Source organism: Pholcus phalangioides, unplaced genomic scaffold, assembly GCF_987345545.1.
Source record: "Pholcus phalangioides strain wild (caught in Gottingen) unplaced genomic scaffold, Ppha-v1.0 ptg000024l_1, whole genome shotgun sequence".
Lineage (NCBI taxonomy): Eukaryota > Metazoa > Arthropoda > Arachnida > Araneae > Pholcidae > Pholcus > Pholcus phalangioides.
In genome coordinates this window covers 28,623,373-28,767,551 of record NW_028301616.1, presented here as the reverse complement: position 1 = coordinate 28,767,551, position 144,179 = coordinate 28,623,373, and the positions used below count along the sequence as shown (strand labels likewise).

General features: G+C 37.0%; 9 protein-coding genes across 12 annotated transcripts; 2 read left to right on the top strand and 7 right to left on the bottom strand.

The window, feature by feature from the left end:
* Window positions 1-672: 672 nt before the first annotated feature.
* Window positions 673-3,913, bottom strand: Polr1F (RNA polymerase I subunit F). The gene has a single exon (XM_089251020.1). It carries the CDS (start codon window positions 3,837-3,839, stop codon window positions 2,838-2,840), a length of 1,002 nt encoding a protein of 333 aa, XP_089107146.1. The 5' UTR covers window positions 3,840-3,913; the 3' UTR covers window positions 673-2,837.
* Window positions 3,914-6,922: 3,009 nt separating this feature from the next.
* Window positions 6,923-15,597, bottom strand: LOC149069159 (prolyl 4-hydroxylase subunit alpha-1-like). The gene is made up of 8 exons (XM_089251018.1): window positions 15,388-15,597; window positions 13,521-13,688; window positions 11,579-11,652; window positions 11,322-11,472; window positions 9,510-9,572; window positions 9,318-9,386; window positions 7,222-7,318; window positions 6,923-7,117 (listed from the first exon to the last, which is right to left on the bottom strand). Exons 1-8 carry the CDS (start codon window positions 15,580-15,582, stop codon window positions 7,032-7,034), a joined length of 903 nt encoding a protein of 300 aa, XP_089107144.1. The 5' UTR covers window positions 15,583-15,597; the 3' UTR covers window positions 6,923-7,031.
* Window positions 15,598-15,690: 93 nt separating this feature from the next.
* On the bottom strand, window positions 15,691-18,780 carry LOC149069158 (prolyl 4-hydroxylase subunit alpha-1-like). The gene is made up of 5 exons (XM_089250351.1): window positions 18,695-18,780; window positions 18,224-18,406; window positions 17,949-18,100; window positions 16,877-17,035; window positions 15,691-15,890 (listed from the first exon to the last, which is right to left on the bottom strand). Exons 1-5 carry the CDS (start codon window positions 18,778-18,780, stop codon window positions 15,691-15,693), a joined length of 780 nt encoding a protein of 259 aa, XP_089106477.1.
* A 6,738-nt stretch (window positions 18,781-25,518) lies between these two features.
* LOC149069157 (voltage-dependent anion-selective channel-like) lies at window positions 25,519-37,806 on the bottom strand. Of its 3 annotated transcripts, none has more exons than XM_089250367.1 (9): window positions 37,679-37,806; window positions 35,083-35,154; window positions 34,042-34,176; window positions 32,649-32,769; window positions 32,395-32,505; window positions 31,092-31,208; window positions 29,795-29,945; window positions 28,695-28,752; window positions 25,519-25,948 (listed from the first exon to the last, which is right to left on the bottom strand). In XM_089250367.1, the coding sequence occupies exons 2-9, from the start codon at window positions 35,144-35,146 to the stop codon at window positions 25,857-25,859; spliced, it is 849 nt and encodes a 282-aa protein (XP_089106493.1). In that variant the 5' UTR covers window positions 35,147-35,154; window positions 37,679-37,806; the 3' UTR covers window positions 25,519-25,856. The 3 variants fall into 3 exon arrangements, with proteins under 3 accessions (XP_089106493.1, XP_089106494.1, XP_089106495.1); XM_089250368.1 differs by having other exon boundaries at window positions 37,542-37,788; XM_089250369.1 differs by lacking the exon at window positions 37,679-37,806 and having other exon boundaries at window positions 35,083-35,167.
* A 204-nt stretch (window positions 37,807-38,010) lies between these two features.
* On the top strand, window positions 38,011-45,458 carry LOC149069156 (uncharacterized). Of its 2 annotated transcripts, none has more exons than XM_089250757.1 (6): window positions 38,011-38,126; window positions 40,131-40,296; window positions 41,849-41,997; window positions 44,189-44,248; window positions 44,952-45,075; window positions 45,238-45,458. In XM_089250757.1, the coding sequence occupies exons 2-6, from the start codon at window positions 40,131-40,133 to the stop codon at window positions 45,456-45,458; spliced, it is 720 nt and encodes a 239-aa protein (XP_089106883.1). In that variant the 5' UTR covers window positions 38,011-38,126. The 2 variants fall into 2 exon arrangements, with proteins under 2 accessions (XP_089106883.1, XP_089106884.1); XM_089250758.1 differs by having other exon boundaries at window positions 38,021-38,119.
* Window positions 45,459-69,848, bottom strand: Larp7 (La related protein 7). Its single transcript, XM_089250756.1, has 13 exons — window positions 69,656-69,848; window positions 65,621-65,699; window positions 63,026-63,126; window positions 60,834-61,085; window positions 60,607-60,673; window positions 58,647-58,735; window positions 57,068-57,101; window positions 56,572-56,963; window positions 54,636-54,754; window positions 52,432-52,684; window positions 52,171-52,318; window positions 46,302-46,393; window positions 45,459-45,586 (listed from the first exon to the last, which is right to left on the bottom strand). Exons 1-13 carry the CDS (start codon window positions 69,755-69,757, stop codon window positions 45,527-45,529), a joined length of 1,788 nt encoding a protein of 595 aa, XP_089106882.1. The 5' UTR covers window positions 69,758-69,848; the 3' UTR covers window positions 45,459-45,526.
* A 2,190-nt stretch (window positions 69,849-72,038) lies between these two features.
* On the bottom strand, window positions 72,039-95,602 carry Pus7 (pseudouridine synthase 7). The gene is made up of 16 exons (XM_089250784.1): window positions 95,517-95,602; window positions 90,586-91,208; window positions 89,664-89,766; window positions 89,188-89,271; window positions 88,419-88,551; window positions 87,326-87,425; window positions 84,628-84,771; window positions 83,553-83,615; window positions 82,835-82,960; window positions 80,744-80,805; window positions 79,667-79,827; window positions 79,330-79,462; window positions 78,858-79,001; window positions 77,937-78,006; window positions 74,682-74,833; window positions 72,039-74,051 (listed from the first exon to the last, which is right to left on the bottom strand). Exons 2-16 carry the CDS (start codon window positions 91,191-91,193, stop codon window positions 73,912-73,914), a joined length of 2,223 nt encoding a protein of 740 aa, XP_089106910.1. The 5' UTR covers window positions 91,194-91,208; window positions 95,517-95,602; the 3' UTR covers window positions 72,039-73,911.
* Window positions 95,603-95,783: 181 nt separating this feature from the next.
* Window positions 95,784-110,278, top strand: ClpP (Caseinolytic protease proteolytic subunit). Its single transcript, XM_089250684.1, has 6 exons — window positions 95,784-95,878; window positions 101,582-101,764; window positions 101,922-102,018; window positions 103,097-103,284; window positions 105,334-105,439; window positions 110,068-110,278. The coding sequence occupies exons 1-6, from the start codon at window positions 95,855-95,857 to the stop codon at window positions 110,196-110,198; spliced, it is 729 nt and encodes a 242-aa protein (XP_089106810.1). The 5' UTR covers window positions 95,784-95,854; the 3' UTR covers window positions 110,199-110,278.
* LOC149069152 (bone morphogenetic protein 2-like) lies at window positions 110,202-141,837 on the bottom strand. Its single transcript, XM_089250683.1, has 6 exons — window positions 141,261-141,837; window positions 122,213-122,492; window positions 121,926-122,080; window positions 115,611-115,776; window positions 115,252-115,410; window positions 110,202-112,571 (listed from the first exon to the last, which is right to left on the bottom strand). The coding sequence occupies exons 1-6, from the start codon at window positions 141,402-141,404 to the stop codon at window positions 112,081-112,083; spliced, it is 1,395 nt and encodes a 464-aa protein (XP_089106809.1). The 5' UTR covers window positions 141,405-141,837; the 3' UTR covers window positions 110,202-112,080.
* Window positions 141,838-144,179: the final 2,342 nt, after the last annotated feature.

Below are 144,179 nucleotides of genomic sequence, written 5' to 3'. Positions count from 1 at the left end.
GCATCTTTAAATTCCAGTTCACCAATCACTTGCCAATAGAGCCTGGGGCGGCCACCGATAGATGGCGTCTTCATTTCCCACCCAACTCTAGTTGGAAATTGCCATATGGCGATGTATGACCGGAGTTGGTGTGCGGTAAAGTAGTTTAGCAATCACGTATAGAAAATTTTAATAGACAATACCGATTTTCTAGTGATCGTGGCGACGTTACACCCAGAATTTGTCATGCCCTGATCATCTCATATATCTGGCTCATGAAAAAAAAAACAAGCTGTGAACCTTTAGTAGAATTTTTTTTTTCCAACTTCAAGGCACGAATTTGAGTCTGTCTCCCATTTGAAAAAGTCTCTCAGCAGGCACACCTACAACATGATACTGACATAGCATGAAAAATTCAAGCATTTCCATCTTTACTTCAGAAAATAGAAGACAGATGGCAGCATGAACACGAAACAAGCACAACTAGACAACATATAAATATGTCAGGGCCACACACATATACTCAGAACACACATTCTCACACACTCTCTTTCTCTCCAGCATGTACCAACTCGTTAGAAATTCCGTAGAGGAATGTGTACGAGGTGCATGTACAGTTAAGCAGTAGAATATATGTAATCCCAATCTTGAGAGTCTACGCAGTTCAATATATTTGACTATGAGATGAGCATGTGTCTTCAAATAAATTATTTTATTTCATAATCCTATAATTCAAAATCTCGAAATATAGGGGGAACACCCACAGAATAGCTGTATCGCTCATGATTCGCTAATAACAGCTGTAATTTTGCAGTGCGATATTCTGTGTTTGCCATTTCGCGGCATTCACTTTTTTGTTTGAAAAATGACTGATAAAAAACATGGTATTTTATAATTGGGGACATTATATTGTGGGATCCCAAAAATTTGCCTCTGATATTTTGCGCCAGACAGGGCCACCATATGATTGAGTGAGTGAGTCTTTCATACATGCACTTATCCACTCAGTAATCCACCAACCATGGGCAGAGATATGTTCCCCCCCCCCCCCAGAGTATCAATGACTAAGCATCTAATATACAGTGAAACCCCTCTTTTTGCAGACACTCCTCCAACAACAACAAAAAATTCCATAAAAGAGGGGTGACGCATCAGAAGGGGCTCCTGTTTCATATTGTCACATAGTATTAACAATAACCAAAATGGTTCTTTATTCTAATATGAATGAAGGTATGACAATGTGAGATGTGCCATGACAATGCATAGTCATTAAATATGTTATAAATATACAGAACGCATAGCAAACGGGAGTATGACATTTTACTGGCGAACCGTTGATCCTAGAGGTGTACTTTCAATTTAAAAAGTTTCCAAATAACATGTAGTGCTCTCAGATATGTCATTCATGTTTTGAGGGGTTGTATAGTTATTAAAATAAACAAATTACCTTATTATACAGTCCCAGAACCCAGAAATTTTTTGCTCTGAATCTTCTGATGCCAAAAAAAAATCTCTAAGTGCAATATTCACTGAGATATTCGAATTTAAAAAACAAAGTAAAGTTGGGAAAGAACAGCTTTATATGCGTGTAAAATGATTTTTATGCATTTAGAGCTATTTTTCGCAACTTTCCTCCGTTTTTCAAATTTGCATATCTCAGTGAATGTTGCACCTAAAAACATATATATATTTATTTTATTTTTCGCATCAGGAGATACAGGGCAACAACTTTATAATTGTGCTTAAGGGCACACGAGGACTGTATAAAAAGTTTATTTTATTTTAATAGCTATACAACCCTTTGCAGTATGAATGACATATCTGAGTACTACACATTATATGTAACCTTTTTTGAATTGGAATATGGTTAATTTTCCATGAGCGGGACCACAGCAAATGTAGCTACCTCTTTCTGCATTAAGCAATCGCTGCTTATGCAGGAATGAATGAACGCCAGAACTTTGCCACTGGACTTATCCCATTGCCGAGATCTCTTCGCTGCTTATGCAACAATCAATTCAATATAGCCAACAAAGAACACATGCAACTGCATGAAAAACTCAATTTATTACAGGAGATCAATGAAATACGCTGTAACGTGCAATAATCAATCAAGATATAAAGCTACAAAGAAATTATGCACGAAAAATTGAATTAACGAAATATGTGGTTTGATAAGGAGTTGACAAAACCAGCAAGCACTATATCGGCTATCCAGATTGCCAATTTTTGCATGGATAAAAGTCACCACGTTTGCTCTGACTCACACTTACAGAAAATTAATCAGAAGTATACGTCTAGGATCAACCGTTCACCAGTAGAATACCATAGCCTGTATAAGTTATCATTAGGGCTCAGATTTTTATAACCTAAAGATAAAACACCATTGCTGATAGGTTTAAAAACCTGAAAATCTGTTTTTTTTTAACCTATCCCGACTGTAGTAAGTCGAGTCCATGAAAATACGTTGTCGAACCGTTATAAATAAGACCCATTGTATAATTCAGAATCTTAACTTTGCAAACTTCAAATTTGTTTTTCGCTTCACAGAACTTTTCCGTTTCTTATCAAATATTTTCCTACTTCCCCACCTTTTGTCAAATATTTTACGTTTTCCCTGACCATTTTTTTTATTTCCCTGACTTCCCAGATCGCTGGAAGCACTAATGTAGTGTATTCATAAACAAAGATTATTCTTGAAAAGGCCTATCGCTGGTTAAATATATAAACATAACTGGGGGTTGGAGAGAATAGTATTAGCCACGTATATTACCAAATCACAAGCGTAATGGCTATTTTGTGAGTGTTTCATTACATGCATGCAAAACCTGGGAATTCAGTTTAGCAATAAATAACCATCAACCAACAGAGTTTTTCTTGTGTTTCTTTCGCGATTTCACATAATCAGAACTCGTGTCAATATAACTTTCATTCGGTTCTTTACTTTTACTCTTCTTCTTTTTCTTCTTTTTAGAAGATCCTCCTTCATCAACAAAGCTACTACCCTGACTGCCCATTTCACTATACGAAGAATCACGAACGAGGGCGGATTCTTCAGCGTCTGGAGTTTCCTGATAGTCCTCCATTGTCTCGAGTCCACTCCCCTCTAGATCTGCATGCTTCCTTTTCTTTTTCTTCTTCTTGGGAGGGGATAACGAATCGACACCATCACCGCAGCCACCATCCGCATCATCGTCCGCTAACTCATCGCCCGTTGGCTTGACATATTTGCGCTTTCTCTTTTTAGAGTCATGCCTTTTTGAATGTACCACGCTGTTGCTGTCGTTCGAGAGCTGTCCCTCCTCATTGTCATCGTAGGCATTGTAGAATATGTGATTGATGTTCAGGTTTGGAAAGAGTTTACGGGTTAACTCGATGGACTCTTCGGTGAATTTACCCTTCAAGCGGATGACTTTCTTGTGGATCTCGACGTTGGTCAACTCGAACAAAACGACTGTTTCCATGCCCACGAAATCCAACGCTCTGGAGGCCACCTGGTCCTCGGAGATGTAGATGGAGGCGTTGATGGAGTCGTGCACGACGCATCCCACGTGCTGAGTGCTTATCCGGTTCACGACGCCTTTCAACAGTTTTCCCGTCGAGGGTTTGAAAAGGGAGAACTCGGCCCGGATGTCGTAATGGAGGCAAGCCTGATCGTTAATTATCCTACCCAAGGGGTTCTCGAAAGTGACTTTCTTGAAGCCCACGACCAGTCCGTCGAGAACCGGGATATGTTGGCACTTCCAGCTCTCGAGGTACTCCCTGACACCGGCGGAAGGGTTCCCGGCGTAGGACATCGGCAGGGCCACGTGGACAGTCTCCTCGACCGTCTCCAAGCACGAAAAGTCGTCTTCGGCCATGTTTGTGTCTCACAAATCACTATGCATAGTCTCTGAAAACGCGCAAAACACATGGAAACATTTGTAAACAAACTCTTATTGAGACGGCTTTGACCTGCTAGCTTACAGTGAGGATTGTTTTAACGTCATCTAGTAGCGAATACTGAAACTACTATTGAGGTTCAACTTATCACCAGTGATTTCATTTTTACTGCTGATGTTTAGAGGTTTTCTTTGATTAAACCGAATCATGGGGCTTTAAAAAGAGTGTAGGAGAAAGAGGGAGGTTACAGAGGCCCGAGACGAATTATATATTTGTTTTAAGCTGTAAATTACTTCAGAGGATCACCAGATTCGGAAACTCCGAAATGAGGACACTCTCACGCCCTCTAGGAAGCGATGCTTTTGCCTCTGTCTACAGCAGATGGCACTATTATACTAAGAACAACGATAGTTTTACAACCAAAACAATTGCTGTAGGGTTACTAGTTTTGGAAACTTCAAAATGAGGACGCACTCTCACGCCCTCTAGGCAAGACCGCAACCAGGGGGAACAGGCGGGTCTGGTGCCCCGGACCAGAAGGGACGCAAATTTCACCTTTTAACCTGTCCTTCAACAGTCCTAACAACATACCTAACAGTCTGAGTGAGTATCTAGTGTCTGATTTTTCAGCACTGCTATCTATATTTCAGAAGTTAAGTGAGTGTAATGACTGAATATTTGTACTGTTTGTAGGCCTGTTGCTCTCTGGGAGAAACTTTTTAACGGAGATATCGTCTCGCATTCGCTACCCGAAGTTAGGAACCACGTAAAACCAACTTCAGCTGACCACCACTGTGGTAACGGTGCTCGGTAACGACTCATTTATCTCTACTCACAACAGATGGCACCACTTTAAAACCGTGGTCGTATTTCAATAAAGGCAAATTTGCTATCACTAGGTTGACCATACATGCAGTATTTCCCAGGACGTTCCCATATTTTCATGCAATTTCGGGCATCCCAGCTTTTCTTGTGAAAAAATCTCCCGTTCTTCAATTCTTTACTTGTTTTACAACCAAAAACAGAGACGCATTTGCCATGCACTGCGATTTTCAATGGAGGGTGAGTGTAGTCCTTGGTTTCCTCGAAGAATGTAGTTATTATGTGTGGGAAAAACAAAATAAACCCACTCTGTAAACACAGATTTTTATGCAGCACAATTTTTTTTAAAAAAGAAAAAGAATTCTAGATGCCTGAAAATGAGGACACAAAGGGGAGAAATTTCTCAATGAGGATGTCTGGTATCCCTATGACACCTGAAAATAAAAAAATATGGTATCGTACCACGTATTATTTATTTCCATTACGCACACCGTCTTAAGAACAAGAATCAATTTTGCTTGAAATATTACAACAATTAGTTTGTTTTTATTTCATAGATGGCAGCAGGGGCACCAGCGCAATCAATTTTCTTCCTATATATGGTAAAAAAATGTCTGCATAAAAACATTATATCAGTACAAGATATACAGAAGACTGGATGTTGTGAAGATATTTATTATTTGAGATGTTACTTTTTTAAGGAAGGAAAAAACTCATCTCTGCCTCTACCGGGAGTCGAACCCGGGTCCCTCGATTGCCGGACGAGTGCTCTGACCACTAAGCTACAGAGGAGATAGAGATTTTCCTTCACTAGAGCGTATATATGCCGAACGAAACCGTGCAATGGGCAGTGCAACCGATCAGCTAATAGCTCATGGACGACGAGCCACCAGATGGCTATATATATGACATGAATGTCACTCTCCACTTGTTAATACAAGATATACAGAAGACTGGATGTTGTGAAGATATTTATTATTTGAGATGTTACTTTTTGAAGGAAAAATCGCTATCTCCTCTGTAGCTTAATGGTCAGAGCACTCGTCCGGCAATCGAGGGACCCGGGTTCGACTCCCGGTAGAGGCAGAGATGAGTTTTTTCCTTCCTTAAAAAAGTAACATCTCAAATAATAAATATCTTCACAACATCCAGTCTTCTGTATATCTTGTATTAACAAGTGGAGAGCGACATTCATGTCATATTATATCAGTACGCAAACGTGAAATGGGAAAAATTTCTGGTAACATAACCAAAAAGCCATAAAACAACAAAAAAACAGAATATCACAGCTGAAAATTTGAATCTGGATTTTCAGAATGAGTCAGAATATGTATCAACTCATTTTCATGCTGCCCTTCGGTTTAAAACCAACAACAAATTTTACTTGAAGGATTAGAATTATAACAAATAGTTTTGTTTTTATTTGATAGGTGGTAGCAGGGGTCCCAGTTCAAGAATGTTTCTCAGATGATGAAATATATTAAGTTAGAATATTTTGCTTCTTTTTTTTTTTCGTCAATTTGCAAATTATTCCTCCCGTTCATGCCGGTCCGCGAAATTGTTCATTTAATCTCACCGGTCTGCAAGTAGAAAATTAACTATACAGCAGTATTTCTCAACCCCCGAGCAGTGAGTAATTCACCGTTTCATTTATAACTATTCATTTCCCATTAGATGTTCATGTGTGACCGGGCCATCAATTCACAAAAAGAAATCAACCGGGCCACGGGCTTCCAAGGGTTAATAAACACTGCTATATAACTCCCGAAATGTGAAAAAAATGTCTGAAAAAGGGGGAAAAGATGGCCAAATTCATTGTTCTATCACTTTGCCTGCCTCCCCCCCCCCCCGAACGAAATTTCTGGCTACGGGCCTGGTACATACAGTAAGTACCGAAAGGTGGTGAACAAATTTTATGAGTAAGGCCGGGCACTATAAACGTTTTAGAAAAATTCTTCCATAAAACTTGCAAAATGCAACCAATAAGCGTATCGGTTACATTCAAACCATTAGACTTATTGATTGATTGTTGCTGTTTTTTCAAGTTTTGTAAAAGATATTTTATCAAACTTTTACAGTGCAATCCCGGTCTTTAACAATTTCCACATGTAAAAATCGTTCCCCATGGTCTAACGGGCCAACACGTGGAGATTATACATGACCTTTTGGGACATCTTGCTTATACACTGTAGTGCGTTGTAACGTCTACTGTAATATATTACGGATGGATAAACAGTCTGGAACAAAAATATGTAGTTTATTGACATTTTGTATATTTGACAAATGACGTATTAAACATGGTCCAAAGTCGTTCATTGTGACATTAACTTCTCAATTGTCGAGCTTCTTCACAAATGCAGTAGAGGCGAGTCTGGACTCTTCCCGCATCTGAGTCGAAATTCCTGTCCTCTTTCGTGAAGCCAAACATTTGAAACTATATTAATAATAATAATCGTTAGTATCATTTATTCTCGTGGTAATTTTCTCACAATCATAAAATTTGCACAAGTAGAGAAAAAAAATTCGTGTGTGTTTTACCCCACTTCGATCCTGTAACAACTGGACAAGCTCCGTGCAACGTAAGGAAGTCTCCGACGCTATCGGACTTGATGTTGTGCCAAAATAGTGCTGAACCCTGTTTCAGAAGGGAAAAACTCTTTCACAAAAATGATAACTTACAACTAATTCAAGCAATTAGACGTCACATTTATATTTATTCATCAAATATGAAATTATTCATTATCCATTCATCATACACCACATCTGTATCCATCCACACAACCCTTATACTGTATTAATTCACGCACCCCTTGTGTTATGTTAATTCTGTCACATCTTGTACTCAATAAAATCACACTTGTATTTGTTTGCAGTTCATCGCATCTTTAAGTGATCCGTCCCACCTGCGTTCATTTTCATCCCACTTGCATTCATTCATCTCACCTGCATCCATTCATCGCATCAGCATCTATTCATCGCATCAGCATCCATTCATCGCATCAGCATTTTAATTCATCCCACTTGCATTCACTTATCACATCGGCAATTTAATTTAGCCCCCACCCCACCGCACTCATTCACAACATTTACATTTTAACTATTTCCACTTGCATTCATCCATTGCATCTGCATTCATACCACCTTCATTCATTCATCACTTCTAAATTTTAATACATTCCACCCACATTCATTCACCTCATCTGCATCTTAAATCACCCCACCTGCATTCATTCAGTACACATCCGCATTTTAACTCATCTCCCAGCTGCATTCATCCAACCCGCATTTTAACTTATTCATCACATCTGCATTTCAATATAATCCCACCTGCATTCATTCATCACATCTACATTCATTCATCACATCTACATTCATTCATCACATCTACATTCATTCATCACATCTACATTCATTCATCACATCTACATTCATTCATCACATCTACATTCATTCATCCTACCTGCATTCATTCATCGCATCCACATTTCAATATAATCCCACCTGCATTCATTCATCGCATCTGCATTTCAATATAATCCCACTTGCATTCTTCCATCAATCATCCCACCCGCATTTTAACTCATCCTACCTGCGTTCATTCATCACATCTGCATTTCAATATTGTTACGATCTGTAGGCGATAGATGGTGCGATTTGTTCGATGGCTCTCAGAAATATCGAAATCGGTTGATGCCGGTTTCGGTTTATCGGAAAGGGGTACTATTGATGAGAACATTCTAGAAAGTCCCACCCCTCCAGACATTGGTTCAACCCCTCCGTACGGTGGTGCCGCCGACTAGGAAACTGTAAATTAGAATTTTGTGGAATGTTCTATTTCTCGAAGTTTCTGTCGGGGTTATAAATAGTGCGGCGCTCACAAGATGGCAGGCTAGACATGCTCAAAGAGACTTGAATAGAGAGATTCGATGAACAGTCAGTTGTGTTTAAACGTTGAGAGAAAGTTGTTAGCTCTCTCTGATTACGTTGTAAATACGTGTAAATTGCTGTTCTGTAAATAAATCTGTGTTTGTCCGTCGAACCGCTTCTTGTTTTGCAATCTCGAAGTCTTGTGGAAAATTATCCGGAACAATATAATCCCACTTCCATCAATCATTCCACACGTATTCATTCATCCAACCCGCATTTTAACTCATCCCACCTGCATTCATTCATCACATCTGCATTCATTCATTCCACCCGCATTTTAACTCATCCTACTTGCATTCATTCACTACATCTGCATTCATTCATTCCACCCGCATTTTAACTCATTCTACCTGCATTTCAATATAATCCCACTTGCATTCTTCCATCAATCATCTCACCCGCATTTTAACTCATCCCACCCGCATTTTAACTCATCCCACTTGCATTCATTCATCCCACCCGCATTTTAACTCATCCCACCCGCATTTTAACTCATCCCACCCGCATTTTAACTCATCCCACTTGCATTCATTCATCCCACCGGCGTTTTAACTCATCCTACCTGCATTCATTCATCACATCTGCATTTCAATATAATCCCACTTGCATTCTTCCATCAATCATCACATCTGCATTCATTCATTCATAAAATGCCAGAAAATGACATTACTTTGTTTAGCTCATCAAAAACATTGCCGCCAACTCACTTTTCTAGGCCAAACTGTGAAATTGAGGCGTGGAAATGCGGTAGCTCCTCCCGTTTCGACTTCACTCAGCTGGACATTCCAAATGAATAAAGAATGTTAATGAACAATTAAGCATTATTTTCGAAAAAAATCACTTTCAGGTTCATTGAAAGGAAGGGTAAAAACCCATACGATTTTTTTTTAAGTACTAACGTATATCAGCCATGTTGCGATACGATTTCCCGTGTCTGGTCCAAAATACACATCTGAGTCTGGCTGTGAAAGAAATAAATATACTGTAATGAAAGAAATTTCATCGAAATAATTCCTTAAAGAATGAATGATGCTTCAAAACATTGCAACAATGGTTCTTGAAAGTTTTACAACTGCGGCTCCTGGGATCCGAAAATTTCACCGCTGGTACATTTTGCTCGCTCTGACCGCATGAGTGGCAAATTAAGTGACTGACTGTTTGAGCGACCGTATCAGTGACCATAACAGTGGGTGAGTGACTGTATGAGTGACCAAGTGAGTGCGTGTGATTGATTGTATGAGTGACCAAGTGAGTGCGTGTGATTGATTGTATGAGTGACCAAGTGAGTGCGTGTGATTGATTGTATGAGTGAGTGAGTGACCGAATGAGTGACCAAGGGACTGTATGAGTGATTTACCACATATGAATGAACAAGTGCGTAGAGCCGTATACGTGACCAAGTGCAAGGCCGTACGAGTGACCAAGTGTGGGGCTGTATGAAAGACCAAGTGAGTAACCGTTTTCGTGATCAAATTAGTGACTGTATGAGTGACTTCACACGGTCACGCACCCACTCACTTTATCACTTATATGGCCACTCAGTCACTCACTTTGACGCTCATATAGTCACTCAGTCACTTACTTGGTCACTCATCCACTTGTTCACTCACCCATTCAAATTCACCTCCTGTACTAAAATTCGAAAGGCCCGCTAAATTCTCTCTTAGTAACTCTTCGGTCATTAACATGTTTGCATACTATTTTGGTCACCCACATGCTTGCATACTCTCTAAGTTACTCTTTTGATCATTCGAATGCTTTCACACTGTTTTGGACACTCACGTGTTTGCACACACTTTAGCTCACTCTTTTGATCGCTCATGATCTACTCTCTTCCTCTCTAGATAAGAAGGGGGGGGAGTCACGAGAAAAGATATCTACCAGCCCTGTAGAGCTCCCTGTCCACATTTTTTTTGTCGACAAACTTTTTTTTCGCCCTTTCAACTCGAATTTGGTGCCTAGTGCGGTCGCACTGCCCAAGAAGCGCCCCTGTCTCTAGGTAACTCTTCTGGTCATTCACATGCTTCCACATGCTTGCTCCATTAATCATTCACATGCTTGCAAACTCTATATATCGCTTGTTTAGTCACTCAGTCACGTAGTTCTCAAGGGTTTATGACTTTACTGGACTATACAAATTTTACCGCCCTTATCCCATTTCACTAATTTTCTTGATCGCTCATTCCTCAAACTTACTGCCCTGGGCAATACCCCACTTAGTGCCCCCCCCCCGGTAAATATCTACTGATAGTGATTCCCGAATAGAAGCCTATTAATATCCTATGCTATGCAGGATATTGATAGGAGTCATGTTTAGGAGAACCACTACTACTAAACCACAAACATGCACCTCGTCTACATTCCTCTGCGGAATTTCTAACAAATTGGCACATGTTGGAATGTGTGTGTACATGTAGTGACTCTAACGTGAAGTTTGTTCCTGTGTAATGCTTGATATATGTATTTTCTGTCATCTGCCATCAATTTTTCTAAATATTACTGAAGTGCAATGATTGAATAATTGTACCGTTGGTGGCCTGTTGCTCTCTGTTGCGAGAATTTTCAAAGGGGGGGGGGGTCGTCTCGAAGTCGGGAACCACAGAAAACCAACTTCAGCCGACCACCACTGTGGTGACAGCGGGAGGTGGGGGGGGGTTGAACTCGGGTCCTCACGATAGGAGAACCACTGCATTTCAAAATATTCTACGAACCAGAACATCAAGGTGCAGATGGAAATGTCCACCGAGACCATAATTGGCCATCTGGAAAGCTTCGGCAGTGTTTGTGGCCAGTCCGGTGACGTCTTCGATGTGGCGATATATCTTGGACACAACGGCGTGGTCACTTCTTCGGAGCCACGCTCTGAGGGGGAAAAAAGAAATGATCAAATGATTCGGATTGATATCATCGTGTTGATCGTGGGTGAAAAGAAAAATCATCGTGAGTTGGAAGTGAAAGTTCGACTCACATTTTTGTGACTCTTGATTCCGAGACTCTATGATTGATTTTGCCGGAATACTCAGCTACTTCAGCTCGCTCCAGCTGAAACATCAAACACAAGTGACGACGTTATTACATAAAGTATTTTAATTAAAATACAGTTACAATAACACACGAAATGTTCAGGATAGTTTAGAAAAAGGTGTTTCCCCCAACATTTCGTGCTTCAAGTACTCGACCTTGATCTTGATTGCCCTTGAAATGAGCAGGAAGATTGGAGCCCCTAGAAATGCAGAAGAGGCTTGCATTGAACCATTTGAAACGCGTAGGAGGTATGCACTCCGTACCCCTTGAAATGGGTTGGATCGCCAACCCCCTTCCCCCCCAGAAAGCATGAGAGAGGCTGGCGTTGAATATTTCCGTTTAAAATGTAAGCGAGGCTGGCGTTGAGTATTCCCCTTTAAAATGTAAGAGAGGCTGGCATTGGTTATTCCCCTTTAAAATGTAAGAGAGGCTGGCGTTACGTGCCTCCTGAAATGCGTAGGAGGATTGCGAACTCCCTGGAAATGCAGTAGGGGCTGTCGTTGCGTGGGAGAGGCTGGCGTGCGTATCCCCATTGACATGCAGGAGAGGCTGACGTTGCGTATCCCCCTCAAAATGCAGGATAGGCTGACGTTGCGTATCCATATAAGTCGATACTTCTTCATTTCTTGGCCACCCCGGTCACCAGACCTCAAGCCCCGTGACTTTTGGCTATGGGGAGTAGTTACCTCAAAGCTACTGTTTATGATGATAACATTTGGCGGAATGGACAAATGCAATACACCGACAATGTCCATAACATTCCTCCTGATATGCTAAGCGCTACTGTTGAGAACGCAGTAATGCGATTCAACTTGCTTTCAGAAAATGGTGAACGTTGCATTGAAGATTCTTTGTAACACGTTTTAGAAACGGTTAAAAACATTTTAAAACGATGCCTCGTGTCTTATTTCTTTTAACAATATTGCATACAGCGCCATTCCCAGCTGGTGGTGAGTTTTTGAACTTTGAGATTTTGCGCGGAAAATTGAATCCTATGACTTCCTGTAAACTATTGCCAAGTTTGATAACATTTTGTGCAGTAGTTTTCCTCTTATTGCCATTTCAAAGTGGAACTTTAATTGTAAAGACCCTGTACATTGCAACTGAAAACAATTTATTTAACTGGAGTAATTTTCTTTTTTATATCGCAGTTCTTCTTCACTAGTAAAAATGACTGGATGTCCACTGAATGACCTAAAGAGTGACCTAGAGTGCGTACAAGCATGTGAATGACCAGAAGACTGATCTAGAGAGCGTGAAAGCATGCCATCGACCAAAAGAGTGATCTAGAGCGTTACAGCCAAGAATTACTAATTTTTACAGCCAAGCGAGTTACAGCACAAGATGGTGAATTCGAGGAAAGAGTAGTCAAGAAAATTTGACTAGAATGGGAGACGAGAGGGCGACAAAATTTGTGTAGCCCCCACGTGACAAATCCATAAATGTGCCTCTGGGTCCAAGTAACTCCATTTATAGTTTCAACAACCCACTATTCATCACTTATGAATTTTACTGCATTAAATGCTAAAATAATTGTTATTTTGTTAAGGACAATACATGAAATGTAAATTTCTCTTTACCTTGCGTGTGACTGCAGTGTTTAAGAAAGTGGAAATGAGATTTATCAGGTCACAAAAATTCGTGTTTTTATCACAAAGCAACACAATCTGAACTAAGAAAAGGCGGGAAGAGCGCCTCATGCACTAGCTAGTGATACTACCTGTTGAAGAGATGTGGAATCATGTCTGTATTTGCATAACAGCATTCCCAGGAGTAATTTAAAGCATTTTTCCCCCTTGGGTTCTAGTAACCCCCACAGGGCCCAAGTAGCCCCAGTTTACTGTATATGCTATAAAATATACATTGCATGTGAAGGTCGTACGTACTATAGGTAGAGCTAATGACTTTATGATTTCGATGTCGCCATCTGAAACGACGTTGTGGTACATCGAGATTTTCGGGCGGAGCCACAGCTGTTCTTCTCTCACCGGCCGTAACACAAAATAGGGGTTGTTAACAACGAACTTGCAGCGTAGCCTCGGAGAAATGTGCGCCTTTTAAAAAAGAGGAACAAAATATTACATCTCATCGCAATAAATTGTCAAACAAAATATCATACAACAACGTTCATTTCTGCCCTATCAGCAGTACAATATGCAAAACAGAACTTGAGGCTCAGCAAAGCCCTGTCCCAGGGAAAAAAATGGTGACAGTGGTCCTACATGCAGAACCGCCTTAACGCCAGGGCAGGTGGATAGGGAGCCCTATGTTAACGATTGAATCCTCTTACAACAGTGGGTCCCAAAATGTACATCGCAGCTCCGCGTTGAGCTGCCCTTTTTAATGTGCTCCCAGTCAATACCATAAAGCGTTTTTTTGTTAGACTATTATGGGGAACCGCGGAAGACGAAAGTTTCGGAACCCACTGTCTTACAAGATTCTGAATTGAGATGGATGGCTCTTCAAGTCTGGTAGTAGGGGTGATGGAAGGCATGGCCTCCGTAGCAGGATGATGAGCGGCCCTATGATGGAATCTTTTGCGGGCTTTCAAGACCAGACTTTTCATTGGCATATGTGAATTAACTTGTTTACGATCGCGGGCGTAATATTACGTCCAAACACAAGTGGAATGAATTCAAACAAGTTCCCTACGTTTTCTTTCCTCTCTCTCTCTTCATCATCGCGAAGCTTAATACGTAGTAACCCTATTATCTACGGAAGTTGCTTTTTCTTTCCCTCCATTCTTTCTATACTCCTGTTAAGGATTTTTCCTATTTATATAATGTATCTTTCTACTATATACGTACATGTAAGAACGAAAAAGAACACGTAGGGCGAGGGCGAAAAGAGGGCTCTAAAAATATATATTATCTACCTCCCTATTATACTTTTTTCTTTTATGTATTTTTCTTTCCCCTTTCCTTTTTCTAACGTGCGGTTAGGTTAGGACGAGGCCACCTGATTTATCACCGACTCGTTAAATATAGATAATCCAAATTTCTTGCCAAAAGCGAAGTGGTTAATAGTGACAAAACAAAACAAAAAACATGATGAAAAACACGTCGGGCCTCCGACTGTGGGGCCATGATGGAAGGAAAGTCGGGGAGTCTCTTCACCCGAGAATTTATGGCGCTTTTAAGCTTCAAAAGCTGGATCAAATTCATTCCGTTTGAGTTGGCGCGAGATATCTGGTCCCTGATCGTTGAAGGGGTTAAATTCCAGTCGTAAGAGGTAAAGCGCCAAGGTTGTGCAGTGATAAGATGCTCGTCTTCCCCCATGAAGGTTGCCGTCAGGGTTCACGGGTTCAAATCTCGAGGAAGGACATCGAAAGGAAACAAGTTCTTAACCTACCGAGTTTGGGGCAGCCACTTATAGATGGCACCTTTCTTTCCCATCCATCTCTACTGGTTGGAAATTCCCGTATGGCAATAGTTCTCAAACCTGTGTCTCCCTTGGCCAATTCATGATTCTTCTGCGGCTCCCCAGAATATAGTTTGGTAGATATTTTCTCAAAAAACCGAACCACGTCAAAGTATAAATAGGCACAGAAATCAATATCCCCAGCTCACTCCTAGGATCCGCGACGCACACTTCGAGAAGCCGCTGCCGTATGGCGATGTGACCGGTGTTGGTGTGCGGTAAAGTAGTAGTCAGGCGAGGTTGAACTGAGATCCCTGTCCTCCGCTGACGATGTGTTGAACATATTGTGTCACATATTGGATTAATTATACACTTGAAAATCCTTTAACTCACCGTCTGGGGTGCTTCACGACCAATTTGGCACAACTTATTGTAATTGGCGAGGTCAATAGGGTCGGTGTGAACGCTATAGAGGTTCTTCTTCTTTTGTCGCGTGTCATTCGAAGAATCTTCTATTTCTTCTTCTTCAGAAGCTGAATCAGGCGAAACAAACATCTCACCGATTTTGAGGAAGCTTTGGGCCCACATCCAAGCGTTGCTCCGTCCTTTCTACATTGAAGAAAAGGCAAAAACACAAACAATGCAATATATATGTATATATATATATACTATTCTACAACCCATTATCAGGCAATTTCAGTGTGAGGTAAAGATGCAACTCACCTCGAAAGTCGCGAGCTTCATATACCTCAAAATCTCTTCGGCAGTCATTGTACCCGGAATGTCCAGGGCTTGCTCTTCTTGAACCTTCTTCTTGGCTAATTCAAACCACAATATGGCGTAGTCATAATACCCCGAGAAGATTGCTTGGCGACCAACCTCAAAACAGTCTCCGCCTAAATGATAGCTCGGATTAATGTAAATGTGAATAAGTTTGAATGAGAATGGCAATTATATTGAAATAGCTACTACTAAACCACACATGTACCTCGTCCATATTCATCCGCGGAACTTCTAACGAGTTGGTACAAGTTAGAATGTGCGTGTTCGTGTTGTAAACCTAACGTGAAGCAAGCTTGTTTCTGTACAATGCTTGTTATAGTGCTGCCATCTACCACATATTTTGCCATCTATACATATTTTTCGAACTATGAGTGAAGTGTGATGTATTGAACTAGCTAAAATTCCCGGCGCGCTGCCCGGGTTTTCTTTAATTACTGGGAGGATTGAAAAAGTGACAAACCATTACAAAGAAATAAACTATTATACATAATACGGGCAGCATTTAAGAAGTGACAAACAATTGTAAAGTCACATGCATGTCTGAAACGCATTGCTATGGAACCACGGTAGCCAAAGTAAACATTCCGAAAGTGATTACTGACGCTCAGTAACCATTGCTGCTCGACAGTTTTTGTTTTTGCCCATTTGGGGCATTTGCCCAGCCTTTGATGAACTTTTAAAGTAGCCTATCGTTTAAGTCGGGTCCCATTTGGTATATATGCAAAATTTGGCAACGATACATCTAAAATTGTAGATTTGTATAGAGGACACACACGCACGAGCACAGACACACACAGGGCTGCAACTAGATACTTCGTCACCCGGGACAAGCGCGCATTTTGACGCCCCCCCCCCCCTTGTAATGTTGAAGGAGAGGTTTCAGAATGAAATTTGTGCCCCCTCGGGTCTAACGCCCGGGGCACGAGACCCGCCTGCTTTCCCTAGTTACGGCCCTGGGCACACAGACAGACAGAAAATCAATTTTATATACGTAGATGTGTCAGTCGAACTATGAGTTCCGCTGAACGTTCCACTACTCGAATTGTTGTGAAGAGATTTACATTCAATGAGTTTGAAAAATGTAACGAATGTCATTTACTTGTGAAAGTGAATTCAGCGACGGCTCCGCTGAGTTTTCCATCGGCTATTGACGTCACCTGCAGGTCGTAGGTGTGCTGAAGGCGAAGCAAAGCTTGAACTGCTCCCGAAAGATCATTTGCGTCCGGGAACTTGACGTCTTTCCATTTCTCTTCAAACTCTGTTGCAAACATGAGGTAAAAGAGCCGAATGAGTCGAAGGATTAATGATTGGCACAAAGGATACCTTTTTAATTTTTTAATCACGGATGATCACAATGGATATTTGTTCCGTTATGGAAGTTCCCACTGTAGTATCCTTCTATATCATACATGATCAACCATGGCCCGCGCGCCAAATGTGACAAGCGACCTCAAGCCCTCAAACCTGCATTGGTAAAAATGAACCAAGTGGCACATTCCAAGCTCACTTAAGTGACCCGCAGTAGCTTTACAGATCACTAAAGTGGCATGAGGCACATTTGTGAATCATTGAAGTGACCCACGGTGCAGTTCGACATCACTTACAGGGACCACGGCATGCCCCCCCCCCCCACATCCTGAAACAGGGATCGCTTTTTGGTGCCCCTTTGTAATGTTGAACAAAGTGTTGAAGGTTAAAATTTGCGCCCTTTCTGATCCGGCGCGCGGATAACCAGAACCACTGCTCCCTACCTACTCCCTACTAATTGTGACCCTGATTATTGTGAATGGAATTTTCCTTGTGGACAATTTAAATCAAATATAACAAAAAATTTCTTACATTTATCGGTAGAGGGCGTTAATATGGTGTTATCTGATGAACCATGTTTTGTGTATCACGCGCTTAACCTTTATTTCATGCCTCTGTCTGTTTCCGTTCTATAAATATTAATTGTTAATTATCTCCTGCATATTTTCTATCCCAAAACTACTCTTTTGATTTGTGAATATGCTGCAGGTCCCTCTTAAGTGATCTCTAAATGTGCTTAAATCATTTTTTCAATATTAGGTTTCAGGTCACGGGATGCATCAGATGCCTCCGAGGACCACGTTTTGGCCGCGGGGCATGTTTCGGGCATGTATTTTCTAACACATAGTGTTTTTGAGCCTCACCGATTCGTTCGCAAGTCGATAGCACGTCTCTAGACGACGCCCAGTCGCTCGTCAGCTTCTTGATCAGAATGAAAGCGTTGATAGGATTGGATATGAATTTTGGGAAATCCCGACTGGATACGCGCAAGACCTCTTCATAATCATTTTTCAACCTGGAACAAAGACATTTTGAAAAGGAAGCCACCGAAGAATACCGTATTTATGAAATACAGATGCGTTTTTGAATACTCACATGTCGAGGCAAATAAGACGTATAAGATCTGATCTTGACTCACCTCCGCATCCGGGAAAGCTTGTCTTCAGTGACAGAAATACGCTTCTCGATGATGTTTATGATGACTCTCTGGGTGTCGAGCAATCGATCGAGTCCAGCGAGAGACGAATACAATTCGCAGAAAACGCTCGCAAGACACAACAGAGCCTGCAACGCCGTCAGTTCGCGCACAGCCAACTGCATTCTATGGGAAGGACATGAAAATATTTTCACATAAAAAGAATACAGCGGTGGCTCTCAAAAGCCCCGTTTACGTGGGAATAGAAAAAAAAACTGGTTTAAAACCCGCTTCAAGAATTTTCACCAATGACTGCTATCCATTACTTTCCTTACGAAGGAATGAAATCGTCAAGTGGGTGATGGAACTCCCTATGCTACCGCAATATTGCGCGTGTAAACGGCTAAAGTGTACGTTGTGACTCCTGGGGGGCTCCTCTAGATAACCGCTCGAAAGCACGTGATATGTGCTTACGGTCGGCCAACAGTATCGTCGAACTGGTAATCGGTTGTTTTGTCATCTGCGTCAGTGGAACGTTTGCGAGTAAACAAGAGCAACATAGTTTTATTCGTTTTTTAATGGCAGAAGGAGTTGGAGTTCGCGAAGTGCATCGGCGAACAAAGGCAGTGTACGGGAAAACATGCGCTGTAACAGATTTGTGTGCACGGGACTGACACAAGCGTTTGCGTGAGGGATGAGAATCTGTAAATGATGATACAAGGAATCCTGGTCAATGTCACCTCGTCATCATGGATGCGTTGGTGAAAGAACTCGATCAGATAATCAGCTCAAACAGACGACGCACCATAAGGGACAAAAGCAAGAATGTGGAAGTGAGTTTCGGTTCCGCTCGTGGCATCATTACGAAGAAACTCCACCACAGGAAAGTGAGTGCACAGTGGATACGCTTGTGAAAGTCTTGCATGCGAGTCAATGTCAGTACATGTTTTCGGTACTCTGTCTCAGTTCGCCGATGCACGTTGAAAAGATGGGAAAAACTTTAAGAGGTGACAGTGCACACCAATACAAACAATTGTCATCAAAGAATGCATGATCTAAAATGAAACTACTACTACTAAACCAGACATGCACCTCCTCCATATTCCTCTGCGGAATCTCTAACGAACTGGAACATGTTGGAATGTGCGTGTACGTATGGTGAAACCTGGCGTGAAGTTTGTTTCTGTGTAATGCTTTTTAGGTGTAGTGCTGCCTTCTGCCACCAGTTTTTGTAACTATGGGTGAAGTGTAATGATTGAATGATTTATTGTTGTAGGCCTGTTGCTCTCTGTGGCGAGACTGGTCTAACGTGAAACGCAAACGTGCTAGCGCGTTTCGAAACGGCTTCTCCGCAAACGTTAAAACAGTATTCCCGTTGAAATTCATCGGGAGAAAAAGATCATCATGCAAAATGTAACCTGGGGAAATACGCTAAGTATTTTCATATCCATACTTAAGAATAAGACAACCATAAATCCATTATGGGCATTGTATAGTATTTTATAATGTGCATATATTGTTTATAATTTTAGTTTTAATTGGGTTGCTGTATTTTTGAAATATATGCCATCCATATTTGTTATGGGGATCTTTTTCTCAGCCACCTCGTTGCGTATTTTGCCTGTTGTGGCGTTGTATTTGTATTTGTATTTATATATTAAAATTCATGTCTGCTTTTTCAGTATTACTAAAGTGCGCCATTATCCCGTACGTTACAACTGTTAGAACGGTTGCACGTTGGAATAACTTCACAGGGCTGGCACCCACGCCTTTTATTCACAGTGACGCAGATTTGCATGCGGTTTCTTCTTCTTCCCCAGTGTTACATTTGCATGCATGGTGGTGTTCTTTTTCTCGCGATAAATTTCAACAGGAATGTCGTTTTAACGTTTGCGGAGCGGTACGCAAACGTTATATAATACAATAAAATACACATAATATATAAATTACGCAATAAATAAACATCAATACGCTAATGTTCACAAATTACTCTAAACGACGAGAGAGAGGAGAAGGACTATCGTTCAGGACGATTTAAGACTCATTGTTGTTTGCAAACATATTCTGTTTTTGCGTGACTTTTTCAAAAGAACCTTATCAAATCACACTTGCTTTTGCCTAATTTTTTTGGATTTCTGGGAAATGGGAAATTGCAGTGTTCGTTGGACAGATTCATTGCTCGCGCACTGCTACAGCTTTATTTGGGTGGTTTTTTTTTCTACAGAGTTTTTTGCACAGATTCCCACAGTCTTTCTAATTTCGTTTTAAGTGAGGGACTTCTCTCTTCCTCAGATGAGATACCGTCCATAAACTGTTGCTGGTGCGTGCAAAAGAGATACATAACTTCATCTACCGTCAACTCCTAGACATTTTTCCACCACTAGTTCTTGAATGCCATCCTCATGCACCTCTAGTCCATAGTCTTCCCCAAGCACACAATCTCTTCGACAAGTAGTTTATCCTATTCATGAGCTAGCCCCCCTCAAAGTCACGTTCAGTAATGCAAATCAGCCTACAGTTTTCTTCAAGCAGAACTTGAAGAAAACTTCGTGCGTATGTACGTATGGCTGCAATGCTACATCTAGTTTCATATTGTAAATATTCACCTCGCACGTATGTTAATTTTCCGAGTGAGGCACGCTTACCGGAGACTTTAGGGGAGAATATTATCCGAAATTCCATAACACGTGTGTAAGCGAAAAAACCATCAGCTGAGTTGTGCTAACGTGAAAATAAATAAACAAAGCGCAATGAGAATCGCTCGTTAACCGAAGTTCCACTGTATACCTGTAGGATCAACGGTTCACCAGTAAAATGTCATACCCACTGTTTGCTATGCACCCTGTATATAGGAGCATCGAGCATATATATATATAGCCCTGGGAAGTCAATTTGAGGACACTGAGTGGTCAAGAAAATTAGACTAGAATGGGTAAAGGGCGGCAAAATCATAAATCCGCCTCAGGGCTCTCTTTCCCGTCCCAAAAAATATACAGTATTGGGTGGCCGGTACCTATGAATAAGTCCATATAAAGAAATGACTTACTTGGTTTTTTCGTTGTTTGCTTCTCACTCTCTGTCGTGCAGTTAGTTGCTCGGGGTAGAAAAATCAATGCAAAAGTGTCTCATACAAGCTGACAGCCTCCATGGCACACGACAAAAGCCGATCCAACATACGAAGCAATGGTTTCTTCGACAACTTTTTCTTATTCGCATGATAAATACTTGCACGCAAGAGGGGGTTTCGTGCTTTTTTTTAGTGGTCTGAGTATGATTGAAATAGAATAAATGAAATTCTTTTAAAAAAGAACATGAATAAAAAAAATCGCATTTCCTTTCGGTCGGATTTTTATTGTTGCTCAAAAGTGAGGATTCTTCGCTCTCTCTAACAAAAAAAGATTCACGCTAGCGTGTTGAAGCTATGATATTGGTCATAAAAGGGCAACGCACGAGTGAATATTTTCACTTTTCTTTTGTCAATCTCTATTGTGTGTGTGTTCTGGCTCTTCTTTCAATATATTTTGTCGTCTATGGAAAGTAGTTATAGAAAATGACTCGCCAGGATGCTTGCCCAGGGTGGCAGGATCGGAGGGGGGGGGGGACGACAGATTTGCGGAATGATTGGTCAAGAAAATCGGACTAGAATAGGAGAAGGGTGGCAAATTTTGTGTAGCGTTCACAGTCGGCAAAAACTATAAATCCACCTCTGGATGATTGATGGTTAACGGTCCGGGGATCGGGTCCCGTCTGAGGAATCGATGTCTTCTTCGTTCAGGTTCGAAATTGGCTCCAAACTGTATTTCTAATTCTATGCCCTTGAAAATGAAAGCTGTATCCTCTGTCGGAGGATGTACGTATAGCAGTTCGTTAGAGTAAATGGTCTCACGTTGGACAGTTGTTTGCCTAGATATGTGCGAGATACATCGTACAGCAGCACTTCCTACAGAAGAGGAGGTGCCCATCCCCTATGTCTGTAGAAGGCACCGGCAAGCACTCCCGGTAATCCACGTAGTGATTCCCCAACCCTCCTCAGACATCCACTAACCCTATGAATAGAAGTTGTTTTTTTTCCTCCCCGTTTTTTCAATACCCCTGGTAGTGATTTTTCCCCTGCATATAACATATCTTTCTACTATGTATACAGCACATGCAAAAGAGAAAGAGAACACGAAGGGTGAGCGTGAATATGTATATATATATATATATAATACTCTTTTTCTTTTTAATTTTTTGTTCCTTTTCTTCTTATTTCTTTCTTTCCCCCTTCTTCCTTCCTTTTTCTAACGTGCGGTTAGGTTGGACAAGGTTACCATTCATCATCGATTCGCCAAATAAAGATCATAACAATTTGTTCCAAAAAGCTTGAACTAGAAGAGGTTAGTCATATACCCTGCATATTTCTAGTGATTTGGCTTTCGTGTAGCGTCCTCTATCGACAAATATTTGAACTATTTTTTCTGTATTTAAAAAAAAAATACCTCTTCGTGAGGATAACTTTTTCGTATATGTGTAACGGCATTCAAATATACTTATTCCTTTAATTTTTAAGAATGTTTTAAACTACTGTCAACACCACTTATTACAATCACAAATAATGTTATCATTCGGGCATTGTTATCAGTTTTGCAAAAGGAACGGAACGGGCCAATGTCATAACATGGGGAAAAAATTCGTTCAAAATTATCGGGACTTCGGATAACGCTATCAAACATTTTTTTGCGTCGAAAGTATTTTTTGCGCATTATGAAGCTAAAGTTTAACCAAACTTAATTTCCCCCCCCCCCGTAAGTTATCGTTATCAGGCTGTAAGACTCTGTAGGAGGATAAGGTGTTCTCACCTTACTCCCTTGTTGACAAACATTTCCGTATTTAATGTCGTAATCAGTCCATAGTATTCGCTGTGATCCATATACGTGTGGAGCTGCTTTTGCAATGACCTTCCTACAGTGAAGGCCACTTCACTATAGTAATGTATGGCGACAAAAAAAAAATTTTCCTTCAGTTCTTGATCAGTTTCTTGCAGTTGACTAGATTCAAATTTCTTTTTCCCGAGAGACTTTCTCAAGGTATCTATGAAATGTATTGTGTACATTATATTTAAGAAATATCTTCACTAGCGATGTACATTAGGCAGTTTCATTCTAACGCCTCGCATGGCTGATTAACAAAAAATGCAAAGTTTTGTCAGACAGTCCCGTTTTGGAATAGAATAAAAAAAATTGGACGATTGTGAACATTTTGCAACCAATTATGTGGGAAAAACAGGACAAAACTGTTTTACCAATACCCAATCACCATACGTCCCGTTCAAGCAAACGGTATGTATGGCCATCGTACTTGCGAACGAGACTTCTTTCGGATATAGTTGTGATTCGGTTATTGTTATCAGAAACCCAGAGTGCCGATGCGATCACATTATGTTGCTTGGACTGTATTCACGAATTTATGGGACACTTTATATTCGTTGCGGCATCCCAGTCTCCAACGCTACTGAGTTTTATCGAGAGCGAATCTTAATTGTGTGTGTGTGTTTTTCAAGTGATACACACGCCGAAACATTCCCACGTCATTGTTCCAAGAACTTCCGTTTAGTGAAAAAAAAAATCTGGAATTAGATTGCTCTTTTCGCAGCTAAGGTCTTTCGAGACCACTTCCAAAGTTCCGAGAGTTGAAAATTGGTTTTTTTTTTTCATTGTTATATGCTCGAGCGACCGAAGGAAGTTCATTCAATCAATCGTCCTTTCTCTTTTAACGATCTGGGAAAGTCACTCGAAGGCAAATTGCATTTCAATAAAGTCTCCATCACGTTGTTTTTTTTTTCCTTTGTCTGAAGTAAAACCTTGTGCTGGTGATTCCGTTAATGTCATCACTCTCTCCCACTCGAACACAATCACGATTAAAAGCCGGATTCGCTTTCACTGAAGAAGGAAATCGTGAGAAACTTATTCTTTAACCCCGGCTTTTTACGCAATTGAACTTTTTCGTTCAAATTCCTACGGAAAATAGTAGTGGGGGCCCCAAATGGTGGCAGTGTTTCTTTTACTTGGGAAACGAACTTTAAACATTTCATTCGGTAGCTTCACGTGATGCTGATGTTGGTTTTTTTTTTGTTTTTTTTGTGGTTTATCTACTTCAAGGCGCAAAAATTCGAGGCAATCGCCTCAACAAGGGTGGAGGTGACAGGGCTCCAGCACTATCATTTTTTTTTTTGCTTTTCCTGCTACAAGCCTTTAAGGAGGCGAGATGTCTCGTCAATGCTACTTAGAGGGATATGTTTCTCCACAGAGTAATAATTTCTGTTTGATTTGGCTAGGGAATTTGTTAATGTTACTTAGAATCCATGCCCGCACACTGTATAAACAAATTCTACTTTTCTAGTAACATTATAGAAATTTCGCTCATTATCGAAGTTGGTAAAGAACCATTACGTCACTCAGTGAAATACTTAACGAAATTCACATTTGGCGAAGTTTTTTTTGTTTTTTCCTCTGTCGTTTTATTTTATTAATTTCAAAAAGGCTTAAATTATATTATTTAATATTAATTATATTTAGATACGTAAATTTCGCAAAAAGTTTTAAAATCAGAAATTTTGCATTTATATTTGCAATAACGAATTCCAAATCAAAAAATTTCACATTTCGTTCACAAAAAAAACTCGAATAAAACAGAGTTCAAATAAAAAATTTCGCATTTTAAAAAAACCGGCCCTATTATTGGAAAGTGTTATAGTTACTTAACTGAAATCTAAAACGTAGTAGTCGAATCCAGTTATAACTTCGAGAATGGAGAAATCCATTCGCTATAATGAAATTTCATTATAAAGGAATTCCACGATTTTGCATTGTTTCTATGTATACTTATGCAAGGATTAGAAAAGTGTTCGTTAAAACGAGATTTTCGCTGTAACAGTATTCGTATAAAAATGGGATTCAACTAATTTCTCCTAATAATCTTAACCTTATTTTTCTAATGCATTTTATGTAATCATTTTTCGAAATTCCAGAAAGTTGCATATTCAGTCCAGTACACTCATAACCCAGATATAACGTGTAATACTTAAAATTTGGCCCATTCAGTCTATATTTTTACCCTGCTTAAAAAATACACTGGGTATAATAAAAATAATGATCTTAACCCAGAAAATAATCCAGATATACTGCAAAAAAAGAACACCCTAGAAAAATAGCCAAAAAAACTTCTTGTACATTTGTTGTATGTGGGTGAGATCTTGTGGCGTTTTCTTACAAAAAGACCTAATTTTTTTTCAATAATTTGGTTGAAAAATAAAAGATGCGTAACAAAAAACTGATTTCTTTTTATTTATTCTTTCAACTACAACCAGAATTTTTTTTTTGTAGAATGAAAAAAGAAAATTGTGGCGGGCAGGACGTGTGGCACAAGTACTTTTCCTAAACCACAGCTTATAACATTTAGCTGAAATGCACTAACTAGCGCACTCTTCTCTTCTCAACAGCTGTAATAACCAATTTTTTTTTTTATGATAATAGAAAAAAGGAAAAAAAAAAATTAAGGCAAAAAAAATTTATTTTCCCAGTTTCTTTTCCAATATAAGATTATGAACTGCAGATCTACATGCAGACTTCCTAAGTTACATCGATATTCGGTAGGGATGTCAGCCTTCCAACTCTAGACCCAAGCCAATCTTGTGTCCACCTTGATTGATGTTCCTTCCATCGATTAGCGTAGAAAGTGTAAGCTGAATACCTATAAACAGATTTTAACAAAAACTAAATTATCGTACATTTTTGTAATTACCATTTCTATAATTTGGTAAAGTTGTACCTTGACCTACTACTACTTAAATATATATATACAATTCAAACTAGAGAAATTAACTACAACAAATGCATCAATTTGCAAACTCCAAATATGAAACTGATAACTGATACATATGAGGTTAACGTGTGCAAACCCCTGATACTTATATGTTACTCATATTCAAGATGTGCACTTTAAAGACTAATGCGTCCTGGATATCATCCTGGGAAAGTACGAATCCGAGTGATCAATATTGGGAATTTCCCAGAATTACATTATCATAAACATGAGAAATTTAAGTAAATTTGAAAGCATTTAATAGCAGATGAAGTATTAATATAAAAATTTTTTAATACAGTAGACTCACTAATCCGGCACATATCAGGCCAGGGTGCGCCGGATTACCAAAATCCCCAGATTACTGATAGTTAAAAAAAAACATTCAAATATAAACTATTAAACATGCAGTGACACATTTTCCTTTTTTATGCTAAAAGAAAACCGGCCTGAAAATGTAATCTGGCCCATCCAGTAATCTAACGGTCTTCTTAAAGTGACCAATATATTTGATGTGTTAATTTAAAAATTTTCAATATTATCATATTGATTTGTATAATTTCACATATGTGTACCTCATTTTTAACGGTTTCAATGATCCAGTCTGACAAATAAACTTTGAAAAAAATTGTTTTAACACCTAAATACGTAGCTTTGGATATATATATGCAAAGGGTCCTTCTCCCTATTCATATAAAAATTCAGAATTGACTTTACACATAAGTTGAGATCGTATTCTTGCCATTTTATATTTTGAATCTGCTGGTAGGTATTCCAATTAACGACAACCGTCTGTTGTAGAGCATGTGTGGCATTTTGTTTAAAAAAACTAACTTTTTAAATCACAAAGAAGGTAGTTATATATTTGAAATGTAATATTACGTTGATATATTCAATACAATTTGAAATAGGTTTTTTTTTAATGATTTATCAGGCTTTCTATGTGTCAACTATGAAAAAAAAATTAGCATTTAAGGGCATTTTTACATACAATAAACAAATTTTTTTAATAGTTTTGGCTCAAGTGTGAAGTTAAAATGAAAATTATTCATATCATAAATCTTAACGATATTCACATAAGTTTGGATAAATATTAGACCTCATATTACTGTTGATCAGCAGTTCCCAAAGAGTGCATCATGGGCATAGAGATGCTGACAACCTATGTCAGAGGCAAACTGTCTATATTGGTGTGTGTGACTGTTCGGTGAAGTGATTCTTCATTAGGCTATTCTAGGAAGCGACAAATAAATATTGACCGAAGTACAGGAGCCACAGGTGACAGAACCAAAGAACTACGGCTGTAAATGATCTGTCAAACTTATATTTTAATATGTCCTGAAGTCTACAAAAGCTGAAAAACACTAATGTAAACAAAACTGTGGTTATGCCGATCCCTCTTTATTTTTGAAAATTTACAGAACCAGCTCTTGGAATTTAAATGGCGCTGACAGAGTAGGCTATAGTATCTCGGAAAAATACTACTACTTAACCATACATGCACCTTGTACATATTCCTTTGCAGAATTTTTAACAAATCTGTACATACCAGAAAGGGTCTCACATATATTCAGAACACGCAAAAGCATAGTTTCCCAACCTTTGTCCCACATTGCCCTCTTCTCCAGAAATTTTTTTCTCCCATCGCCCCCCAACACAATCTAACCCATATGCTATACCCGTAGCTTCTACCACGCTCCCTGAAACATTCCATTGCCCCCAGAGGGCACTAGTGCCCATGTTGGGAATCACTGCCCTAATGTATTTATGTTGTCGAGTTGCGCTTGTTTAGTGTTCATGCTGCAATCTCAGTCTTCCATTTTCTGAAGTAAATAAGAATGTTATGTCAGTATAATGTTGTAGGTCTGCCTGTATTCTGCAAGGAGACTTTTTCAAATGAGAGAGACTCGCATTCGCGCCTCGAAGTTAGAAAACCTCAGGACGACAGGATCAGAGATGCCCTCGAAAAAGAACTGCAGTACTTTATGATCCAATTTTATTTTTGAAAGAATCTGATTTTGTGTAATTTCATCCTATAAAAAATTCCATTCCTGCAAAAACTTAACTATACGTATACCCTATATTCATAAATATGGCAACTCGTTATAACTGATATTTTTACATTATTTTGGTATTCCAAGTTCACTGGGACAGAAGGAAATTGGTTATAACAGATACTTTGTAGTATACAATCTTGTTATAAGCAGACTCAACTGTATAATACAAATGAGCATTTTATGTATTCTGTATGTATATGATGTAAGTTAACAGACATCATATGGGACCCTTTTGACTGCTAATAATATAACAGCACATTCTTTCCTCCTAACGAAATCCTGAAACTTCTCTCCAGCTTCTTCCCACACTATCTCATGTGTTTTCACCACACATTATATTAATCACAACAGTGTACCAAATTGTCTGGGGAAATTTTTTTCTCGACTGTTAAAGACTGTCATGAAGCCGAGCTGGAAGTGATCCTCAGCAATAAGATAACTTCGATGGTACAGTTCTAGCATTAACTCATGTACAACTGGCTATTTTTTTCAAGATAAACACAAGAAAAAAAAAAAAATTTTAACAAAAACTGCACTTATGGGTTGATGAAACAGCAAAAAAATAATTAAATGCTTACCTTTACGAAGTCTGTGAGTGAAGGATAAACCAACTTGACTGCTATTATTCACCCTTGCCTTTAGAAAGAATAAAAGCACATGTTACAAAGCATGGAAAAGGTTTTTTTTCACAAGGATCTAATTTGATTTTAATTAGGTTCATTTTCATGTAAATTCATCACTTAATAAAATCAATATTGCTATTACAATGAGCATGCAAGTTTATTCATCACTTAATCTCTGAAAATCAGGCATGTTAAGTGTTACCCACAAGTGGATGCAAAATTGTCGAACAGAGGGGAGAACTACAAAAGGCGTGTATAGTGAATAGAAAAGAGAGGGATGCCGTCTAACTCCACTTATACCAGTTCTGCCAAAGTTTTTACTGAATGGGGGGGGGGGGGACTACTACAATTCCCTCTTCCAGTACCCATCTGTGGTGTTGCCATATGGGCACTTTCCTGTAAACGGTGCTCATGACTCAAAAAAGTTTGACCTACGGTCTAATAAACTTTGAATTCAGAGTTGAAATCACAACACAAAGCTGTAAACATAAGTTATAGCCGAACACAAAAACTCCTGCCTTTTCCTTAATTTTTGCCTGTCAAACTTTGAGGTGCTTCCAAAAGATTGATACAGTCAACAGTTTTCATAACAACCTCAATCATTCTGTTGAAAAAAGGTGTTATATTGGGTGGTCGTTAAATCAAAAGATACATAGGATAGTTTATAGTTTCCAAAACGTTTCGTCCCATTGCCCCCTTCATAAATTTTTTCTCCTCATCGCCCCCAACCAATAGGATCCTATACCAAACTCAAAGCTACTACACCCCCCCCCCAGACCCTTCCATCGCCCCCGGGGTGTGGGATATTGTCCACACTGGGATAGTTATACGGAAAAATTTTGGACTTATCGTACTGATCACTATAACATGGTTATTATAATAAAAGAGTTGATTGTATCACCAATATATTCTTGTTAATGAAGATTTGAGTAATAGCATTTCAATCTATAGAAAAAACATTACACAAGAGATTAGTAGCTGTTATAAAGGAGTTGACGTGAGTTATAAAAGTTTGATCATAAATGTACATAAATGGTATTACAAATGCATCTTACCCTAAATGAACTATCATGGTCAAGCTTGTAGACACAGCCAAGGCCAAAGTTTGTAACATTGGTTCCAGCAGACCAGCTCAGCTGCATCCCGGTTTCAAGCTTGTCATTTACCTTCTGGTACATAGAACCAGTGAAGTCTTGACCATCAGCCCTATAAACAATTCAATATAACAAAATTGAATTAAAATAAGAAAAACAAGCTAGTTTAAAAACTTTACTGAAATAAGAACAATTCATAAACCAAACAGGAAACCAAATTTCACTTGACGCAGGCATAAGTCTAATAGCACAGTTTTAAATAGACTAGTGCAATTCTTTCATTAGCATTAAATAATGCTCAGAAATTTATAATTGTTCTAAGACATTGAATACATAGTAAAGAGTTAATTATTTTTGTCACATCAGTTCATACTTGCCAACTATTAAAGAATGTGTGTGTAGTTTCTATGGATTTTCTACCATAAAATACGGAATTACAGTGAATTGTGAAAAACTACAAAAGACTTTTTCCACAAGTAATTGTTTTATCAAAGAATAAATACTGAGCTGAATTTGAAGTGTAGCAACTTTGTTGATAGCAAATGTAAAGACTTGTTTTATTCAGCTGTCTGGTAGTTGAATCCCGAGGTGTGGAGCCCTTATACCAAAAATGTTTTAATGGCTGATTTGGAAAAAAAAAAAGAAAATGAGCTGAAGTTTAATAATTTATCAAGTTTCTTCATAACATTTTTTATGGATAAGTTTCTATAAAGAAAACAGAAGGATATCTATGATGACATAATAATAGAGTGGCATAATCATAGACATAATCACCAAGCAGTGATAACACCGTTCCAAAAAAACAAAACAAAGAACTCTAATTTCGTGAATAATATTCACGACAAACATGCCCCAACTTAAATGATGCTACTTTAAATGTTCGTCAGAGCTGGGTGGCCAAGTTCAAGAAAATTTACTTGAATTTTAAAACTGTTCACGAGAGGAAAAAATTGGGAGTGCGACAGAAACATGCAGTTCAGAGGCGATTTCAAATGGCTAGACAAAGACAGCTATGCTCCAGTTACAATCTGAATTCATACCAGCACAGTCGAAGGTTGGTATGCTACCAACCTTACATGCCTACCTACACCATTACCAAGTTCACAGTTAAAGGGCAAGATTTTTCTCAGAAATGTACATAAATTTTAAGCTTCATATAAAAATTCCTTGCTGGGTGCAATAAAGCATTAGTAAATGAAATAACTTATATCACTAATAGCACACAAATAAAATTGGCTAAAATAACAAAAGCACATACACAACGGAATGAAAAACAAAGTCTTTTTGTGTGTATCCTAAACCAAAATTAGTTTTCTTCAACTGAGCTTTGGCAAAATCAAATGATATATGTGCACCAGTTAACCATCCTTGATACCTGGCAAAAGAGAAAAAAAAAACTTGAATGTTTTGCTTTTTAAAAAGTACAGAGATTCACAAAAATGAAAAATTAATACCAAAGACAGCCACTTATTTAACTTGCAACAAAATTTTAATTTTACACACAAAAATGATGATCTTTGACCTGTTTAAAAAAAATTTAAAAACTTATTGCAGTCTTTGACACACTCTCTAATCAGTGTTACCGATAAATAGTTATGCAGTAAACTTGATTAATTCAATTTTTTGGATAATTCTAACTTTTATGCCCCCCCCCCTCGAGTTTTGTACCTAATTTAGTGTTAAGATTTCTTGTTTTAATTCAAATTTTTTTTTTTAATGTTTCGGATAATTTGAAGTCTGGAGAAAATTATGACTTTCATATGAGCAAATTTAGTTTGGAAAAATTCTAAGAGAAGTTCAGACTTTGTTTTGTTTAACAAAGTTGTTAACCCTAGATTACTAAACTTAAATCTTTGTTACTCTGTAGTTTATCAGATGAATGTTTAATTATCTGGCGAGGGGTAAACAAATTTTCATAAAAAACAAAAACTTTGAATTATCAAAAGAAACAGCGCAGAAAAACAATATTCATTGTCCATTTTCAACACTATTCAGCTGGAATGCATGGAAAATGTGTACCAGTTGATACTGATTATGTTGTTCAATGTATGGATTTCATTGAAAAAAAAATGATTTTTTAAATTGTCATTAAAGAGTATAGAAAATAAGCAGAAATTAGAAATTGTAGTACATTTTATGGAAGTTAATTCGGAAGCAAAATTTGGGAAGCAGTTTTGTTACCGACGATTACGCATTGTTTACATAAATCAAGCTTTAAGCATGGTCAGGAAATTCTGCTGTGATGTTGGTTCCAGAACAGTAGCTAGGATCAATTATTACAATTACAGATTAAAATTTGGGAAACAGTTTTGTAACTGATAAAATTACAATTAATTGTAAAAATTACAATATGTGATTATTGATGATTAAGTTGTAATTTTTAGTCACTTTATGGGTCCAAGATAGATTAATTGGTTAATTCAAACATTTTTCCTGTGCCTCTGGACTTCGATTAACCAAGTCTGACTGTTGTATTTCCCTATTTACTTGTAAACGAAAAACATTTACACCTCAGGGGACAAGAAATTTTTTTTACAAAAACAAAATAGAAATATACTTACTGAATAACACCAGCAGCCTGTACAACAGGCTTTGCATCATCAATATCAATGTCACTGTTCAGATGAACGTGTTGATTTTTGTAAGCTGCTTTCAGAACGCCGCATTTCTTCCTGTAGAAATAGAACAAACAAAAGTTGTATCCGTCTAAAAATTCCCAAATCATGGTTTGTGCCAATTAATATATACATTTTTAATTGTTATAACAGGGTTTACTGTAAAACTGATTCATACATTTTCAGAGATCATTACTTACCCGGTCTGAGGAGCAAAATTAGATTCGGCGCTAAGCTTCAGACCCTTCGCAAACTGATCTTCTACAGACAGTTCAGTAGCAAGAACATTATCTGTATTCCATTTCTCTTTCACAGTGAAACCTTTGAAGAGACAGAATAATTACAATTATTATCAACAAACATACATTTACTTTTTGAGGGGGAAAAATATTAGCATATTCTCATTTGAAACAAAGAAATTCTGAATTTCGCCACAAATTAGTTCTCTTTAGCTACACATTTTTTCTCATCATTGTTCTAAATTTACAGAATATGGAAGTCATTTAATTCCATAAAATTCACCATTTCAATAAAGTGGTACTGCTTCAATTTTCCTCAGTCTTCAGAGGAACCAGAACCCTTACTGAGTAAAAATGTTCTGTGGGTAGAGTTCGTGCTGCTGATCGCCATTGCACCAAATCGTAACAAAATATGCCACTTGGCAGACAAATAAAAGATTGAATTCGCCAAATTGGGAGTGTCCATTTGGCCTCTGGATGGTCGAATTGGCCATTTGGCACATGTGCAAAAATCTGGAAGTGAAATTTTTATTGGCCAATCACGAATAATGTTCAGTGACTTTCAGTACGATTCCAGAGGAGGATGGAAGGGGCTGACAGGGAGTGATCAACCTTGTCTGGAACAGCAACTAGTTGGCCGCACGCCCAAGAGCCCTACATGTAAAAACCATCTATTATTTAAACCCTCTCGTCCATGATAGTCCTTCGTCCCAACAAATGGCCCTTGATTCCCAACCCCCCCCCCCCAACAATGCATTAACCTTCGACCTGGATTTTACGCTCTAGCCAACGGTTAATAAGGGTATCCACTCTTATGATAAGGGAGAGCAGATATAGTCAGACAACTCAGACCCTCGTTTGTCTTTTTCGTTATCCACCCACTAGGCAACAATTCAATTTTGAAAATGCTTTTAAATTTTGGGCAGCAAAAAAATCTCGGCGAATTCTTGAGAATTCAAATTTTTTTGTACTGCAAACTTTCATTTTATATTAAACGATTTTTATTTGTACACGATTTGCATTTCCCATCTTGAACTTGATACAAGTTGTTTTGGAATCCACATTTTATATGACGTGTCAATTTGGAAAAGGTTCTCTTTCATTTGACTACAACTTTTCCTATCTGATTAGCCAAATTACTACAGTTGATAAAAAAAAGTCAGGGGAACCCTGTCTGTGGGATACATTTAAGCATAATGACTTCATATTCTTTTAAGCTTTGACAATTTAGTTATGCAAAAATTTTTCAAGGCCCTTTTATCAATTATCTGCTACCACTGGTGCCAAATTTCGGTTCTAGAGAGATGATTAATCTGTTTATCAGATTATCAATTTGTAGTACTTGCAAACTCACCATAATCAGCAACAGTATATTTTGTCTCCAAGAAAGCATTTACTCGACCAGTATCATTCCTTGAGGTCCCGCAAATATTGAAATGAACACCACTTGATGTTTTTGTTTTGCAATCCAATTTAACCAATCCGATGTCTGTTAGGAAGAAACAGAAACGGAATAAAAGGTGAACATTTTATACATAGCAATAAAATTGTTAACTTCATATACAATAGAGGTTTCCAATGTTTAAATTTACATGGACGCCTTTTAATAGTTTGCGAATATTTTACAGATAATTCAGATAAATGTAACTGGACCCCAATATTAAACTCTTATTAAATGTATTCCTTGATTTAATGAATTTTTTTCTGAAATTCTGACAAAAATAAAACTAAAACATCTATTTAAGAAATAAAATCATTGATGTAACAAATTTCCTAACTATTATAATTTTCTTTTATTTCTCGTCACCCAAAACCCTGATCCCGAAGGTTCCTCTTTCCAGGATTTTACCATCAGCTCTTTGAGACAAACAAAAAGAGAAAGTTCCTTTTCGAGTGAAAAAAGTAATAAAGTCATTTTAGAGTGTTCATGGAAGACACTCGGCATCAAGCTGAACAGTCTGGACATTCTAGGAACTCATCTTAAAATCTGCATGTATCGGACACAGAAATGAGCTGGTCAAATCACAAATAGATAGGAACACTCAAACTCAACTGGGTTGTCAACACCGTTAAAGCTGGTATGTACATAGTGTAAAATTAAAAACAGCTTATGAATTCTCATTTATCCTAATTTGAAGCTGTTAATTTCAGCATTCGGTCAGTTTCTGTGTTTTTTTATAGTATTCCTTGCCGTTATAAAAATTTAAATTTTCGACCATATCTGAAACAAATTAACAGGTTTTCCATAGAAATCTATGAGAAAATTGCATTTCCACAAACGAACGTGACTCCAGAACAAATTATCCTCACTAGCTGAAGGTATCACTGATAACCTGTGTTGACTTTTTTAATATGTAACAAATATGAAATACTGATAAAAAGTAAAAATACTTACGATAGTTCTTGCTGAATATATCACGCGTCTGCTTTCCAAAATCACCAAAGCATGGAGGAGACATTTTTTGACCTAAAATGAAAAACTTTAAAAAATCATTCAAGCTAATTTTTTTACCCCTCTGTTAAACAAACTAACCACTATTAGAAAACCCAGAGTCCTTACCCAATAGTAATATACCGTCAGAAGCTTGATTGAAATTTCTACACATGCTTTTCCCAAATTTTAGACGTTAATTAACTAGGCCTATAGGCTAGGCCCTAGGCCTTCATTGATAGTGATCTTCCAGTCTTAACAATTGGTAAAATATGCAACAAAAATTAAACACTTGGAAAACATTTCACATGCTTTAACAAAAAGGCACTATTATCGATTGTTTTCAGTTTTTTGTGTCACCGGGACTTTTTTCCCAACAGGGTTGGGAATGAATGAAATATTAAGAAGTCACCAACAAATAAAGCAAATACAAACAAAAATACAAAACTCCTAAGGTATTTCATCTACAGATGAAAAAATATTTAATCACTAATCACGCTGACCGAGGATACCACTTAGGTTTAATACCAAATCTAAACTCTGCTGCTCAGCGGAAAAAGATTATGTCTTCTTCTGCTGAGCAACCAAGAAATAAGATTTGGTACCCAACCTAAGTGGGATTTGTGGTGAGCATGATTAGTGGTAAATATTTTTTTCTCTCAAACAACACCCACTGTGTTTCGAAATGCATTAGGAGGTTTTTGTATTTTTTGTGTATTTGCCTTATTTGTTGGAGACTTAATATTCTTGGACAAAGATGAAGATCAACTTTTCATTGCCAAGTTTCAGATTACACCAGGGCGATTAAAAAGTTTATAACGGCACAAAATTCTCTGAGCGATTACTAGCTCAGACAAAAAAAAAAACCCTCGGCTCCAAAAACATAACTGCCAACTTTTGAAAATAGTTACTAAGGTTTTTGCGTGAATTCAAATTCATACAAAAATAAATATGACAAGAATTTTTGAAGAGTAATATAGGAATTTTTTAAGGGGATTGTAATAATTTTTCCCTTTGCAAAAACATGACATCATACAAGCCATTGCTGATTAGTACCACCTTACCAATCATCGCCAACCAGTTTGTCAAACTTCTCCCGAATCAAATCTCATCAACATAAAAAAAAGCCATATGGTCAAAAAGAGGACATACAGACACAACAGGACACATGGTCAAAGCAGATTCAAGTCATCTCGCTAATTTAATATGTTAAACCGAATTGAAACTAGCTATTTGACAAATTGTCTCGCCCTCTCCCAAAAATAAAATATTTCTAATGATTTGACACAATTGCGACAATTTACACAACACTTGTGCTTCTTCTACAGATAAAAAATAGAAGGAACAGAATTTTGAATTTGTCCTTTTCTTTGAGAATCATGCATATTTTTCAAATGTTTTTTAAAAATTGTATTCAAAGCTAATAATAAGTGTCCAGTCATCCCCAGAGGGTTACCTCGGCGCAAGCCTTTGAAAAGTGATTAATTTTTAATTATTTGCATTCTGGAGTGAAGGGTCGTGATACGCTGGCTACATGAGGTGGCGGATCCATCATGGAAAAATAAAAGTGAAATCACATCGCGCTAGTTGTAATGTAGATGTGATGATTACGTTTTGTTATTTTCAAGAGATACAGTTAGCCGGTGACACGATTCAATCAAATCTGCTGTGCATCGAATAAATGTCTGGTGTCACGTGTCTCCGAAAGACCCAGTAAAGAGCATGCTGTCACTGCATCTTCCGCCGTCTACCAAATAATTTCCGCCTCTTTTTTGGGTTCGCCGATACCATTTGTCTAGTTGAATCCCGGGGCTGTAACAAGTTATATTAAATATTAGATTAACATGTGCAATTCCTAAAAACAGGAGATTCATTCACTGAAAACTCCTGGCGTTTAACAGGTTTAATGCTAAATCGGAGGAGCATTATAGCAGGTTTGAACAGTACATTTTTCTTCCTGCCACCTTGTTCGGAAATTGCTGGCTATGACTCTTCTTACACAATGGAAATACAAAATTTAATTTATATTCAGAACTATTAACAATTTTGATATTATCCACATATCAATAATCACATTGCATTACTCGCCAAAAAAAAAAAAACCGTTCAACGGACAGAACACTAACCCCTCTCAACGGATACCTCTTTTAAGGCCAAATAATAATTTCCCCTTGTACATGCACTTAAAACCCTTCTGATTAACGGTCACCCCTCTTTTACGGACGAATTGTTTTGTCCCACCGGTACCCACAAAAGAGCAATTTTACGATACCGTAAATCCGCGAACCACACCCACGATGAGCTAATCAACGTATTTACACAACGAGGTTCATTCTCGAATACGTTGCATAATACAAACGTAGATAAAATTCAATTCATTGCGAAATCGTACTATATATGGTAAAATATGACCCTCAACTCACATTACATTACACTCGTAAAAGGAAAGCCTGCGTTTAGGAAAAACGTGGCAAGTTAATAGAGCTAATACAATTACAATTTTCCGCGATAGTATTAGTCTGTTACTTCAATAACCATCACAATAATCAGCTCCACTCACCGGAGATTATGAAGGAACTAATTTTTCACAATAAATTCACAAAAACTGGTTAAAAGGTTAAATGAAGGGGAAAAGCGCACCGCCGAAGAGACACTAGCGAGCGGACCACCAAAAACGGAGGAAAAAAGACCGACAGACAAATTTAGTTATCGATTAAATTTGCGATATCGATTCAATACAAAAATATTTTTTAAAAACACTCTGATCAATATATCATTAATTTTTATAGATAAAAAATAATTACATATTGAATTTCTTTAATGATAAATTACATTTCACCGGGTTTTTAAAAAAAAAATTATTTAAACTTTCTCATTTTTATTTTCGGCATTGTATTGATTCGATAACCGTAACCGTGAGATTTTGTTGTTTAGCACGTGGGGGGTTTTATGTTATTTTTTTCAAATATTTGTGATTGAGTGTTAGCCATTTAACGATTAGGTGAGTTGTAAGTGAATTTTAACTCATTTTATTTAGGTGTATCAATATTTTTGCAACAAATTTATGATTGAGGGATCCATAAAAATCCTCGGATTTGGGAGGGTGGGCATGAATTAGATATGTTAATAAGTTGAGATTAATTAATTGCTGAGATTTACACTGTCCTTTTGAATTGCTTAGCTTGTCTATTTATTTGTTTTTACTTCATATCAATTCTTGTCGGGGCCCACGCTTGCGAATTTTATAGCCCTCTAAATGTGGAGGGGGCTGAAAGGGACCCAGCCCGGTATGACTCTTGCGATTTTTTGTTTCTTCACACTCTAAATTCACTGTGCAAAGATCCTAATCTAGGGGCACCTGTTGCATGGTGTGGGGAGAGAGAAACATGGCTTTTTACTTGTATTTGTTCGGAAGAACACTCAAAACCCTGGCCTATGAGGGCTGATCTGTTTGTGAGCAACAGTTAATAAGTTGTTTTTGTCCCAACTTGGAGGCAGCAATGCAAGCTGATCTCTCAGTTAAAAAGTCTCACAACAGGCCTGTAATGATACAAATTTGTAACTGTTGCACTTCACTTATAGTTTGAAAAATAGATGGCAGCACTATAACAAACATTGCACTGAAAAAAAGTATCGTTAATATCACAACATGCACTTTCCAACGTGTATCAGTTTGTTAGAAGTTTCACAGAGAAATATAGACAAGTTGCTTGAGTGGTCTAGTAATACTAGCTGTCTAAATTACTTTTGTGAGCAAGACAAAAAGATTCTCGTAATTTTTGTTTTTTAATGTTATAAATTCTTCATAGAGGGTCCCAGCTGCAGGTTGTGGATCCAGTGTTCGCACTTCTAAAAGATCAGGCAAGTAGCATGACATCACTGCAAGTCTTCTGCCATACACCGATTAAACGTTTGGCTCCATATCCTCTCTGCCTACTTCAAAATGTAGAAAACGAATGGCAGTACTACTAGAACATGAAACACTCGTGACTCTGACACCATAAATACATTAAGGTCACACAGGCACTCAGAACGCGCATTCCAACACATTCAATTCATTGGAACATTAAGGTTAAGCAGTGTAGCCTATAAAATTTTGCTGTCCTGTCTAATACCTGTGGACTTTCCTGCGTAAAAGCTTTGAATACAAATTCCAAGTATATAAAGTCGTGTTAAAAGTATCTGAAGCTGGGCCCTGTTGTGACTGTATTTAATTACAGTGAAACTCTTGTATAACAATGCTCAAAGATCCAGAGAAGCGTATTGTTAGACTAAATACCCCAAAGCAGAATGTTTAGCACTGTTCTGCGACGAGCCCTCGGCTGACGGAGATGTTCTGCAGTAAAAATCCCCATACATGTAATAGTGTTTTTTGCACTTTTTCTTAAAATTCTTCCAAATTGTTCTGCAGTAGAGCTAATTGCTCTGCAACGTACGTCGCAGATTTTGGCACATTCTGCTTTAGGGACTAAATGTATTAACACCGGGTTTGTCATTTGGGAGGGACAAATAACGTGAAATATATATATAGTTGACACTTCATATAACAACCCCCCGGCCCCTGTCTCGTCAAATACTGACGTTGTATTGGAAGGGTCATTATATGAAAAGTAAAATACATAAGATAGTTGTTCTGTGAAAATAGGGGTTGTTATAATGAGTGCCGACTGTATATATATATATATATTGAGTGGAATTCCTATTGAGTATATATTCTTTGCCTCCTCCCTGGGAAAAAGTTAAAATGACGGGCCTGATTAACACTATGAGAAGTGTACCAGGATTGGAGGATATTATCATTTTAAGGGCAATTATCACGAACGATATTGTTATACATGATTTTCACTTTATATTGATCTTAATAAAATTTTATCTACAAGTATAACCCCTGTACTGGTAATGCTTCGTTCACTAACCAATTTAATTTCAATCATATAGGGATATACTGTGCCTTTTTTTATGATTTAAGGGGAAAAAATAAGCATGTGATATAAATCAACTTATGTTTATAGATGTCTAGAGGATTTGGAAATAGAGGACGAGGAGGTTTTGGTAACAGAGGTGGTGGTGGCAGAGGCGGGGGTGGCTTCAGGGGAGGAAGAGGACGTGGCGGTTTTGGTGGAGGCCGTGGCGGTGGTGGCAGAGGTTACGACACAGGACCTCCAGAAACTGTTGTTGGTAAGTTCTTGACTTCATTGCATTTTTGCTCTTAAGTTCAATAACGAAGTTTCTTTTTTTTTTCCATTAGGCCAGGATTACACTATAAAAGTTTGATAAAAAAAATCTTTTACAAAACTATTTTGTCAACAGCTGCTGACGTCATTGTACCGTCGATAGTGACGTAGAAACGATTCCCAGACGTGCTCAAAGATACCAGGTATGCATTTGATGTCTGCTGCAGCGACGACAATCTGTTCCGTGAAATTCTCCTGTGTGTCCGCAGGCGTCGCATAACCGAGTGACTTAAGATGACCTCATTAAAAAAAGTCACATGAATAGCAAACGTGGAGGCCAAGAGGTCTTGCGCGTTTTCAGCTCGAATTCAATTGTAACAGCTCGTGTACTTGTTGATGAGGAATCTGCAAACCGTTGCAGCATGGTTTCTTCCATTTGGAGAGTGTGTACCAGTCTTCCTGCATCACACCGTGCTGGGTAGAAGGTCCCCATAGTAGTTAATCGATCATGGGGAAGGTAGTATGGTGCGGACAATGCCTCGTGGGCAGGGGCGGGCTAAAGTATTTTGCGGCCTGGTGCGAAAACAGCTTTGCGGCCCTCTTGAAAGAAGGTTCGCAACTCCCCAGTAACCATTGTGCGCGCCTGTCTCACATTTGCACCCAGTATAATAAAAATTAAACTACCATCTCATGGTCATAAAAAAACATTTGAGAAAGCCTTTTCTTTTTTTTTTCTTTCAAACCGAGCACAACTCAGGTCTATCACCATTTATGGGCGATTTACTAACTAGTGAGTTGTGCCGGAGGTGTAACTGTGTGTGTACCTAACAGTCTGAGTGCATATTAGAGACCTTGGACTTGCTTTGTTAAAAACGTTTAAGTCGAAATGTAATCAAAGAAATTTTTATCCCGGTGCGCCCGCACCCTTCGCACCTGCCTAAGTCCGGCCCTGCTCGTGGGATATTGCTGTTGTTACATCTGGTGTACTTAAGCGCCCAATCACCATCTGCTCGACCGCAAATCATATGCATATCAGTGTAGTCAGCCATCCCAATACTCATTGAAACAGACAACTAACTGCTACACGAGCTTACTACTGCAGTAGTGCTGATTTATGTCGTCCGCAACACGTGATCCTACCCCAGAGCATGCGTTTCATGACGCTTACATCAGATATGATGAGCGAATCCACATTCAGTGATCAACCGACATCCACCTTTCAACTCTTCTGGACTTAAAGCCTGCATGCATTTTTTTTTAGATTTTTACCCTCTCAACGTGGTTTGCAACACCATGTTCTATTTCAATTTTTGTTCCTCTTGATAACTACTAACAACCCTTCAAGTTTTTCAGTCCATTAACAGAGCACCCTGTATTTATTTGCTAGAATGTAACCGATATATTTATTGGTTGCATTTTATACAAGAACTTTTATAAAATGTTTATAGTGTAATGACTGCCTTAGGCGACAAATTTCTGATGCTATGGATTCTGATACTCTTGCGAATATATTAATCAGAAAAGATTGGTGTTTAATATTTTTTATGTGTTTGCAGAACTGGGATATTTCGCTCATTCATGTGAAGATGACCTGGTCTGTAAAGTTGTCATCGAAGATGTGCCTTTCTTCAATGCTCCGATTTATCTTGAAAATAAACAGATGATTGGCAAAGTTGATGAAATATTTGGTCCTATACGTGACTATGTATCCTTTTTGACTGGTTGTGTGTGATGTGCTCAAGAAAGCTCTTTTATGCTAGAAATTCAATTTTTAAAGTTAAATCATTCTTTTTAAAATGAAATCTGATAATCAAAATTTTAATGAAGAGAATTGTTGAAGTGGCAAAACGTGATTTGGTATCACTTGTATTGTCACTTTTCTTGTGAATTCGGCAAATTATCGCTTGAAACTGTCTCTGTTATGATATTCTTTTTATTTATTACTTGCAGACCTGCAAGTATTATATACTTTTGTGCCAGATATAGCCCAGGCTCTGTCCCATATGGCATATAAACACATCACCCCTAGGGGTTGGGTCACACTAGAGAAGTATTATATACTGGATACTATTATACTTTCTGGATTTAGCCTGGCAATGCCAGATTTTGCGATTTTTACAGGGTTTCCAGATTATGTATTCATATTGGTGGGTTTCAATTATTGTCATTAAAATGAAGAAAAGAACCATCAAGTTTGCTGTTTCCCACTATTAGTTTCTTTTCTTTAGGAAGCAAAACCTTCACCCCACATGAAAAAGCTCTTGTAACATTGCATCACCTGAACGGTACCCTGTATGAATGGTGGTCAAAGCTTTTAACTATAGCTTAAATCTATGAACGTAAACAAACATGGTGGCCTGTTCACAGTGTGTTTTTTAATACATATTTGATCATACAACATTTCGTAGATGATTCAATAGGTATTACTATGCTGGCCATGTTTCATAATGAAAATTATGGGACATTGCATCAGTTGAGGGTAAAATTTCTTCTTACAGATGGGAGGGAAATCAAGGGCTTCTATAAATCTGTTAAATAGAATGGTTTCACTGAGGGAAAAACCATTTATCATAACGAAAATGCTCAGTAAGTATCATTCAAGGAAATATCATTGGAAAAAAAATGGGCAGTTCTTTAGAATAGTCAGACAGCAAATGGTGACGAAAAATACGGAAATGTCCCGTAAAATATGGTCAACTTTTATATATTACTTCTTATGCTGTTCTTATTATGGCTACATAAAAAAAATTTATCATGCTGGATTTTTAAGTAACCTGCAGGATTTTTGTAACAAAGTTGTAGGGTTTTTACCTTCTGAAGGTTAGCATGTCTAGCAGTTAATAAAACCATTTTCAACTGGTCAAAATTAAAACCCTGTTAAAAAAATTTCCTCTTTGCAGTTCACAAACTGAAAATGTTGCAGAATCAGATTTCACTCTACATTCCATTCTTGTGGATGTATTCAAGGTAAAATCAATGGGTCAAACAGGAGAAAAAATTATTTCGGGTCCAGTTTCAGATTTTAGTTCTCTATTGTGACGATTTAATCCTGTATTTCTACAAAAGTTATGGTAAATCTAGTGGCATGGGGGTAAATATGAAGATGGTGTTTAGTAATTAGCATTTATTAGCATTATTATTAGCGAAGTATATTAGCATTTTTTGATTTTATAATTATATGAGGAGTGCATTAAAACTGTCCACTTGCTTAAGGAACATGGTTCTAGTCATGAGGTTCGTGAACAACCCCAGCCTAGGGACTCTATTTTGGGTCTTCTTGATTATAATTATGGCATTGATTAACTGCAATTTTTTGATAATTTATCGCCAGTTTACCACATTCGCTTTTTTTTTTTTTTTTACTATTTAAAGCATAACAGAGCAGGGCTGGACAAAGCCCAGGCGCCATGGGAACTAAAAAAGTTGAAATTGGCATCCTTTTTATGTTCAATAACTTAGTTGAAGTTAAAGGACAGCACAAAATTATCAGAAATTATGCCAGCATGTCTGCTAGCATGAGAAAGGGGGGTCCTTAAGTTCTGGACAAGTAAAAAATACACTATTTTAGGTAGATTTTGTTGTGGGGGGGGGATAGCTTGGTGCCTATTTTTTCCCCGATTTGTCAAACCCTGTAATAGAATATGGATGAACTGAGGCGATTCTTGAAAGGATGTCCACTAGTCGCATGTGAATTTATTAACAAACAAAAATAAAATTTTAATACGTGAAAATAATTCTGAGATTTATAGGAAAATTATTGATGAATAATTTTCTTCCTTAAAACTATAATTATAAAAGAATGATAATTTTACTGAGGTTTGTCTTGAAATTTTAATTACATAAACTTTATTATGATTTATAAAACATTCCTGTTGCGTAACTTAACTGTTTATTAGTTTGTATCAGTAAAACCCAATCCTGATGTTAAAGCTGCTTCTTTTGCAAAAGATGATAAGGTATGCTTTTCGTTTTTTTTTTTTTTAAAAACAAATAATGCAGTGGTTCTCAAGCCTCTGAATTTTGGCAATATTGGTATGTCTGTTCGGGATCTGGAAAGTTTGCCACTGACATTTCGCCTGCCCTGACCCTATGAAAGATTGATTGTGTGAGTAACCAAGTGATTGGACCATATGAGTGATCAAGTTAGTGACTGTATTAAGGACCAAATAAATAGCCGCATGAGTGATCAAGTTGGTGACCACACTCGGTCTCATACAATCACCCACCCAGTCGTATTGTCATTCACTCATATGGCCACTTACACAGTCGGTGATTTACTTGGTCATTCATACAGTCAAAGCAAGCGAAATGTAAGTGATGAAACGTGCCAGGGGTAAAACACCAGACAGTGAAATGGTTTTTTTGTAGACTTCTGGGAAGCTGTCTGTGGCAAAAACCTAAAGAAACACTGCTTTAATATGCGAGCTGTTCCTCCTGTTGATATTTAAAATCTTGGTCGGAATGTTCATTTTGTTTAAGCAAACACCAGAATCAAGTTTTTTCTAAGCCAAAGATATAGTTTCATTTAGCCATCTGTGTTTGATGTGGATATATTTTCATTTGAAAATTTGTCAATTTGTGTGTATCAGTATCAAAAAGTTCTAAGAATTCTAATGTTTGAGTATGACTGAAAGTTAAATTTTATTCCAATCTCTACAGCTTTACATAGATCCAGCCAAGCTGTTGCCTTTAACTCGCTTCTTACCGAAACCACCTGGTGCACCAAGAGAACGAGGTCGTGGAGGAGGTGCTGGTAGAAGAGGTGGTAGGGGAGGCGGACGAGGTATGTATACATATGTTGCTTGAAGCTATAAAACTTTTGTATAATCATTTTCATTGCAGGTGTGGAAAAGGTTGAAATTTGTTTGGTACTTACTTTGAATTGTTAAATATTGGTTTTTTTTTTTGTTTGATGGCAATATATTTTTTTTCTCGATAATCCTAGGTTTTGGTGGAAGAGGCGGAGGTTTTGGAAGAGGTGGAGGTTTTGGCAGAGGCGGCGGTTTCGGAAGAGGAGGAGGTGGTGACAGGGGAGGAAGAGGTTTCGGAAATCGTGGTGGTTTTGGTGGTGGCGGCGGTCGTGGTTTTGGCAGAGGAGGTGGAGGATTCAAACGAGAAGGTGGTGACAATTCGTTTGCCCAAAATAAAAGAATGAAATTCAGCTAGTACATACGAATATGAATATTTTTAATGAAATAAAATTGTACATAGATCCTGCTCATTTATTAAAAACATCAAACATCTTCAAAATGTATGTGAGTGTTTTTGGCCATTTTCTCAGCTCTTTCCAAAATCTGTAAAATAATAAATCGTGAACAAAGCCAATTTGAACTTTATCTGATGATCCACAAGTTAAATATAATATAGGCAGACTAACATGAATGTAATTAAAGTGCCAGGATTTCAGAGAACATTAAATTATCATTCCTTTGGATCGAAAATACTATAATCTAGATACAATAACTCTATGGCACTTGTTCCCAAAATGTGGGTTGTGAGAATTTACAAGATAAAAAAAGATGTCTTAATATATTTTCACTTAAGTTGTAAAAAGAAAAAGAATTTAACAGGAAAATTTTATATCAATAAATATAATCTGGTTATTATTCATAATGGCAAGCATTTTGGTAAGTTCAATTTCCTTAAATTTGTCACGTGCGGGTAATTATGCATAGTGCCCAAGTGTCGTTGATAAATATAAGAAAAATGTAGGAAACACTGTCATGAGAACGTTTACTGCAGAACATTCCCAGTCTCGGCAGCTGAGGGCTCGTTGCAGAACAAGGCAAAACATTCTGCTTTTGGGGGTATGCATAATCTCCGATAAAAGTGATAATTTTTTTTGTATTCATCAAATATACAATGCCACTTGGGTATTATACGTATTTGTTGGGGAACCACTGCTGCATAGGATATTTATAGTAAACTAGGCGTTTAAGAAACTTGTTTTGATTTAGATGACAACCATTTTGGCATATTTTTATTTAGAATAGCAAATAATAAAAAAACCTTTTCCCTTCCTCTTTTCTTAGCCCTTGGTCTGTTGCGGTGAGCTTCTCTGTCCTTTTGAACTTTTTCCCAGTAAAGGGATTCTGCATCTCCTGATAGTAAAAATAAATACCAATAAAAAAACTGATATTACACTTAGAAAATGTTGGTGGCAGTTATATATAAATCAGCAAGAGTGAAACTTCATTTATGTGAAACAAGCATAAAAAAATCACTATGTGAAACATGTGCCAATATAGTAGGACTAGATATATAAAGGGGTGCTATACATATAAAGAAATTCATTCAACGTCACAGAACTTATGTATTTTCAAATTTAATATAAAATTACATTCTTATAATTAAATTATTTTTTCTTCTCAGCCCGAGATATCAAGGAAACAGATATTTTCTGTATATTATACTGAGGGAAACTCAGAAAGAAAAGTCATTTGGTCACTGCCGGGACCTGAATCCAGGCTCTCTTGCATACTGGACAAACATACTACCACTAAATACATGACCCACTGCCTTCCTTATTTCACACACTGTGGTGTGAAGCGATGAAGTAAAGGCATTTTTTAGCCTCTCTTAAGTAAATGGCTTCCAGGTGGGACAGTAGCGAGATACAGCAGTTCCGGAGGAGACCAAATGACTTTTCTTTCCGTGTTCACCTCCGTATAATATCCAGAAAATGTTTATTTCATACACACCAATGCTTCTGAATCACCCAGAAGCTTTCTGATTTTGCAGCCTTATTAAAATCTTCTGGTTAGAAACAAGATTCTTCTATCTTTATAGAAAAATCCCTAAAAATCTTTAATTATGCTTTGCTTGAATGGAAAATCCATAAAGAAAATACTCTTTCATTCCTTGCCTGATCACAGGCTAATTATGCTTTCTCAGAAAAAATATGGAAAATAAAAATTCCAAGTATGGGAAACTGGCTATTCTTGCCTAAAGTGAGCAGAGCCAATTATTGCTAAAAATGCTGAAAAACTGCAAGGATGGGAAATGAAGTGCTACTTAACCATATACGCACCTCGCACAAGTTCCTCTACAGAATTTCTAATGAATCGGCACATGCCGAAATGCGTGTTCTGAGTATGATTGGCCCTAAAACCAGGGTTGGCAGGTTTTTTTTTATGATTTAAACCACAGTTTAAACACCTCAAATATTGTTTTTCAGTATGAAAATTCCCATTGGAAATACACACATTAATTGCACGTAATGTTTAAAGTGACTATGTTATACAAAGAATACATATTTAACATGATTCTAAAATAATTTCCTACTCTCTACAGAATTTTTTTGGGCAAAATATATGTTTGTTTTTTTTTCTTATAAAATATACAATTTGAATAAAGCATAAACACTGAAGGGAAGCTATGGAATGATTTGACATTCTCTGATTCAAGATGATTCTTGACCTTCCAAAATTTCTTCAATTGCTTATATATGTGCATTGATATAAACCATCTGCTGTACTATTTTTATAACATAAGTGTTTAAAAAAATTTATTACATCATATACGTATAAGGTTGATTTCTGTTATTAAATTATCTGGATAATCACTGAGATACTCTTATTGTGCATAACATTGAAATATATCTAGCAATCAAAATACTAACTTGTAAAACTAAAATGTCATTTAATTTGGCAATGATAGTTTGTACATGAAGCTTGAGAAACTCCTGTAACTTATTCTTAGTCAAACTTAGTTATTCTTACTTCTGCACTATGATGTGGTATATTTACTAGCGTTTATAATTCAATGGTTTTCCAATTGAAGCTGTATTTGATTTTAAATGTGCAAAGCAAATGCTTTGGGTATCAAGTCCTGTCGGCTCTGCTTTGGCTGTAAATTTATACACCCTGAGCTCTAAGAAATTTTTAGATGAAAATAAATAAGTTTAATTAGTGTACTAACAGATTCTGTGTGAGAATTTTTACATTTAATAAAATTTTGGGCAGATCAGAAAATTTAAAATATCGAAACAGGTTCTCACTAATTACAATTCTGAATATAAAAGTGTTTTTTTTTTATTTAGCATATCTATCACATTAAAAAACTATTTGACAACATTGACAATAAGTTTTTAATGTTTTAATACTGATTTATAGTTTCTGAAGTCTAAAACCTAACTTTGTGATGCCCCCATCATACATATTTTGAATAAGCAGCTCTATTCCGCTTAGCAAATTGAACATGGGTAATCAGTAGCTTAGATAAAACGAACCACAAAACTATATTTTATATGTTATAGACTTACGTTGAAAAATTCAAAATTGCAAATTATAATTAATATTTTGTTTTAATTATTGTAATAAATTAGTGTTTAAAAATAAAACATTGTAATATACAAAAAAGTAAGTTTTTCATCATGTTATATACCTGTTGTGTTCAAAACATTATCAAAAATCATTCATTCAGGTTTTTGACGGTTTTCAACAGTTTTTGACGCTTGTCATGTCAAAAACCCAAAACTGTATTAAAACGTATTAATGTTGCCCAGTTACACTTGTTTCTGGTTTGTGCTGCCATTGCCATCTGTCTTTCATGAAGTGCTACTGCAAATCTCACAATAAATTAAAATGAATTCTATGAAGAAGTTTAGTATGACATGTGTGAGATGACGCATTCATATTTGTAGTCATAATTCTCTTCTATAAATTGCAAAGTATTTTTATCATTTGATCATTTTTATCGCACCACTGTCATTTTCTGCACACAAGGGCCAATTAGACTGGGACCTACAATTTATTGCCGATTCCGAATGGCAGGATTGCTTTTATACTCATCGAGAGGTTGGTGTGCTAACCCCTTGATAGGGGAACTCCCTGCGGTAGCAATTTTTTGCTACGGTCAAGTTGTCGTTTTTTGTTGTACCCCTGTGTCAGGAAAGTTTGCTGACAAGGACGAACTGGGTATCAAACTTGCGATCGACCGGGTTACCGCGCCCCAAAGTATTTTTATCCTTGATTTTAGTAAAGAATAAAAAAATTGAAGTAGGCTTTGTTATAAAAATATAAGAAATGGGACATTTCCATAAAAAATCAGGATGGCCAAAAATAACGGGGACATCCTGGCAAAACAGGTTATATGGTCACCCAATGCAATCTTAAATAAAATATCCCCAGTTTTCTCTTTTCTTTTTGTATTACATGTTCACTTCGATATGAAATGTTTCATTATGTGATAAACGACAGATTTTTCAAGTTTGAAAATTGGCATTCATGCAAACATATGTGATAGTAACTTTTAGATTTTCCATGACTGATAGACTGTTATGGGCATGCCTTTCGCTTTACGTGATTAATTGGTTCTGAAAAAGAAATGCATAATGAGAGGAAACTATGTAAAATGAGTTGAATTTAACATGGGTAAGATAGAGAAATGAAGAGCTTTCTTGAGAAACATAATAAAATAAACCCAACTTCCAGCAACATTTTTTTTTGACTGATTATTCAAACTTTCAAATAAATCTTATGAATTTAAGCTGTATGATTGAATTTAATTAATGTTTTACACTTCTGTCTTCAGTACTTCTGATCGATTCCAGTGCAAGTGTGGATATTTTCTTTCCTGAATAGCCTGGTATGATAACTGGATGATAACTTTTTTTCAATGAAATAGTCCAAATTCAAGTGACAAGCAGCATTTTTTCGTCCCTTTATGAAAACTTCAGTCCCAAAAAACTATCAGAAAATTCTGAATATCCCTCACAAATATGAAAAAAAAAATCCAGTTTCATTATAATTTTTTTTTCTTTTGTTAACATTGTATTGGCACTGTCAACAGAATCAAAACATGTTGATAAGTGAGATCTGGGGAATTGGATTTGAGCGTTTGGTCCACATTTGTTTACCTAAATCATAAAATGCAACAGATTTTGTCACATCTTAAATTCACAAGCCCATTTTCAGGATTACAGCTGAATTTTGCTGGCTGCGATTTGTTTTTGAAATCGTGTTATAGCATAAAGCGAGGGATACCTGTATATCACATGCCTCTTGCAGGAAACCAGCAAGAGTCATTATAATACGTTTGCAATGATTTTTTTTTTAACCCCCAAGAGCTTGTTCATCTGTTTTTGTGATGGCTGAAAAACTGGATTAAGGTGTGGGTGATTCTGTACTTAGTTAAGGGGAAAGAATGACATAAAACCAGTTATAATGCTGAAAATAGCTTATAAGAAAGCTTCTCTAGGAAAACATAAGTTTAAAAGAGATTTTCTCGCTTTGTTATCACTGTATGCTATGGAATTGGTAATGGATACAGCGAAAAATTCTGAAGATAAAATTATCATGGGCAATGATTCCCAATCAGCAGGGCCATAGTGTGCTCTCTCGGGCAGATTTTTCTTTGGGGCCTCTTTTGAAAGGCTTTTATTATCAGGCAAACACATCTAAACTTTTGTGGGCCCCCCAATTTCCAATCAGTGTGCTGCTGCTGCACTCTAGTGTAAAATTGAAATGCTACAATATCGGGCAAGAGTGTCACGAGGCGTTTGAAATTTTACTATGCATTAAAAAAAAAGTGTTACATGTGTTAAATAAAATGTATGTCCTTTGACAAACACCTCATAAAATAAGAGCCTAGACTGTTTCATGCACATCTCTCTCTCATGATTGCCATTATCAGGGCTCCCACTCAAAAAATTAGAAAAAGTAAGATGGGGTAGGGTAATCCCTCCCCCCCCCCCCAGACAACATAATCATAGCATAATAAAAAATTACTAAAAACAAAATTTTTTTAATAAGTTCAAAATAAAAAAATTCATAGTACTATTTCTGTATCCTGTAAGATTGACTCGAGCAAAAGCAAAATGACAAATTGACTTGACAACAAAAACAATTTTTCGCCAAAACAGGGTACTAGCAACCACAGATAATTGTTTTCTGTCTCTCCTCACAATATAAATTACATTCTTTTTGTGGAGTGTTCCACAGTCCAGTGTGTCACAACTCTCTTTGATAATGCACACAGCAAATTATGAAGACTTGTTTTTTATGAGTGAAGCTCTTTCAAAGGCACAGTGCAAATGTAAATTACAAAAATGTGCACCATAATTTTGAATGATGAGACCAAGACCATGTGTATGTGAATAAATATAAAAATTGTTCCCATCCAGACAGAATTTTTCAATGACTACTCTACTTGTTGAACCCTCAAACTAAGCAAATGAAAAATTAATAAATCAAATGGTCTACATACACCCCCCCCCCCCCCACAAATAACCTTAAAAATGATACAATTTCTTCTTTGGCAGAATCCTTAATTGCAATCTATTGCATTTGTATTACTTGGCAATATATTGATGATTCCCTCCTCAATTAAAATCAATTACACAAATTTTATTGATAGGATTTGGTAAAAAAAGTAGGACAAGTGGGAGCCCAGCATTATATACAGCAGGCATTTTCAACCTATTGTTTCCTGAATTACCCTGAGTGCTCGATGCTCATGATCAACATTCGAATTAAATTCCTTGTAAAAATTGTATTCTAGGATTGAAATCATCCTGATTTCATGCATTCGTATGTCAAACTTGCTGATGCTTTAAGGTGCTCTAATTTTGATGTATACACGCAGTGCTTGTGACTAGAAAAAGGTTGAAGACCGTCGATATAGTTTTCTCAACTGCAAAATTTAGTAACCTTCAGCTCAAGCAACTCAATAAAGCTTATTTGAAAAGGGATTGTGTGTACAGAGAAGTAAAATTCAGCTGTTATTGCATTAAAAGAAGGAATCATTTAATCTTATTCAGCTGTTAAGGCATTAAAAAAGATCCTATAAGACGGCAGGATTATAATAACACTGGGGATTAATGACTTGGGTTTAATATTTTTTCTTCAAATGACAAGATTAAATTTAAAAGAATTACCAGTTAACAGCTCAGAGGTTCCAAAATAATCAAGTTTTCCATCTTCCAAACATTTCGTGGCTGCATCTGGAGTTCGAAATCGAACAAACAGTTCTTTTGGATCTGAAGCATCTACAAATGCTATTTCCCCACATGATTTGACATCTGTCTAAATATATAAAAAACACAGTTGTAAAAAAAAATTAAATAAAGCCACATAGAATACAAATGAATCATGTGAAACTTGAATGTACAGGATGTAAAAATGATGTGTAAACTCACAATAAGGCTATGCACAGAAGCTGGGGATTCTATCAATACAACTTTCACAATGATATTAGGCTGAAACTCTAGGTCTGAGCCTTTTTTCTCTCCAGGATTGCCTGTGTCAGTAACGGTTTCGCTAGTGCAGTTACTCAACATCGCGTTGCAATCTTTTTTCTGTTGGCTGTCCAGCATCAGTATTTTCTTGATGTGGGAAAGAGCTTTCCTCTGGAGATTAAGATACGTGTTTCTATATGCTTTCCACTCACTTCTAAAGAGCAAAACACAATTCATGATGTAAGAGAAACATGAAAATTTTTATATGTTTGAAGTGTTTTAATGAATTGGTGACACACATTTTTAATTTTAAAGAATATTATTATTTGAAACCAGCTATAATACACGGTGCTGCCCAGGTTTTCTCCATATACTGGCAGCATTGAAAAAGTGACAAGCCATTGTAAAGAGATGAACATGTCTGATATACGTTGTTTGGGAATCATAGTAAGCATTTTAGAGTCAATGTTGAGACTTACTAACCATTGTCGCATGACAGTTATTTGCTCAGCTCTGATGAAATTTTAAAGTAGCCAATCGTTCCTGTTTGGTATATATATTGAGGTTTACACACAGTAAAACCTCAATAAGTCATCACCTCATGTTATCGAAAAATTATGGCAGCTTAAGCGGAGTGACGACCTAGCAAAGTACTATCAGTTTCAATGTGCAATATTGTGAAAATTGCATAAATTGAAAATAATATCACATTTATTAAAATATCAATCAAAATTACGTTAATAAAATTTATAGATTGCAAAAGAAAGGTTTTTGAAGGTTTTTAACAACTTGCTGTTGTGAAGATATATTTCAGAAAGAGAGAAAATTCAACTGCCTTTGTGGGGAATCGAACCCACATAAGTAGAGCTTTCTAGCAGAAAGCCTTTGAGCGAAGCTTTGATGTCACTGAAATCGTCCATTTCATATGCAGCCATTAGATAAAGCAAACCGATGTATGCAAATTCTTTACCATAACACACACTTTAACTAAAATAGTGTCTCAAAAATTCAAGCCCCAAAAGTTTGAGTTTCCGGATAATCCAAGGCACTGAAAATTTTTGAATTTCCTTTTTTTGAGATCCTTTCTTTCTTTCTCCCCCCCCCCCCTCTCCAAGAACCCAATTTCTTTTTTTTCCCAGGAACACTACCTGGTACTTAAGTAGTAGAGTAATTTCAGTCTGAAAGGAACTCTGTCCTCAGCCCTATTATGATTAAAATAGTTGAATGGACATAGACCATTTTAACTCTTCGGGGGTCATTGAGAAAGAAGAGTAAGTTTGACCATTTTCTTTGTAGTGATGCACAATGGCATTCTCCCTCCTAATTACTTACGCAAAATCACTGGAAAGGCAGCCGAAAGCTATCAGTGTAGTTCACCATCAATCCCATCCCTAACTCTTCTCAATAACTCATATTTTCATGTCCTTTTCACATTCCCCATTTTTTTTTAAACACATCGTATGGCATCTATATCTATCTTATTCAAGAATTAAAAATACAGTAAATATTCTAGTGCTTTTTTGTCTTATTTTTAAAGTAAAACCAACATTTAAAACATTAAAATCTGAGGCGGTCTCTGTCCCATCCATTTCGAGACTACTGTATTATCACATATGGTGACTGACAGACCACTGTCATCTTTCACTGCCATTTGACTAGAAATTTCATAGTTTTCGAACAGATTGAAAAATCATGTTAAAAACATTTTTCACAGAAAGATTTTTAATAGTCCATGAAGTCATGGAATTAAGCAAAAGAGATAAGAATCACAATAGTTCTATTTGTCTGCCAAATTGTTTTGGGAATACAAAATTCTATGCAAAAATGCTTAAGAGAATCAACTGTTGTGAGCCAAAATCTGAATTCCCGATTGCAATCATGTTCATTTTGCTAATGTCAGAATGAAATGATTCAAATGAAAATTATAATACAGGTATAAAAATGAAAAAGTTATACCTCTGACAGAAAAAAAAACTTCTAAAATTTGCTTATAACAAGAAATTCTTTATCAGGACACTTTTTCCTGGGATTGTGAGCTGCCGCTATAAAGGGCTTTTACTGTAATTTAGATTTGGAAACTCTTTTCCACCGTATATATTTTTTCCACAAAATTGCATAGAGTACATTTCAAAGAGGTTTTTCTTGATTTTTCATTCTTAACTTACTTAGGCATAACACGGAATTTCAATTTCCCATCTGATTTCTTATGTCGTTTTCTTTTCTTTTTTTCATGGCTATCTGTTTTTAGACAATCTTCATCTGTGGCGACTTTAGCTTCAGGCTCCTGCATAGAGATACATAAATTTAGGTCATATTCTCAGCAATTCCAATACACTAGTATCTCAACTAATTAAATAAATTAAATCAGATCTACTGATTTATCGTGTCTTATCCAAATTCATTTAAAACACGAAAAACTTATACATCATATAAATGACTAACTAGGCAAAAATAAACACTGAATTTCCATCAGTGTCCAGTGGAGTCCATCATGTACAACACCACAATTGAATGGTTTATATTCGTGATTATATAAACGTTGATATAACGATACTGTCGACTAAGAAAAAATATCCTTGCAGATGAGTTATCATTATATCAAGAGGTAGCAATGTCATCAGTCGCTGCTAAATTCATGCTGTTGCTGGCATCTCTTCTGAATTGGCAATGTTAGTACCACCATATAAAATTTGCAATTAAATATTTATTTGCAACAAAATATTTTAATTAATTGGTTGATTAATAAAATTCAGTTGCTTCACAATGTCATAGCTGCTAAGTCTCCTGTATTTTCTGGGAGGCGCCTAAAATTCTACGCTATCTCCCGGACCCCCCAAAAAATTCTCATACCACCCAAAATCCAACTGTGATTGTTAGACCTGAATTTGATTTTCAGATGCATCCAAAACTGCCAGTGTAAATAAAGCCTTTTGACATCAGAAATTGGCAAGATGTATGTGTAATTTCTATGTGCTTCAAAAATGAGTCCTATTTTGGAACAGATAGCGGTTTTTTGGTTGGCAAGATTTCATTTGAGAGTAGTAATGACAGGCAATTAACCTACTGATTAACAACTTGGCACTAATTGGAGATGACTTGCATGGCATCACATTTTTGCAAAGGTGAAAATCCCTACAATTATACCTTTTAATGAAAATTCCCTACAGTGTTTTTCCAAAATCTTTTTTTTTTTATATTTATTTGAACAGCATTTGGAATACATGCAAAAAAGCTCCCTAACTCATTCTTCAAAGTTGGCAGCTATGCAATGTAAAGCGATTTACAGCACAATGCTTTTGTGTACTACACAGAAAGTAGCTTCATGGCAACTTCATTAACACTTACAGAGGGTAGATAGCGCAAAATATAGATATGAAACAAAAAAAATCTGGTGATGAACTTAAAAACACAGTATTCCCCCGAATTAGCCGGCATGTATAGCTTGGGGGACACCAGATTTTTTAATGTTGGGGTTCGGTCTGTTCCCGGCATGGAGGGAAAAGTGAGGTTTATATGGATTGCAGTATGCATTCAGCCAATTCTGAGAGGATTTTTGTAAATAGATATTTAAGAATTTTTCAAGAATCTGTAATTCCAATTTCATTGGCATGCTGGTCTTCCTCAATGTTTCATGGCATGCTGACTAATAATGCAGGGGAATACAGTGTATTGAAAGTGATTTTGCAAGAAATATATAAAATATTGTTCCAGCAGTTTTAAAATCTCCTAAAAAATATCGTCAGAGGAATTCATCTTAATAAATGACATATTGTTGTATTGAGAAGTATTAACATTAAGGTATAGGCGATTTCAAACAGATATGAAAATAATGTTGTTGTAGAGGGATTTGTTATATCGAGTATTGCTATTGCAAGGTTTTACAGTATTCTATATTTCATAAATGGCAAAAAAATTTCTTAAATTTATAATTTTTTTGAAACCCCCGCCCCCCCCCCCCACACACACACACTCATTCTCTCTCTGGGGGGGAGAAATAAAATAGTAGGCGATAGATTTTACCCTATGGTAAATATTAATTAGGCTTGTGCAGTCCTGAAAATCATTGTGACAATCAACAAAATATTAGTAATATATAATCACCTGATTGTTTTCCTGCTTGACTTCAACTTTCACATATTTTTTCGAATTTTCAATTCCGTCTGGGTTCACCTCTGTGGCTGTCTCCATGATGAAAGTTTCGCTCTTTGGAGTTGAACCTTCATTTTTCATTGTCACAGATGTGTTTTCTTCAATGGAAGAATTCCCAAGTTTATCTTCCACAATGGGTTTTTCATTTTGCGAGACAAGTGAAGAAATATTTCCTTCATCAGCAGAAGAACTATCTGGTTCTTTTTTGGTTGTATGGTTTTTTATCGAATCTGTGGATACAGAGGATGTCTTAGCCTTTTTAGGCATCTTTTCACTCTCGCTACTCATTCTTTTCCTCTTCTTACAAGAATGTTTTTCATGCTTGTGGTGTGTCCTGCTGACTCCTACAGTATATATAAGGAAATATTTTAGAAAGAAAAAACATGCATTCAGCAAGATTCAAATTTACTTTTAAAAGATCTTGATATAAGTTAAACAAATTTCCTACCTGATCTGGTATTCAAATCAACTTTCCTCGATTCCTGGAAAATAAAACAATGGCTGCAGTAGAAAAGAAATATCAAGATGATACCTTTTTTAGATTTTAACCAAATTTGAAGCATACTATTTCAATGCAAGAATTTTACTATCTCTGTGCAAACATGCCTAAACATAGAGCGACCAGATTTCAATGTGATGAGAGAGACTGAGAATAACACCAATTCTCAAAATATATTGCCAATTTATGATCAAATTACATTATATGGTGTTTTCCTGAGAGATCTGAAAAATTGGCTGGAACACTGGAAACGTTCTTCAAGCTGATCCATTTGGTTCGTTTTAATTAAACATCAACTCAGCCAACCAATGCTTCTAATGAACTTGGTTAAAGTGAAATTTACTGAAAATTGGAATACAGTGATACCTGAGGCTAATGAAGATAATTCATTCTAGCATTACATTCTTCAGTGAAAAAGTGATTTCCTGAAGTTTCAATGGAGCATTGTTTAATTTATTCTAGGGTACTGTCCAAAATTTAAAGATAAGTTCCATGAAGCACTGTATAAAAAATAAAAAATTGGGATAAAAGCTGAGATGAAACTTCACAACTAGATAAAGGAAAATTTTAAATAAAAACAGAAAAAATTGAAGATCTTTTTATTTCACACTAAGTACACAACTCAGTCAGGTTCACAGGTATCCTCCTGTGCAATGTGATCAACTCATTTATCTGACTTAGACACGCAGATGGAGCAAATAAGCTACAGAATGTTCAGATCATTCTGTTTGATCCTAAGTCTGATCAACAGTGTGCATTGAAAACATTCAAGTCTAGGTTTCTTTATGTTCTTAAATGCATTTAATTCTTCACTTAGCCCGATCTTTCATTTTACATGAAGAAAGTTTGAAAGTTTTCAGAAACGAGAATCAGAGGTATATCTGGAAAGTGATTCCAAGGCTGATATAAATTAATTGGGCCTGAGTGCAAGTAATTCAGATTATTATAGGTGAGAAAATTCAGCTCATAACCCTCATTCTTTATGTTAGCAAGAGAATCCACATACAATAAATCATTTATTAGCAAAGGCTGAAAAATAAAAAATCTTTTTAACCCTTGCATTGATGAAACATCTTGCCTAACTTGATACCTTGTATTGCGGCAATTATGAGATATCTTGTGTCCTTAAAAAAATATGTACATTATAAATAATAGACTATTTATAGCTTCCTTGGGGTTTTTTTTTTTAAATTTCAAATTATAGTTTGAGGGGGAGAGAGTTGGGGGAAGTCATTATCACTTGCATGAAATCAGAAAAAAGTATTTTTCCTGAAAAAACATGTGGCATTTTGTAGAGGGTCTTAGTGATTTCCCCTGTGGCAATTATGATGTAGATCAAGGAAAATTTAAAAACCGCTTACAGGGTTAAGCAGAGGTATTACTGTAAATTTTTTCTGTGTTTCTTTTTAGCCCTTTCCACTCACAGCTGAAGTTCCTAACTTACCCTCATGCTATTTATGTGAACATGTGTGTTCATTACTTTTAAAAATTGAGATCAATACAACTCATTCATTAAAACTGACCATACCTTCTCAGGTGTTTTTTCACTTTCACTTCTTCTCCTCTTTTTAATGGTTCTTTGCTGATTATGAGACTCAGAACTTTTCCTCTTTTTACCTACATGAATAAAATAATTCGTTTTATATCATGAGTATGCATATTTGTTTGTAACAAACTACTGTACCAATATCAGTTTTGTTACATACACTTATCATATCTTATTTTGAAAAATTATCAGTAAACATGATGCTAAACTTTTGATTGAAAAACATGGAAACTTTTTAATTGAATTAATTTGTAGCAAATCTCAATTTTCATTATGCAGTGTTAATGCATTTGCTGATCTTATATTCAGAAAAAGTCTCTCTACAGACAGCAAGTAGACTTTCAACATGATACGATAGATGCCATCTTCTCTTCAGACTAAACTTGGGACCGCAGATCATTTCAACCAGTTGTTCCCATCCTACATTTTGTGTATGAATAGCTGCAAGGCCAAGTAGAGTAGTAAAATTGTAATACCATTAAGAAGATCAAATATTTAAAATGGAAAGAACGTATGATTCTCATCAAACCTTTTGGGACTGGAAACTACCTGAGGCTTCTCACAGAACAAATTCAAGCCTGTGTTTTCTGAAATTCCATTGAATTAAAATCAGTATGTGACAATGAATGAACGCCAGGGTCCCTGCCACCGGACTTATCCCGTTGCCGAGATCTCTTCCAGGCCAGCTTCGTGGCAGAGTCTGGAACAAAGTGAGTGTGTGTGTACACCTAACAGTCTGAGTGTGTAGCTAGTGTTGTGTATGATATTTCAGTGCTGTGCCATCTATACTTCAAATTGTGAGTGAAGTGTAATGATTGAATATTTGTAACGTTGTAGCCTGTTGCTCTCTGTGGCGAGACTTTTTAACGGGGAGATCGGCTTGCATTCACGCCTTGAAGTTGGGAACCACAGAAAACCAACTTCAGCCGACCAACACTGTGGGGTTCGAACCCGGATCCTCGCATATCAGTATGTGACAGCTTTGTTTATGTTCAATAAATTGTTGATGATGGTGGAAATATACCATTTATAAAAAACCATGAAGTCAAAAAACTGAATAGATCGAAATCATATATAAATGTGAATTTGTTATATGGTGAAAATTCTACATAGGCTACGATGCTCTCTAACAGTATTGTTAACTAAACAAAATAATTTTTTCAACCGCTGTGCTGTGAGAGGATTGTAGGTGTGCCTACCCGTTCCCAAAGTTTCCTTGTGGGACAAAATGACCCCACCACACCACTTGCATAAGGCTTTTTTGACTGATGGCCGAAGTGTTCAGATCAGAATAGTGTCTCAAAAGAACATCAGAGTTATTTCAATAATGATTTGGAATTAAAATTTCAATATTATATATCCGTGGTTGAGCATGAGAGCAGTGCTGTTAGTGAATCGCACGTAAGATTTGTGTGCTCAACATGTCATGGCGTTGTTTGCAAGGATTGTGTTTTCAATTTTGTATAAGACTAACTTTGTGATGCATGTGAAAATATGGTAAATATTATTGGAATTTGTAAATTTTATTTTCTGAATATATTTTATACATATACATTTTTTAATAGTGAAATTGCGTTCAAAAAATTAAATACGTAATTTAACAAAAAAAACTACACAAGTCATGCATCCCTCTATTTCTTTTAAATGTGTCTTGGTAACACAATTTTGAGAAAATAATTAAAAATTGAAAGATTATTTAGTGACTTAATTAATCGATGAATGGAGTCATGTAAAAGCCCATTGCTTTTATGAAAACTCTTTGTATTAATTTTTAAAATGCATCGATACTTGTTGGGGGACAAAATGGCACCATGACACCAGTTATGCACAGAATTCTCACAACACCTGTTAAGGGTTAAATTAGAGTTTGTTATACCAAGGTCCAACTGTATAATTTTCTAATGAAATCATACAAGTTAGTAATTCAATCATATATTGTCACCTTCAGGCTTTTTCATTTCTTCATTTTGTTCATTTTCTTTCTCTTCTTGTTCTTGCACTTTATAGAACTATGAATAATGTTGAATAAAAATATTAAATTAATGCTATAATTATCATAAGATTTTGCAATTTATTTATTGCGTATTCAATTCTAAAACAAACATCCAATATTCAAATTTATCAACATAAAGAGTGTGTAAAAAACTAATAAAAGTAAAATAAAATTACCTCACAAGCCTTCTGAACACTTTCAACAAGCTCGAATTCCACAAAAGCGAATCCTTTGAGTTTATGTGATTTCCTGAATCGAGGTAGACCAACATACCTAATAGGACCAAATTTTTTAAATATGTGCCTTACAAATGTGTCATCTACATGAGGTGGTATGCGTTCCACATAGATAGTACGCTCGTCGATATCTTTCTCTTCCATTGGAACAAATTTAGTATTTCTACACACCCTCATCCTATTATCGACCAACTGAAAATTATGAAAAAAAATTCTACAAATGACTTGACATAAACTGTCAGACATAAATATATGTATGTATTGTAGATTTAAAAGTATATAAAAAAAACAAATTTTAGGAAGAATCACAATATATCAAGTTTTCAAGTTTCTATAAACAAGATGACGCATGAAAAAAAAGGGTTGCAAACAATGCTACTGTTTTTATGTAATTGTAAATTGCATTTTTGATCGAAAATGAAAATTTAATTTAGTGAAATAAATCACCATTATTTTTCTCAAATTAATTACACTGGGTGCTTAACAGAACAAAAGGAATAAACTTTATGAGGTGGTCAGAGCTGTTCTTAGAAATGTGCAACAGGCGCTGTCGCACAGGCCCTGCATTTTTGCGATTCCCCCCCCCCCCCCATTTACAGTAACAATAATTTTTTTCGTAAGTTATGAATTTTCATCAATTCTGTAAACCTGCATTCAGATCTAGAAAAAAAATAATTCTGGAATTTTTTTTATGCATTTTCATCTAGAAAGAAATAATTCTAGAATTACTTCTTTTTAAAACTCTCAATTTCCACAATGTCTGAAACAGTTTTTTTAGTAAATTACAACTTTCATCAATTCCGGAATTCTGACCTTTCATTCAATTGTGGAATTTTGAATTTTCATCAATTCTCCAACTATTTCTTTTATTTGTTCTGAATTTTCCCCAATTCTGGAATTATTTTTTGCATTTATTCTGAGTTTCTATGATTTTCATTTTTCAAATATTTTTGATTCCCCTCTTTCACAGAAGAAAATTGAAACTAAGGGGCCCTTGGCTGTTATTTTTGCACTGGGCCCCATGGCTGGTAAGGGCAGTCTTGGAGATGGTATAACCCACCAAGGCAATCATTTTTTGTCATTGAATACAAGGGTGGGGAAAACAAACACAGCAAGCATCCATTTTGCTAGGATAAAAACATCATACAAGGATGATGTCACTCTGCGCTACCATACGAAGGTTTTTAACAACTGGCTGTTGCGAAGATACGAAGATACATTTCGGAAAGAGATAAAATTCAACTGCTTCTGCGGGGAATCGAACCCACGTCCTTTCACTTTCCAGGTGAACGCCCTACACCACTAGACTACAGAGACACAGAATCTTTCAATCAGCGTCAGCAGACGTGAGCTTGGCCTGAGTCTGGTCCGGCCGTCCATGTATGGTCCCTTTCAGTGTACACGAGCTCCAAGGAAAGATTGAGAGATTCTGTGCCTCTGTAGTCTAGTGGTCTAGGGCGTTCATCCGGAAAGTGAAAGGACGTGGGTTCGATTCCCCGCAGGGGCAGTTGCATTTTCTCTCTTTCCGAAATATATCTTCGCAACAGCCAGTTGTTAAAAAAAAAAAACCTTTGTAAAAACATCATTCTTACTTCCTTATTTGTAACTCTAAAAAAAATCAGCAAATTTTATTATAGTTATCTAGAATCCCTAGAGATAATAATCTTTTGCTAAGGAGTAAACAGTCAAATATGAAATGAAAGGGTGTTTTTATGTTAGTGGAGAAAGTGCTTACTACACCCTCTGGTGCCTTCATGATTCATTTCCAAGCATCCATCCCATGACAAAAAGAAATCATTGGCACAATGCGGGTTTCAACTCCTTGTACGGACACATCTTTTCACAAGACCCTGTGTGTGTGTGTACACTCTAATTTAATGCCACCATTTTTCTTTACATAATTCTGGCACTTTAATGAATTTGACATCATATCAGATAACTGTCAGTTCTATTGTAATCCCTGTGTATGAAAGATTTGTTCGCAAAAAATTTATGGTCCTAAGTGGGGTTGGTACTACAAGGTTCAACTATGAATTTCCTCCCAATAATGCTTTGATGGAAATTAATACAATAAAAAGAAAAAAAAAAGTAATGACCATTTAACCATTGAACTAAACAAATCAAATACATACCTTTAAAGCATTAGAATAAGTAACTGCTTTTTTAACATCCTCCAAGTTGTTGGTAAGCATTTGTATCCTATTAAACGTCATGAAGATATTCAAATCTACAGCTATGGAGGGAAAAATAAATATATGATGAAAATACCCTTATAATATACAGTCGCATATATGGGCCATTCCCAAAAAAAATGTACAAACCATTTCTCTAAGACTTTATAATTTTGCTTTACAAAATTTCAGAGCACTCTGGTAGTAATTTTAATTTTTTTTCCGGTTCTTTCACTCAATTTTCTGTCATATGACATTTCTTAATTTGTTTCAGATGGTATCTAATTTTTTTTTTAAATCATCCTTTGTAGCAAAACCTCAAAATCAGGCTGTCCCAGCTTGAGAAAAAAAGTGTTAAACAAAGACACTTGGTGCTAATCTGGAATTTTTTTTCAATTGGAATCGTGTTGCATATATGCACCATGGATGAATAAAACTGACAATAAAATTGTGAAAAATATTTTTTTTTCTTATAGAAAACTATTTTTTTTGTTCATGTCCCGAAATTTTTCCCATTTTAAAATGCGCACTCTGTTATGGTCATTTGGGAAATATATTTTTATACCAAATTAAATCTGATAATACTTTTGAGCTCATTGAAAAGTTTACTTTGAATGCTTGATCAACAATTTTGGATTTGAGTTTTGAAAAACGACTTAATATTCATGTTATGTATTTACACTGTCCACTGCCTTAAATTCACAGTTCCTCAGATGGAAGATTTTCACAAGGAAATCTATGGAATGTACCGTACATTATATAAAAGTACCATAATTCCTAGTGCATATTAGACAGTTCCATTATAACTCCCAATTTCTGAATAAGGAAAAAGGATTATATCTTAAAAGGAAAGAAAATCCTATTTAAGAGCATCTGAAATTTTTAATGAAAGAGCTTCATAACCTTGTTTGAAAACAACAAATCCATCATTAATGGGCAAAAACTTCATTTCTTTACAATATTATTTTCCTTCATAGAAGGAAAAGATGCACAGAATCTGTTCAATGGAAAACGAAAGAATTATCACAAATGAGTGTAAAAAAAAACAACAGTCCACTTCCCAAAAAAGACCATCTAGGGATGGTAGTTTATGATCTTATCCAAGGGAATGGGCATCCTCAGAGAGTATGTAAAAATAGGACTAAATAATGCCCTTTTCTCCTGCAAAAAAATCACCAAGATGCCAATAGAGTGCATACACAAACATCTGAGGTACCTGAAGGCCTTTAACAAAATACACCTACGGACCCCAAAAAATTTAATGAGAATGAATGAAGTAAAAATCTGCTGTTAAGAATATTTCATGGTGATTATATCGGTTTGAGAGTTCGAAATGAGAAGCCAAATTTAGAAAAAATGAGAAATGCAGGACTTATCCGCTCAAAAAGAATTAGAAAAAAATAGGGCAAGTGGAGTACCCCCCCCCCCCAGACAACATAATCATGGCAAGATTTAAAAAACAAAAAACACTCAAAAACCAAAAACACTTTTATTCAGTGTTATTCTTTCAAAAAAATTTAAAATCAAGTTTTTTTTCATAGCAATTCTTCAGTATCCTATAAGATCGACTCGAGCCAAAGCAAAAACTTCATAACAAAAATAATTTTTGGCCAAAACAGCATACTAGCAACCACAGATAATTCTTTTTTTTCTCTCTCCTCATACAATATGTTACATTCTTTTTTTCGAGGAATCTTCCAAAAACTAGTCTGTCAACTCTCTTCCTCAATGCACAGAAAATTACGAAGACATAGGTTTTTAAGAATGATGCTCCTTCGAAACCACTTCCAAAACCACAGTTCAAAATGTATAAATTACAAGATTCAATGCAAACATGTCAAGGTCAACTGGATGGTTTTACTGTGTTCTCCATCCTTTTTTTAAAGGGATTTGTTTACATTTTACTGTTCAATGCCAGTGCCATCGTTTTTGACAAATGAAGCACTTTCATTTCTAGCTCATTGCAGAGCTTAGTAAACATTTTTTAGGCCTCTGCATGTCCTAAAAATACAGAAGACAATTGGGTAGCATCAGAATCATGAAACCTAGAATAGGCCTATATATCCAACTGCTTTGTTATGCAAACTGTTGTTACATCTATACACAAAATATGCACAAATTATTTCGAATGATAAATACTAGTTATTGTCCAAGACCATGAAGCAGTAAATACAAAATTATTTTTTCCCTCCAGACAGAAGTTTTTAATGACTAATCAAACAATGACATAAAACAAAAAATAGGACGATAGTATGACATTTTACCGAAAAGTAGGACAAGTGGGAGCCCTCAAAATATTTTACAAACATAGGCAGAGATACGGGGGGGGGGGCATTGCCCCCCCCCCCCAGAGTCAAAGGTGGAGTCGACTGATCTAATGTATGTATGTATGTATGTATATATGAATTGCCATCGTCATCATTGTGCCCCTACACTTCCAAGTCTATCTTTGCCTATGCTTACAAAGTGAAATATAACAAGAATAAAGAAAAAATAAGTACAATAGGACAACAATGAACTCCGTTTTATTTTTCTAAATTAGAAATTACAACTTACATCCATCAACTTCCTGCTCAGTCAATCGTCGAAGAAGCCCATCTTTCTGCAAATTTGCGTCACTGAAATAAAATTCCATCTGGAAAAGAAAAAAAACAACCTGTTCTGAAGCTTGTCCTTAATTGACCATCAGTTTTTAACACTATTTACAGACTACTTCTACTTGACCGTAAATGCACCTCATATACATTCCTATGCAAAACTTCTAATGAATCAGTACATACCAGAAGTGAGGGCATGTGTGCTGCCCCTAACATGTTTATGTTGTAAGAGTTGTGCTTGTTTCATGTTCTGCTAATGCTGCCATCAGCCGCTGTACAGTTGTGTGGTCATGATGCTGGACTCTAATACTGGGGATCCAGGTTTGAACCCTGTTTGCCACACAGTGGTGGTTGGCTGAAGTTGATTTCTTGCAGTTTCCTAACTTTGAGGCGCAACTGCGAACTGATCTTTCATTTGAAAAGTCTTTCCAGCAGAGAGCAAGCAGACCTACATGATACTTACATGAAAAGTCGCCAAAACCGTCATAATGGGGATCTGGGTTGCAGTATTTTTCAACATATTTCCAGTTTTTGCTGGGTGATACCAGGTGGTGCTAGCTTCGCCGAACAGGACTTTTCTTTCGTTCACTGTGTGTTTTCAAACATTCAAAACAGCCGTTGTTCCATTTCTAGCGTGCCTCTTGGATTATTAGTCCTCCCTTCTCCTGTAGCTCGAGTCATTCGGAATATTATATACCGGTCAGGTTGCATTTATCATACCCTTTATTATTTCGTTATATTTATTACTTATTGATCCATTGTCATGCCTTCTGTCTTATCAGGTTATTATTTAAAATGAACCCAGAGAATTTCATACCCAGAATTAATTATGCCCCGATCTGTTTATTATTAAAAAAAAAGTCTGGGCTTTATTTTTTAATACATAGAATATTTATTTATTCAACGACTGTTTTTATTTTGACAGAAATCAGAGAAACTTCCATGCCCGGAACTCCTTATGCCCCGATCCATTCATTATTAAAGAAAGGATGTGGCCTTTATTTTTTTATACTGATATTTTTGCTATTATTATGCTTGGTGGTTTCTATTATGTTTTGCACGCTAATGATTCTTTTTTTTGGCATTCAAAGTGTCTGACGGTCTTGGCGACTTTTCGTCGGGCCATCAGACATTTTTGGTGCCGAAAACAAAAATCGCCAAGGGGCGGACCATACAGCAGCTTTTCCGAAAAGTCAAGCATTTACCATCTTCACTTCAAAATATGAACACCAGATGGCTACACCAGCAAGAGCATGAAATGAGCACAACTCTCACAAAATAAATATTTTAGGACGCCACACATATAACTCAGAGAGAGAGAGAAACACATATTCCAACATAAACCGATTCATCAGAAATTACGTAGAGGAATGTGTACAAGGTGCATGAACGGTTGAGTAGTAGTAGTAGTGCTACAAACTGTTTCACATAATTTGAAGTGAACATGGCAAATGCCTGAATTTTCATGTTATGTAAGTACTATGTTGCCTGCTCTCTGCAGAGAGACTTTTCATTCGAATGAAAGATTGGCTCACATTTCCGCCTCAAAATTAGACATTACAGAAAACCAACTTCAGTGATGATTGCTGTGTTGCTAGCAAGGTTCTAACCTGGATTTTCATCAAGAGAATCCAGTACGATGTCAACACAACTGCGCATTTGGTACCATTAACAGAGGAGATATGATCGAAGTGGTCAAAATTTTCAATGGGATGGATAGGATGGACCATGAACTTTTAGTACACCGCCAATCGACTGCTTTTACAAGGGGACACCAGTATCGATTGGTGAGGGACAATGCAAGGTTATGGTGTCGCAGGGAATTTTTCTCCAATAGGGTTGTTAATAAATGGAATAGCTTACCCCCGGAGGTAGTAAATTGTAACACAATTGACACGTTTAAAAAGAAATACGATAAACATGTTGGGGTAAATCGAGAAGCTATCCATTCTTAGAATAAGACAACCATAAGTAATCTTTATGGGCATCGTATAATATTTTATCATGTGTATATATTGTTTGTAATTTGTGTTAATTGCATTTTTAATTGGGTTGCTGTATTTTTGAAACATATGACAACCATATTTTTATGGACATCTTTTTATCAGCCACCTCGTTGGGCATTTTGCCTGTTGTGGCGTTGTATTTGTATTTGTATTTGTATTACTACTAAACCATATGTGCACCTCGTTCACATTCCTCTTCAGAATTTCTAACAAATTGGTACATATTGGAATGTGCGTGTACATGTTGTGAACATAACACGAGGTATTTTACTGTATATTCCTTATTATGTGTAGTGCTGCCATCTGATGTCAATTTTCTAACTATGAGTAAAGTGTAACGATTGAATAATTGTAGCGTTGCTGGCCTGTAGCTCTGTGGTAAGACTTTTTAACAGAGAGATCAGCTTGCATTTGTGCTTAGAAGTTGGGAACCACAAAAAACAAACTTCAGCCGACCACCACTGCGGCAATGGTGGGGTTCAAACCCAGGTCCTCGCGATGCGAGTCCGTCACTCACTATGACCACTCAACCAACACAGCAGCACTATAACTAGAGCTGAAAATCTCTAGCTTTTTCGCATTCTAGATCACTCTTTTGGTCGCTCAGTGACTGGTTCCTTGCTCTCTAAGTCACTCTTTTTGTAACTCACTGACCTGGTTTCTCTCTCTGGGTGACTCTTTAGGTCATTCGCTGACCTGGTCACTCACGTTCTAGATCATTTACATGCTTGTGCACTCTCTAGGTCACTTGCCGACCCAGTCAGTTGCTCTCAAGAATCACTCTTTTGGTCATTCAAATGTTTGCAAACTGTCTAGGTCATTCTTATAGTCACGCACCGACCTGGTCCCTTGCTGCCTAGATCACTTTTTGTCACTCACGTGCTTGAAAATTCTTTGGGAACTCTTTTTGCCCTTGACCACTCCTTTTTCAAATTCGCCGCCCTGAGCTGTAATTGGGCCCTCATGAGCTGAGCCCTCTGGGTTTCGCCCCAACACACACACACACGCGCGCTACTCTGCTTGATATTTATATGCTCAAGATAAAAATAAAACCCCTTTTGCGGACACCCGTGGGGACGAAAAACAATAGACGTGTCCACAAAAGAGAGGTGACCGTTAATTGGGATTCAACTGTAACATGGTGAAAGGTAATCTATTCTCGCTAAAGGCGAGCGAACGGGGAACAGATGCTGTATAATCCAGACTGCCAAATCCAATATAATCCAGATCGCCAAGGGCGCTATAAGTCGCCAACGCCGGCGCTCTCAGTTATGCCGATCGGGCTCTCACTTGCTTTGCCGGGTTGTCATTGTTCTAGATTGTTCCTCGGTAGCTTCCATTACCCATCCATTATAGATGGCGGCATTAAAGCGCGGGCGATTCAAACGGATAGCAGCGTTTTTTCCCTTCGTGCAGTAGCGTCGTTGTCTTGGATTATTCCCAATGTGATTACCTTTCGTTAGTTGTTTTTAACGTGTCTTTTCAAATGTTTGAATAGTCATTTAGTGTTTTTCGTTCCGAGCATTAGGATTACATTTTCGTCGACCGGTAGAGATGTATCCTTTTTCTTTATTTTTCTTATTAATATTCGTTATTTTATTTAATTTCCGTTATTTATTTAAAAGAATCTGAATACCCGAAAATAGTCCGGGTTTTAATTTTTTTTTACGTAGAATATGCTTATTTTTACACCATGCATGACCGTTGTTTATTTAAATATACTATTATATTTCATTTGTGTTTCATATTTTTCATATTTGAATGGGTTTTTATTATTGTTTTCCATGCTGGCGATTTTTTTTTTTTCGGCGTCCGCAGTGTCTAACGGCCTTGGCGACTTTTGGTCGGGTCGTCGGACATGTTTGGCGCCGAAAAAAAAAGTCGCCAGAAATCGCCAATCTCTGGATTATACAGCACAACGGAATGTAACACATCCCGAAATAATAAAAGAACTTCTAGTATTACTATTATTATTTATTTGTTTTTACTTGGAGTTTTATCTTTCGAAGCTTCTTGTCGTTGGCGCTTTTGGAAATGGCTTTTCCATCGACATTTTTGATGTCATCCTCGCGTACCTTTGCTTCATCCATTTCTGAAACTTGCGTTTCTTATACGGGGCTTTATGGAAACTTCAGTTTGAATGACAACAAAACGTGAAAAGCGTAAACAAAGCTCAGTTCCAACTTCGAGGAGCAAGACAGAACTTGTAGTTGGAACCTTGATTTTTCTACAGTCAGTTTTTGAAAATGCGTAACCATACGTCACGAAAATTTACCATAAACTTTTCTCCACTGGAAATTTTTCTGTCTAGGCCGTATGAAATCAACTACATATTTCAATATGTAATTCATTTCATATTTTTTAGATGACAGCACAAGTCCCAATGTAATACAGTCGAATCCCATTTTAACGAATACCGTTATAGTGAAAATCTCGTTTTAGCGAACACTTTTCCAATCCCTCAAATAATTTTACATAGGAACAATGCAAACAACCTGAAATTTCTTTATAACGAAGTGATAACAATGATAAAAATTGCAATGCAAACAACCTGAAATTTCTTTATAACGAAGTGATTTCTCCGGTCCCTTGGAGTTCGTTATAACGGGATTTGACTGTATAAATAAATTTAGTTATAATGAAATCGGTGAAATCCACGAATTTTTGTCGCTATAACCGAGGTTGCCGTTTTCAAGACCTTTTCGACGAAAAATGTAATCAGATGCAATCAAATGCTGTTCACAGGTCCCACAACCTGCTGCATCTTTTCAGAAGATCCTCACTCCTTCGGTCACTCAAATGCTGACACTCTTTGAATCATTCAGATGCTTGCAAACTCACTAGATACTTCGGGGCAAGCGCGCATTCTGACGCCCCCTTGTAATTTTGTAGGAGAGGTTTCAGAATGAAATTTGCGTCCCCTCGGGTCCAGGGCACAAGACCCACCTGCCCCCCCCTTCCCAGTTGCGGCACTGCTCACATGCTTGCACGTTGTTTTGGTCACTCAAATGCTGGCAAACTCTTTGAATAATTACCTGCTTGCATACTCTCTAGAAGCCTGCAGCGCGGTTTCATTTATTTTTGCGAAAGGCCTGGTCAAACACAAATAAAGGAAACGGGCTAGTCACTTGTGGCCCAGTATGAATGATGTAAGGCAATACCTTCTAAAGCAGCTTGCTCTAGATGTCGGGTAAGGGCCGGCGATAGTTGGTGTGTCATTGACTTAATCCCTCTCTCTACACAGAGGCAAGATTTATGGTTTATAACCACCCCCTTCTAGCATTCGATATAATTTTCTGGATTACACTGTACAAGTCCCTTCATAAAACTTGAAAAATATGCAATGAATGAGGTCACCAGTTGCATTTTCTAGAGTGTAACCAATAACCTAATTTGTTGGATTTTTTAGTTTCATAAAAGAATCTTTATTAAACTTTTATAGTGTAATCCCGGCATAAGTTGCCGGAAGTGGCATATCAAAGTCGCCAAAACAAAGAATAACGAAACAATAACCTTTATCAGGGTAAGGGTCTTCAACCTTTCAGACACCATGGGCCAAATTGAAACTTTCCATTAAGCCAGCTTCATGTAATTAAGTGAAATCTCAACAGAAGGGGGTCAATTGGGTTTCCAAGTTAAACAGGGACAAAAATAATTCAAGATACTGATTCTGAAATTATTTTTTTCTATTTATAAATTTTTATGATTATGGAACTATTATTTTATTGATTATGACTAAAAAATTTCTTATCATTGAAAGTTGATTTCTCAGAAAGTTAAAATTGAAATTGTTTGTTTAAAAAAATTCTAAATTATTTGTTAAAAATTGTTTTTAATTATTTCTTTCATAATGAACTTTCATCGATTCTGAAGAGAATTATTTCTTTCATGAATTCCAAATTTTCATCTATTTGTTCCAGAATTATTTCTTTCATTCATTCTAAAGTTAATTGTTTTTCAATGTTTTAAGCCATTTTATAAAAATGATCGGCAGGTCAAAAAAGCTCAGAGGTCCAAATGTGTTGAAGACCCCTGATCTAAGGCATTGTCTTAGAAAATTGCTTGATAAAGAGCATCCAAAATTCTTTGTTCAGCTCCATAGCATTTTTTTTTTCTGAATCCTGTCATCAAAATACGACCCCCTGTATTTTTCTGCAAAATAATTTAATATCCTAAAAAAAACACATTTTTTTCTTTTTTGTCCTAACCACATTTATATCTCCGATCTAAACCGCCAAGCCCTCTGAACTGTCCCACACATTTAAAGAAAAAAAAAACCACTTCGATCATCACCGCAGAAGTTTAACCATAACAAAATAGCTCAAACTCTTTTCATTCTGAGAAAGTCTAAATTTATAAAACAGCCACCAAAACAATAAAAATATTTATTTCCCAAATAAACAACTTTTGTGGAAAAAATATGGAAGTTCAACATCTTTGTCTGACTTTTTTTTTCAGACTGAGAACATTTGACAAGAATACACATTAAATTTTAAATAATCTTCCCAGCTGGTAGATATTCAATGAGGTATCATATAATACATATTCACAAGCATATGTCTGTGATGCAGTTTTTTATCTAAAAACTTTAATACAAAAAAAAACAAAGCATGAAAAATTGTTATCGAGATGATGTGACTTCACTATTCAAACAAGGCATAGGTAACCGAATCATCATCTCTACATTGCATCAAATTACCCTGTATAAAAAAATGGTTAATTACATCAGTTTCTTCTACACGTAAGAAGAAATCGTTCCAACCCCAAAAATAATTGGCAGATACCATTCAGATACCACTGATATATGTATGTATGATACAGAAAAGCTGCCAGCATTTTATGAAATTTATAGCAAATAAGCAGCACCAACAAAAATGAGTGAGAAAAAACAGTTTTTATAGATGTTCATAATGTCTCTTAATGTTTTTACTTTGGCTTTCTTTAACATGTTCATTCAAGTTTCTTCCAAAGGATTCACCCTACCCCAATGTTCATCTGAATGCTTGTCTGTGTTTTCCCTTTGAGCCTTGACCAATACTTACCAAATCTTGGATATACAGTCAGACCCACTTCAGTGAGAGTCTAGATATAATGATTAAGCTAACACATTTTGTTTGGTATATGCTAAATTGTATGGCAACTCTGTCACTTTTAGTAAACATGTTTATACAGTATAGTTCAGATTTAACTAGGGGATTTCAAGGGTAAACCCCTGAAAAAGTATAACACAGAAAAATACAATGGAATACTAAAATGAGAGAAAATGAAAAATAAATGCAAGAACCACAAAACTGTTTGAGAAAAAACAGTTCAAGTTTCTTTCACTGTTCTAAGAATAAAAAGGTATATAGGCAGTTTGCTGAGGGTAATACACTTCACAAGGGGTGACTGTCAACAAAGTGATTCAACTAAAGGTTTACCTCCCATTTAGGTTTGCTGTCAATGTGCAGGAGCAGAAAGGCTTTGTCTGAGGGTGGAGATGACCATGGAAAATGAACATAGAAAACTGACCTATAATAATTTTAAAAAAAATGGCTAATTCACCCCTTGCTCAACTTCTAATATGAATTTCCAATAAAGATGTGTTTGAGTGCGAGGTTCATCAGTGTATTTTTTTCTTTCCTGTGAGTGTGTGTCTTTTTAAAAACTGTCAAAAGTAAAGTTTTCGCATTTCAAAGGTAAATAAGAATCTTCAAGTTAAAGAAAAAGGTGAAAAAATATTTTATACTGCAAAATATGTCAAAATAATCTCATATATACTCACTATAAGCACTTTTCAAAAAATTTCTTTTCTTTCCTTGAAAACAGATTTACAGAGTGGCTTTATATATAACAAGCATTTTCGCTGGAAACAAGCTTCTTGTTGTAAGCTGGTCTGACTGTATAACAAGCAAATCTCAATGTTGCCTTAAAGGCAGAGCAATGGACATCTCTATTTCTTAATAATAATGCATCACTGCTCAAAAAATTTAGAATTTTTTAAGGAAAGGAACAGGCGGGGTGGGGAGTCATCAAATCGGCTGCAGCTTCAAATGTATTAGCAGCAGCAGCTAATTTTTTTGTAACTGTTCAAGCAACAGCTTCATTATGGGACGTTATAGCAATTAAACTTGTGGCACTAGGGAAGTATAAAAAGCGCTCAACAAAATTAGAGCTTTGTCAGCTCTCCATAGTAAAATGAATACAAAGTCAACAGTAATAATAATTAAAAAAATGCATATCATAGGTACACAAAATTACACTGTCATGTGTCCAAAGACTGAGAGTTCAGTTTCATTTGAGTGGATATACTGGTGTCAATTTTCAAAACTTCCCTTAATGCCATTGTAGCATAGGTGGATGGCGACAAACTGAACTCCATTTTGATAGCCTTGAATTCTCCAACTAAATTGAGGATAAAAATACAAAATTTACATGCCATCAATTTATGATTTGAAAACGACTTTTTTAAATTAATGAATTGAGATCAAAATGGTTTGAAAATATTAATACAATAACAAGGGTAATAATTTTTCATCATCCATTTAACAAATAAGAAACTTATGAACTGTGTCCATCATATTTCCAGTAAATTTTGCATATGAAGTTAATTTGTATAATTTAGAAAATTAAGCAATAATGAGCATGAAATTTCAATTTTCACAAAAAAAACCCATAATATCAACTTGAAATGTGAGTTTAGTCTATGCATGCAGCACAAAAAAAATACCTACTGTTAGTAAAACATTGTGTAAGTCATGTTTTTCTATAGGAGCAGATTTTTTACACTGCATAGACATAGGAATGCTGGGAGAATTAGGACACAAAGAACGTTCAAAATTGAACTTTGCAATGCTCACTCAAGTGAATAGCATTTTGAAAATAAATTCCTGAAATTTTACAAAACAATCTTGAAAAATATACTTTATAATGAGAATGAAACTATAGTTTTAAAATACTTTTAACTTAATAATTTCTATTTCTTTGTTTGTACAGAATCCCCCCCCCCATAAAAATGGGGGAAAAACTATTTACCTGAATCTCTAGGAGGTAATGCCATGCCTTGCAAAACATCATAATCGCTCAGCACCAGAGGAGAAAGTGAATCACTGTATGGAATAACTTCCCATTTGAGATCACGGGGTCTCACTAGCATCTTCCGATATGCACCAGAAAGTGAAAAATCCCTAAACGGATAAGAATTCAAAAATTTACAATCTAAAGATGCAGTTCAAACTATTAAATATAACTAAACAAACAAAAAAAACAAACTAATTCATATGTTACTATATATATTTTACACATACTTAAAAAACCATGGGGGCAAATCAATATATGTGTGTGTGTGTGAGTGTACATACATACGTGTATATATAAAATGTGTTGTCACAAGAAAACATTTTGGTGTTATTTTCATGGATCTGCCCTGGACAGACATAGGTCCCTTGGAAGATCATATCCTTGTATTCAGTTTGTGTGTAGTTTATGTGTTATGTTGTTTGTTATGCCATTTTAGAAGAGTTGATCAACTTTGCCCAAGAATATTAAGAAGACACCAACGAATAAGGCAAATACACGAAAATAAAAAGTCCTAATGCATTTCAACACCAATGGGTGCCGTCTTCAGAGGAAAATATAATCACTAGTCACGCTGACCGAGTTTCCCATTCTGACCACGGCGTTTGAAGTGAACAGACGTACTTCTTCCGCTGAGCAACCGAGCGTTAAGATTTGGTATTCAACCCAAGTGGGAAACTCGGTCAGCGTGACTAGTGGTTATATTTTCCTCTGAAGACGGCACCCATTGGTGTTGAAATACATTAGGACTTTTTATTTTCGTGTATTTGCCTTATTCGTCTTCTTAATATGTCATTTTATGTATGTTATTCATACAAACAAAAGCCTGTACTAGCTAGCTTATATAAACAAGACTGGTCTCCTAGAAATTTTACTGCTTGAGGTAAATGTTTTTTTGTCGCCTCTTGAATATGTCTGTCTGAAAGAAGTTTTTTGCCTTCACCTCTTTTACTCTAATACAGTGGTTCCCAAAGTGTGTCATGACCCAGGGGTATACAAAGGATTGACCTTTGAAAAGGGCACAAAAGGCTTGGGGGTGCAAGGTAACAGATACTATGCCTTTCGTTCCTAATGCTGTTGCAAAACTCTGAGAAATTTCTACAGAATGATATTTCCTCATATCTACATGATCCACAACTCATGTTACACTACTTGGTGTTAGAGCAATGGGCAAAAAATTTGCCTACGCTTTTTCCACATGGGACACCAAAGAATGATGATGGGGGAATGAATTTTTTTTAAGGCACAGAACATAAATAACAAAATTTTAGGTGTTTACTCAAAGGTGTTCTTTGTCAGAGACAAATTTTGGACAAAAATAGTGTCTACATTTTTGGTGATATTTTGGGATGCCAAATTACAATACGGGGGATTAAGTTGGGTCAGAGCTGCAACTGGGGGAAGCAGGTTGTTCTGGTGCCTCTGGTGCTGGCCCAGGGGATGCAAATTTCACCCTTTAACCACTTCTCCTTTAACATTGAAAAATTGTTGTCTTGCACAATGGGTCTGGGTGTGAGAGGTCATCAATCGATCTCCTTCAACATTACAAGGGGGCGCGAAAATGCATGCTTGCCCCGACTGACCAAGCATTTAGTAGCGGTCCTGAGTCAGGTCAAAACACATAAAATATATTATTATTTCTGAAGCATCATAGAGACTGCTGCAGAAAAAACGATAAAGCTAGCGGCTTTTTATGGCGGCACCTTTGCAAAAAGGGGAGTCTGTTGTGTGTCAGATGATTCTGATAACAGACTGAAGGTGTACAGTAGTGGTTCTCAAACTTTCTTCATCTGTGGCTTCCTTACTTGGTCAATGTTGATCCACAGCTCCTCCGAATAGTCTAACAAAGAACCATTTCAAAGCAACAGGCACATATAAATGTTGCAAGCTCACTCTGATGCCCCTAGGAGCCGTGGTGTGCACTTTGAAAACCACTGGTATACAAAAAGCAGGCTGTCAAAACATTCCGGTGTGCGGTGTTGGCTGCAAGGGGCATTTGCCAAAAGATGAACAAGGGATCCAAACTTGCTGAGGGTTTTGGTAAAATGGAGAGTCAAGTGGAAAAATGTTGAGAAAGAGTGGAAAAGATCCTTTACGAAAAAAAAAAAACAACCTAATTTTTCAGAAACCAGCTTCTGTAGAGACTTGAACCTGAAAAACCAGATGCACTCAGGTTCTAATAACTTATAAGATTTCAGACCTCCCTGAAAGATGGATACAATTGGAAAAGATAGTCCAGCTGTCTATGTCCAGCCTATCTGTAGAGACCTAAAGAGAGTGGTACTTTTTTGGAAGTGCAGGAAAGGAGGGTATTGAGAGATGAATTGAGCACTGAATAGCAAAAGAATTTGATATCATTTCAAAAGTATTGTATTTACTTGCACTTTTATTTACCCACACTCGCACTTCCCCCACAAAAGAATTTTGATGTGTAAAAATCAGCAAGAAAGGAAACAATTTCTTTCAAACCAAACACAACTCAGGTCTATCGCCATGGGCAATTTACTACCTAGTTAGTTGTGCAGGAGGCATAAGTGTGCACACCTAACAGTCTGAGTGTGTATCCAGTGTTGTGTCTGGTTTATTCAGCGCTGCCATCTATACTTCAGAAGTGAAATGTAATGATCGAATATTTGTAATGTTTGTAGGCCTGTTATTCTCTGTGGTGAGATTTTTTAATGGGGATATCGGGCTCACATTCGCACCTCGAAGTTGGGAACCACAGAAAACCAACTTCATCCGACCACCACTGTGGTGCCAGTGGGGGTTTTAAACCCAGAATCTTGTGATGAGAGTCCATGACTATACCACTCAACCCCCACACAGTGGCAAAAGAAAACTGTCATAACAATTCTGACATGAAACATGCCATTCTGTAAACATGCTGCCCTAGGCGGCTGCCTCGTCATCTCATGCCTGGCGCTGGCCCTGCATATATATATATATAAATTACTTTTGTGTGTCAACTAATATGAATGACTTTGCATCAATAAGGATAGGAGCATAATATACAATAAAACATATGAATATTAATAATAAAGGTACATTAAGGATAAGGTAATAAAACTGACTATTTATTCAATATGTTAGGGAGGCGATTGACATAAATCTTTGGAAAATTTTCAAATTCATTCAGAAGCATCACAACTATTTAAGGAAATCAAAGCACACCAAAAGATATCATATGCTTATGAGATTATACATATATCTTACTTGACTTTAGTTTTAAAACTAGAGAGGCTCATTCCATCTTCCTTCAGGAATTCATCATACCAGTCTTTGACTGAAATTTTCACATAACACACAATTAAAATCTAATTGCAGTAATAATTCCAAATAAATACAATGGTACCTAACTTAATGAGAATGATTAGTGATACCCTGTCAGTAATCCCGTAACTAAACTGAGGCAGCCGGGCCCCAAACTCCTCCTTTTTCTGAGCATAATCCTTTCAAAGCCCCCTCCCCGAGAAGGTGCTCTTCAGTCCTGACCATCAAAAATTTGTTCCAAAACAAACAACACAAGTCTAGGTAAACTTTTCTAATGATAATGCTCCTCCTTTTTAAGGAGGAGACAGGAAGTAAATTTGTAGACTTTCTTTACTCTACCTTATCTGTTCGTCTTTTTTTTCTATGTGACTCTGTATGAAACATTTCTCTCTACGAAAGCGATGTCAAGTCTTGCTCAACATGTGTAGAATTGAAAAAAAAATTTAGGATGAGACAACGCAAAAGTTGTGATGATGATGTGTTGGATGATTTTGATTGGGATATTACTATACTAAATTTTAAAGTTAGTGCCAGTATCAAAATTCATAAAATCTAGACATATTAAATGTCTTTCTCCTCACAAAAGCTGAATGTAATTTGCACATAAAAAAGAAAATTTTTCGCATTTGATCTATGCAAGATCAGAATATGGCTTCACTGCCTGCTGGTTATTCAAATCCAGCAGTAATTCTCCTGTTCTAATTTAATAGTCTTGACCATCAATTACTTAAATTTTCTGACTTGGGGCTATAGCCAACTTAGGCCCCTTTCTCCTAACTATGCCTCTGATCAGAATAAAAAAATGTCTGATATTTTTCAGATTATGAGTGTAATCACTTAAGAAGTAAAATAGACTAGACTCACGTTCATTCTCTGGAAGTGTTACACTATATCCAGGAAGAGGTAAGACAACATCATATATAAGGTCTGGTTTGTCGATTTCCTCAGGAGTTATAAACTTGGGTTCCATTGTAGAAAACTTTTGGAAGCCATTTTTATTAGCCAAACCTATAATAAATGGTAATGACAAAATTTAGAGATTTCATTAATGTTCAGATTTTGTATACAAAAAATAAGCAAACCTTTCAACCTAACTCAACAAAATTTGTTTTTTCTCTCTCTCTCTAATGACTAATTTTTTCCTCTTCAAGATTATCATTAAATGATTGAAATTTTTAAAATGAAATGGTTAAAAAAAATGTATTCATCTTCTTCAAAGACAGAAATGATTGAAATGAGGATATAAAACGTAAAATATATACTGCCAAAATATGGCATGTCTGTTAATATGGTTAGTCTGTAAAAGTAACGAAGTTGGTATTTATATAGAACTAACCTGAGTCCCCAGTCATAATTATGTCACCAGGCAAAACTTGCATATGGTACTTTTTCATGCGCCTTGATGCAACTTTATTCCAGATATAGCTCTGATATGCATGGATATACATCAAACGAATGTTTCTTGGAATCTGGTACCAAGGAAAAATATAATAAAACTCGGTCATCTAATTTTCTAATTCAGGGATTTCCATCAATAATTGTAGATAAAGGTACAAAAAAATTGAAATATCTGCTGATAAAAAGCCTCGAGAACAGCAGAAAAGTGTGAATACTCTAAAAGTTCAAATTATGTCTGAATACTCTAAAGTTCTTATATTCCAGAATGTACTTACATTGTTTAAGGCAGACACATAATCATTCTTCTCATGAGAAGCTAGACCCTTCAACAAACTTCCTTCAATACCATTCTTGAAATACATGACTTCAAGTGCAGCTTTTGCATCACCAGTATCAGCCCAGATCTGTAATGCTTCAGCTTTGCCTTCATCGTCATCTGCAGATGAAGAAACATGAAAAAAGATATAATCCATTGAATTTCTACTATCAGATCAACACAAAATGAAAGATTGTCAAATTAAACAAAAATCTGCAATATATATATATGTGTGTGGTACATAAATTTGTTTTAAAAAAAAACAAGCACAAGAATTAAAAACAGTTTCAGCCTGCCATAAGCTAAAGCCTCATATATGAATTTTAGATGCACTGATGATTTCAGTAGATTAAAATTGATTTGAAATTAAAGTATTATTACACTTCATGTGAAAAAAAAATAATGGTAGTATAAAAATATAAAATTATTACATTATTACTTTTATACCAAATTATTACATTTTCTCTTAACTCTGGATTTTGCATGAAATGGCTCAAAATTCTTCGAAAAGAAAAAGAAAAGTGTAAACTTATCTAGAAAACTATCCCGAAGTGGAAATAAATTAATCTAGCTCGAGTAACAGTTAATAATTGGATTTATTTTGATTGGCATGAAAATCTACCTTATGACATGGTTGTTTTATTTCTGCACATGCATTCACATCAACTGAAATGCTTGCTAGCCAACTCAAAAAAACCTTAAATTAGATGAAAAATTCATAGGTTGAGGTATCACTGTGGTTTGAAAAATCAACAGGACTTATTCCTGTTGATTTTTCAAACCACGATATTTTCTCCATCAATAGAGAAACAAAATTTTAGACTGGGAACAGTGAAAAGAGTACAATTTAAACATACATATTTCTCTAGAAAACAATCAAATATTCTATGAAATGGGTATCTTCAATTATCCTATTCTTTTCATGGCAAATTTAATTTCAAAAACATTTGACCCAAAAAGATAGATGGCAAGGACATTCAGGATACCTCTTCTATGTATGTTATATAGCTCTGAAAATACGTAAAAGTTTTCTTACCATGATATCTTGGGTACAATATAAGATCAACTGCTTCCTTGTATTTCCCACTTAAGAGTTCCCTAAAAAGGAGGAGGGAAGAAGAAATTTAAAAAATATATAATTTAGGATGTTAAGACATATTCTTGGGATAAAAAATATAACCATCATACATTCATATTAATGTATATAAAATATCATTACTTATATCACTTTTGATGCAAAAACATGAAATATATCTAGTAACTTCTGAACATGTTCAGCAAGTGAAATACAAGATTGTAGACATATCAATTATCTAACTAATGGTGATAATAAAAAAGTGAAATGGTAAAAGTAAGACACAAACAAAAATAAACTCAATAAAATAAAGAGCTTAACAAATGTTAACTTTAATGATATTAAGATTATTATCTTGTCAGCAAAACTCTGACCCCCCCCCTGACAGTAAAATTTCGTCAACTCTGCCCTTTAACTACTAATACATACTGGGGATCAGAGACGTACAAGGGGAGGGGGGCACGAGTCACCTTCCCTATGCCCCTCTTCTCCCCACAATCAAAAAATCTTTATTTGAAAGGAGGAGCTTTTTTGCATCAAAAATTTTTTTGATACAAAAAAAGTATAGTATATAAATTTACTATATTTTTAAAAATACTTTTTAAAAAAAATTAAAGTTTCGGAAGAAAATATCTGTATATGTTATTATCAATTTCTGTTAATTTCAATGCTATTTGAAGGCTAAGAACTCTACATTTCTGTTTAAGAAATTCATTGTGGCCCACACTCTAAGTCATATATGCTAAATGCATGGCCCGAGGGCTAAATTTGGTAGTCTGGGTTATCTGATGTGACCCGCCACCTCAAACCTAATTTTGTAAAAAATGAACTAAGCGGTACATTTATAGATCGCATAAGTGGCCCATGGCACTATTCCAGAGCATTCAAGTGGCCTATGGCACTATTCCAGAGCATTCAAGTGGCCTATGGCACATTTCCAGATCACTCAAGTAGGTCCAGGTCCATGACACATCACTTAAATGACCCGCGACACAGTTCCAGAGCACTTAAGCGGCCCGTGACATATTTCTAGAACACTTGAGTGGCAAGGATACATTTTCAAATCACTTGAAGTATCTGTGGATTATTTATAGATCACTAAAGAGGCTCTATAGAGGGCTTATCAATAGGTAGAATATTAGTTCAGGTGCCCACAAAAACTAGGGAAAGGTTTTTCTCGTCTGCTGCACACAGAGTAAGATGCCATAAAAAGAATATTTCATATTTTTATAAAGGGGGTTGATGACATAAGCATCATTCAAACCCCCTCCCCGCGTAATCAAAAGTCAGCAAACCCAACCCCCAATCAATGCTGATGTAATATTTGAATGATCTCTTTATGAAATGCTCAAAAACCCCTGGGAGTTCACAGACCACAGGTTGAAAAACACTGCACTAAAGCATCACAACTTGAGAGTAAATATTCAATAACACACATGAAATGTACAAGAAAAAACAAAAATGGAATAAATTTGTTTAAAAAATTGAAGCTCAGGTGCTCTCAAGAAGTTGAATCATTGTCCAACTGTACTGGGTACTGTAGTTATCTTAAAAGCAAAATTACTTTTATTCTGCATAGAAATCATCATCAGGCATTTTCAATTTGTTCTTCACCACAAAACTCACTGAAGCACTCTAAGGTGCTCGATGCTTGTGCCTGAATGGGTGCTCCCTGGGTCTTCACTGACATCCTAATTATTATCATTCTATTCAAGAATAAGTGTTAAATAGGTCTGTGTCTGAGAATTGTGACTAAAGCTTCAATTCTAAATGACTTACTTCAACAATATCAAAAATTCATCATAATAGTGTAGTTTAGCCAATTTATATACCAGGATTATTATTTTACAATTACACAAAGTGAACAAGTAAATTTAGATATCTTTTTAAACTCAAATGATGTCTACGTAGCAGCTATGTCAGTATTATTTTGAAACAGTTTCACCATTTTTTTAGTATATATTTCATACATTCTCTGCACGCATTTGCTAAAAGTATGTTAGCTGTCAAAGACAATTCAAATATATACAGCATATATGGAATATCTCTTACTTGCCAACTGCATGAGTAGGTATGACAGTGGTACCAAATCGCTGCATTCCAAAATAATTTATGAAACCTTTTGTTAACAAAGATGTCATTGCTTTGTTTATCAAGTCATCATCTGCTTCTACTCTCCTAAAAAATTGATTAAAACATGAACTATAAATACCAAGCATGAGTATTTTACTGAAATATGATTCTAAAATTTTTTGCTTGATTGTTACCCTTTCCATTGCTCATGAACAATGATCTTTGGAGGTTTCTGAATTGTTTATCTATAATTTTCGATTCTGGTACAAAAACTGGAAATTCTTCTCTTGCACATATGGAGAGGTATGTTCCTGAATGTTTTCATGGTTCAAATAATACAGCAAAACCCCTATTAACAAACACCCCTCGTTTACAACCAAATAATAATTTTCCTGAACATAATAAAAGTATGTCTTTTAAACCCCTGATCAACGGCCACCCCCCCTCTTTTGCAGATGAATTTTTTGTCCCGTGGTGTCCGCAAAAGAGAGATTTTAGTGTAATGATAAAGATACAAAGTAATCATAAATCAGTCTAATATGAAATTCATAAAGTTTCTGAATTTTTAAAATCTACTCAGACAAGCTAGAGTTTGTTTAACATTGACTAAGTAATAAATATATTTATTCTATACTATTTATCTGAAATGCCAAAGAAAACAGACACTGCAGCAGTTAGTGAATACCCATATTCTCACCTCAAAATTATGGTAAAGAAATTTCCTGACAGATCACCCAAACGTACCTCCTTGTCTTTGAATCTAAAACAACAAACATGTTTTGATGAAATTTTGTGTAGCAATGAAATTTCAGTAATACTACATGTTTAAAACCAAAAATATCCCACATCAAAAGCATAACTAAATTTTTGCAAATCTGCACAACAGAACCAGTTTGAAAATGAATCCTTTAGGAGGTAGTATTCACAAATATGACCCAAACTACTGTTATGAAAGAGGATGTGTTGCTCACTGCGAACAGTAATCTATGTGCAATCATATATGCAGTTGTTGCTGCATTGTGTACACTACTACTACTTAGCCATATATGAACTTCATACACATTCCTCAGTGGAATTTCTAATGAATCCATGCATGCCAGAATGTGTATTCTGCATGTATGTGTGGCCCCTAATGTACTTATGCTGTCCCAGCTGTGCTAATTTCATGCTCTGCTAGTGCTGCCATCTGTCTTCTATATTTTGAAGAAAAAAAGATGGTAAATGCTTCAATTTTCATGTTATGTAAGTATCATTATGCACACTGCAGCTCTGCATCCATTTCATCTACAACACATCCAATTACTACAGACCAAAAAAAAAAAAATTCATGACATGCAGAGAATTTGCTGTGGTTTCAGTGCCTCCTCTACAAGTAATTTTTGAAGTGCTAAAATACACCAATGTAAAGAATAAAAGAGAGGAACGCAAGAGATATAAAAGAGATACAAAGACATACCAAAAACAATGTTGCAATGGTTTCTGTATGACAATGTTATTGTATTTTTGCGTCTTTTCTATCTCTGGTAGGTATATCAAATACTGAATGAAATATATATCTCATGACAAATATCTAAGGTCTGACCAGTTTACATATTGGTCAAGTCAATTGGCAAAATTAAAAAGTATACAAAAAACAAGACGACTACTTTAAGAAAAGAAAAATGTGATCTGATCAACACATGATCAAACATACAAACTTATCAGCAATTAAGATTTAAATGTATATTGAATGAATTAACAGATCAGATGAGTATCAAACATGCAACACTTACGTTATGTTTCCAACTTTAATCTTATAATCTCTCCTGTTTATAGAAAGCAACTTTTTTGGTTCAACTCTAAATGCAGAAAAAGCTTGAACAGTTTTAGCACGTCTATCCTTTGTGCCTGCATATGATAAAATCTTTGGAGCAAACCTACAAAGTGTAAAATTGCAAGTAAAATTATTTCAATGAATTATACAAACTACTGCACAACTTTTTGAACTAAGGATATAAGAACCACTTAAGTATGTATAAATTTAAAAATATATATAAAATTCCCTCTGCATCAGCCAGCATGCTGTGAAAATCGGGAGACCCCAGCCTTTTGAATGTTGGAGTATGGTCCATTTCTAGCATGCTGGGAAAAGTGAAGTTCAATAACATTCACATGACACATTCAGAAGACTGAATCAATTGATATCAACCAAGACAGATATCAATCTGTATTAAATACTGAATAAATATGTGAATTAGAATAAAATAATAGTTTTCACTGTAACCAACATGCTTTATTTATGAATTTAATAACAATGATGAAAATCAAGCTTCACTTATCGCTCTAATTATCACCAGCCTCATATGAAATACAGACACTGTGTTTTGCATAAATTTTTTTGCATGTCCAGAGATTAAAGTATATGCTGAAATGCATTCATTTTTATTTTTTGCTCTGCTCATTTGAATCTCGAATACATGGTCAAAAACACAAAAAACTTTGCAGTCTACTAATTTTTCCATCCGGTTCATCTGATCTATGACAGGAATATGCTTAGCGTCTGACATTTGCAATAAACCCAGATTTATGACAGCAAGAGCAAACTTGAAGTTAGAATTATCTCTAACATAGTTTGTGTAAAACACAAAGGACCCTAAAATGCAAAGAACAGAGAAGCCTCAAATGAGTAAATTCAATCGATTCTTAGAGTAGATAGATAGAACCGCTCACAACCCCGGACTGATGCAAAGCACCTTACTTCCGTTGATTCTTAGAGTACAGATATTTAAGAATTTTCTGGAACTTCCAGGCATGTCGGAAAATACACGTATTCCCATCACGTTGGTCTCCCTCGTTGTTTTCTGGCATGCTGGCTAATGTAGTGTAATATGGTAATCCTAAACTTAATTTGAAAAGCAATGAGAACAATGAATTTCGACAGAAACTTAAATTGAGCTAGAGATAAAATTAGATATTTTAATTTTTTTTTAAGCTTCTTACATAAAAGACTGAAATACAATTACTGTGGAACTTGGTTAATTTGAAGTTTGAATAATTTGAAAACTCCTTTTGTGATGAGTTTCTGCCTAATTTAATGTTGGAATTTCTTGTTTGATTTGAATTTTTTCGAATATTTTGGACAATTTGAGGTTGGGGGGGGGGGGGGGAAGAATCATGATTTTAGTATGAAAATACATAAACAATATTGGGGAAATCCACAAGCAGTCAGACGTAACATCTCTCTGCCAATTTGTTCAATCTTCCATCATCTAGGGCTGTTGAATATGACAAACAGTAAATTTTCAAAACCACTGTAGTTCATTTTCACATGACAGTCAGTCACATTTTCTCAATCTAGGTGTGGCATTTTTTCAACCTTAACTTCTGGCTTGAAGAGCCATGAACATTCTAATCAACATCTAAGGAACTGTTGCTCAAGATAACTCCAGGTTTTATGAGAACTTGTGATAAAAAATAAGTACTTCTTCCTTTGAAAACAGCATTCTTTGTATGTCAGAATTTAATTAGCTTTTTGCGTTGAATTTATTGTTTAGTAACTCAGTTTAAAAAAAACGCTTTTGTGATGATTGAAACTGGCGAAACCAAATGAGATAAATTTGTAGTAAAGATTATCTATGATGTAAATCGATCAAAAGGGTTTGGATGATGACTAGTGAGCAAGTTTAGAAACGACTGTCATATAGAATGAATTCAAAATGCCAATTTGCAAATTTTTAGTATTTTGTTTTGACAATTTAATGCCCATTTTAATATTGTTCAGCCGAAATACATCAAAACTGTGTACCACTTGATATGAATTGTTTGTACAACCTATGGAAACAGATTTCTTCAGAACAGTTTCTTCTAAACAAGTCTAATGAAAATGGATTTCCCTAATACCATACAAATGATCAGCAAAATTTGGGAAACAGTTTCATAACTAATGACCAGTAACTAATTTACCACACACCAACTCTGGTCATATATCACCATATGACAATTTCCAACCAGTGGAATTGGGTGGGAAATGAAGGTGTCACGTATTAGTGGTCGTCTCAGGCTCAGTAGGTAAAGAACGTGTTTCTGATGTTCTTCGTCCAGATCGAACCTGTGGACCTTAACAGTAACCTTCATAGTGGAACACAAGCATCTTACCACTGCCTGACTCGGGCTGATGACCAGTAACTGCTTCCGTAAATCAAGCTTTGAGCATGGTCGAGAAATTCTACAGTGATGACAATTTTAGAACAGTGGAATAATGTAGCAACTAAAATCAGTTATTATTCATCCTACAGAAATATTGATGAGTAAGTTGCAATGTAATTAACCATTTTATGGATTCAATTTAGATCACTTGGATAATTCAAATTTTGGATGATTCAAACTTTTTTTGCATTCCCCTTGATTTGCAAATTATCCAAATTCGACAGTAGTTGGATTTGAGAATAGAAAGTAGCAAAAAGTTTTATTGAAAATTGATTTTCCACAAACCTCAACATAGAGGCTATCCTATTCACTGCATCCATGGTATCAGTGTTTTCTTTGTACACAACAAAATGGATATAGTTGCTTCCACGCTGCTTCTGCCTAGCTATAGATTAAAAAACAAAAATGTACCACAAATTACAATACTTATTAAAATATATTTATTATTTAATTTTTTAAATTAAAATAAAAACATTTTTCCCTCTAAGAATGATGTTCTATTATCAAAGTTTTGCACTGAAATAAAATATACGGGATGGGTAAAAAGTCCATAGAAACTTTAAAAATTAATAAAAACCGGAAAAATAACCAAAATAAAAAACTGCTTGCAGGTTTAGCATCACTAGGTCACTGCAATTTATTTTGGAAAAAATAAGACGGAAAAAATAACTTAAAAGCCCCCCCCCCCCCCCGTATGAAAATTTCATAAAAATTTTCTAATTTTTTTCATCTGATCATTTTTTCATACCACAGCCACTTTCTGCAGACAAGGGCTAATTACATTGACAACTACAGTTTATTGCCAATTCTGAATAGACACATTCTACAATTTTTCCCCCATGTGGTTAGCTTAGAAGTTGGTGTGTTAACACACCAGTGGGGAAGACTTCAGGTAGTAGCAAAGTGTCCTGTGGTCATCTTGCCATTGTTTCTGTTGTACCTCTGTGTCAAGAGAGATTCTAACAAGGAATAATCTGCCATATCACACAAACTCCTGAAACTCCCCCCCCCCCCCAAACATTCTTTGGTACAGTAGGCGAGGATCTTATGGGCCACCATCCTCTTTGTCTCCATCTAAAAAACTGTATATGATGGTGGTTTCAAAATTACCAAATTATGTCACTGCTGAGAGTTACATAGTCAAGTATAGTAACATTTGATTTATAAATCAACATATGCATCGATTTCCCACAAGATATCGTCGTAACAAGTTTGATAAACATCAATGTAAAACAAATGATTTTACAATTACAATTTTGTTTTATTCAAGAAATATTTGAACACAATAACAACACAAACACATGATACAACACTTCAAATAACACAGTAAATTTCATAAGCTTTTTCAGGTTTGAATTTTTACAAAAAATTTGCCTACTTTTGCCTTTGCTCTTGGTGACTTCAATGATCTTTTCTGATTCAGTACCTTTGGTAGTGGATTCTAAGCCATGATAATGCTGCCTGATAGCTTCATGAATTTTTTTCCTGCTCTCTTTGTCCATACTAGTAACCTTGAAATAAAAAATTGAATTTGCACTCATTGCAAAATTAACAATATTATATAATGGACTAAAACAAATTTTTATTTTGATAGTTTCAAACTTTTGGAATGTCAATATTCGAATGAATATGGAAAATTACATTAAACTGATAAATGTGTAGAAAAATTGCTTCTGATTAGAGACTCAGTAAAGAAAAGGAAAGATAAAATATGACACAACTAAAAAGACATTGAAAATAACTGAAATGCTTGAATAAATAACTGTCGTAGACTAGAAATGTAGGAAGAACAATGTATCACTAGCAAATAATAATAATAATAATACTACAGAGTTCATATAAAAAAAAACAAACGCTTTAGCTTTATTACCAGAAATTCTCATACTATATCACATGCATTTTCACTAGTGAAAAACTGTCTGGCATACACAGTGGTGTTTGCCAATTTGACACAAATCTGTTGAGAAACTAATTTCAAATCATGAAACCATCAAATTTTTTGGGACAATATTTTCCTTATGAGTATATCCAGCTATTTCATGCATATGCATTCCAAAATGCAAGAAATTTGAGCATCAAATTGTGAGATAGATGAATTGTGAGACACCACTACCAAGAATTGCTTTAAGAAATGGAATGTGACTCACGTTTATTGAGAGGCTGTCCTTAATAACTCCACTAGCAATATTTTTGAGCTTTTGCTTCTCCTCATCACTCAGCATGTCCAATTCCTATAAACAGAATACAAGCACATTGAACAATTTTTTTTGGTTTCATAAGACCAACATTTCTTCATTGGTACTTTTTTAAACAAAGAACAAAATTTAAAAAGGCAATTAAAGCTACCATAAAAAAAAAATAGGCCTAGAGGGTACACCTTTTTCTATTTTTAATATTGTATGCATATTAAGAAAAAGGCAAATAATAATATAATAAAACTGGACTGCCAGGCGGCAGTCCAGTGTATATTTAATAACAGTTTTATATGTAAATAACTTTTTCTAATACTAGCTTGAGAAAGCCCTGAGAATATTTTTCTTCAGTATTTCACAACATAAAAGAGTTAATGGATTTTTGACAATGCAAAATTTGAAATAAAATACATGAAGTTCGAGTTAAATACCAATTTTTCTTCTTCCGCCTCCTCTTCCTCTGGTTCAGACATATCTGTCAGCCTGATAACATTGCCTTCAATGTCTATTTCATTCACCAAGAAATCAGAGTACCTTGTGCGCATGAAAAGAAAGAAAAAAAAATCAATACTATAAATCACTCAAATAAACTCACTACTCAAATAAATTACGAAAAACGAAATACACAACAGCAAAGAAGCCCAGCAAAATATCAGTCATAATACCAGCTAGAACTTTTACATGATTTTCAAATTTAGATGGAAAAACATTTCTTAATACAATTGCCACTTAGGGTAGAAATTGCTGTAGTTAAGAGAGGCTGCAATAACTTCACTCAGTGCTTCAGACTAATAATGCGTGCCACATAGGAAATGAAAAGTATATCTCTGGTGCATTTGGTTAGAGCACTTGTGCAGTATGCAAGGGGATCCATGTTCGATTCCTAGAGGAAACAAATCACTTTTCTTTCCACAGATTTGTTTCGACATAACATCCAGAAAACTCTATTTCTTTGGGTTACAGTAGGACCTTCCAAATCAGGACGTAGGTGATTCTGGATCTACTTTTGTTTGTTTCTCAATTTCTCATATTTAAAGCAGTGACCCCAGCAGCACACTATATCATTGGTAGTATATTGGACAGGTACCTGTCCGATATACTATGCTACCGGGAACATACCTCTTTGAGCACTGTGATTCATATTTTCAGCCACCTCGTTGGGCATTTTGCCTGTTGTGGCCTTGTATTTGTATTTTCTTTGAAAAAATTTAATAAATCTTCTAAACAACTTATTAACACCCTGCACATCAGCTTTTAATTATACTTGACAGTTATTCTAAATATTGTTTTACTGCTTTAGTATTAAAAAAAAGCACCAAAATTTCAAACTATATTAAATTTGAAAAATCTTACAGAAGCTTGAAGATAGCTGGAAATCCAGGAAGATCCTGACTTATGTACTCTGTGATGCCAACATTTGTTTCCGTGGGTAATGAAGTCTCTTCCGTCTCCTCCTCCTCCTCTTCATCAAAATCATCTTCAACTGCATCAATCGCATTACTTTCACTCACTTTTTCTGAAAGTTCTTCCTCCTTTGAGTCAACCTGAAATTTTTCTGAATGGCTACTGAGACTTGCATCATTGCTTTTGCTAGCAACATTATCACTTACATCGAGGCATTCTACTTCTTTTTCATTTGGATGAAGAGTTTTCTCTGTGCTAGAACACAAAATGTTTGAAGGACTTGTCGATTCAAGACTTTTATCTGCACACTCCGAATTTGGATCAGTTATATTAGTCAAACAATCACGGAGATCATAACATGACTTTTCAAAGTGATGGTCCTGCTCCAGTGGTAAGATTTGATATGTTTTCTCTGTATTCAAATGAGAATTACTGTTCTCTTCTTGAATGTTTTCATGAACATTGGGACAAAGTTTTTTTGAAGATTCTTGGTGATCAAATACTGAACTTTCTTCAACACTCCGCTTCTTCACAGTATTTCTACTACTCGATGCCATAACGTGGAAGAACTCCTGCCAAAGAATCAGATAACACACTTTGTTATTTACAAATATTAACAGAAAATAAAGGGGGAAAATTTGAGATCAAAATACTCTGAATCTATATTTCACCAAAAAACTAATTTCTCTGTATAATTAGGGGAGGGAGGGGGGGGAAACATCGATGGACTTCAGAAAAGAAATATCTTCCAGAAACATCTCTTGAGCTACTATCCTTCAAAAAATAGAATTTAAAATTCAAAGAAATTCATTTAAAACTGCAAACACAATTAAACGCCCATATAACAATTCTCTAAAGATACCACAGAAAAGTATTGTTATACAATATTTATTGTTTAAATTGAGTATCTTGAAAAAGTGTCTACAAGCCCACACTACATGTTGCCCTTGAGTGGTTTGCTTGAGGTTTCCCATCAATGTGTACAGATAAGGGTTGGGTTTCTGACATGGCAAGCATCAAAAACCTAAATGATTGCTTTCAGATAGGCCTAACATTTTGAACACAATAGGTATACATGATAAGAAATTTTTTCATTTCATGATGAGAAAAATTTCTTGACTAATCACTCCTCAAATTACATGTCTGGTCTGTAGCTCCCTCGACCTCCATGCCTGTCTTCAAGTCACTCTTTCGGACACTCACATGCTTGCATAGTCTGGTCACTGCCCTCTGGTTCTTAGCTCTATATGTCACTCACATGCTTCCACACTCTCTAAGCCACTCTTTTGGTCACCCTGATGCGCAAGCACTTTCTGGGTCACTCTTTTGATCTGTTACTGACCTGGTCCCTCACTCATTGGGTCATTCACATGCTTGCACACTGTTTTGGTCACTCGCATGATTGAAAGGCGCTCTAGGTCACTCTGATGCTTATACACTTTAAAAGATCACTCCAATGCTCAAACATTTTCAGGGTCACTCTTTTAGTCGGTTGCTGGCTCGTTCTTTAGGTCATGCACATGCTTGCACACTGCTTTTATCACTCACATGCTTGCATATACTCTAGGTCACTCGCTTGGTCACCTCAATGCTCAAACACTTTCGGGGTCACTCTTTTGGTGGTACCAAACTAAACTGGTCCCTTACTCTCTACTGTTTGTTCCTTTTAACTCTAGTCCTAAACAAGAGCACATGTGCGATACTCAAAATGATAGGTTGAAGAACATTTCACCTCTCCTACAGTGCAACACAGCCAGAAATTTAGTCCGTCTATTTTTGCCCCTCATATGATAATACCTCATAATTTATTTGGAAATATTTCAAAGTTATCTGGAAGATATAGAAAAATATTTTCTAAAAGATCAGTCAAAGTAATTTTGCTGCTATGCCTTCGGGGTGGGTATTGACAGGTTACTGTTTTTTTTCACTCAAACATTAATGTCTCGATTTTAACAGAAGTATCATGGGTTTTTTATTATTATTATCCCTATCCACAGATTTGATATACATATATACGCTTCAAGAGTTCTTGCAAAAGGAGCTTTCCTTTCTATGATTTGATGGCATAAGTGAAATGTGCATGTCCATCTTGTTTGGTAGAACCATTTGAAAATTTATTTCTTTGCTTCGCAACTCCTATAAATAAAGTTGCTGGTAACAAGATTTTTCTTTTTCTCACCCATGCACTTTGACATACACTGGAAGAGGGGGGTCACTAATTGTGGTGAACATACACATTTCCAAAGAACTCAGTTCTGTTTTAGCAGCTTGTTGGGAAGGGTAGGAAGCAATGATAAGCTATGTCTACACTGGTGCGTTTTTTCTGCGTCAATGCGCTTTCCACTGGCACACCTGTCATCAAGCGTGTTGTAAATCACTCAGGCGTGACTCAAACTTGTTGAAAGGCGGCCATTTTTTAAGAGCCATTCCTTTTCCTTCTGCTCCACCAGGTTTGGATTTTCGTTCAATTTCCCTTTCCTTTTCGTGAAGATTCAGTGTTGTTTTCATAAGTTTTCTCGATTTTTATGATGTCAACAAAAAAAAAAAACTTCAGATCACATAGTGCATTACGTGATATTATTGAAGGTAAATTTAAATTAACGGTAATTATAATTGTAAAATTATAAATTAAATGATTGTCTTGAAAATTATTTTTTTGGTAGAATTTCATGTTAAAATGCTGGTCGATTTCTTTTTCATGTTTTTGCGAAGAGCTTGTGCTACGGAGGTTTGCTGTGTAATAATAAAATAATTCACGAGCTCTTCGCGGGGCCACCTCAATGCATGGGACAATCCAGACACGGCGTGAGAACTTTAACCAGATGTGTTGGAGGGCTATTTATGATAATAAGATCTGATGGTATGATTTTTCAAAGTATATAAAATTGGTACGCCCTCCGAATATCACTTTCATCGGAGGTCCACCGTGCTGTTGAAACTCTTGACTCCACATTTTTCTAAACATTTCGTGGAGGCACACGAATAATACTTAGTCAACTGTTGGAGGATCCCCCTTACCAGATGCAAGACCCCTTTACCAGTGTCTGTTTCTTGCATGGGCAAATGCGGGCAAGTGCCCTTCGCCCTTGCAATTTTAGGAAGCCCACAAATTTGGATTTCCTTTCCTTTATCCTTTCCGTAGAATATTTCCAAACGTGGAATTAAATTTGAGAGTAATTATGTAAACTTTTTACATAATTGTAATCTGTAGCATGTATATATATATAAACATATATATATACATGCCTGTATATATATATGTTTATATATATATACAGGCATATATATATATATAAACATATATATATATATATATGCCTGACATATATCATATATTCAACATATATGATATATGTCATATTCAACCTGCTGCTCACGGGCACTGTGGTGCTTTCAAAGTGCTTGATGCTCGTGTCCGATTTCATGTTTGCGAGTACTTGATTAACGTCCCAATTTGAACACTTTTTACAAATTACATTCAACGATTAGAATCATCCTGATTTCAAGCAATCGTATGCCAAACTTGATAAGGGTGCACCCTTTTTGATGATGGGAACAAGCATTGTGCTGCCGACTGGAAAAAAGTTGCCTCAAAGAACATTATATAAAAAGGGTTGGGGGGGGGGGGGAAATTAATGTTTGCACAGGGCACGAATTTATGAGGAACAGGCTGTGCCCTTCAGCCCAATAATAATCTTCACTATTTTCTCATAAACTGTACAGTTTTATGCAGATTTTATTTTCATTAATATTATTAGAGCTGCAACCAGAAGCGTATGCAGGACCAACCTTTCGAGTAGCACGCCGAGTTTAGCGATGAGCACACAAGAAATTCTCTTCTAGAGAAATTTTCTGTTATTGAATGTCGAAAGTACGGTATTTCAAGTTTAAAAATTGATTGAAACAACATATTAAATCATTTTCTTTTGATATTCGGATTTGTGTGCGAAAATATTTTAAATCTGATCATCTTGGGCTATCATATTTTGCTACTTTTTATTATGAAAAATTATTTAATTTGGAAATTTCAAGTTTTTCACTTCTATTACCACGGATTTTGTGCTTTGGTGTATGAATAAACACTTGAGAAAAATAATGCTGCGCTGACTATAATTTTGAACGAAAAAAATTATTTAAATACGTATGAGATTACGACTTAGCAAAATAGAAGTATACCGTTTTCTTAATTTCTTTGACTCGACTATATTCGGGTAAAAAGTTGACGAACGACTTGATTTAATTTTCAATTTATTCCGAAGTTGAGCAATTTCGAATAATTTCATCTATATATTCCGTCTTTTATAGAGCAATTTTCCTTCACATATGTTCACATTAAAATGTGGAAATTGCATCCACTGCGACAGTTGCATCGGTATCTGAATTGAAAGGTTTAGCCGTATAGGTGAAGACACTTGAGTTCAGCGGTAAAGAAAAAAAAAATAGATTGAAAGTTGAAAGCTGTTGAAAGAAGACGCACCAGTGAGGACATACCTATATGGAAGCAAGCAAAACATTCTCAATAAAGGAAAAACAAACAAAGAATACGGAAACCACAAATACGGAGGGCCGACTGTACGCTCTGAGTCACTCACTGACTTGGTCTCTAGGTCACTCTTTTGTTCACTCACATGCTTGCAAATTTTCTAGGTCACTCACTGACCTTCCCCCCCCCCCCATGTAAATACGCCTCTGACTACCACGGAGTCCGGATAAATGACTTTCCACGCTATATTTTCTCAATAACTAAACTCAATAACTAAACTAATATAATACCTAAATGTTATTATAAGAGATTCCAGTAGCAACAAATAAAAAATTTTCAAGCTTTAAAAGATCAAAAAATATTTATTTTTTTTATTAGTCAAACGATCTTCACGTACCTAAATGCTTTATTCCCGAAAATAAGTTGACCGCGTGCAAAAAAAAAAAAACAGAACGTCGTGCGACATACAGAGACGGCTTTGACTTCTCTTTGTTATAAAGTTCCAGTTGGAAAACATTTTAAAATTAAAGGAACATCATTTTTTTGTATAAACTTTTCCAATAAATTTGAATTAATTTTCAATAAATAAGGGGGATATTGGATCATTTGATTTTAAAATAGTGGGTAATAGTTTTCAGTGCTCACTCCTTTATCCCATCACGGAACCTAGAACTGTTTGTTTACGTATACGACTTAGGATATCGTGGGAAAAGTCTCGTTACATCACATGCAGTAATGAACTTAGGGAATAAAATGAAAGTAAATACAATTTAATCGTTGTTTTAATGCTTTTTTTCATTTATTATTTTACTCTTATTTGTTTCAGTTTCACATATTTATTACGTTTTTTCCCCCTTAAATGAAAGGAAGAAACGTCTATAAGTTTCAATAGTTTCTAATTGCCGTGTTGTGCTTTTTTTTTTTGATAGTGGTCCGTTTGTTTACTAGTTAAAAATTGTCACGTAATAACGCATATTTGCCTATTAATGGTTAATACTAGTTAGAAACTATGCAAGTGCGTCCAAACCGTTCCTTTAGGGCATTGGTTCTCAAACTTCTACCCGAGGTGTCCCTTTCCACTGTTCAATGCTTATCCGCGAGTTTCGCCGGCTCCCCAGAGCTGTTTAACAAAGAATATTTTCGAAAACCCTTTGTCAGGGTCACCGCTCCGTGGTGCGCAGTTTGAGGACAACTGCTCTAGGGAATTTCTAATGAATCGACTGCGTGCCGGAAACTGTTGTGTGTGTATGTGGGGGCCCTAACGCAGTTATAATGTCAAGATTATTCATGTTCAGGTAGTGGCGTCACTTGTCTTTCATATTGAAAGTTAAAGTGGCAAATGATTGAATTTATGTTTTGTAATATAAGTACCAGGGTGTGTGGTGCACTAGGGCACCAGCTTTTAAGGCCCATTTACACTCATTAAGTTATTAAGCCAGGTTTTCCTATGAGCAGTTTTTTCCTGTGCCGCATGGACCGAATAGGACCATTTCACATGGGCAAAAACGTGTAACTTTATCACACTATGAGTTTGTGTTTTTCTAGCATGGCGCGTCATCTGTTCTGTCATCTGCGCATATACATATTTTTGAACAATAATAGAGGGAGACAGAGAAAGGAAGGGAAAGCAAACACAACAGAAGTGAAGAAGAGAAGATTTACGAAATGTGCAGCGCAGGACGCATTTGACTCCTCCAGATGCGGTTGGACAACCACACCCGACTTAAAGCACTGTCACGAGGCATGTTGCGCTCTGTAGGAAAACAGTTTTACTGGAAAAACCGTGAGACACCAAACAGTTTTACTGCTTTTCCTATTGGTGAGTGGATAACGTGTCACTCTCTGGGCAATTCACATTGTATGCGACACGAAAAAGCCTGCTCTAAGGAAAACCTGGCTAAAGTAGGTAACTAAATTTTAAGTTACCAATTGTTCAAAAAAATGTTCACATGATAAGTGATTAAGTAGATGCTTATTGGGTAATTTTTATGGAGGCCAAGTGCAACTAGTACATGAGCATGGAGCCTATTTAAAGAGAGGGAAGAGGGGGTTTTTTGCACTTACAGTTCTCATTACTATTAATGTACCTAATTCATTAGAAATTTTTGACACATTTGAGGGAAAAATTATTCAATGTTGGAAATTTCTTGCTGTTTGTAGGAAATTCTAAGGGTTCATTAAACAAAGGTTATTTGAAATTTTATTTTTTAAGTATAATGCAGTGCTTTTCTTAATGATAAATACAGTGAAACTTCCCTAGGCGGCCACCCCTATTCTCTGGCCTCCCCCTTCGCAGCCAGTTTTTCTCAAAATGGACAATGGGCTCCATAGACATAATATAAAAATCACCCCCATTCTGCGGCCAACCTGTCTGCACCCACTTTCTAGTAGATAAGAGTTTAAAAAAACAAGTTTTTTTTATCTCATATGATGACAAAGGCTAATGCTATAGGGCAGGGTTTAAGCCAGAAAGAAAATCTTAGAATGAGAAATAAGTAGTAGCCACTATCTCAAAAATGCTTACAGAATGTACGAAACAAGTAAACATCCAACCATCAATCATTAGCATTGTAGCATTTTGCTAAAGCTTCCCCCCCCCCCATTTTTGCTTTTTTGCAAAAGGAAATTTTTATCTAGGTTAAACTCTGCTATGCGGTTGCTGCGAACTGATGAGACAGTTTAAAAATTTGCTCCTGGAGTGACGGTAAATCAGACCCAGAGAGATATAGTCTATGATTTTTACTGAATAGGTAAAGGATGTGGAAGTTTCGGCTTTGAAGATACTTTCTTCAGAGATTCAGTAGAACAACAGTGAGGGAGTAAAAGAAATGTGATGAAAGAACATGTACAAGTGCTTGTACCGGATGATCTGGTATTTCAAGTTCTGCATAAGATACAGTAAAACCTTAATATACATAACGATACTGAACCAAGAAAACATATTTTTGTAGAGGAATTATCGTATTAAATCGACAGCCAAAATTATCATAACGTCATCAAATTTATGCTGCTATTGAAAACTTCCTAAATTGACGTTTTCAGCATCACCAAAAAATGTGCTTTTGAGTATTTATTTGATGCAAAATATTTTAATTGATTAGCTGATAAAAGAAATTTAGTTAGATGTGTATTGCTCCTGTAAAGGGGTTTATTGCAATACACTTTGGTGTATCGCACAAAAAGTAGCAATACCAAACACTTTTGGTGATTAGGTAATGTCCAGCACCAATATTATATGTCCTCAGAAGAACTGAAACATGTGACATGAGTTAAAAAAATATACTGAAGGATATTTCGAGCGAAAAATAAATAAAAATAATAAAAGTTGTTGTGGTTTCAAAATCCTCCTAAAAAAATATTGTTATAGAGGGGGGGGTTTATCATAGTAAAGAATATGGTTGTATCGAGTGAAGTTTATCATTACTATAGGGTGTTCCAAACAATATTTGAAAAATACCATTGTAGAGGGATTTATTGTTATATTGAGTATTGAGTACCAATGTTGTGAAGTTTCACTGTATATGTATCTGTTTTGTGGGCATTGTAAGTAAATTGAGCATAAGAATTTTTTGTGACATTGAAAACCGTTATTTTGACACTCCCCCTGAAATGTGCTTTTCCTGCCATACAGCCCGTATTTATTTGGCAGTCACTTCTGCAGATTGTCACTTTTTTGTGGGACACCGAGTGGCCATCTTAGAGGAGTTTCACTATACTTGATTATTTATTTTTACCAATAGATGGCAGCAAATTTGTTTTGGATGAGGGAAATATTCCAAACCTGTCCAGTTTCGAATATATAATGAATCCTCACCAACACCCAATATTTTCCCATTTTAAATTTTTTTTTCCGTTTCTGGGAGCTTGCTCCATAGCTTCTACTGTTTCCAGCATCAATTTATTTTTTGCTTTGTTTTCATTTCTATAGTTCAACAAACATTCATGGCAGAGATATTCTCAAACAAACTTGAAGGTTGTGACCTCCGGCCACTCTGCATCCTATATTTCAGAGAAATTCTAACTAAACGTAAGGAGACAACAGAGCATGAACAGGTTCATGCTTAAGATCAAAATAAATTTCCCCCCAAGAGAGAGTAAAAATACTCCTCCAAGAGTGGCAAGCCATTCCCATGTGCATAGGTCTACTTAACAGGAAAAATAGACTCTGGTTTATTTACTAAATCACTTATCACTTACACCCATGTAAATGGCCCTTAATGTCTGCATACATTTTAACCCATGTAAATGGCCCTTAATGTCTGCATACACTTTAACCCATGTAAATGGCCCTTAATGTCTGCATACATTTTAACCCTTTATATCCTGATGGTATTTTAAAGTACCGCATCAGTCAAACACCTATATCTATCGTAATGTGACCACTTTTACTGACGGTATCTACAAGGACATGATGAGTAGTTCTGACAGCAGGCAGTAAAGGCAGAAATTGGTTTTCTTTTTTGCTGTGGGCATTTTATCTCTGTGGGCCATGTAACATTAGGAAGAAGTTTTGTAGTAGAGTTATTTAATTAAATTTAGTGACTAATTACCAGTTTATTGGTATTAATTTTTTTATTCTCTTCTATACTGTACAGGTAAGCATTCCCTACATTTTACTTGAAAATTAATATTTTATTTTCTATCATATTTTTTTCCTATAATAAAAATTACTTTAATGTGGAAAACAAAATAATGGGGGTGATTTTTTACTGAGGCAACTACATTGAGTGTTCAAGATCGAGATGGGATGAAAAATGATGTAGCACCTGTGATATTCATCAATGGGTGGAGTGGATAAGGCAGACACGCTGCGCTCACTACATGACAGGGACAGAAAGTCAAAGAAATGCTGGCACAGACTGTTCTTCGCAATGCTTGAAATGGCATATGCCAATGCCTATGTCATTTATAAAGAAATACATGGAGAAATTTCATTATTGGAGTTTCGAAGAAACTTGGCAAGGGGACTCATAGCCCAAGGAAGTAGGCTAGTAAAGAATAGAGGTTGTGCTGCTGTCAGCACCACACCAGAATAGCCAAAGAAGAGAAGGAAGAGTAACTTTTGTGTACCCAAAGACATCAGTAATCAATTTCTTGGAGCTGATTGGCCTACATTTTTTCAGCAGAGGGGAAGATGCGAGATGTGCTCCATTAGAAAGTTACAGCCCAAACCTCACTCAAAATGTTAATTTTGCAATGCATTTCTCTGTTGTAATGAAAAAATAATTGTTTTCAAAGGTATCATCTCAAGAAGTGTAGATAAAAATGTATGTGTTTGAATTTTTTTTTCCTTACAAATATTACCCATACTTCTGTCGGTACTTCTAAGTACCAGCTGCATAATTAATCACTAAATTACTGTTAAAAGTATTTTACTCTTTTTTTTCCTAGGGTTATTCTGTACCAAAACTTATCTAATGATGTAAAAATTAAATTTAAAAGTTACTGGTAAATTAATTCAGGATAGAAAGGGTTAAAGTACTTTGACCACTTAAAATTTACCTACTAAATCACTTGCTGTGTGTAAACAGGCCTTTAGTTGAAAAACTTTTTTGAATAATATATACTTCTGTGCACAGACATGCAGTGATATGTTTTCCTCTGCTATGCTCAAAGAAAACCTTCCAGAAAAATACTGTATTACTGGATAGGTCAGATTATTGAGTGTCTACTGTACTATGTCACAAGGGGCAAGTGTGCATTTTGGTGTCCCTACTCAATAATTTTTACAGAACGATCGAAAGGCAGTTCAGATAAAGACTAATAAATGCAAAGGAAAAATTTGTCTTCTCACTTGTCTGGTCTCTGAAGCACCAGAAACACCTTTGAAATTGTTAATAAAATTTACCTTGTTATACTTGCTTTTTATGAGATAATTGTAGCAATGATAGCTCATCAGTATAAGAGCTGTAGCGTGAAGTTGTCTGCTATAATTAAGAATGATAAAATAATCTTGGATTAAAGAATGTGACAGTTTCTTTAAAGTAGGTCTAATATGGTTATGTACATTTTGTGCAGTAAACAATGGTGACTAGAAAAAATTGTTTTCATCGCAGGGTCAGGTTTATCCAAGGATCACGAACCTGAGATCTTGTGATGAGAGTCCATCATGATGCCCCCACAACCACACAGCCCCCAAAGCAGAATGTTTAGCACTGTTCTACGACAAGCCCTCAGCTGACTTGAAATGTTCTGCTGTAAAAATCCCCATACATGTAATAGTGTTTTTTGCACTTTTTCTTAAAATTCTTAATTGTTCTGCAGTAGCGCCAATTGTTCTGCGACGTACGTCTCAGATTTTGGCACATTCTGCTTTGGGGCACACAGCAATCACTCAGCTTTTTAGTTTTTCAATGTCGTTTTGACAAATGTGAGCAACTGTTTGTAGCCTATCTTCATTTCTTATGGTTTTTTCTAAGTGACTGTGAATGCTGTAATATTAAGAATGTTATGTTTTTCAAGTTTTTTAGTGGGAAACTAAGACTTATCTGTTCGAGACCTGTCATAAAAAGGCATTTTCAGAGGTCATCATTTGATCTGCTGCCTCTGGTACCAATTGTCATAGAGCAAACTGGCAGAGGGGAAAGAGCCTATGACATATATTCAAGGCTTTTGAAAGAAAGAATTATTTGCGTCATGGGGCCAGTAAGTGAAATTTTATGAAATTACCACTTAATTACAGTACACTCATTTAAAAATTGCATATTTCAGAGTTAGGTGTGAAATTAACTAAGTTTTAAATCTCCCCCCCCCCCCGAAGATCTTTAAAGTTAAATCTTATTCATGCTTATTTTGTTTTTAGATAAGTGATGAACTATCCAGTGTAGTTATTGCGCAGTTACTCTTCTTGCAGTCAGAAAGCAGTAAAAAGCCTGTTCATATGTACATTAACAGTCCTGGTGAGTTAGAATACTCTTTCAGTTTTCCCTTATAATTTGTTTCAATCCATGTAGAACACATATATTTATGCAGCAAAATCTTGGCAAAACGATGTCCTGTGGGCAAGTAAATGTATAGGACTAGAGATTATTATTGACACAGACAGTGATGCCGTTATCAGATATGTAACTTTGTATGAAAAAAATAGTCGGAAATCTGTTTGCTGAAATGAAATCATTTCTGCCAATTTCTTTTTAGATTTTCATAAAAATTTGGTTGTCAAATTTGCTCACCGATTGGATACCCCTTTTTATCCCGGGCTGGTTTTTCAGCCTAAAAAACCTGGATTTTGTTTGGGGGTTGGGGGGAATGGGTTTTCTCTGGAAAAATTGTTTTCAAAGAAAATGTGTTGCTTTCAAGTTAAAATTTTGTTTTGAGGTTCTTTTATGTATTTCAAAAATTGCCTCATAGTGCAGTGTTTAAAATATGTATATTTTGATATACTTTTAAATGATTGTTTTAGCAGCAAAAATGTGGTCATTTCGTGGAATCACACATTTTTTTTATAATACTCAATGATTCTGGGTACATAGCTGAAGGTTTTATTTTCGACGGACCAGGACACTTTTGGATACATTTTCTTTGGGGTTTGGAAAATTTGGAGAAAAAAAAATTCAAGGACCATCTTGATTCCTGAAAATTTTTATTATCCAAATTCATTTATTTTACCACAAACAATCTTCTTGCTACAGTTCTGCATGCAACTCAAGGTTCAGATACAATTACGCAGAAGTGGGTGTGTTTGTGTGTGAACAGTTATTCCCTTATTGTATGGTCAATTCTATTAATCAAATGCATAGTTTAACATGCACCAAAAATTTATATTTAGACAGCATCTTAACAGCATAGTCCTAAGGAAAAGTGCTGTTCTGCTTGTTTTGCTGTAGAATTTTTCAGCTCTTAATGAACATTTTTTAAAAATCTCACTGTGTGGGGTGAAGCTGTTCTTATCTTGAGCTTCTGAGTTAATTGGCACATGTTATATGCATGAAATGACTTTTGGGTGACAAAATTAATAAATAAACTGTCTTTTCTTAGGTGGCTCTGTGACAGCAGGTTTGGGCATTTATGATACCATGCAATACATTCTTCCTCCAGTTGCCACTTGGTGTGTTGGACAAGCATGTAGCATGGCAAGTTTTCTTCTATGCGCCGGAGAAAAAGGCATGAGACATTCTCTTCCACATTCTCGCATAATGATCCACCAACCCTCTGGTCAGGCTGTGGTGAGTACTCAACTTTTTCCTTTGGAATCGTGTATACTCAACTTTTTCCTTAAGATCAAATTTCGTTTGATCTTAAGCAGATCAATGAAATTTTGTACATATTTTTCTTAAGACTTGATTGTATCAGGGTGAACTTATCTTGTGTAACCGGTGTCTATTGAGGTCCTATTGTCAGTTATTTTTCCATATTAATATGCTTTCTCTCATTTCCTTGTTCATACTGAATGTGATAAATACTGTATTTTAATGTGGGCTGAAATTTGGGGGCTTGTGAAATTTTGAAAAAAGTTTGAAAGGTATGTATATACCATCCATGTATAAAAAAACCCTCCTATTTTTGGGACATAATTTATGGCAAAAAGGGGGGTTCCTTATACATATTAAAATACAATAAATGCTAGTAGGAATATGATGATTCTTCCAACAAAAAAAAAAAAATTAGGACTATGCATATGCACACACACACACCTTCTGACTTGTACCAGTTTGTTAGAAATTCCACAGAAGAATGTGTATACAAGGTATGTGTGTGTGTATACAGTTAAGTAGTATTAGGAAAATGATAGAGGTTTCTTTATTAAACCTATTTTCTATTTATTCATACATAGACATTGCAAGATTTTTCCTATTTATTCATACATAGACATTGCAAGATTTTTCTTAAGGGGTAGGAAATTTTTAAAATTTCTTTCTTTTGGGGAGATGTGTTTTTTCTGCAAAATAACATTATAATCCCTTCTCAGGGTGGCGTTTAAACCCCTCCCCCTCCTTGTGTATGTAAATGTACTAATAGTTATGAAAAATCATTCAGCGAATAAAATAATAAATTAGTTGGGTTTTCAAACTCATTTGCCTTGATTAAAGTGACAGGCTGTCTTACAAGTACACACGGGGGGGGGGGGGAGAATATTTAAGGCCCTTGGCCGTAGATTTACTCGTGAACCCTTGATTCTGGAGGCATATTTCCATGTAGAAAAAAGAAGCCAGGTAATGTGAAGACTTCAGATGTATCATTCATATTGCCGGGGGTTGTATGGTTATTAAAATTTTAAAAAAAATGTAATGATATAAATAACTCAAAAATGACTAATAAACAACAATTAGAAAGTTGTTGCCTTGTCTCTCCTAAGGCCAACAAAAAAAATTCCACATTACTAAGTGCAATATTTGCCAAGTTATTTGAATTCAAATATAGCTGAGAGAGAAAATAATGAATTTACAAAAAAGCTCATTATGTTGTTCTTTCTCTCCTTTTCAGCATTTTATTTAATTCAAATATCTCTGCAAATATATTTCACTACAAACATATATTTTTTTTGTTAACCTCAGGAGAGACAGGGCAACAAGTTTGTAATTGGGTTTTTTATTACAAGGTGAACAAATAAAAAGTTAATTTTTTTACTTTAATAATTACACAACCCTTTACAACATGAATGATGTATCAAAAGCCTCCACTTTACTTTGATCCTTTTTCTAATCAGAAGTATGTCTCTAAAATCAACGGTTCACCAGTAATTTATGGCCTGCATATGGTTTCATTTTCTTTCAAACAGTCCTGTATGAATATACAATTAGACTCAAGCCTTGCGTTAGTCTGCCCACCCAGTAATCCAGCATTTTTAGGCATGTTTTCTTTGAGTTGTGGAAAAGAGAAACATGCCACTGGATGTCTGTGTGCTGACAAGTTTATTATTATTTTTAAATTAAATTTTTTTTCAACTACTTTGCAGTAGCTCGACACAATCCTGGCCTGATATGTGCCTTATTAATGAGAGTCCACTGTACATGGGAAAGTAAAAAATTATCTGCAATCTAATCTTTTTTTTAAAATTTATTTATAAAAATGTAGGCATTGATAGGCAGAACCGTGACTTGACTTTCAAACTTCTTCATCCACTCATTACAAACTTCTATATACACTCAATACAAACTTCTATATCATAAAGCACTGTTCTTTGTATTATGTTATGAGCCCCAGATGGACTTGAGCTCTTGCACACTTTCCACCCAACTAACTAATTGATAATTGTTTTCTGGTTTTGTTTTCAGGGTCAAGCTACTGATATACAGATCCATGCAGAGGAAATCATATCTGTTAAAAAACAAATGAATTCTCTTTATGCGAAACATACAAACCAGCCTGTTGAGGTGATAGGTATGTAAAAAAAAATAACATCCATTCCTAGAATTACATATTCAGCTAAATTTTCTGTGGTATGCATTTATAAAAACCAACATCAATCAAGGCTGTATCGTACCTACTCGGGGGCCCCCGTGCAGACATTTTCTTGGGGGGGGGACCCTTAAAAAGGAAAAAAATGATGCAAAGTAAGTGTGAATTTTTTTGGGAGGCCCCCATTCGGTTCGAGGTCCTGGGACAGCACCCCGGTTGCCCTAGCCTAGTTACAGCCCTGACGTCAATGTCCAAAGGGCACTTAGTGAACTAGCCATACTTGGTATATTGACTTGGACATATAAAGTGTAATCTGCCTAAGATGGATGGTGTGTGAGATAGAAACCTGTCTTGAATGGAAACAAAAGATAATCCCATCAATTATTTGCGCTTTGATGTGCACCTTTAGAACACACAAACTTGTCTAAACTGGAATATTATTTATGTCTGTTGACATATAGTACAAATACTCATTCATTATAGCTTACTCATAATTTGAAAAATAGATGGCAGCACTAAAAAATTTATGCAAAACACTAGATATGCACTCAGACTGTTAGGTTAGGGTTACCGTGTCCCCCTTTTTTATGTCATTTCAAGCATCATCCTGCATTCCGGAAAATTTGCCCATTTCTCCTCGTTTTCAGGTTTCCAGAATTCTTTTTTTTTTCCTTGGGGGGGGGGGGGAATTTTTCTCCACTCTGAAACATATATCTCTTCATTGAAAAAAATAAGTTTTTGTGGGGTTTTTTCTTAGGTTTACAAGCTTTAAACAATTGTTGTCAAAATCCCCAGAATACAAGAACCCAAGTTGCCTTCAGAGTAGTTGCTGTACTAAATGGCTCAGCTTTCCCCAGGTTAATATGAAAAACATAGTCCAAAAAATAGCTCTGGGAGAAAACGTTGCCATGCTCCATGGAAAGGCTGCAAAAGAAAATTAATGGGTACAATTCATTGTTAGCAAAGGGGGAAGGTGGATGTGTATGTATATATATATATATATATATATATCCAGAGAAATCCTTCCCACGACTGAGTCTAAAATATATATATATATATATATATATATATATATATATATATATATATATATATATATATATATATATATACTAGGGGGGCTCTGCCCCCCTGCCGCCTTTGGCGGCCAACCCCCCCCCCCACTTCTCTCCCGGACATATCTTGTTTATTTCGTCCCACTTCATCAGCGTGCTATGGAAAAGGGGAAAGGGACGTGTGAAAGCACCAGCCTACTGAAGAAGCGAATTTTAATGAAAATAATAATAAAGCAACAAAAAACAAATGAGATTCATCAAGTATCCCCAGAAAACTTCCCCATGGGGGTCCCCAGATTCAATTCGTTGAATTTCAGTGGGGCCCCACACTGGATATATCTTGGGCTACCGATGTGTTGCAAATTTTACAATGTTAAACCACAAAAATCAATGAGATACATTCAGGGGCACCGAATTACAACCTGCCAACATTTCCATGAAGCCCTGACCTGCAAGCTTGTCGGACACCCCCCTGTGAAAATTTTTCATTTTTATCAATTTTACAACGAATAAAATCCAGGGCCCCACATCCAGTAGCGGGGACACAATACGCAGATTTTTAGTGGGGCCCCAGACTGGCTATATCTCGGGTTTCGGCTGTGGCAAATTCTACAACAGAAAAGAATGAGATTCATCCAGGGCCCCCAAAATCAAACCTGTAAACATGGGGCCCCCCGACTTGGAAGCTTGTCGGTCATCCCCCGGTGCGAGTGCCATGAAAAATTTTCATTTGTATTCGTTTTACCAACGAATAAAATCCAGGGCCCCAAAATGAAACCTGTAAACATGGGGCCCCCGACTTGGAAGCTTGTCGGTCATCCCCCGGTGCGAGTGCCATGAAAAATTTTCATTTGTATTCGTTTTACGAACGAATAAAATCCAGGGCCCCCAAAAAATTACCCGGGACACCAATTCGCATACTTTTGGTGGGGCCCCAGACTGGCTTTATCTCGGGCTTCCGCTGTTGCAAATTCTACAACAGAAAAGAATGAGATTCATCCAGGGCCCCCAAAATGAAACCTGTAAACATGGGCCCCGACTTGGAAGCTTGTCGGTCATCCCCCGGAGCGAGTGCCATGAAAAATTTTCATTTGTATTCGTTTTACCAACGAATAAAATCCAGGGCCCCCAACCAATTACCCGGGACACCAATTCGCATACTTTTGGTGGGGCCCCAGACTGGCTTTATCTCGGGCTTCGGCTGTTGCAAATTCTACAACAGAAAAGAATGAGATTCATCCAGGGCCCCCAAAATGAAACCTGTAAACATGGGGCCCCCGACTTGGAAGCTTGTCGGTCATCTCCCGGTGCGAGTGCTATGAAAAATTTTCATTTGTATTCGTTTTACCAACAAATAAAATCCAGGGCACCCAAAATGAAACCTGTAAACATGGGGCCCCCGACTTGGAAGCTTGTCGGTCATCCCCCGGAGCGAGTGCCATGAAAAATTTTCATTTGTATTCGTTTTACCAACGAATAAAATCCAGGACCCCCCAACCAATTACCCGGGACACCAATTCGCTTACTTTTGGTGGGGCCCCAGACTGGATATATCTTTTGCTTCCGCTATCGAAATTTTTCAACGTTAAAGCAGCAAGAAAACAATGAGATCCATCAAGGGCCCCTGGAAATGAAAACTTTTTACTTATACGTGAAATCTTCCCCGGGTACCCCGACCCTGTGTTGGGAGCACTGCTGTTGTGTGTGTATATTATACATATATATACCTCTCGGCATGGACCTCCCCCCCCCCCTCCACAAAGGAAGGGCTGACAGGGGCCACAACGATTCTTATCACTTTTTGATTTTTCACACTATAAATTAATCACAGAGGGGCCCCTGAAAAGCTGGTTTGGGGGCTCGAAATCTAAATTCCAGCCTAAGGGCTCTGCTGTAGGATGTAGGAGCCTCCTGGTACATGCACATAACATGGTCCCGATGGGTCAAATGGGTCCCGATATGTGAATATCGACCCAATATCGATATATGATATCATATCGATATATGAATGTGAATATCGATATATGAATCGAACCCACTTCCGTAACAGACTTCCGTCACTCGGTTGCTTAGCAACAGGCCCTTTTCGAGTTTGTTTGTGATTTTATATTATAGAATAGATATACATTTTTTTTTTTTTTGTTTAGCGGCTCCGTTTTAGTTGGGAAAAGTTATTGGGGGGGGGGGGGTTGGCTTGGGTGATTTTTGTGAGTATAATGGCGCCATCTGTGGTGAAAATTTGAAAAATTTAATTATTAAGAGTGCTCATGCAGGCGCCCTCCTTTATCAGTTTTCGAATTTGATAACCCTGCATTAGGTACACATGCACACTTCCGACAACTCATTTGGTAGTGAATTACACAAATAATAACAGGCCTACAACGATACAATTATTGAATCACTACACTTCACTCATAGTTAGAAAAACTGATGGCAGATGGTGGCACTACACATACTAAGCATTACACAGAAACAAACTTCATATTAGGTTCACAATATGTACATGTGCATTCAGTGCCGTCTTAAGGCATGGGCCCACCCGGGCACGGCCCGGGGACCTCAAGTTAAAAGGGGCCTCACAAAAATGAGATCTGGTTGAGATTTTTGAGAATTTAGCTGGGAGGGCCTCACAAAAATCATTTGGCCCGGGGGCCCATGATGCTCTTAAGATGGTCCTGTGTGCATTCCAACATGTACCAATTTGTTAGAAGTTCTGCAGAGGACAGAGGAACATGGAGGAGGTGCATGTGTGGTTTAATAGTAGTAGTGGTGAATTGCCTATTATGATGCACTAGAGTTATGCTAGGTTTGAAACAAAAAGGCTCTTGACATTCTGTTTTGCCAGGGATTTACGGCCAGGGGTACATTTTTGTATATAATTACTCTTTTTTTAAGAATCTTACCCTAAATAGAGTATACTCTCCGACTATGCAAATTTTGCTAGTTTGAGAACAAATGGTAATCCTATAATCTGTGCATGCAAACTTAATTCATGAATCATGAAATAAGGAATAGAAAGGATTGCTGGTCATGTTTGTGTTAGATAATGTGAAAAAAAGTATGTTGCTATCACAGTACCTTTTTTTTTCCCATTGAGCGGTTAGTTCAACAATCTTTGCGTGAAAGAGGGAAAAAAAGCCATTCAAAACCGGGGCTATGAATTGTAGGTCCCAGTCTTATCAGACTTAGCGTGCATAAAATGACTTTGATTTGACAAAAATGGTCAAATGTCAACATCTTCCTCCCCCCCGTTTGAATAATAGTTGAAGTTAATGATTCTCTGGATTCTCAAATATAAGTGAACATTAAACAGCTTGTCATGGATCAGAGAAAGAAAATTTTGTTTCCCATCTTACGATCAAATATTATTCTCTCAACTTATTAATTGAGGCATCAGTTACTCTGTTATTACCAATAAAATGTTGCATAATTTCCTGTTATCAAAATGGTATTTGTTTTGCTTACTGTTTGTTTTTAATATGACGTGCCTTAAACATTAATATTGGAAGTGATATGCAAAATGAGGTAGATTTTTTTACTTAATGTAAATTTCAGAAAAAAATATGGAGCGAGACCGTTTCATGAATGCAGAAACTGCTAGAGAGTTTGGACTCATAGATGTTGTGTTGGCTCATCCTCCTACCCTGAATGAAAAGGCAGAATCTCAAGAAAATAAACCTAGTTGATTTCGATTCATCATTTCTGCATTTTATTTTCGACTTTGTATTACGATAAGTAACAGTTGAATAGAAATTTAAAAAACCAATGACTGCAAATTTTTATTTTAGGAAGCAAATTATATTTTTATGGTCATTTTCTGTAAGATTGTAGTAATCCAATCATTCAATAGATTGTACTAAATTCGTTCACTTTAAAATTTTACTATAAACAAGTCGCTTGTGATTGTAAATACAAAATGATAGCAAATAACATCCATGGTATCGTACAAATTTAAATCTAGTCCACACCATCGTGGTGACCAAAATATTGAAATAATAACAGAAATTTTTCTATTCATATTTCTAAATTTAAGTCTGAGGAAAAGTTTATTATTGGAATTTATGTCACCTCTTCTATTATATGAAAGAGGAGTTACTAAGTCTCAGAACTAATTATTTTGGACTATTTTCCATGGGGGGAGATACAGTCGATGCTCATTATAACAACCCCACATTATATTGACCATTCCATTACAACGACCAGTATGACAAGTCCCAAATGTTTTCACATAACAACTAATCTGTATGGTTTTCTTTTTTATATAACGGCCACCTGATATAACATTCATTTTTGATGGAATAATAGGGGTCATAATCAGCATCAACTGTATTTGGTTTCTGAAAATTTCGACTGGTATTTCAATTGTTTTCTGTTTTGTCAAACCCATGGATATTTAGTAGGTTAGGTTCCTGAGAACCCAGCACAACGGCCAGAGATGAACATCATTGTATTCACAAAAGAGTCTAGTCTGTTAACATGTGTTAAACCAGGTTGCGTTATAAACTCAGTGAATTGTACCAAAATGTGGGTGGATCAAATTTTAGTTTTTCTTTGTATAATTTGAATAGTATGCCCATAGTATTGGACCTTAGATTATTTATTACTGGAATAGTTATATATTTATGAGAAAGGCTGAATCAATAGCAATTTTTCATTGGAGAGCTCACTATCCTCTTTGATATTTTAAATGATTGTCATACATTCAAGGTATTTTCTTTGAAAAGTCAGTGCCCACGACCACAATGAAAGATATGTTTTTTTTCTTCCCCTTTATTGAAGAACTTTTGAGAAATACAGTGAAACCTCGCTACAATGATACTCGATATAACGATAAAAAAATCCCTGTACAACAATATTTTTTCAAGTCTTGTTTCGGAATTTCTATACTCTAATGTTAAACTGCTGCCTCTCAATATAACTATATGATATTTTCTGATATTTTTTCTTGGTTTGCTGAGTATCATTATATCACAGATTTCACTATTAGTTTATAATTGGTGATGGACAACCTCTGTCCAAATGCTGCTCACAAACAATTTCCATACAGTCATTATTTGTAAAATGCTCAAAAAGCTATCAATATTTCTGATCCTTCACAGTTTTTTCTCAATAAAATTGATGTTTAATGCTCTTTGATAACAAAAAATGTGTGGCTTTAAAAAAAAAGTGTAGGAACATTTGCATGAAGAGGAAATATATACATATGCATAGTGCTCATTTGAGTTTATGTACATTCACATTTTTTTTGTCCTTGTTCTTGCCTTTTGCAGATTAGTTTTCCATCATCACTAATTGTAAAAGTCAGATTACCATGAGTATGTATACTAATGGCAATTCATTGCTGAACTGAATTTTTTTCATGTGACTCTAATAAGCTTCAATGTCTATTTAAATAGCAAAAATACTGCATAATGATATTGACAGCTGCATCATTTTATGAAACTGGATTTGATCTGATGCTATTTGCAATAGTGTGTAAAACCAATGACTGCATTGCCCAATCAATGTGATAAAGTCTGTGAAAAAAAAAAAAAGATGGGAGGAAACTGTACAATCAGAATAAATACACTAATGACACCCGCAGCTGGAAGCTACCATGTCATCGTACTGCTTCAGTATAACATTTTCGTGTTCGTCGAAGTAAAGCAATGATATCGAATAGAGTTTGTTCGGAACACAACAGGGTGTAGTGACTCCAACAGTGAGTTTCAACTCGTGGACAATGCTCTGCACCGTCGCGTGGTTGGTTGGCCACTGATTCTGTCCCAGTGGGAAAGTACACTCGCCACTGCAATAGTAGGCGTTGTAGCCCTTCGGTGATATTATCCACGCGGACCATCCTATTTTTTCAAAGTCTACGTACAAGTCGTTTCTTGTACAGCTCTGTTTTTTGTCCTTCCGGATGTGTCCGACTGCCCTCTGAGTCCTCGATGCCGATGAACTTGCGTCTTCGTTGGATTCTTGTGAATAAAGATTGTCTATGACGTCTTCTTCCTCTTCCAGTTTATCTGCCTTTGTATGATTAGCGTTTGAGTTTTGATAGCCGTAGGTATGATAACCTGGAATAGAGAAATTAACTCTTAAATTAATTAAATTAAATCTGAGAACCTTGGGGCAAATATTGGTAACTAGCTATATATAACACCCGGCACTGCCCTGGTTTTCTCTATACCGGGAGCATCAAAGCAGTGACAAACCATTGTAAAGGAACGAACATGTCTGAAACACATTTTTTGGGAACCACGGTAACTAAAGTAAGCATTCCGAAAATCGTTGAACTATTGTTGCCCCACAGTTTTCCGCTCATTTCGGGCGTTTGTCCGGCTCTGACGAACTTTCAAAGTAGCCCCATCGTTATTCCCCCCCTACTACTATATTTTTCTAAATGATACAACGATATTCTACTACGACAAATCTTTGTGTAACGATATTTTATTGTGATTTTATTCAAATTAAGAGGCTATAACAGGCAAAATGCACAACGAGGTGGCTGAAAAAAGATGCCCATAAAAATATAGTTCTAAAATATATATCAACTATCAAAAATACAGTAACCCAATAAGAGCAATAAAAAAATCAATAATTATGATAAAATACAAATATACTGCCCATAAAAATGATGGTTGTCTTATCTAAGTATGGATAGCTTCTCGATTTATCCCAATATGTTTATCGTATTTCTTTTTAAACTTGTCAATCGTGTTAGAATTCATAACCCCAGTAGAGAAAAACTTGCGACACCACAATCTAGAATTGTCCCTTACCAATCGATACTGGTCAGGGGGCGTACACAAAAATTTTCTTTTCGAAAAATTTTTAGTTACAGCCCTTCAAAAAGCATTTAAATAAACAGAAATTGGTTAATATATTATATAAAAGGTATTTTTTTCTAATATTTGGTCGGCTTGGGGGGGAGCCCGTGTCCCCGCGCTTGCTTTCGTCTTTGATAGTGGTGTCCCCTTGTCGAAACACTCGATTGATAGTGTATTAATAACCCCTTTTATCCGTCCCGTTGAAAATTTTATACTTCGATTATATATATCCCCCCGACACCTGCGCTCTTCCAATCCAAACCTTCGGGAAATCAAATCTTTCTTCATAGCTTAAGCCCCGTGTCACATCAAGAGCACCTGTGGATCTTCTCTGCACCCCCTCGACCAAGTCAATGTTCCCTCTGTAAGTATGGTACCCAAAAACTCATGCAGTGGTTTTGGGTACATTTATACATCCTGGAGCTAGGACCTAGCCTATCTCAGGACTGGGATCTTTGGCGGCCCAGACCAGACTTTCATGAGCCCCTTTATCATGAATTTATATCGTAAAGAAACAAAAAAATGATGAGAATCGTCCCAGGCCCTGTCAGCCCCACCCTTGTGGGGGCCATGCCCACTACAATGATATTTTTTTATATTTCGCTCAAAATCGTCTTGAATTTAATTTTAACTTCGTCACTTGTTTTAATTTTTTCAATTTGTGTTTTTCGCACCACGCGATCACCGAAAATGTTGGCAAAGCTGATCGGGTATCGCCACTTTCTCTGTAAGACACAAAAAGTGCAATACGCGCGGTAAACGTATGTACGTGAGGCTACGCGTCTGAACGAATTTCATTAATCAACTAATTCGTTTTTCGCGACGAATAAATACTTTAAAGCGCTTTTTTCTGATGATGCTTAACAACGCAGATTTAGGATAGATGCCAACAACAGCATAAATTTTATGTCACGTGATGACGATGTTGCCTCTCAATATAACGTATAATCCCTCTACAACGATATATATTTGTTCCTGACCCGCAAAATATCGTTATATCGAGGTTTCACTGTATATACAAAATTTGGTGACGATAGGTCAAAAATTATAGATTTTTATTGAGAACATAAACACACACAGACGCGCACGCACCGACAGACAGAAAATCAATTTTATATACAGGGTGTCCTGTAAGTGCTAATGCGGCCTGTATCTCATCAATCGTTCGTCGTACAGGTATGATTCCTATTTAAAAAATGTTCAAAAGGTTTTCCAAAATTACCCTGCACCAGTATTGAGAGTGAAAATATAGTGTGTGAGACACAGAATAGAAAATCTAAATTTTTATAGTCAACTTGTCCTCGAACTTCCAATTAGAAAATTGTTGCCTTGGTTACTGTTGCTCCTGAAGCCAAAAGCAAACATTCCACGTTTCTAAGTGCAATATTCACTAAGATGTTTTTTATTCAAAAATCGGAGAAAAGTTATGAAAAAAGAACAAAAACTAATGTTTTTGTGAAAAAGTCAACACACCTTTTTTTTGTTGAATGGCAACGTTCCTTTTCCCCACTTATGCTGTCCTTTCCAACTTTTCTCCGCTTTTTGAATTCGAATATCTCATCGAATATTGGACTTAAAAAAGTTGATTATTTTTTTTGTCTCCGGAGAGACAATGCAGCAACTTTCTAATTGGAAGTTAGAGAACAAGGGAACTGTATAAAAGTTTAGATTTTTTTTTAAATTTTGTCACACACTGTGTTTTCACTCTCATTACTGGTGCAGGATAATTTTTGAACGAATTTTTTCAATTAAAACTATACTTCTAGTGTGGACGGTTGATGAGATAAAAGCTGCATTAGCACTTACAAGACACCCTGTATATCCTGGGAAACTGCATATGAGCCATGAATTGGGCAAGAGAGCCACGGTTGAAAAAAGTTTGAGATCCATTTCTCTACAGGATGCCTTAAATCTAAGATATTCTTACTATTCTGTGGGTAATATCTTTTCTTTGTATTTCGTCCGTCGTCCAAGAAGAGAACAAGCAGCGGGTGTCTGTTCACGTGATGGTGGTGCTGTTTGGCGAAACGGATCACTCCATTGGGCACGGCATCGCCTTCCATTGTTTTGACTGTGATTAGCAGACCTATTCAGAAAAAACAATTTTTATTTTTATTTATATAAATCGAGGTAAAAATAATAATAAATGCTTAATAAAAGGTATTCACGTGCGTTATGTGAATAAATTTTGATCTGCCCAGCTCTAGATTAGATTTCAATCAAAAACTAGAGCCTGTATATAGGAGTATATCATTTAATTTCTCATCTAAAGTAAAAACTGCATACCGAGGTTAGTTTGTGGGTCTCGAATCCACTCCTCGACTGCGGTTTTCACGTAGAAAACCTCCCATCCCGTGGATTGGACAGTTATCCTCCTGGAATCTAGCAATCGATGTTGTTGTCCCTTTTTTCGCTTTTTCTTTCCTTTCGGCATCACTTGGTACACCCTAACCTGTAAAGAAATATCAATAAAAATTGTTCAATTAACTTTTTTTATGACCGCATTTTCGATTAAATATGTTATACTTCGGCACTTGTTAGTCGAATAATCGATCCCAGCAAGTGTGGTTGATGGTAGTGATTGCTTACAAGAGCCCCCATGATATCAGAAAATGGGACTGTCATGTAAAATACGGGGAAGTAGTGATCATTGATACACAATAAGCCGCCTCCTCGGACACATCACCCCGGATCCGCCGCTGGTCAATCGGAGAAATAGCGTATATTCAGTGGCGTATTTACGGGAGGGCTTAGCGGACTACAGCGCAGGGTGGCAAATTTGAGGAATGAGTGGCCAAGAAAATTAGTAGAATGGGAGAAGGGTGGCAAAAGTTGTATAACCCTCAATAAATCCGCCACAGCATCTGCCTTAGACAAATCTCGCCCAGACAGCATCTGCCTTAGACAAATCTCGCCCAGACAGCATCTGCCTTAGACAAATCTCGCCCAGACAGCATCTGCCTTAGACAAATCTCGCCCAGACAGCATCTGCCTTAGACAAATCTCGCCCAGACAGCATCTGCCTTAGACAAATCTCGCCCAGACAGCTAGGGACTACAGGGCAGGATCTTGAATCTTGCGAACTACGCGGCTGCAGAAGGCCAACTGAAAGGGGAAGATTTTTGGAGCGTTGTGGGGGGCACCAAAACATTATTCGCTTACACTTGAAAAATGCCCATAACCGGCCCGGCACTAGGTCAGTGAGTGACCAAAAAGTAATCTAAAGAATTTGCAAGCACGTGAGCTGAGTGACTTAGTGAGCAAGTGAGCTGAGTGAGCAAGCATGTGCATGGCCAAAAGAATGACCTACAGAGTGAGGGATCGGATCAGTGAGTGACCAAGAGAGTGTGCTAGCATGTGAGTGAATCACCCAGAGCGGGGATTCTTGAACTTTTTCCCTCCACGGCACCCCCTTTTAGGTGAACGCTCTATCCCTAGTCAACGCTTATCCGCGGCTCCCCCAAAGCAGTCTAACAAAAAGAATCACGTTGAAGAACTTTTTTTCAGTCGGCTGCTCCGAGGGCGCCCCCGGCAAAGGTTGACACCGCACCGTTTGAGAGAACCCCTGTCAGCCTGTGTAAACGTGTAAATGACCAAGTGAGTTTGGTTGCCCAGTCAGTGAGCTACCAAAAGACTGATCAAAACGGTGTGCTAGTGAATGACTAAAGGAGTGACTTGAAGAGGAGTGACTTGACTTTAAGTCTCTCACTCATTTAACTCTTCAAGTCACTCCTTTAGCCATTCCCTTGCTCACCGTTTTGATCACTCTTTTGGTAGCTCACTGACTGGGCAACCAAACTCACTTGGTCATTTACACAGGCTGTATGATAGGGGTTCTCTCAAAAGGTGTGGCGTCAACCTTTGCCGGGGGCGCCCTCGAAGTGCGCTTGCGGAGTGACTAATGACATGGAGACACAGGTGTACTTGCAGGAGTAGGAGAGGGGGGGGGGAATTCGAGGGAAGAGTAGTAGTAGTACTAACATAGTAGTCAACTCTTGTGACCGTGAAAAAGTTTTATAAAGTGCCAGACCTGATAATTTTAATTTTAAGGCCTACATATTCTCTCTTTGATCATGGGGATTACTAATGGCGTGATCACTGATTACTGACTTCGTAAAAGAATGGCTGGATAGCAGAATTCTGTAGTAAAGAAAACTAGATTATATAATGGGAGAAGAGTGGCAAAACCATAAATGCACCTCTGCATGTATTATATTTATTATTTTCAATATGTATGCTGTTATTTTATTGCCAGATGGGTATTTTTCAGGATTTTTAAGTTCAACAACATCCGGGCCATAATAATAATAGCACAATGAATAAAACTTGCATAAAAGATGCCCTCCAACATCTAAAGTAATCCGTAGAGTGAATAAAAATGGCGCTTATATCAACACATGTCTCTCCTTTTAACAAAATCATTTATGGACATTCCTCTAATAAAAAAAAAGCCAACATCCATTCACCAAAGAAAACATTATGCAAAGCAAAAAAGCCTTTAAGTACAACAATTTGATCATTTCTGGTACCAGGGGACTCTTTTCTTAATACTATTATTATTATTACTTTCACGGGATCCCCTCCCTGTGAAGTGAAGACCGCCGCGACAGTTAATAACATACAGAACAGTTAATAACATAACAGGCAAAAAATGGCGGCTAAATCGTCTTTATTAGAAAAAAAAATGTATAAATACACGAAGGACCTTTAAGGACCTTTCCCCGACCGCTCATTTCTAACTTTTTAACTCGCCATGACAGATCGGGTTTTTTTTTTGAGAGGGCCCTCCTATCGGCGCCTATTTCACTATGTATTATTATTCTCTGGGTGCCCCGGAGGGCATGTCCCGTGTAAGTGGTCATTATCACCCCGGCTATATACGGCCCTGAAATGGCTGGCCATGCACTTTCATTCTGTTATATAACCGTCACCATCATATACAGCCGAGACGACTTATTTCTTCAGGCCGCCATTATTATTATTATTCATTCCTTTGGCCTTCGTGTGGACCCATTGATTTTTTTTTTACTGCCATCTTTTATTTTTGCTGGTGTAGCCCCACCTTTATATGACAGAACCTGCTGGTGTTCCTTCACGTATATTATGTATATAGATTTATATATGGCTGTCCTTTTTGGCTCCTCCTCTTCCTTAGTAGAGTAGCGTTGGGACATTCTTTGGTGAGGATGACACGGAGATTCTGGGGCCATTACCCAGTGATTTAATTATAGTAAGATTTAATTGAGCTGAATATTTTATGACGCAAGCAGAGTCTGACTTTCACTTGCGGAGGCCCTGGGTAAAAACGGGTATTGGAATTGAAGATGATTAGTCACAGCGGATATATGTTGTTTGCAAGGCCTGGCATCAGGGCCGCAACTAGTTGGAAGGGGGGACAGGTGGGTCTGGTGCCCCTGGTGCTGGAATTGAGGTGGAGCCGAATTAACCCTTCTCACATCTGCTTCTTCTACATCATACGAGGGCGCCAAAATGCGCGCTTGCCCCGACTGAGAAAGTTTATAGTTGCGGCCCTGGCGCAGGGCCGTCATTTAAACTTTTTCCGGGGGGGGGGGGCAAAGAACATGTACTCAATGTATGTATATGTATATATATATATATACATACACCATTTTTAGTGTATTTTCAAAAGCCAGGCGGGGCAACGGCCCTCCCCCGGCCTCCCAAATGACGGGCCTGCCTTTTTTGTGCAGATGCTGTGTAGATGCAGTGCTGCTATCTTACTTAGTAGTGTAGTGCTGGAATATTCTTTGGTAAGAATGAAATAAAAAATTTTATGGGGGGGGGGGGCATTACCCAGTGAATTAATTATAGTAGTTGATAATTGTGCTGAAGCTGAATATTTTGTGACGCAGAGTATGGTGTGACTTTCACTTGTGGAAACCATGGGGAAAAGAGGGTATCAGAGTTGAAGATGTAGTTAGTCAGCGAGTATATGTTGTTTGCAGGGCCCAACATTGAAATGGGGTGAAGGTTCCTACAATTAGAGATTCTGCCAGAGCCGTCCTCAGAGGTGTGCGCACCGGGCCCCGTACCCACGGATATATACCAATAAATGAAAATTTCTTCAACTACGAGAACACATGAAAATTAACATTAGGGAAACCATAACTATGGAAAATCAGGTATATGTAAAAGCTGAGGGCGCCAAATTCACCTTTTTTTTCACTGAAAATAATGGGGGGGGGGGGGGACAGGGACAAAAAAGTGAATGTTTGCCCCGGATGACTAAAACCATTATTTTATATAAATGTAGGCCAAAGGTACCCAGACCCTCTAATCAATCACACAGACGGCTCCAAATGAAGGATTTCACAAATTCTCCAATTATTCCTAGTTTTTTTAAATATGTTAATTAATAAAATTCAGTCAGATGTTTCGCCCCTTTAAAAGTGTTTACTGTGTTGCACTTTTATGTAATGCAGTAAAACATCTGCTTTTACAAAATGTTCCTTAACAAATGTATAAAACTTTTTGATAAAAATCAAAAATGACCTTTTTTTTTTTTGGTGGTAAAATGAATAAACATTCATTACTGTGTATTATTCAACATATTTGAACTGGTATTTTTATTTTTATTGTAAGCGCATAGTGCTGGCGAAACTTTCAAGTACCAGGTTAATTAATTCGTTATGTACTAAGTAATTTATTTACTTTTAATTAATTCAAAATTTAATGTTTTTTTGTTTTTAGGCGTTAATTAGAACTAATAACTATAACCTGGTAGTGTGCGGGGCTGTCTTGAGGGCATCACAAGCAGGGCCGCAACTAGATGTTTGACCAGCCGTGTCAAGCACCCATTTTGATTCCCCCTTGTAATATTGTGAAGGAGAGGTTAAAGGGTGAAATTTTCACCTCCCCTCCTCTCTGGTCCTGCGCCTGAGGCATCAGATCCACCGGCTTCCCTTAATTGCGGCCCTGATCACAAGATCTTGGGTAAAATAATTTTTCCGAGGCCCCTCCCTACCTGGCTTTGAATACCTGCCTACCAATTTACATGCTTGCTTTCGAAAATTGTATCCAGATTTCCTTATCCTGAGGCCATCGGGTCGTGCCCTTGTCTGCCCATGCGTTAAGACAACAATGTTCATGTGGCGGTACGCACGGCAATCGGGCAACGACCGGACGGAATTACGCCGAAGTCGTCGTTTATCAGCAGGAAACGACTCTGAAGACTCATCAGACTGTATTAAGACGAATGAAATTTCCAGAATTCGTTGAATTTCTTTTGCCTTTGACTGTACTTAATCAACTCCTCAACAAATCGCTGTGTCTTTTCCTAATGTCAATTTAGAGAGAGAGCCATTTACAATACTAACAACACGCTGCGCCAGTCAATTCCTTCTCTCTTTAAATCGAGCCCCAGCTGCGTTAATGTACTTTTAATTATCAATTACACACACAAACTATATCTTGAACGGTTTTCTTAATCTCTTTTTTTTTTAAGACCGCAACCGCGGGAGGACTATAAAGCAATCAAGATGAAGCATCAAGGGAATTCGTGTAGTTCTTCTTTTATTTTTTTTTTTAATAGACGAACAAGTCTAAATTAAAGAGAGAGGAATTGGCTTCTTGAAGAAATAATCCTCGGAATCGCCATCTCTCCCAGGTGGCCACAAAAGCGCCGTCCGTGTCGCGCTATTGAAAGATGGCGGAAGTTTAATATCGTCTTTTTCTTCCCCCTTCTTGTATTCAGTTTTTCTCGGGAACTTGCCGTTATAAATATAGTATTAAATTCCATATTATCGCATCAAGCCTTAGAAATAAGAAGCCCGCAACAAGATTGCTGGTAGGATGACACTGCCATAACAGATTTATGGTGGTATAGTATTAAATTTCGGTCACTTTGTGCTATTTATAGTTTCACGTGATACATTCAGGCATTCTTTGGAAGGCTTTTTGATGAGAATTAATACTAAGGGTTGAAGATTTTAGTAAGAGAAATTTTTTTTTGGAGTTCTCAATGCTAAAAATGTCCAATTTCTACAGAAAATAGCCTCTAAAATTCACGAATAAATATAAAACAATGCCAAATAGGCATCATAATAATATGGCATTATAATATGTAATACAACTTCAGAATAATCTCAAAAAAGGCACCATTACCAAAAAAAGTTTGAAAATAGGCAAAAAAAAAAGCATTTATATATGGCATTTTGCCTGAACTTCCGGACTCGGGTTAGTGTACCACTTTTGGCCACACTACACCAATTTGTCCAGCCTGTGACAGTTGTTGTTAGCCGGTGATTTGATATTTAACCAATAAGATGCATTCTTACACCTTCAACAAGCACTATCATTTACAATCCCAATTGGTTAATTTATTCATAACATGTGACTTACATCAAGCGTAAATGCGTGAACCTGTAGTATTTACACGCAAGTGTTAAGTATATACTACACTAAAACCTCTCTCTTCTTTTTCGGTCACCAATAGGACAAACAAATTCGTCCGTAAAAGAGGGGTTTGAAATGCATATTTTTGTTTTACGAGGGGAAATTATTATTTGGCCGTAAAAGAGGGTTGACCGCATCTGAAGGGGGGTGACCGTTATGAGGGTTTTTACTATATCTATTATTTACCTCAAGGAGCTGAGAAGAGAGCTGTTTGGCTTTTTCTTTGGATCTCAATCTCGGCTTGAGTTTATACAGATGAAACTCCGCTTCCAGAAGCTTGTCGTTCTTCGGCCTCATATTCGAAGAAACGTTGAAGTAAAACCTCGTGTTGTGGTTGGAATCTTGAGAAAGTTAAATACAAATTATAAATGAGTGTAAGCAAGATTCTATACGTTCGAGAGAAAAAAAAAGGAAGTAAACTCGGTATGAAAGGAAACAAATATGGCGAAATATAATGGGCAAACTCTTCTAACCTCTGTCTAGGTAACTCCTGACGACATTTGCGTGGTAAGGATTGGCCGTGAGCGTGAGTCCTCCGTTTCCGGCAACGGAGTTGTACAAGTCCAGCATGTACTCCGGTGGAGTAAAGTGTCGCGTCCTCTGCGACGCATGTTCGATTCCGAGGACCTCTCTCATCAACCTCTGTAGGAAATCTTCGGATTCCAGGGGTTCCGCCGCTGCCTCCTCATCCGTCTCTTGTATGACGGTGGCGCGCGGATGAGGCGCTATCGACGACGACAGCGATGAATAACCCTTCAAAAAAAAACATAAAAAGAAGATAAATCAAATGTTAGGAGGATTAATATATTTTAGAACAGTTGTATCTTTCAACATCGTGCACACTCAGTAGCGGTCTTAGGGCGGTGTGAACTCTGCATAGGGTGCCATACAAATAAAGGCGCCGGAACAATCTGGCATAGATATACAAAGATGTCCCATAAATTCATAAATAGTTCAAAAATTCATAAAAATCGAAGGAATTAAGTATATCTGAATGCGGTTTGCGAAAAAGTTGTTCTCACGAAGGGGGGGGGGGGTCTTTTTTTTTGGTACGGGGGGGGGGAATTAGTTCACATTTTTGTCAATAGATGGTGCTACACGGAAGCAAATCACTGATGATATGCAAATCAGTAACCTATAAAATGCAGGGCGTACGATTAACAGCTCATTTCTGAAAACTTTCCTGTTACTAACGCTCACATAAGATTTTCATTGTGATGGCATTGGTTAAGTTGCTTTACCTAAGCTTCACGAACGTTTCGGACACAGAAGAGATCGAAGAAAATTCAGATCCAACCACTCCTGGTTGAATCGCCTTCTATCCAAACAATTCCAACAAAAAAAATTCTGTACCAAAAAAAAAAAAAAACCTCCGTGCTAGAATAACTTTTTCGCAAACCGCATTCAAAAATGTAACAATTCCTTCAATATTCATGAATTTTTAAACTATTTACGAATTCATGATACACCAAGAAAATAAAAACAAAATTCTCGTATATTTTGCTAAGATTCTTCAGGGAAAAGGGAATTCATCTGTCACTAAAGGCGAATGGTGAGAAACCTTGAGAATGAACCGAAAAACAAAATGTAGCTCACGCCACTAAAAATAAAAATTAAATACGTCCATATTACGATAGTATTAGTTCACTGTTTCTCATAGTGTGCGTAGCGGATCCTTGGAGCTTCACCAACCTTTGTTAAGGGCGTTGCGGTGAGCTGCCGACATTGATGATTGCGCTGATTCAGCGCTTCGAAGTGATTCTTTTTTTAGAATGTTCTGGGGTGCCGCGGATAAACGTTGTCAGGGCAAAGAGCCGTGCTTGGCAGAAGTTTTTGAGGATTAGTCTAAGAACGACTGAGGAAAATAAGTCCACAAGGTGTTGCTTTATTAGCGACTAATCACCAAATGAATTACAACGAAATTGCAGTGGTCATGAAAATTTCAACATTGAGTAACTCAATTCACTATGCATACAGTACATATCTACATTATAGCAGGGTAGCAGATAGGTCGCAACGAGTTATGGTGAACGGGGAATTCTCTGGTTGGACAGACGTCACAAGTGGAGTTCCTCAGGGGAGTGTCCTTGGCCCCATACTTTTTTCACTTTTTATCGACAAACTCGATAAGGGTATCGATGGGATTACTAGCAAATTCGCAGATGATGTGAAGCTAATGGGGGTAATCGGGAATGAAAGCGATAGGGAGTTGCTCCAGACCAACTTAAACAGGATTGCAGCATGGGCAAATGGAGCATGTCGTTTAGCGTAGATAAGTGCATGGTCGCTCATTTTGGTTCGAACAACCCACGGTTCTCTTACGAGTTGAATGGTGTCACTATCCCAGATGCAACTAGGGTCACCGACTTGGGAATTCTCATTGACGAGCGGCTTAGGTTTCCTGAACATTGTTCAGCGGTGGTCAAAAAATCGAATAGAATGCTTGGTCTCATTTTCATAAAGGTCTCTTCACGTTCTCCTAAAGTCATTCTTCCGCTTTTTCGAGGCTTAGTTCGTCCTGGACTGGAGTCGGCTGTAAGGTTTTGGAGACCATACCTACAGAGGGACATAGACTTGGTTGAAGGGGTGCAGAGAAGAGCTACGCGTGTCCTTATTGGTACACAGGGCTTGAGTTATGAAGAGACACTTCATTTTTTGAATATGTTTACATTGGATGAACGCAGGTGTCGAGGAGATATGGTCGAAGTGTTCAAAATTTTCAATGGTATGGATAGGATGGACCATGAACTTTTAGTACACCGCCAATCGACTGCTTTTACAAGGGGACACCAGTATCGATTGGTGAGGGACAATGCAAGGCTATAGCTTACCCCCGGAGGTAGTAAATTGTAACACAATTGACACGTTTAAAAAGAAATACGATAAACATGTTAGGGTAAATCGAGAAGCTATCCATTCTTAGAATAAGACAACCATAAGTATTCTTTATGGGCATTGTATAATATTTTATCATGTGTATATATTGTTTATAATTTGTGTTAATTGCATTTTTAATTGGGTTGCTGTATTTTTGAAATATGTGACATCCATATTTTTATGGGCATCTTTTTATCAGCCACCTCGTTGGGCATTTTGTCTGTTGCGGCGTTGTATTTGTATTTGTATTTGTATAACCACCGCAGTGGAAATCACTAAATTCTCTGCAAAATACTACCCGTTTTCCAGAAGAAGAATAGTATTTTCCGGGTCTTTCACAGCTGATAAGTGCTTTGCCCCCACCACCAAACACCGAAAGTAATAATATTAAAAAAAGAACAAGGAAGAGAACTATACGCTACATTTTTCTGTTATTTTCTACGCATATTCCTATACTACTTCAAAGGGAAAAGGAAATACGCAATCTCTCTCCTTCTTTTATCAAACTGCGCACAAAAGCCGACTCCGCTCACTGAAAGTTGATCTGACTAACACCATCTGTAGCAGAAGGTCTCCGCGCGAAGCAAGTGACGTCACTGAAGAAGGTCATCTCACCTATGGCCATTGGATATAGCAGGTCGACGCATGCGCCATCTTTACCCTTTTTTGTAGTACATCCAATGGCTATAGGTGAGTGACGTCACAAGCTACGCGTGGAGGCCTTCTGCTATAGATGGTATTGATGTGACGCGTTAGGGGGGGGGGTGGGTGGAAAACATGCTTGATTGTAAAAACAACTCCGGCAGTAGCCGGGTGCAAGATAGAGGGTATCAAGGTGGGTTAGATGTCTCGTCTTTGCCGCTGTAAGGGCTAGTAAAACTACGTACATATTCTTTTCATTATATGAATTTGGTGACGATTTGCTGCGGTCTAGGAAGCGAATGATAGAAAAATGAACTGAATAAAATTATTGCGTTTGTGATCATCTGAGGCAATATCATTGTTTTTGAGCAAAAAATTAAGAAATGTCGTGCATAAAATATTAAACTGCAAAATTTGTATTTATATTATACTACTGTTTCATGAAAATTTTACTAATATATTGACGGTTGAAATTTCACAAAGGTAATTATGTATGTATATATATTTGTTAAATTACTAAATGGAATAATTACTCTTCAATTTTTTTGAATTATGACATGAATGTCGCTCTCCACTTGTTAATACAAGATATACGGAAGACTGGATGTTGTGAAGATATTTATTATTTCAGATGTTTTTTATTTTTTAAGGAAGGAAAAAACTCAATACGCTCTAGCGAAGGAAAATCTCTATCTCCTCTGTAGCTTAGTGGTCAGAGCACTCGTCCGGCAATCGAGGGACCCGGGTTCGACTCCCGGTGGAGGCAGAGATGAGTTTTTTCCTTCCTTAAAAAATAAAAAACATCTGAAATAATAAATATCTTCACAACATCCAGTCTTCCGTATATCTTGTATTTTTTGAATTAATCTTTCGCCTCTTACTAAAACTTATCGTTAAGAGGAGTCAAAACTGAAACATGGGATTTCATTTATTGCGAGACGGTTTTTTCATCAAATCTGTATTTTCATTGTTACTGAGAAATGGTTTTTTCCATTAAATATGGGTTTTCGTTATATCCATATACAGGATGCATAGCTACCAACAGGGCCGCAACTAGATACCTTTGTCACCCGGGGCACGCACGCATTTTGGCATCACACGTGATGCAGAAGGACCAGTTGAAGGGTAAGTTTGTCGCCCCATCCAGTCCAGCGCCCGGGCACCAGACCCACCCACTTCTCCTAGTTGTGGCTCTGACTACCAGCCCGTACTTCATTTTGCTGGTGAACCGTTGATCCTAGAGCAATACATCCAATTAGCGAAAGTATCCAAACAACGTGTATACCTAAGATGTATCATTCATGTCACAAGGAGTTGTATAGTCATTAAAATAAAATGATTTTTTATACGCACATGTTTTCAAAAACCAAATTTAAAAGTTGTTGCCCTGTCTCCTTTGATGCCAACAAAAAATAAATTCCACGCTTTCAAGGACAATATTCACTGAGATATTTGAATTAAAAAAAACGGGGCGAAAAGTTGGGAACTCCGCATTTATATATATATATATGCTGTTTTTTCCAACTTGTATCAATATTATCACAACGTTGTCAATGTGATCACATCGGGACCAAGGGTTTCTGAGTTGAAAGAACAACAGTACTGTAAATACGGACCACTTTGGCCCTGGTGGTGTTACTTTGTTCCTAGAATGGAAAATGATTGAAACATGCTTGTTACCAGCTGATTGCTTCAGGTCCGTGTAATTCGTGAGCGATCTCCTTTGCCCAGTTCATGACTCGTCTGCGGCTCCCCAGAATAGTTTAGTGGGTATTTTTACTTATAAAAGAATCACTCAAAGTATAAATAAGCACACAAATCGATAACGCCAGCCAGCTCACCGCGACGCCCTTAGGAACCGCTACACACACTTTGAGAAACTGCACGACACCATAGCACTTTGTTAGGCAAGCCCACATTCAATAGAGTTCTGATAATCGCAGCTAGGTTGAAGCGGTGTTGATTTCATAACTTTGTTAAGGCCGGGATTAAGTGGGTCAAAGTGGCGGAAAATGCTTAAGGGGTCTCCTACAATATGGTAAAAAAATTTCTTATGTAGAAATATTATTAAAAATATTATTTAGCCATTGATTTATTTCAAAATTTTATCATATATATTTATCAAATAAGTATTGAAGATGTGTGAAATTCTAAACTGGCACATAAGATAGCAAACGCAATCAAATATATGTGATAAAAATTTGAAATAAATCAATGGGAATGATATTTTAATAATATTTCTACGTAAGAAAGTTTTTTACCATGTTAAAACGTGGAATACCTTGAGGGGTTCTTAATCTATGGGTCGTGAGTCAAACTTGGGTCGCAGGGGCTTTCAAGATGGGTCGTAAAAATCCACTCACAGCCAGGGATTTTTGAGCTATGAGCTCCGACCCACACTTGATTAGCAAATTCTTCCGAGAAGGGTCATATAAATCTACTCACAGCCAAGAGTTTTGTACGACTCATACATGATTCACAGGGGATTCCGAAGAGAGTCGTACTCATAGCCAAGTGTTTTTGAGCTATGGGTCACCACGACCCAAACTTGATTCGCAAGTGCTTCTAAGAAGGGTCGTACGAATCTACTCACAGCCAAGGGTTTTAATGCTATGGGTCCCGACCCACACTCGATTCGCAAGTGCTTCCAAAAAATGGAGGGGGGGGGGGTACGATAAACTCTCTCTTTCACAAGCCAAGGGTTTTTGAGCTTTCCTTCTTTCAAACCACGCACAACCCCGATCTATCGCAATAGGCAACTTACAACCGATTAAGTTGTGCCGGAAGTGTGAGTGCGCATCTAGTGTTACGTCCGATTTCTCAATGCTGCCATCTATATTGCAAATTCTGAATGAAGGGTAGTAATGTTTGAATATTTGTACCGTTATAGGCCTGTTGCGAGACTTTTTAACGGGGATATCAGCTCGCATTCACACCTCGAAATTGCAAACCACGGAAAACCAACTTAGGCCGACCGGCACTGTGGTGTTCGAGCCCGGATCCTCGCGATACAAGTCCGTCACTCTGACCATTCGATGGGGTTTTGGGCTACGAGTCACGACCAAAACTTGATTTGCAGGGGCTTCCGATATGGGTCTTGCAAATCCCCTTACAGCCCCGTCACAAATCATGCACTTATTGTGTGTTTGTGTCAGTGGTTTCACTCATTTCGAAGAACAAACTGTCCCATGGGTCACAAAGCTGTCTTGTTGTTGATTTATGGGTAGCGGCTGAAAAAGGTTAAGCGCCCCTTGCCTTGGGCAGAACGAGATATTGTGGTAGTCGTTAAGAAGGAAAAATATTTTCCATGACTTTTTTTAAAACTGTAGCAGAAACTAGCACTATTTTGCATTTCACGGAGCCTACAAAAAAGGCTTGGAAGTGACCAACAGAAAAAAAAGGCACCTTTTTCTACAAATGGTTTAATATCGCACAAGTGATCAAAGCTTCCCAAATTATTAAGATGGGGAGTTTTTTTTCAGTGAATATTGTATAACCAAGAATTGAGAGTTGTTTTTGAATTATAGAAGACTAATACACAAAGATTATATTTTGGTACCGTACCTAAAGCCAGGGCCGGTACTAGGATTTTTGCCTACTTACAGCCGCTGTGGTGGTCGAGTGGTCATGGTGACGGACTTGCATCGCTGGTGCGAGCCGATCTCTCCGTTAAAAAATCTCCCCACAGAGAGCATTAAGCATACAAGCATTCAGCCATTACACTTCACTTCTGAAATATAGATGGTAGCACTAGATCAGACGCAATACTAGATACGCATTCAGACTGTTAGGTACACACACTTACACTTCTGGCACAATTCACTGGGTAGTAAATTGCCCATAGATGGCGATAGCCCTGAGTTGTGCTTCGGTTTGAGAAAAAAAAAGTTTTTTGCCGCTCCCCTGTGCCCCCTCTGTAGTTACGGCCCTGCCTAAGTCTTCTAATAAGACCGATTTTGTTTTGAATTCTTTTTTCTTCATTGATTCGTAAACATTTCTTTTTGGCAAATAAGTACCAGTGTAGATTAAGAATAAATAAGCGTAGAATAAATAAAGTGAAGTATATTTTTGTATTGATACGTTAGAGTAATTTTTCTTCAAAACCATTAGGTTCCGTTGCCGCAAGCATGTTTAAGGCCGGTATTACACTGTAAAACTTTGATAAAAATTCTTTTATAAAACTTGAAAAATGTAACTAATAAACACATCTGTTACATTCGAGCGAACTTAATTGATCCGCCAATTGGTTGCATTTTTCAAGTTTTATAAACGAACTTTTCTCAAACTTTTATAGCGTAATCGAGGCCTAACAGTGTTTTAAAATGGGAATATTTGATGTAGGACAAAGTTACCCTAACTTATGGGCTACTTCGGCCCACAATAATAAAAATATTATGGAAAGTGGATTTGTTATATCACAGTCTTTTAGAGAAACTAAAAAATTACTATCTATAAAAATTACCTTAAATTTCAGTGTTTAAAATATTTGTTATTTTCTTGCATAAGATTGAACAAAACGTTTTATAAAAGTGGGCCAAAGTAATTCGTGTTTACGGTAATCAAATCAAAACGACCCTTCGTTTAATTTCTTTTCTCACTCTACCATATTTCAGTTAAAAGCTTTATTTTAACATGAATATTTTTACATACATATTTGAATATGTTTACATTGGAAGAACGGGGGGGGGGAAGAAACGTGATCGAAGTGTTTAAAATTTTCCACGGGATGGATAGGATGAACCATGAATTAGTATTACGCCGTCAATCGACTGCTTCGACAAGGGGACACCAGTATTGATTGGTAAGGGTCAACTCCAGGTTGTGTTGTTACAGGGAATTTTTTCTCGAATACCTTACTCTCGGGGGTAGTAAATCCTAACGCAATCGACACGTTTTAGAAGAAATACGCTAAACATGTTGGGGTAAATCGAGAAGCTATCCATTCATAGATAAGACAACCATGAATACTTTTATGGGCAGTGTATTATATTTTATCATTTGCATAGGTATACAGTTTTTATAATTGCACTTTTAATTGGGTTGCTGTATTTGAGAGACATATGGCATCCATATTTTTTTCAGCCTCCTCTTTGGACATTTTGCCTGTTGTGGCGTTGTATTTGTATTTCTTAAATCTGAATTTTTTTCGCATTTCTTTGTTGCTCCCTTAACCATCTGACACATGGCTTCCCCCCCAAACTTTATTTTCACTTGTTCCAACCCTTAGAATTCCCCAGGACCACGCATTCGGCCATATGACCCGTTGCTTGAGAACCACTGCTCTAATCAAGTGATTCACCGATTCTTCCGAATCTCAGAATACCTACATTCATACCCGGATGTAATAAGTAAGTAGCACATCGCCATAACGTGCCTTCCCACTAAAACACTCTCGCAGTCACTTTCAAATTGCAGGGTTGGTAAAATCACAATGGCTGCCTGCCTAAGTCAAAGAAGACAGATCGCTTAGGCCTATTATGCTATCAAAAAAACGTCAGTTCAAGGAAACGTTTAACAAAGGTCTCGGTCTTAAAAAAAAATCATGTTCTCTTTATTATAAAGTTCTGAATGAAGTCCGAGTGGGTAAAAGATGATGACATGTTATAGTGTATTATGCGTGTCATCACCATCATTATTATGATTACAGTTATTAACGTCTTTTTCTTTAAAGTAGGTTTCAATTATTCAAACAGTTCGCGAAACTATACTAAACATTTATAAAGACTGGTCAATTTATTTGCCGACCATTTAAAATTCGACGAGGATTCAATATGATGGATCACAGGGTATAATGGTACGGTACCGTGCACGGGGCCAGGTCAGACCTACGCAAGTGCGGAAGGTGCAGTCATGCCAACTCTCCCATATCCTGCAGCTCGGCCCCAATCTGGGATCTCTGTCTCGGTTACTCACATGCTAGGCCAGATTTTTCACTGGTCCTTATATAGTGAATTTATGGTAAGAAAAAAACAAAAAGAAAATTGAGCATTGTATCGGTTCCCTGGGCACAAGCCCTGTGAGCTCCACCCTGATGGGGAGTCGTGAGTGCAGGCCACACCAGGCCGTAAAAACGGGATTAGCCGTTAAATGCGTAGCATTCATGGTACGGGGGGGGGGCGTATGGGGGCAGCCCTCCAGCGTCAAAGGTGGAATCGACTGATCTAATGTATAATGTATATATGAATTGACATCATCATCATCGTGCCTCCCAGCAATAATGACCGTGCCCCCCCCCCCAGAGTTCCAAGTCTATCTCCGCCCATGGTAGCATTGCATATATACCAACGGGCTCTTTAGACCAGTGGTTGTCAACCTGCCCACGTCGTCCTGGGATATTCTACGGGGGGCATCAGATGAAAGGGGGAAAACACGACAAGTGATGAAGGGAGCCACGGAGAGATGTGAAGAAATAGTTTTTAAGTGAAATATATGTTGGAAAAAATGCGACTATGCACTGTCAGAATCCATCAGAGCTGTCCATGGAGCAGAGGGTCATCTAAACCTATGTGAGCATGGCTTGGGGGTTCTCATGTCCACAGAGGGTACTTCATGATGACATTTAATACTATGATTTTTGAGTGTAAATAAACTGGAAGTACAGCTTTTGCGGTTACTTCCAGCTAAGCATGCCCCCCAGAACATCACTTTGCCCGGTGATGGTGGGGGACAGGACGAGGGCTGACAGGGCTCCAGTTTTGGGGCCCGGGACGATTCTCATAATTTTTTGGTTTTTTCATGCTATAAATTCACTATAAAGAGGCCCGTCAAAGGTCCCAGCCTAGGGACCCTTCACGAAGCTGGGCTGGAAGAGATCTCGGCAACGGGATAAGTCCACTGGCAAAGTTCTGACGTTCATTCATTCAGACTAGGGGCCTTGCTCGAGGATGTGGGGAATCATGCATAGAACCATAGCCCACTAAACAATTATGAATGTCTAGTCGGCCGTGATAGAACCCTCAAAAGAAAGAAGCTCACTGAAATCTAGCCCAGAGTCAGTGCAGACCCAATAGTGACGTGTCGGGAGGGGCGATTTATTGTATAGGGTCGTTGGATCATCCAATATTTCACACAAACTTATTATCCCCATAAAATTCGTCTCTTGAGAGGGATGGCAATCTCTCCTTTCCCCCATTTTGGATCCATGCCTAGCCCAGGGCAACAGAGATCGATCTTATTCATAAATTTTTTGTTCATTGTAAATTTAGTTTTGACCAAATTCAATTCAGTAGGTATAAAGGGTCTCGTTCTTTTCATGAGGGTGGGAGGGGCAGGTAAGAACTAAGGTAACTGGGAGCGAGAAAAAAAATATGGTTTAAGGGAGGCCGTGGGCTAAAAAAAGTTTAGAACCACGGCTTTAGACGTTCATTACTGCAGCCAGTTTGAAGATAAAGATTCAGAATTAACTTTGCGCATAAGCTGAGCCCATTTTCTTTCCACTTTGTATCTTGAATTTGCTGTTAGATGTTTCAATTAATGACATCTTCTCTGTTTTTGTGCAGACTATGTGTGTCTGTGATTTCACTAATTTATTTAAGAAAAATTATTTATTTATTTTTTACCTTGAAACTTGCAACACGATTTTTTTTCTTACTATAATTTTAATCACGAAGAAGGTAGTTATATACACTGGTATAAGAAATTAAGAGAATTTGCAGACTTGGTCGATTATCTCTAGAACTACTGTACCGATTTTAATGAAATTTGATATGTACATACATTAATACAATAAAAAACAAATAACCATTCAATAATTGTAATACACACGCATGCTCGTGCGTAACACTCGTCGGAAGGTATGAAACAGCGGTTGCAGAATAAACAAAAAAATGGGTTAATAAATGGGTTAATAGGGGTATGGTCCCCTCTTACAGATATACAGGTCTCGCAGCGTGATTTCATACTTGAAATAAGGCAGTTTATCATTTCCTGTGGCAATTGGTCCCACTCGTTCAGCAACGCTGTTTTCATTCCCTGGATGGTTCCCGGAAGGGGGTTGCGAGTTGCGATTGCCCTCCCCAGAGCGTCCCAGACACGCTCTATAGGGTTAAGGTCTGGAGATCGGGCTGGCCAATCCATCCAGCGAATATTCTCACTCTCTAGAAAATCGTCGAGCAGAAGAGCTCTATGTGGCCTCGCGTTATCGTCCATTAAAATGAACTCAGGGCCAACTGCACCCCTGAAAAGGTGAACATAGGGCTCCAAGACCTCATCCCTATACCTCACACCAGTCACAGTGCCTCTTTCAAAGACATGGAGCGGTGTGCGGTCATCCAACATGATGCCTGCCCAGACCATTAAACCTCCTCCGCCATAATGGTCGATTTCGCGGACATTGGAGGGTAGGTAGCGGGTCCTCCATATGAACGTACGGCGAGAATCGGTGCTTAGGCTGAACCGGGACTCATCAGTGAAGAGAACGGTCGCCCATTGATCCATACTCCAATCTCTATGCTCTCTGCACCATGATAAACGGATTCTCCTGTCCGTAGAAGTGAGTGGGAAGCAAACAGCAGGTCTTCTTGCAAACAACCCTCTCTCATGAAGTCGTTTGGAAACAGTCACCCTTGATACACGGGTTCCTGTGGCTGCATACAAGTCACGAGAGAGCTGAGAAGCTGTAGCATTCCTGTTACACCTCGCTATAATCGACAAACGGCGATCTTCTCTGGCCGTCCTGTCTCTTGGACGACCTTGCTCAGGCTTTCTCTCGATGGATCCGGTATCCTGGAACTGTTTCCATAAGTTACACACAGCGCTGGGGGTTGAATTGAACTCTCTACAAATCTGGACTTGAGATTGGCCTGCTTCTAGCCTCCCCACCTCATTCCATCATCTAAACATTGGTGGTTACTCATTTTTACTGTTACAATTTGAAATTAACCGATTGCTGCAAAATAACACCAAGAAATTCGCCGAGGTGTGCTAGCGAACGAAATGCGTCTTAACTTACGCGCGCTTATAAAGCCTGTTTCTCTACTGGCTCCGTCTACACACACGTGTACGCTTGCGTATTTGACGTGCAAGATTTGCATTTTTGTCTAGAAGCAGTGGTTTTACATTTAGTTCAGTTCTTTTCATGAAATTCGATAAAATATGCAAAATCTCTTAATTTATTTCCCCAGTGTACTATGGTTATATATTTGAAATGCAATATTACTGCAATGCATTTATTTTATGGGAGATTTTTGAACTTCTTTAAGACCCTGTATGAGCAGTACAATTCGAAAAAAATTGAGCATTTAAGGGTTAAAATACCTCCCCGACACACCTACGTAAAATCGCTTTGCTCCTCAACGTCGTTAAGGAGTTTTGGTCGTTATAACTGAGTTTGACTGTAATTTTCAGCTGAGTATTTAGCTAGTTAAAAATATATATGGCTGTCTCGGTTATAACAACCACGGTCGTGACGATACCTCGGTCTGCAACGTCACTAATTGGCGGTAAGGACTGATTAGTATAGATCTGTAGATTATGATCATGTTGATGAACCTTGCTTATAATGTCGATGCCGATGCAACGACCTCGGATATAACGACACATTTTTCACAGTTTTTGCTTCCATTTCCAAGGCCTTTTCATCAAGAAACGTCTTTCATATTGAAGGTACAGGTCAATTGCCCTCACGCTGAATCGTTTTTCACCAAAAATGAGTGGATTACTCTCACCTCAATTTAGGTCGGGCAATAGATTCGTCCAACCCTATTTTCCTACATTCACAACATAATGATTAAGTACTACGAAATATATAGCAAACGGGCGCCAAGTTTTTAAAAGCCATTTTAATAGTTCAGGCTCATGAAGGCAGAAGAAACATCATATTAACCGATATTTTACTATATCCGATTTTTTTATAAGCGGGCACAACGTATCAAAATGATCAAGTATTCTGTAAATTATTGAGAAATTGATTCCTCAAGTAAAAGGAAAGTGAACAAATAAGACTGAAATTTACACGAATGAAATCAGTTTTTCTGAAGTCAACGATAGATAACGCTTAAAAACGAAACTAACTTTTTTTTGTACGCCTAAATATTGAACTGCGAAAAAGACAAAATTTTTCAACGTTAATAAAATTACTTTAAAAATTGTTTAACCGATATTTAACTGTACAAAATTTTTCTGTAATTAAACTTAACTGCATTAAATTTTATTAAAATAGTAACTCGCAGCACGAACTTTTTCAGAAAAAGAGATTAGCACATTCATATAATATGCATTGGTTCAAAAATTAGTGTTTTAAGTCACCAGCAGAGGACGTTAACAAAATATTTTTACACATTTTTAATCGCTTTTCCAGTTTCTCAACCAAACTGCACATGATTTTTACTCATGATTACTGGTTACTCCTCAAATGGCATATTTCAAATTCCCTCCTCCCGTGTTCCTCATATTGGTGAGGCTGACAGGGTTTCCAGCTCCGGGGTCTATGACGATTCTTATCTTTTTTGCACGCTATACACTCGCTATAGAGTGAGTGACCTCAAAAAGTTTGACTGTGTGGGGGGGGGGGGGGGGCATACAACGATGAAAATCAGACTGAGGGCAATTGACCTGTTGCGGAAAAACGTTGAAAATTCAAACCCTTAAATTTTGAGGATAATCACCGTATTGTGGCAATGTTTGTCTATCTAACGGTAAAAAAAAGAATTATTTTTTACATGCTTACATATACGTATATATTTCCATAGTTTTCGAAGTCCCATTTTTCTATAAAATGTCTCGTTTTTTACCCCTTATTCGTTACAAGGTATAGTTCAATTTTTGAAATCAAGAATTAAGATTAGTTTCATGGTTTATAAATTTTATATTATATTATATTATATTTTATATATTAAATTTCATAATTATATTATGATACAATTATGACTTCTATAATTAATTATAGTCATATAAATATATTCATCTCACATATTTGCCGTTTTTTTTGGTGAATTACATTTGACTTGCAGTACCCATCGTTTTCCACAACTGGAGATTTTTCAGAAATTTTTTTTCTTACAGTTTACTTGCATTTGACATTTTTTTTGGCTATAATTGGCAAATTTACTTGCATTTGACAATTTTTTTTTTACTGTAACTGGCAATTTCACTTGCATCTGATAATTGTTTGGCTTAATTTACACCTTTAATTGCATTTGGCAATTGTTTTGGCTATAACTGGCAACTTCACTTGCATTTGCATTTTTTTGTCTTAATATACAACTTTAATATCATTTGACAATTATTTTGGCTGTAAGTGACAACTATACTTGCATTTTGAACTCTTACAGATATTAATGAAATAAAAATGACGTCAATTAAGTTTAAAATTATAGTTCCTTTACAAGTTTACCTGTGGACCACCTATGCCATCCCACGCACCGTAGGTTGAGAAGCGCTCCTTTAAATGTATAATCTGTGCTAAAATCGGGTATGAAGGTAACTACGCAATTTATGAATTCCGTTTTTATGAATACGACTATAAGTATTTCATCTCATGTTTGCCATATTCATTAATTTTTTAACCATGAAACACATTTTGGCTGATATGCTGTATAGGGGGGCATTTATGGTATTGCTGCCCCCCCCCCCCCGTGGGCTTTTCCCATTATAGCCTAATTTTCTTGACTGCTTATCATGGGCGGAGATACGGGGGGCAAAGTTAAAGCCGACTGATCTAATGTATTTTCGTATATATGAACTGACATCATCACCATTATACCATTATGCCCCCCCATTCACCAGCAATCATTGTGCCCCCAGACTTCCAAGTCTATTTCCGCCTATGCCCTCTCTTGGTCACTCTTTTGGTCACCTCCTGACCTGATCCATGGCTCTCTATGTCACTATTTTGGTCACTCCCATGCTCACACACTTAGGAGAGACTTAAGGTCACTATCCCATGCAAATCACACTCTCTAGGTCACTCTTTTAGTCACTCACTAACCTGGATCCCCTCACTCTCTGGGGCACTCTTTTTCCACTTCTGTCCTTACACACTCTTTTTGCCACTCTTATGCTTAGACACTCTCTAGGTCACTCTTTTGGTTACTCACTCACCTGGGTCCCTCACTCTATAAGTCACTCTTTTTTGTCACCCCCATGCTTGCACGCTTTTCTGGTTACTCTTTCGGCCCCCTTGCTCTTTAAGTCATCTTCCAGTCAGCCGCATGCTTGCAAACCCTCTAGATCAGTGGTTCTCAACCGGGAGTCATATGGCCCCCTAGTGGTACTGGGATATTTCAAGGGGGGCCACGGAAGAGAATAGAAAGGGGCCTTGACAGGTGGTTTGGAGGACTGCAGAGAGCTGAGAAGAAAAATTAAGGTGTGAAGAAATAAACCTTTTATATTTTAGTGACTATAAACTTACAGAATCCAACAAAACCACCCATAAAACAAGGGCCGTTTTAGGGCAAGGACCCACCGCTTACATTTTGCAGCAGGTTCCCTAGGATGGGGTTTTTCGCAGGCCCCCGCCTAGATTTTTCACAGACTCCTCCTCTGTATAAAATTTATAGTGTGAAAAACAAAAAAATGTTGAAAACCATATCAGGCCCCGAGCGGCAGCTCTGTCAGTCCCACTCTTGTTAGGGGTCATGCCCGGGGGTCTCATGTCCATAAGTGACTCCACCTTATGATATTTTGCATAGTACAATAAATTTTGAAAATAAGTAGGAAATATGTGGGCTGTTTATTTCCAGCTAAGTAATGGGACTACCATAGCATCACTTTGCCTGAGGGATCCATGATGTTGAGATGGTCCTGAGTAGAACTCGGACTATTGGGGAGCTCAATAAATTCTAGGCCAGTCTGAAGGCCAATCTCTTTTGCAAAATTTTCGTTCAGTATAAATTCATTGAAAATATCAATTCAATACATATAAAGTATCTTGCTTCTAGATGAGGGTCGAAGATTCTGGGTAAGACAGGGGAGCCACTAGAAAAAAAATATGGTTCAAAGGGGCCACGGGCAAAAAAAGGTTAAGAAACATTGCTCTAGATCACTCTTTTGGTCTCTCACATGCTTGCGAACTCAGGCAGTTCCCGTCTTAACAGCTTCACAGGTCCCCGGAAAAAAGGGATTTTTCTGGGGGCCTCTACCTAGCTAGAAATACCTGCTACCCAGTTTACATATTCACTGTTGAAAATTTGACCAGATCTCACATTTTCACGAGGCCCTTTCTGCACTTGAGACACCTTGAAGCTCGTGCGTTAAGACGGCACTGAACTCGGATAATTGAAAAATAGTGCTGCAGTAAATTTCAAAATGAATATATCGATCAGATGACTGAAAGTCTATTTTTTGCATCTGCAGTGTTTCGACGGCCCATGTTCCTGGAAAAAAAAAACAAATGGTCCGCACTTCATGGGAAAAATGACCGATGCGTAGTCATTAGAAATGAATCATGATGATTTAAAATATTTTCCGTGCCTTAGTTATTATAGGAAAACCCATCTGCTGAGGACACATGGGTGAGTGGTCCACACGTGGCACATAGTTCCCCATGGTTTTTACCTGCGTCTAACATATCGATCTCACTGGCTGTGTTTTCCGGGAACCCCGTCCAGTCCAGTCGTGTTGTGACGATGATTATTACTTTGCATGTCGGTCGATGTTGACCGTATGCATACACTGACTCATCAAATAGAGGGGAGACTATTCCAGGAAAGCATTATCGTCATTATTATTGCTGCCGCGCCCCCTCAAATGTGCATTTTGCTTAATGGACTTTCCATGATCGAATGATTGCTAGTGTTCATGTCTGTGTTGTCATGGCGGAGAAAAAATACTGACATGTTACTGATCTTAGTCAGGGCTACCCTTATCAGATGCGGGGCCCGGTGCGAAAGTAATAACGGGGCCCAGAGGCGTCCTAATAATTTCGGGGGGGGGGGACCTTTTAGCCCAGATTTTATATATTCAGTGGAGGAGAGGGGGAAATGGCATCCGGGTATTCATACCTTATTATTACAAAATTTTCAGGAACGTTGAAAATTATCCATACAAAAAAAACATAGACACATTGAATGTAAATTAACAAAAAAAAAATAAAAAAAAAATGAAAATTTCGAACTAAAGAAAATTGTAAATTGATGAAAAGAAATAATTTCAAAACCAATTGAAATTAGGACAATATGGAAGAAATTGTCTGAGAATTAATGAAAATTTAGAATCGATAAGAAAATAAGATGAATAATTGACAGACGGTGAATTCTCCAGCACATCCATGACAATTACATTTAAATGAAAAAAATAATTCCGGAATTGATGAAAATTCAAAATTTCAAATTCCAAAGTGGATGAAAATTCAGAATTTATGAAAGAAATTATTTCCGCAAGTGCGGGGCCCCCTTCCAAAACGAGGGGCCCGGTGTGACCACACCTGTCGCACACTTAAAGCAGAGGGAGGAGGCGTCACCCTTACCAAACGCGGGGCCAGGTGCGAAAATGATGATCAGCTGCCCCCCCACCCCAGCCCAAATTTTTTTCTTCTGTGAGAGAGGGTGTATCAAAATAAATGTAAGAATTAATTCCAGCACCCCAGTGAAAAATCAGAATATATATGAAAGAAATAATTCCAAAATTGGTGAAAATTTGGAATAAAAGAAGAAAAGGATTCCAAAATTTATAAAAGTTCAGAACATATGAAACAAATAGTTTCAGCATTGATGAAAATTTTAAGAATTGAAGAATTGCAAAATTGATGAAAATTTTAAGAATTGAAGAATTGCAAAATTGATGAAAATTTTAAGAATTGAAGAATTGCAAAATTGATGAAAATTTTAAGAATTGAAGAATTGCAAAATTGATGAAAATTTTAAGAATTGAAGAATTAAAAATTTTGAGAATCGAAGAATTGATGAAAATTTTGAGAATCGAAGAATTGATGAAAATTTTGAGAATCGAAGAATTGATGAAAATTTTGTGAATCGAAGAATTGATGAAAATTTTGAGAATCGAAGAATTGATGAAAATTTTGAGAGTTGAAGAATCGGTGAAAATTCAAAATTTATGATGGAAATCACTATTTCCTTAAATTCGGGGGGGGGGGGGTGCGTCCAAAAACCGTGGACCAGGTGAGACAGTAATCCTAGGGGGTGTGCGACGGCGGCTCTGGGTAAACATCTGAATTTCATACGATAATCAATGTCTCATACATTGTTTTTTTCCATTCATTTGCATTCGTTAAAGTTTTGTTTTCAAAATGCAGTGGAGAATAATATGATGTGAAAAATTGCAATTATTTATTAAATACCATTGCATAAAAAAAACGTAGATAGATTGATACGTTACGGTAAATGTAATAAATCGGTTATATCACACTTAAAACCGGTTGTTATGCATACTTACCAAGCGTCGTTGGTAAAAATTTGATAAATACTAAAAAAATTATCTCTTTTACTTGGAGATTATGCAAGCATAATAACCAAGTGTCATTTTTAAATTTGATGAATACTTGAAATTTATCGCCTTTATTTGTGATCACTAAATTCATAATTTATCAAATTCACCAATTACACTAGGGTTATTATGCATTATTGGTAAATTTAATAAATATGGGGAAAAAAAATTGCAAATGAGTCTAGCATGTATGATAAGCATAGTGGGACCCCGATATATAAATATAACAAATTTGACGATCGTACCCCAATATATAATACACTACAAGTATGATTTATCATTGTGTAATATATCATATAATACGAGCTATTATGTTTACTAAGGACGCAACGCTTGGGTATTATGCATAATCGCCGGTAAAAGTAATAACATCTTTAGTGCTTATTAAATTTATCAACGACGCCTGGGTAAAATATGCATAATCGACGGTGAAATTGATTAATTTAGGGGAATTCATCAAATTTATCAACTACGAGTGGGTAATAAATGCATAATCGCCGGTAAAAGTGACTAATTTATCAAACTTAGCAAAATGCTTAGTAAGTATGCATAATAACCGGTTACTCTGCATAATAACCGATTTATCAAATGTACCGTAACAGATATATATGTGGTACGTACCTGTCGATGCGGCGATGATGAGCGTTTAGCCAAAGACACGGATAATGACGAGAGGAACAGCGATGTTATCCATAAAAAGAGGTGGAAACGCTTAACACATTTCACAACAAACCTTCGGTGGGCGGCATGCATCTCCACCGGCATGCGGGACACTCACTTGTTGTTGTTTTGTGATGAGCGTTTAAGTGGATCTTGTGTTAAAAGCATGGCTGCAAAAAATATATAAAAAAAAAAGAGCCAAAAAATGCCGAATCTCTCTTCTTCTTTTTTTTTTTTAACTACGTACAACGGAAAGAAAAAGTTTTCTTTTGGACGTTGACGGTTGGAAAATGATGGAGGGGGGGGGGGGAAGAACGGGGAGGGGATTCCATTGCCCCTCCCTTGTATTCGCAGCGACGACCCCCCCTCCCTCTCTCTCTCTCTCTATATGTCTATGTATATATTTTTTTCCATGCCATGCACACGCACGCCACACAACACAACCGTTGCATTTGTCGATTCACCACTGAATATCCAATAGTCATAAGTTGGATTACGGATACGCCGACCGAGAGGGAATATCCACAAATGACGATTTGATGACCAACCGCGGTTCGTCATCATGACGTTTCCAAAGGTATGGCTCACTCCAGCGGCGTATGTGGAGAGAGGCTTGGCGGGCGGCAAGTTCGAAGGGGAAGCGAATTTGAGGAATGAGTGACCAAGGAAATTAGTTGAATGGGAGTAGGGTGACGAAATTTGTATCGCCCTCAATAAATCAGCTTTTGCCAAAACAGCAAGGGAATACGTCAGTGAGTGACCAAAAAAGTGACATAGAGAGTTTATAAGCGCATGGGTGAGCAAAAGATTTTGTACAAGCGTGAGTAAGCATGTGAATGGCCAAACGAGTGACCTAGAGAAAGAGGGACCAGGTCAGTGAGTGACCTAGAGCGTGTGCAAGTATGCGAGGGACTAAAACAGTGTGTGCAAGCACGTGAATGGGCAAAAGACTGACTTAAAGCGTGGCAAGCATGTGAATGACGAAAAAAGTGACCTAGAGTTTGTGCCAGGATATGAGTGACCAAAACAGTGCGCAAGCATGTGAGTGACTAAACAGTGTGCAAGCATGTGAGTGACTAATCAGTGTGCAAGCATGTGAATGACTAAAAGTGTGACTTTATAGAGACACAGTGCACACGTGACAAAACCATAAATGCGCCTCTGGTTGTCAATGAGTTGAGGCCCCTGCTCCCCTCCCCCAGGGTCGTCTTAAAAGCATCATCCCCTCCCCCGGGCGAAGTAATTTTTCTGAGCCTTCCCCAGTTGGCTAGAAATGCTTGCATACCATAACTTTCAAAAATTTTAAACCTTCTCTGCATTTGAGGTCTCCTGTTCATGCTTAGATGGGCCCCATGCGTTAAGACGGCATCAAGTGTCGGAACGGGTGAGCCAACGGGTCCAAAACCCGGAGTTGCGTATTGAAAATCTTTATTCATCATTAGAATTTTAGTTGTTTTTTTTTGTATTTTTGATAATGTTTCAGTTCAAAATATTCAACATTTCATTTTGTCAGTAGCTATTTTATTCAGTGTTTTGCAGCTAAAAAGAAAATTATTTCCTATAGAAAGAGTCGGTGTGGGCCCCCGAGGGACCACGATACTCAATATACAATGCGTGTGACTTGTGACTCTTTTAAGGAATTTTTCTAGAGCAATGATTCCAACCATTCGTGTACTACAAGAGATTACGTTCAAGGTATCCATCCACTGATGAGTTGGGAGTTTGTGTGCTATAAATATGTAGGAAGCTTGCATACGAAGCAGCAATGGAGGCTTTCGCACCGTTATAAATGTGTGATAGGTGAGCTTATTCCTAGAAATTCAAAGGAAGCTTGCGTACAAAGTGCTACCGTTAGAAATGCGTGGTGAGTGTGAGAACTTCTAGAAATGCATTAAAAGCTTTCGTATTCCGAAAACTGCAAAGAAGGCTTGCGTACAGTTGCAATCTCGCAATCAAGTGGTTAGAGGGCTTGCCTCTGATTGTGTAGGTCAGGGTTCAAATCCCGGTGTTGGCATTGATGTCTACTAGCACTAACAAATTCCCTGGGTACATCATACAGATCTCTTAGGAATACGAGGATCACGTTATTTATTTATTTAAAAAATATGCATAAGCGTTGGAGGCTTGCGTGCGAACCGTTAGAAACACTTGGTAGATATGCGTACACCTAGAAATGCAAAGGAGGCTTGCATGCATATAAGAGATTGCATATACAAGAGATGGAGGCTTGCTTACGTACCGTTAGAAGCGCTGGAGGCTTGCGCACTGCTAGAAATGCGTGGTAGGTGTGTGCATACTCAGAAATGCAAAAAAAGGTTTCATATACAGAAGCCAGTGGCGTCGTCGGAGCCGAGAGTGCTGTGGGTGCTCGAGCATCCACGGTAATTTGTGACGCGGATTCGAGCTCCCACAGAATTCATTCACAAATCAAAATTTGCTACATAGGGATCAAAACGAGCACCCACAGGTTCGAAACACTTTCGATGCCACTTAGAGAATCAGAGAGATGCTAGCGAACATAGGCAGAGATGTACTTCAAAGGTTGTGGGGCGGGGGCACGATGATGATGTTTAATTATATATATGCATACATATATTGGATCAGTCTATTCAGTCATAAATGCTGGAGGGGGGCATTGCCCCCAATGTTGCGTACCGTTAGAAATGCGTGGTAGGTCAACGTACTCCGAGAAATGCAAAGGATGCTTGCGTACGTCCCGTTAGAAACGCTTGGTAGATGTGCGTACTTTTAGAAATGCGTAGAAATCTAGCGCACACACAACACAAATAAGCGTTGGAGGTTTTCGCACCATAAGAAATGCGTGGCAGATGAACTTAATCCTAGAAATGCAAAAATGCAAAGAAAGCTTGCACATCGATA

Coding starts and splice junctions, on each gene's coding strand:
- Polr1F (XM_089251020.1), bottom strand. CDS start 3,839: ATGGCCGAAGACGACTTTTCGTGCTTGGAGACGGTCGAGGAGACTGTC.
- LOC149069159 (XM_089251018.1), bottom strand. CDS start 15,582: ATGTGGGCCCAAAGCTTCCTCAAAATCGGTGAGATGTTTGTTTCGCCT. Junction 11,473..11,578: donor GAATCAAGAGTCACAAAAAT/GTGAGTCGAACT, acceptor TTTCCCCCTCAG/AGCGTGGCTCCGAAGAAGTG. Junction 9,387..9,509: donor TCGCAACATGGCTGATATAC/GTTAGTACTTAA, acceptor TGGAATGTCCAG/CTGAGTGAAGTCGAAACGGG.
- LOC149069158 (XM_089250351.1), bottom strand. CDS start 18,780: ATGTTGCTCTTGTTTACTCGCAAACGTTCCACTGACGCAGATGACAAA. Junction 18,101..18,223: donor AAGCTTTCCCGGATGCGGAG/GTGAGTCAAGAT, acceptor TCTTTGTTCCAG/GTTGAAAAATGATTATGAAG. Junction 17,036..17,948: donor ATCGACTTGCGAACGAATCG/GTGAGGCTCAAA, acceptor TGTTTGCAACAG/AGTTTGAAGAGAAATGGAAA.
- LOC149069157 (XM_089250367.1), bottom strand. CDS start 35,146: ATGTCTCCTCCATGCTTTGGTGATTTTGGAAAGCAGACGCGTGATATA. Junction 31,209..32,394: donor CAGGCTGCTGGTGTTATTCA/GTAAGTATATTT, acceptor CTCTTTTGCCAG/GTATCAAGGATGGTTAACTG. Junction 25,949..28,694: donor CACTCACAGACTTCGTAAAG/GTAAGCATTTAA, acceptor ATCTGTTTATAG/GTATTCAGCTTACACTTTCT.
- LOC149069156 (XM_089250757.1), top strand. CDS start 40,131: ATGTCTAGAGGATTTGGAAATAGAGGACGAGGAGGTTTTGGTAACAGA. Junction 41,998..44,188: donor TTGGTCCTATACGTGACTAT/GTATCCTTTTTG, acceptor ACTGTTTATTAG/TTTGTATCAGTAAAACCCAA. Junction 45,076..45,237: donor TGGTAGGGGAGGCGGACGAG/GTATGTATACAT, acceptor CGATAATCCTAG/GTTTTGGTGGAAGAGGCGGA.
- Larp7 (XM_089250756.1), bottom strand. CDS start 69,757: ATGGATGAAGCAAAGGTACGCGAGGATGACATCAAAAATGTCGATGGA. Junction 60,674..60,833: donor GTGTTCAGAAGGCTTGTGAG/GTAATTTTATTT, acceptor CATTATTCATAG/TTCTATAAAGTGCAAGAACA. Junction 52,685..54,635: donor AAATTCCGTGTTATGCCTAA/GTAAGTTAAGAA, acceptor TTTGCTCTTTAG/AAGTGAGTGGAAAGCATATA.
- Pus7 (XM_089250784.1), bottom strand. CDS start 91,193: ATGGCATCGAGTAGTAGAAATACTGTGAAGAAGCGGAGTGTTGAAGAA. Junction 80,806..82,834: donor CCTACTCATGCAGTTGGCAA/GTAAGAGATATT, acceptor CCTCCTTTTTAG/GGAACTCTTAAGTGGGAAAT. Junction 78,007..78,857: donor AACACTTCCAGAGAATGAAC/GTGAGTCTAGTC, acceptor TGAAAATTTCAG/TCAAAGACTGGTATGATGAA.
- ClpP (XM_089250684.1), top strand. CDS start 95,855: ATGAACTTAGGGAATAAAATGAAA. Junction 102,019..103,096: donor TATGTACATTAACAGTCCTG/GTGAGTTAGAAT, acceptor GTCTTTTCTTAG/GTGGCTCTGTGACAGCAGGT. Junction 105,440..110,067: donor CCAGCCTGTTGAGGTGATAG/GTATGTAAAAAA, acceptor TGTAAATTTCAG/AAAAAAATATGGAGCGAGAC.
- LOC149069152 (XM_089250683.1), bottom strand. CDS start 141,404: ATGCCGGTGGAGATGCATGCCGCCCACCGAAGGTTTGTTGTGAAATGT. Junction 122,493..141,260: donor CATCATCGCCGCATCGACAG/GTACGTACCACA, acceptor TTTTTTTTGAAG/GGTTATTCATCGCTGTCGTC. Junction 112,572..115,251: donor AAGATATTACCCACAGAATA/GTAAGAATATCT, acceptor TCTCTATTCCAG/GTTATCATACCTACGGCTAT.